This window comes from Vigna umbellata, chromosome 1 (genome assembly GCF_029865625.1).
Source record: "Vigna umbellata cultivar VRB3 chromosome 1, Vumbellata_1.0, whole genome shotgun sequence".
Classification (NCBI taxonomy): Eukaryota; Viridiplantae; Streptophyta; class Magnoliopsida; order Fabales; family Fabaceae; genus Vigna; species Vigna umbellata.
Window position 1 is genome coordinate 13,839,338 of NC_142165.1, and position 120,705 is coordinate 13,960,042.

The window sequence follows — 120,705 nt, forward strand, 5'->3', positions numbered from 1 at the left end:
TCGGAAGAGCTTCTGGAAACAGTTTGCTGCTTTTTTGATTTCCATGAAATGATAGAATTGCCATAATAAATGGAGTAACCAGTGACAGATTTTCTGGATTCGGGACATGTGGCCCAGTCTGAATCACTGTAGGCTTTAAGCTGAGAGTTGTTGTTGCTTTGGAGGAATATGCCATGGCCAGGGCTTCCTTTGAGGTATCGGAGGATGCGGTGAGCAGCTTGTTGATGTAAGGTGGTAGGAGAGGAAACAAATTGGCTAAGGTTATTGACAGAGAAGGTGATGTCGGGTCTAGTAGTGGTGAGGTAGATGAGGCGACCAATCAGTCGTCGGTAGGAGGAGGCATCTGCATCATTAAGGAGATCGCCTTGACTAGTAAGACGTGAAGAATGGGCCATAGGAGTAGGCATAGGGGCACAGTTGATCATTCCAGCTTCTGTGAGAAGATCGAGAGTGTACTTGCGTTGACAAAGGTGGATTCCAGAATTGTTTCTAGCGACTTCTATCCCGAGAAAATAGGTGAGATCACCCAAGTTTTTGATGTGAAAAAGGCTATCTAGAGAAGCAGCGATTTGTTGTATCTCGGTGGCGTTGTTTCCCGCAAGGACAATGTCGTCAACATAGATAAGAATGGCAGTGGTGTAGCAAGTATCATGTTTCAAGAAAAGGGAATGATCAGCAGTAGATCTAGTGTATTGGTTAGATAGAAGAAAAGTGGAAAGTTTATCATACCATTGTCGTCCAGCTTGTTTGAGCCCATATAGAGAGCGTTGAAGTTTACATACCTGATTGGGGTTGTGATGGTTGAATCCAGGAGGAATTTGCATATAAACTTCTTCTTGTAGGTCACCATGAAGAAAAGCGTTGTTGACATCAAGTTGTTTTAGAATCCAGTGATGCGAGGCAGCAATGGCGAGAAGAAGACGTAAGGTAGTTAATTTTGCAACAGGAGCAAAGGTTTCGAGGTAGTCTAAGCCTTCAAGTTGGGTGTATCCCTTAGCAACAAGGCGGGCTTTAAAACGATCAATAGATCCATCAGACTTATGTTTGACTTTGTATATCCAACGGCATCCTATAGCAGTTTTGCCAGGGGGAAGGTCAGTGATGATCCAGGTGTTGTTGCTGGTTAAGGCGTGGAGTTCATCTTGCATAGCTTGCGTCCACTGTAGTATTTTAGATGCTTCCTTGTAGGTGCGAGGTTCAGTGGTAGACGAAATAGAGAGGATGGTGTGCCTGAAATCAGAAGATAACCTGTCATAAGAAAGAAAATTAGTAATAGGGTATTTACTAATGTGATTTGCGTGAAAGTCGGAAAGATATGCAGGAGGGCGTTTGGGTCTAGTAGAACGCCTAACAGTGACAATATGCTCATCGATATTGGAGTCACTATCAATGTGAGTCCCGGTTAAAGGAGTATTAGCAGTGTTGGGAAGACGAGTGGTGTCGTTGGTGCTGGTGACAATATCACTAGCAACGTTAGTTTCAGTAACAACAGGCACATAAGCATTATGATCAGGAAAAGTAATATCATCATAATTATGACTATAATTGTGAGGAATAGGCAAAGAAAGAGAGTTAGAACCAGATTTATTGACAGAAGTATAAGGAAAACAGTTTTCATGGAACAATACATTGCGGGACATATCAATCTTATGGTTTTGTAAGTTAAGAAACCGATAACCTTTGGTGTGTTGTGGGAAGCCGAGGAAAATGCCAGGGACAGCCCTTGCATCAAATTTCTTCCTGTGAGCAGTTAAAGTGCTAATGTAGCATAAACAACCAAAAACACGCAGAATAGAAATATCATAGAGATTTCCAAATAATTTTTCATGTGGAGTAGCATCATCAAGTAAGGGAGTAGCCATGCAATTAATCAATAAGGTAGCATGTTCAGCAGCAAAACACCAAAAAATAGTGGGCAAATTAGCTTGAAACAAGAGAGAGCGAGTAACATTTAATAAATGTTGGTGTTTACGTTCAACTATGCCATTTTGTTGAGGGGTTTCATTACAAGTTGTTTGATGGTTGATACCTTTAATGGAGAAAAATTCGTGCATAGCAAACTCAATACCATTATCGGTACGTATGGTTTTGATAGTAGTAGAAAACTGGTTTTCTATGTTTGTAATGAAATCAATGATTATTTTCCTAACAGCAGATTTATCAGTCATAGGTATTAACCAGGTGTAACGAGAAAAGTCATCAACAATAGTGAGAAAGTACTTGAAACCACGCATAGAAAGAATGCTGCAGGGACCCCATATATCAATGTGAATGAGATCAAAGATTTTTAAACTTTTAGAAGTACTGTTAGGAAAAGGTAACTTTCTTTGTTTAGCACGATGACAGACATCACATATGTATGTAGAATTGTGAACAATGAATGGATATTTAAGTTTCAAAGAATTCAGTCTAATATCTGAAGGATGTCCTAGTCTAAGATGCCATAGACCAGTTGTATTTACAACAGTATTTGCAATCTGAGTAGCAGAGGAAAGTATATTGAGAGAACAGTCTAAAATGTACAAGCCACCGATGAGTTTAGCTATAAAAGTCTTCTTTCTGGTTTGGGTGTCCTGTATGGTACAGCCATGAGAGGAAAAGGTTAATTCATAATTGTTAAAAGAAACCAACTGAGATATAGAGACGAGATTAAAAGAAAATTGTGGAACATAAAGGACATTCTGAAGGTGAATATTGTTGTTAAGAACAACGGTTCCAGAATACTCAGAACAGACAATTTCACCATTAGGTAAAACAATCGAAATTGGTGTGATTCTTTTATATGATGAAAAATTTTGAAGAGAAATACTGATGTGGTCTGTTGCTCCAGAGTCAAGAATCCAATTGAGCTTAGTATGTTTAGGAGTAAAAGTAGGATTGATATTACCTAGAAAAGATTGGTTGACCGAGGCAGAGCCAATGTGATGAATTTGAGCAGTAGAAGCATCATTTAAATTGTGGTTTTTGAAGAGCTCTGCCAGGATTTGAAATTGTTGAGATGTGAGGCGTATGTCATCAGCAGTGCCAAGATTATTACTTTTGACATTCGCACTGTCTTCTTGAGCAGACGTATGGTGAATCTGGACTTGCTTGTTATGAAGCTTATGTCCTGGGGGATAGCCGTGCTTCTTATAGCAAACCTCAATAGTATGGCCACTTCTGTTGCAATGAGTGCAATGCTTTCTGCCATTCGGTGCGCTTTTGAATCCTCTGTCTTGATTTGGGAACCCATTCTTGCGATAGCAGACAGCTTCAATATGCCCATGCTTTCCACAATAGTTACAGACGATGGAAGAGGTGGAAGCGGCGCAAGCGGTGGCAGTTTCCTGAGTCTTGACAGCAGCAATTAAATTTCCACTAGATAATTGTCTTTCTTGTTGTGCCACCAAAGAAAACACTTTAGTGATGTCAGGAATAGGATCCAGAAGAAGCACGTGTGAGGTGACATTGCCGAATTGATCATTCAGACCACGTAAAAATTGCATAACCTTGTCTTCTTGCCTCCTTTGTTTCACAACAGTTAAGACTTGACAATCGCATTTGGGTTCACATGTGCAAAGGGGTTCAGGTCGGAAATTCTCAATCTCATCCCAAAGAACGCGAAGTTTAGTGAAATATTCTGAAACAGTAAGATCACCTTGATGAAGGGTAGCAATCTCAAGTTGAAGGCTAGAGATCCGAGAGAGACTTCCTTGGGAAAATCTATTCTTAAGATCGTTCCAGATCTCTGCGGCTTTACTCATCCAAATAATGCTTTGTCTGATGGAGACGGAAACCGAATGAACGATCCAAGACACGACCATATTATTTCCGCGAATCCAAGCGGCATACTCCGGCTTGTCTTCGTTAGGTGGGCGAACATTACCAAGAACGAACTCGATCTTGTTCTTGGCACTAAGTGCCGTTAACATGGAGCGACTCCAAGAATGGTAATTGTTATCATCAAGAACCGGTGAAACAAGAGCTGTCGCTGGGTTTTCGCCGGGATGGAGATACAGGTAACTGCTGATGAAGCTGTCTTCCGCCATGACTGAAGGAAGAAAAGAAGAGGTACAAGAAAGGGGAACAGAGTAACGCAGCAGAGCTCTTCAAAAGAAGAGCTCTGATACCATATTGAAACAGTAGATGAAATATATACCAGACAGAGAAGACTCGATAACACCACACATTCAAAAAAGTTTATATTTTTTAATTTAATAAACCAATATCTTTTATGTTATAATAATCAACCAATCAATTTAAATAATTCATTTATCGACGTACTCTAAAAAAATAAATCTAGCTACATGTGAATGTAATTTGGTTTAATATTAAATATAGCAAAATATTTAACTCTGAATTGTGTGTGGCAATATCTATTTCATATCATATATCAAGTCTTTATGGTTTTTTTAAGTTGTTTTTGAATGACATGACAAAACTAAACTGTTTGTGAAAAATGGAGAATCTTTCGGGTATGGTGGATAAAAAAATATTTTTAAAAAGTTGCATATTTTAAAGCTATTTTTGCATTATTGGCATTGTACAGTGAAGGGATTATAAAATTAAAATTTCTTTTGGACCGAACATGGAAGAGAAGACATAATTGTCTTGATCCTCGGCGGCTGGTTTCACATATAGAAGTTTGATTGTACTTTTATTTCTCATATTTTAATTTATTCAAGATTTTAACTCCTGTCATGTTTTTTTTATTTGGTTTACTCTTAGTTCTTAAAATTAAGTTTTTCAAAGTATTTTATAGTTCATTACTGAAGATATAGCATAAATATGACATTGATAGAGAATAATAATTAATGCATATTAATTAAAAATGTATTAGTCATTTTGTTGTTTGTTTAAATATTATATTTATTTGTCTGGAAAAACTTATTCTAGTTATAAACCATTGCGATAACATTTATTAGTATATATAATTTATTATTTAAATATTTTTTTTCAGTTTTCCCAAATACACTCTTTAGAATTCAAGTTATGTTGTCAGTAATTTGCATAATTTTATTTTATCCATTATTTTATATTTTCCCTTTATGGGCCAAACTTATAATGTCCCACTTGGTGGATCCAGGTCCAAATAAATCTGGCCCAACCGAGCATAACACTACAAAATAAATAAGAGAATTGTTTCATGCACCCCATCAAAATTCTTCCTGTACCCCATAATTCAAGGAAAATATTCAATTATCATTCCCAATTGCACCACGTAATAACTGTCACCACCGCCGCCGTGATTGCAGAGGAAGAAGAGAAAAAAACTGCTAAAAGAACTTATTCTGAAAGTTTTTTTCAAAAAAATTTCAATGTGTTCCGGAAAGCTCTTTCCATAACACATGTAAGAGTGTTTTGGAAAGCTCTTAAGACCAATAATGAAATACTCGGTTTCTTAAATTTTTTACTAAGAAGTCATTCTCTTTAAACTTCAAACTGACAATAACTCAGATATACTATAATTGACATAACGATATTTGGTATTGGAAGATAGTTATGAGAATTGGTTTTTCCCTATCTTTCACTGTAGCCACCACAGACACATTGAACATTGCGTGCACTGTAATGCAATCCAATTCAATATACAATAAATTGAAGTATGAAACCAAATCGTGAAGTGAATAAACAGGTTAATTTGGTGGTTGGTCCCCATAACCTAATAGTAACCATCTATATGAATGTATGCATGCATGTTGACCAAATCAGCTTCACACAAATTAATACACAGAAATTATTTCAATAAAAATATTCCATCCAGTGTTCGTACAAACTCTTTTGGTTGCTGATGAGTTCTTTATAAACTTAAACCAGACCAACAAAATCACTCCTTTGAGGTTCATTTCATGCATGATTCTCTTCATCAATCTCTTCATTCTCATTCTTAGTGTTATCAATTCTCTCACTCCCTAGAATTCAAATCCTTCCATATTATTTCCTTTATCACATTATTAAGTTATTAAAGTGTAGTTGGAGGAGGAATGAGTAAGATGAGGTTGATGTTATTATCATCAGGTTTGGTTTTCTTGGTGTTGCTGTTGAAGTGTGTTGGTGATACTGATAGCGATCATGCTGGAAACGTGATTACGTGGGATGATTTCATGGTGGATGAAAAGGATACAACATCCAACGTTGGTGGTCGAGTTATTGTGGTCGATCAAAATGGTAACGGAGATTCAACAACGGTTCAAGCAGCTGTAGATATGGTTCCGCAAAACAACACACAGAGGGTCAAGATATTCATTTATCCTGGAATTTATAGGTTTGTGACAACAGTTCAACTTTTTGTACTCATTTTCATCATATAGCTAAGATTTTCTGTAACTTTTCTCATGCCTCTTAAGATCCTATGAGTTCTTTACTGTTTCATTATATTTTTAGATGAACACAGTTTTAGAAATTCAAGTGTGAGTCTAAGTCTCATATTGAAGAAAAATGAAAAATAGAACATCTTATAAAAAGAAAAGACTCATTAATCCATTATTTTAAGGTTTTGGATAAAGAGTGATGTCAATTCCTTATATGGTTGGGTTGAGATCTCATTAGTATTGTGTCTCCCGATAAACCTTTTTCTCGATAGACCTAACAGTGATATCAGAGGGGGAGGTTTTGGGTGACTTTGTTGATGATCGTTTGCATATTTTTACTTTTAAATGTAAAGCAAAGTTCATGTCTTTGTTTTTAAAAAGAGTTATTGGACTTACCCAAGATCTTCATTAAGTGATTGTTATGTTATGATAATGAAATGTGCAGTAATGAATGTTTTGGTGGCACGCAATTAACTTATGCAGAGAAAGAGTGCATGTGCCGAAAAGCAAGCCGTTCATTTCATTAATAGGTAAACCTAACATAACTATGAATGCAAATATAGCGGCTATAGGTAATGGCATTGGCATAGTTATTATCACAAACAGTACAAAGGCATCAGACAAAGACTCCAACGGCCAAGAAATGGGCACAATTAGTACAGCAACTGTATGGGTACAATCTGATTTTTTCTGCGCAACAGCTCTTACAATTCAGGTAATAATTAAGAACTAACTACATCTTACAAATGGATTCTTTTCTTCTTGGAAAACTTAATTGCTGCAATTCGAACTGAAGTAAGCATTATTATTCAATCGTAATAGATATCAGAACTAGAAGTATGATAGAGTTAGCTATTTTTTCAGAAGAATCATGTTACTAAACAATGTCTGATTAAACAGACTTAATTAAGTTAGATTTAAAGTTGATTTCTTAAAGGTTATTTATTTTGTTCTACCTGTTTTGCAGAATTTGGTAGATAAAGAAGCAGATAAACGTCAAGCAGTAGCATTGCGTGTAGACGGTGATAAAGCTGTATTCTATGGAGTTAGGCTTGTGGGGGAGCAAGACACCCTCCTTGATAACACAGGAATCCATTATTTCTATCGAAGTTACATTCAAGGATCTGTTGATTTTATATTTGGCAATGCTAAATCGTTGTTTCATGTAAATAACTTCCCCCATTTTTATGGTTTACTTCCTTCTTCACAAACAGTTTATGCAAAATCATTTTTCTGACACTTGGGTGGAAGCAGGAGTGTGTTCTATACTCTGTAGCTGAGTTTTGGGGAGCAATTGCAGCTCATCACAGAGACTCAGAAGATGAAGATACAGGATTTTCATTTGTTAATTGCACAATCAAAGGAAGTGGTAGTGTGTTTCTTGGGAGAGCATGGGGGAACTATGCAACAACAATCTATTCAAACTGTGACATGGATGATGTTATCAATCCCTTGGGATGGAGCGATTGGGGTGATCCATCAAGACAAGGGTATATAATTTCAGCTCACATTTAGATCATCTCAATTGTTATATTATATCACAAGAAAATGCTGTTAGAAATCTTCAAGAGTTTGAAGATCACTCCCAATTTCATACTGTGAAAAATTGCAGAATCTTCAAAACTTGGAAATGCTCATAACAAATCATGTGAAAAAGAAAAATAGAATTTGAAAATCACTGCAAAAAAAAGAAAAAAACAGAACAATATTTTGAAATTGTTTTCTTTTTTCTGGTTTTGACAGGACTGCAATGTTTGGAGAGTATGAGTGTTCAGGAAAAGGATCAAACAGAAGTGAGAGGGTGGAATGGTCGAAAGCTCTAAGCAGAGAAGAAGCTGAGCCTTTTCTGAGCAGAGACTACATATATGGAGATGGATGGCTTAGACTATAGAAGCCTCTTTGTTTTGTTTTTTTTTTCCAGTAATTCTTTTTTAAAATTTACTAAAGTAGGTAATTTTTAAAATAATTGTGGATATGGATAAGTTATATTATCTTTACACGATTTTATATGAAAAATTTGTGTTAAAATAACATAATTTTAGTCAAGAACATTTTCAAGTTGAATATGACTTCAGTTCAATATATTTCTTAAACTGTGTCAATATGATTTAACTTTAATTTATTTTTAATATAAGTCATGTCACAGTAACTTAATTTCATCTTAAAATGTTCTAAATTAAATTATGTATCTTGACACAAACTTTTCTTAATGAAATTCATGTTTGTTCTTATGTGTAATATTATTTACCTGTGATGACGATAAATCTCAGAAAAGTAAAAGATAACATATAATATAAAGAGGAAGAACGTTGAGTCGAAGGTGTTGATATTGAGAACAAGTTTAGAATTTCATACCTATAATTTATCTTATTATGTATATGTCACTTCTAGTAATTTTTATTTTGAATAGATATTATATATTTAAGTTTTTAGTTATAAAAGAAGGACTTTATTTAATATTATGAATATATCTTGTAAATTTTGCTATGTAATTTTCACTAGTAAAATTTGGATTGCTATTTTAGATATGTTACTGGGATTAAATGATGACGTGTCAAAGTTATTTTTTATTCAATCAGTAAATTTGTTTCTTTTTTCCTAATTTTTTCCCAATTAGTATAATACTCGCAAAAGAACATTATTAGAAAATAATATTTTTTGGAAACTAATTTTTTCAGGTTTAAAAAAGACTTGGAAGATTTGGAAATCTAACTTTAAAATAAAAGTTTGAAGAAAAATAAATTTGATATAATAATGCAAAATATTCCATTAATTCCTTACACCAAAATTAGTGTTCTCATTAAGTTACTTTTATCAAGTAATTAGGTTTAATTTATGATTAATATAAAATTGAACAATAGCAATAGAATAATCAAATTATTTATATTTTGATATATTTTAAAAATAGATTTTATATTAATTTTAATGTATACAGACGAGGCATCAAAGGATTTTATGTTAACATACAGTATTTATAATTACATAAAGGGAAGTTTAATTCAACTGTCAGTTTTAGGAAAAAAATATATTTGAAAGGTATTGAGTAATATAATAACAAAAAGATATTTCTTTCTCGTATCTATATTTTTTAAGTGAATATTTTAAAATTAATCGTTTCTTTAAGTTTGGTAATCTTTTTAAATTAAATAAATAAAAATAATATATAAAATAAATAAAAAATATCTATAATTAAATTTGAATATTATTTATATTTATTTTTATCATTATAAAGTTCATACAGACGTAACTTAACTCTTTTCCCGTCCATTTGTTTCACTATATCTGTTGTGTAATTTTAGGAATAATTATCTTTTGAAATATTATATTGATATTGCCGTAAATATGTTTAGTGGATGTCAGATAATTTTGAAAACTTAAAGTTAATTTATTTAGGTTTAATGTCTCTCTAGATCCCTATTTTCGTCCAGAATCTCAAATAGGTCCTTTTTTTTTTTCGGCGTCTCAATTGGGTCCTTATTTTTGTAAAATTGAATCAAATAGGGACTTTCCGTTAAGTTGAGAAGATGGCGTTAATTAGGACATTACGTGGCATGCTGACTGTGTATTTTTAAATGATATGGCATTAAGAATGTATGTGAAGTGTAATTTTTTAATTTTTGAATTAAAAAATAGAGTGGAAAGAGGGAAAATAAAATTTAAATGAGGACAAAATGGTCATCTTATTTCATAGAATACATGGAAAGGTAAAAAAACACTCTCAGCACCAAACATTATTCCTGAAATACTATCCTTCATCTTCTCCAGTAACCAAATTATTCCTGGAATGTTATTCTTCGTTTTCTCCGCTAACCAAATCAAGCATCCATGGCAGAAAAAAAAAAACTTTTCCAGAATCTGAAACGAAGAACAACCAACTTCTCAAAAATTAAACTCTTGTAACTACCACAATCACATAGTCTGCAATTTATAACACCAGTAACAAACTAACGTTATAATAAACACTAAATAAAAATAATTGATAATAAATAATTAAAACACGTATAAGCATCCAAATGCTCATAGAGAACAACCAAAGACATTCAGCAAACAATACCATTACATTTACAAGTACCACAACAAAAATTCAAAACCCCAACTTTTTACTCTTTTCGAAAGAAAAACATTTTATCAGACAAACATAGCATGAATGCGATGAGGAAGAGATGCGGCGTCCATAACACAATTCAGCAAACAATACCATTACATTTACAAGTACCACAACAAAAATTCAAAACCCCAACTTTTTACTCCTTTCGAAAGAAAAACATTTTATCAGACAAACATAGCATGAATGCGACGAGGAAGAGATGCGGCGTCCATAACACAATTTTAGCACAACACATAACCAGATCCATAAATATTTCATCATCTGAAAACCCTTGAGAGAAGAAAAAAAACTCATACCTTAAAGGAAGAAAACCTGAAAACCTAACAAAGGGAAAAGATGGGATTGTCAACGTCGTCAGCGTGAGACGTCTTGCCTTTGCCTCGCAGTCGTGAACTCGACAGAGGAGATCATATGAGCTTGCCTTCCACCCCCTTCGCTAGCGGCTACCACGTCTGCGTCTTCCAGGGCACCACCGACCCATGCCACACACTCCTCAAGACCTTCTACCTCAATCTCCTCGCCTCCAAGCACGCCTCCTTCATCCTTCTCTTCCGCAACAACATCTCAGAACACTCGCTGACCTCGAGAACCAGCTTGCTGGAAGATCCTCCAAGGCGAACTTCAAATCCTCCGTCGGCTCCGCCTCCTTCAACTTTCTCTCACGAACCCTAATTTCATTCCTCAATTGCAGAAAAAGTCACTGCCTTTAATTTCCTTTTCCCAATTTACCCTTAATTTTTAAATTTAAAAATTATAAAATACACATTAATCATGTATAAACTGCCACATTATTAAAATAATATATTGACTGTGCCACGTACTCCAAATTTAAACGGCGTTTGTCTAATTTAACGGAAAGTCCCTATTTGATTCAATTTTACAAAAATAAGGACCCAATTGAGACGCCGAAAAAGAAAAGGACCTATTTAAGATTCTGGACGAAAATAGGGATCTACAGAGACATTAAACCATTTATTTAATATTAAGACTAAACAAGATAAATTGAGAAGAACGTACTACAAATAAGTACATGCCATGCATACACACTGCAATTTTTATTTCCTGCATAATATCATTTTGTATTTTTTTTTATTTGTATCACTGTTTAAAAGCGATATGATATTTTTCAAATTATTTTTGTCATTTTCTAATTCACTAATTTTATCTGTCATTAAATTAAAAAGTATATAACCGTCCAATCTTTATATATAAAAAGAAAAATTCATAATTCTTTAATTAAAGAATACATCAATAACATAATTCTTCAAGTATATATGCACTTGATAATATCAAACATTCAACATTGAAAGTCTTTGAATCATATATAACATTAGTAAAATTGGTGAAAAAATCATAAACAATATTAACGAATCTTCAACCGTTCTTACTGCTGTTATTATCTTCTGGTTCATCATTTCATACCATCTACCAAATTCTGTTCATTTAAAATACGAAAGTGTTATTTTAGAATTCTTGTACAAACAGTTACAAAATCATTTATCATTCTAATTCATTTACGTAACTGCCAATTATAGAAGCATGAGATGGAGAGAGAGATTATTAATAGTTTTCATTATGAAAGCTGAAAGGATCATGAAACTCAAACACCATCACTCATCATTGCACCTTATTATATGTATCTTCATTTTAAACTTTAACTTAACCAAATATTATATTAAGAATCATACATAAATTGATAATTTCACTGCCATTTTTCTCATTAATTTGACATCATCTCAACTCATATACTTTGCAAAACAATAACAACACTTAAACATTCACACTGGTATCTGAACCATAACTTGAAAATCCCAGCTCAAACCACATGAAAATCAAACATCCAGAGCACTGTTACAGAAGAAAAAAAAGAAAAGGAAAATATTACCCACATGCAAAATATTTCAAAATGTTTAATTTTTTTCTTAACAGGTGGTAACGGTTACTATATATATATATATATATATATATATATATATATATATATATATATATATATATATATATTAGTTTTTTTATTTATGTATAAAGGAGGGGAAAAGAAGAAGCAAAAGAAAAGAAAGATTCAGGAAAAAAGGTGGTATAGTTGGGAAGTTACACTAAAAAATTTGCATCCCATGAATCTTTCAACTGCTCTTACGTTGCCTTCATCACTTCACACCATATAGCACACGTTCTGTTCATTTATATGATAAACTTTAAAAAAGGATAAACTTTAAAAAGAAGTACACTTTCAGTTACCCAACACTCTTTCTTCTGCATTTGGCAAAGTCTTATTTATTCAACGTTTATGCTAAGAAAAAGACAAGAAAACTACAGTCACATAGACAAGGTTGTCTAAATTCCTTGTACTAAACCCAGAAACGAACCTATGTTTATTTTCTTAGATGTTTCATAAAAACGATTTGCATGGCTTACTAGGATTGGAACGTGTATATATATATATATATACATATATATCACCATAACGCTCTCACATTTATTGCTATCAGCTACTCCACGCCTCGACTCTAAAAATAAACCGTTACTCCACATATTCATCAGTAACACAAGCTTTTTGTTCTCGTTTGGAGTTTCATTTTCTCACTTTGATCTTATAATAACACCCCAACATTTTTGACACACGCACACCCTCTCTCCTTCTTCATATGCTTGGTTTCTTAATCTTTGTGGGAACACAATGATGACGATGCAGTTGGTGTCTTCCGGAGTTGTGTTCTTGTTTGTGACGGTTTTCTTGACGGGGGTTCATGTGGTTATAGCAGAAGATGAAAATGGTTATGGTGGTATTAGGAACTACATCAGTTGGGAAGATTTGCAGGTGGATGAGCAAAGGTTAACCTTAAAGCGCCATGATGATGTTAGAATTATTATTGTTAACAAATATGGTTGGGGGCACTCCAAAACTGTTCAAGGTGCCGTGGATATGGTTCCTGTTAATAACAAACATAGGGTGAAAATTTACATTTATCCAGGAGTTTACAGGTCAGTAATCACTCACGCTAGCTTTGGTGATGTTTTTCTTCTAAAATTGCAGTTTTGTCATATTCAAAGTTAGATTTCATCACCATTGTGTCATTATAATTCAGTTCTAATCAAAAGCCTTGTTTCTATAATGCCTATTCTTCTTCTTTTGAAAGCACAATGTTATATTTTGGGTAATGAAGCTGGGATTTGGTTGATGTTTTCAATGAAAACTTTACTTATGATTTTGTATACCCTTTTGTTTGTATGCAATATTTGCAGAGAGAAAGTGCGTGTGCCTGTGAGCAAGCCTTATGTATCATTCATAGGGAAAAGAAACCAAACAGCAACTCCTGTTATTACTTGGAACAGTAAGTCATCTGATAAAGGCACAAATGGCCAAGCATTGGGCACCTTTGATACAGCGACAGTTGGAGTGGACTCAGATTATTTCTGTGCAAGTGGGGTCACTTTTGAGGTAAGAACACATTTTTTGTATAAAATTTTCAACACATTCATTACAATTTATCAGATGAAAATTGGACTACTCTTGTTTTCTTACTCAAGCAACCTGAAACACATCCAAATTCATTCAATTGCAAACATTGGATGACTGTGGAAAAGTGACTGCATTACATTACACATGACAAGTACAATTTGGATCATGTCAAACACCAATGTTTGTGTGCAGAATTCAGTGATTGCAACGGCTGGTGTGAAAGGGATGCAAGGAGTGGCACTGAGGGTGAACAGTGCAAGAGCCATGTTCTATCAAGTGAGGATTAAGGGAGCACAGGACAGTCTCTTAGACAACACAGGAAGCCATTACTTCTTAAAGTGCCACATCCTAGGAAAAGTTGATTTTATCTTTGGCAATGCAAAATCACTGTATGAGGTAATAATATAAGATGAGCCTTCCTTTTTCTAGTGACCAAATTAATTTAATTCTGACCCTTGAGAGCGATGGAGCAGAATTGCCTTCTTCAGTCAATAGCAGACAACTTTGGAGCGATAGCAGCACATCATAGGAATTCAGCAACTGAAGACACAGGTTTTTCTTTTGTGGGGTGCAGTATCAGAGGAAGTGGCAGAGTATACCTTGGCAGAGCGTGGGGGAACTACTCTAGAATTATATACTCCAAATGTAATATGGATGGCATTATTATTCCTGAAGGGTGGTCAGATTGGAATCACTCAGATAGAAAGAAGTGAGATATTATTATAATTAAAGAGATTACATAAAAAATACGACTTAGTAACTTTGTTCTTTGTTGAGATATGACAGTATTATTGCATTACAGAATTGATGTACAGAATATATATATGGAATTTCAGGACTGCAGTGTTTGGGGAGTATGAATGCAATGGAAAAGGAGCAGATAGAAGCAACAGGGCAGCTTGGTCAAAATCATTCAGCTATGATGAAGCAGTGCCTTTCCTGCAGAAGAGTTTCATACATGGAGACCAGTGGCTCAGACTATAGCATTCCGATGCATTATATAATTGATTAGGTTTTGTACTTGTTAATTATCTTACATATCGCACATATTGAATGCTTTTTATGTGTATGTGTGATATGTGATTAGAGTACGTACAGGCTCCCATATGCTTAATCTGTATCATAGTAATAGAGAATATTGATGTGCTCCTACCCTTGTTAATACTTGAAGCAGCACTTGCCATGAAATGAAAGCACTATCTTTGACATGTTATTTGGTACCCTGCTATGCTTCTATTGAATGCACTAAAATCAGAAGGACAATGGATGAAAATAAAAGGCTTGTGAAGAAGGAAAAATAAAAATGATTGGTGGGAGGACCATTTACTTTAAATAAATTAAATAATCTATGTTATTATCTTGGAACGCGAAATGGAACGAAATGTTTAATAGATCAGACCGAGATAGGAAACATATATGTTATCTTATTTCAAATATGTATAGATTTACTCATAATTCGAATAATGATCATTTTAAAAGAATTATTATTTATCGTAAAATATTAAAATAGACATTTGACGTACTTAAATAATTAAAAAATTAAAATCTTTGATCAGCGAATTAAAAAACACTAATCCCAATAAGACTAAAAGCCTACTTTATTTTTTAATTGCTATCATCAATATCATTACACCATTTAATTCCAAATATTAAAAAAGACATTTTACAAAATAAAAGAACTAAATTTAAAAAAATAGTTGAAAGAACAATACAAGTAATTCTCCCTGATGACTATCAAAGAACTTAACATCTATGACCTATCATTTTATAGTCGTATCTCAATAATCACTACGTTCTTCCTCTAAAGTGAAAAATAAAAATAAAAACTTCCAATATTTTCTTGGAAATTATAAAGCTCAGACAAAATGAAAACCGTTTTTTATTACTACATCGATATTCAATATGAAATTGAAGGAATAATTAATACTCATACGAAAGCAACTAGCATCAAATGTTCAAAATAAAAATGATATACCCTGAACAGGTGACAAGAGAAAGTTCCAACTAAATGAACTATAACTCGATCGGGTAAGATCTTCTATTATGTCAGTTGTAAAAACTGTGCAATTGAATCCATTGGCCAATTCTGAGCAAATATAGTAAAGATTAATAACCTTGCTCGGGCATCAAAAACTCATCAGGTGAAAAGGAACTCCATTCACCTAAATTGATACGTGCTTTCCAGCAACAAAATTACAACAGGCAAAAAAATAATGGTTCAAAGACATGGGTTGCAAGACTCCCATAAAACAACCTACATTTTCTCTATTGTACGTAATAACTCGTCAACTCGCAGTGACCTCAAAATCAATGGAAAACTGATCAATCGACTTGCAATGAAATTGACAATCTCATTTGCTAGCCCCAACAAAAAGGAGAATTGTTATAGACTTGCAATGAAACTGGCCATCTTATTTCCAGAAACGACCACGATGCTTCTGTTCTTGCATTCTCCTGCATCATTTGGAAACACCCAGAGTAAAAATGTTAGCCAAACAGAACAGGATAAATTACCAATGTATCAACTAAAAGCACAAAAAGAACCTTCATCCACCAACACGAACTCAATCTCTATGATTGAACAGCAATTTCATCACAATCTTATGGGGATATACATAAACTACCCAACAAATATAGTTTGACTTCACATCCAACACTTATGGGAATATTTTGAAGCTCGTAACATCTAGTACAGACTATCTCAATGCACCCAAATCCTTAAATAAAATGGTCAAAACTTGGGTTGGGTGCGGGTGGGGATGGGGGGAGACAGCAATTATAAATTATAATATCTATGAAAACCACCCCATTTGTTTCCCACTCCCAAAATCCCATTGTGTAATATAAACCGTGCTCTGATAGATGGATCAGAAAACAAGAAAATACAACAACACTCTAACTTCAGCATCCATGCTCAAGACCATCCCTTGTGCCACATTAACATAAAGGAAAGATAGAAATATCCTCAAACTTGATGCAAAAAAACCCTGCGAACTTGAAATGCAATTAGACCAGACAAGTAAAGGTGCATTAGGTTTAATTCCTGCTTCATTTAGAGTAGATATTTTCAATGACAATTACGTAAATGCCACTTTGTTTTCATTTTGTTTCTTGTTTTCATTTTGTTTCTTGTTTTCAAAGATATGCAAAGGAAAATCAAATAACAACAAAAGCTTAGTTTCGTCATTTACTTAAAAATTGAAAACAACACTACATTCACATAACTATCGGTAAAACACAATTGAACACAAACCAAATGCCATCAAGAACATGTTTGACTTGCTCTCTTGTTATTAATTTTACGTGTTCATTATAATTATAAAAATTATATACACTGCTTTCATTAGTTTTTTATTTTAAAATTAAGAAAATGCTAAAAATAGTATAATCTTCAAGGTTTGCTAAAAGATTAAATGTTACCTCTGATGCTCTTTGGAACGCCTGATAAATTCACTGGGAATATCACATCCTTCGTAAGAGGCTAGCACTGGTCTTATATCAGATGGACTACTACGGGCAACAACTGCAAATAGATATAGGAGAAGGCAATGCAAATTTTATAAGCATTAAAGTCACCACAATAATTTCAAGCATGAATTTGTTGATAATTACATCTCAAGGGAACAGAGTTACACTGAAGGAGTGATATGAAAATAAAAAATTATAATTCAAACATTATCTCATTCTTCAACATATCTTAAAGGAATGCTTACACTCAAGAAATGGTATAAAATCCAAAAGGGCCGTGTCATCTATATCTTGCTGCTGCCATGCCTTAATGGGGACACAGTTCTCAGGCTGCAGGCAACTTTCCAGAGCATGGCCGCTTAAATAAAGGACTTTTCCTGGATTTCTGTTTAGTTTAGAAAGATCCTGCCAAGCAAAGGATGGAAAAAGGGAAAAATATCTCATTAAAAGAATATCCAGAAAAGCAAAAGTAACGTATCATAATAAAACCGTATATTTTCTGTTTACATTCTTCAGATGTAAGTAAAATTATCTATTACTATTATTATATTATACACATAAAGATGCAATATCGCCAAGATACTTGTTCTTATTATTTGCCATGATTGGCTATACTCCTTTCACAGGAATTTATATGTATAATTTGAGAGACAATACTATAAGAACATAAAAACATACTCTGAAGTGTTTCCCATCTTGATACTTAGTAGCTGGCCTTGACAGCCTATATCTAATGCAATGCTTGGTATCCAGCCTTTCTATAACAGGGTCAACAAACTGCACAAATCAACAAATGTAAGGAAATCTTATACAGGGGAAAGTATAGAGAATATAGAGCAGAATCAGATTACCATATTCTGTTCGTCTGTGTACACTACTATTTCATAGAACTGAGCTAAATGTTCCAAGAAGGCATCAACTCCAGGTCTTTTGAAAGTCTGCCAACCTGTATCTCGCTTTACATACCATATGAAAGTAAAATTCAATATTATAGTCATAGTAAGGACCGCAGCAATGCAATAAGAGATCCAATGCATTTTTTGTGACACAAAGTACATAAAGAATTGAGGAATGTACGCAAAGCAGCACACTCTTTACTGTTGGTTGAAATTCACGAGTATCAAATTCATTGGCTCCAAGAGATTAGTGCATCCCACATGAATTTCAACCAATACAAAATAGTGAGTTGAAAAGAAAATGCTGCTGTGGTGCTGCCTGATGGCACTTCTCATAAACGGAATTGTCCCTCAAAAACGCATAACACTACCTAGCAAAGAAAAAGTGGGTACAGTAGACATCTTACCGTCCAAATGTAGTGAATCAATGTTTCATTCAGATCAAGAACAAGAGTAAACACATGTTGCTCCTGAGGAAGCAAATCAGGAAGTAGCTTGTCCGTGTATGGTTCAGTATAACTCTAAAAAGAAGCCAGAGTACCATATTAAACAAGGTAAGAAATAGATTATCTTTAAATGACAATTGTAAACCAAATCAGCATACTAAAAAGCAAGAACATACCTGAACTAGTTCTTCAATCAGCCTTCTTGAATCCAAATAAAACTCCACTGCTTTAGTAGGCACTGGGGTATCACGTAAAAAAGAATAAGCATGTCATTAATAACAAAGGCATACAAATTTATAACGAATTGGGAATTGAATACCACAACCCTCCCCCCAAAAAAAGTCCACACAATGTCAATTTGTATCCAGTGACGCTCCTCAACAATGCAAGTTCTTGCCCCTAAGTTCTTATTTTCCTACCCCCACACCCTTCATAGGTGTGGCAAGAAACTTGATAACATACCACATTCTCATCCACTTTTTTTTTTCAAAAAAAATATCTTCAGTATATGTAAGGGCATATAACGGCTATAATTACACAGAACCTATGCCTTATCTGAATATGACCAATAAGTTAGCATAAATCATTTACTTAAATGAACAGAGCAACCCTAATACAGGATAAGTGATGTACAGACTAAAGCTTACACAGAACCTATGGCTTATCTGAATATGACCAATAAGTTAGCATAAGTCATTTACTTAAATGAACAGAACAACCCTAATAGAGGATAAGTGATGTACAGACTAAAGCTCAGAGAACGCACCGGCCATTGCAGTTGAATAGAGCAAACCTTGAAATTTCTGCACCAAACATGGACTAGAACATGTCACCTTAGGATATATTAAACTGAAGAAACTGACAACTATTATATCGAAATCAGCCAGAATCCAAAACTATGTAACAGTGAGGTCCAGTGTGAGATCATTTAAAAGATGAAGAATAACAGAAATTAACCCAATATCAATAAAGGATTTACACGAACAATGAAAAACTACTGTATCAAATGACGAGCAGTGTTGGCAACAGTCTCTTTTAAATACACTCTATTTTAGCTGAAATTTATTGAAAATCAAAACTTTCTGTGGGTTTTACTTCTTATTTAATGAGTCTCTCTTGATTTTGTAATTATCTATAAATTTTAACCAAAAGTAATTTGTGTTATAGAGTGTGTCACTGAATCCCAATCAAACTATTATGTGAAAGTTAAAGTGGAGGACCAGGCACCCACAGAGAAAAAAAAAATAATTAAATGGTGGCAAAGTAAATTCTACGCACAAATGTGAAAGTTAGTAGCCAATGCAGCCTATAGCAATAAACAACAACCCAAAAGGCCATTTCATCAACAAAATTCAGGTTAGGTATTAAACCCGCAATATGATTCTAACAAATCCAGATAATAAGATCAAAACACAGATTCAGCAAAGAAGAATGAATACGAAGACAGCTTGAAAAGGAGTCAGAACTTACATCGAGCGCAGTGCCTCCATCAACAGCAGTGTGTTTGGCAGACTCACGGAAGGACTTCGTTTTCTCTTCTATTTCCTCCAAGCTGTAAGCTGAACATCGCGATCCAAAAGAAAAACAGAATAATCAACTAACATCAATTCCAGATTAATACAATTGAACAACAACCCTAACCTATAAAAGTGGCTATTTCGAAATAAGTAACACACGAACACACAGAGAGACACGCAAAAGATACTTAGATTCTACGAATGCATGAACCATAAACCACTAAAACGAAAATGGAAAGAAACAAAAACGAACCGTAAGAAGCGTAACCGGCAAAGCCGGTGGCTCCGGTAAGTGCACCGACGATGGCGTATTTGAAGAAATTCCAGCGCCTGGGAGAAGGAGGAGGAGGAAGAGGAGCGGAAGCTGCATTGGGAGAAGGAGGAGGAGGAAGAGGAGCAGAAGCTGTATTGGTGCAGAGGAATCGCTTCGATACGAATGAAATCGCGCGAGATCGAAGGATTCCCAACGACATAGTTGGATTCTTGTGAGCAGTGACAGAGAGCAAGAGAAAGAGGTTCAAGTAGGGTTTTTCTCCTGCGCTCTTGAGAAAGAATCGCCCATCAGCTTCTACTATACCCTGTTTGGCTACGTGTTATTCCGTTCCTTCGTATAAACGCTTTTTTTATTTATATTTATGTACGAAACAAATAATCATTTTTTTTCTTTCTATTAAATATTAATTAGTTGACGCTTATTGCAATATAAACCGCCTTACAAAAAAATTAATTATAAATAACATTATTAAATACAGATTATCTCTTTCATTATTTTGTATCATAAACATTATTTAACGAAATTTAACTCACGATATCATTAATTAAAACGGTTTATTTAAAATAAAAAGAAATGATATTTATTTGAAACCAAAAATATGATATTTTATGTTAAAAATATACAGGAAATTAATGTATATTTGAATGTTGTTTAATTTTATATGGTGGGAATTTTTTCTAAAACTAATGAAACAGTGATTAATTACCAAATGTGTTTTATCTGTTCAAACTGTAGAGATGTTTGTTCATAAAATTTTGACACTAATCTTATGTCATTTCAGCTTGATTAAACTCTCTTTGGAGAAACGTAGATCAATGTTAAAGCTTTCTAGAAATGCCAAAATATCAAAAACTAGAGTCCATGTTAGAACTGCACCTTCCATGCATGTCTATCTTTCTCTTCTTTCTAAGCACAGGTTGTCTCATGTTTCTTCTTTTCATTTTCCTTACATTGGAAAACTCAAACAACATATAATTGCAGAACTACTCGAAACAGTAAAACTTTTCAATCTGACATCATCCATTCTCCAAATGTTAATCATTTTCTTCTGGAGATTTCTTTTATGTGTAAAGATAAGACCAAATTACCACAAATACAAATATGATATTTTAAATTGAAGTGAATTAATATTAGAATTTACTTCTTAATATTTTATCAGATTCTATTTTTTAATCTGATATCAAAGCCTTAGTATATACCTCAACACGACAGAAGTGTAGCTAATTTTGTAAAGTTGAATTAAAATTCCATCCTTTTATCAACAACTGTGAAATTGCGCCATGGAAACCTCAAATTGGTGAACATGAAGAAAACAATGTCAATATCTCTTACAAACAGTACTTAGACAACTGGCTTCTCACTCTGCATGTAGTTATCTTCATTTATGGCACTGTCCATGAACACCAGCTGAGCCTAATATGCCATATGCGTCACAATTATTTGCCATCCAAGGGCATTTCAGGAAACAAAAAAACAGAAGAATCATCACACACCACTCTATATAAGGAGGTCACTCCCATACACCAACCACACCATCTCATACAAAACTCTGTCACCAACCCTTTCCTTTCCTTTCTTTTTAGCACACTATGGATCAACTTAAAAACCAAACCATAACAGCCTTCACTCAAAGCTTAAAGGCTCATTACTATCTACTTGTGTTTACTCAATTATTCGTTTCAGTATCTGTGTGTTCCTTCCTCTTCTCACCTTCTTCCTTGCTTGTTTTCCTCCATTACTTCAAATTCTATTTCTCTACATTCCCTTCCCAACTCTTCACCCACAACATAGACAAGAACAGCATGTTTCTCCTCTGCAATGGTCTCCTTGTATTTGTTGGTATCACCAAATCTCTCTCCCGGTCTAGTTCTGATGATAAGCCTTCTACGTTTGTAAAAGATGATGGTTCACAATCCCAGTTCTCGGTTACTGGGGCCAGCGATTTAATGTTGGAGATAACAGAAACCGTGGTGCAAAGTAGTGAGCCTGATCAGCATAAGAACGCTGCAGCAGAGAAAGTAAAAGAAAGGGAAAACTGTGCTGAAGAAGAAGTACTAGAAAACGTGGAGAAGATAATTGTGGTAGATGAAGGACTAGAAAGAGGAAGTTGCATAGTTTTGAAAGCAGAGAAGGAGGAGCTGGATGAAGAAACTGAACAACTGGATGTAGGTGATGGAGACCAAGATAAAGGGTCAGAAGTTGATTACATTCTGATTGAAGAGAGCGTAGAAGAGGAAGAAGAACATGTAGAAGAAGAAAGCAACATGCTGAGCACAGAGGAGTTGAATAAAAAATTTGAAGATTTCATTAGAAAGATGAAGGAAGATCTAAGAATTGAAGCTCAACGGCAATTAGTCATGGTTTAACTTAGTAACAAACAACAGTGTTCTTCTTCTTTTCATTCTTAGGGAGGCCTAGTTATCATTTGTGAGGTCTTTATCCTTTTCAGCTTTAGTTGTATGTAATATATAATCTCCTGAAATTTTGCACTATTATATCTCTTCTTATGCTTGATCTCACCAAAGAGCAAGCTCTGAACATGAATTTCTTGTTTAAAATGAAGCCATAGGATTTAACAATATGATGTGATACACCAGAATAGAAATAAATTTGGACAATGTTGTATTCTGGAATATAGGATTGATCTTAATTGGGTGAAAAGGAAACAATCTTTTATTATGAGACAACTCACATCACATGATTGATAGCAGAAGTACTTAGAGTTGTTTGACGTGCTAAAGAGAATTAATGCAGAGTAGATGTGATAGTTCCTATTGTTTTATTAAAGAAAAGATTAGTGATATGAATGCAAACAGACAAGTGATTTAAGACCAGAGATTCATATTAAGAAGAATGTCAGTACTATGTTTATAGCAACATGTTTAATTAGTTGTCTGTTATCAGTGTTTATATCATTGTCTGGCCAACAAGTGGTAAGAAAGCCTGTTGAACTGTGGTTGTTCTCTATTGTTCAACAGTATTCTAAATAATTGAAAATGGATTTGTGATTGAATTAGCCAGACAGCAAATTGTACCATCAGAAATCAGCTCAGCCAAAAGGTTGGTTACTCACTGATTGCTGAGAAAAATAATATATAGATATTATTCCCATAAACTTAAAGTACAAACATGGTACGATCTTATTCTTATTCTTTTTATTTATCTATATTTTGTTTGTTAGAGGCTTTTTTCCATACTTGAATACAACCAATCTGTGTTAGTAGAAGGTAGAAGGTGATGGAGAGAATTACTGATTACAGTACACTTTCTCTTTACTTCTTTTTTTACTTCAAAAGATTGCTAATAATACAAGATGTGTATGCATAAAAAGCATCAACACTACAATTTACTTACTATCACTGTAAATTTCTGTCAAAAGACCATCTTTTACATGCTCCAGTAATGTTAAAATTATGATCATTCGTATCAATTTAGCAATAACACTTTTAGTAACTGTGGAAGCTATGCAAAGTTAAAAGTATGTTACTCTGCTAAAAACCAGATTTTGCAGTTACTTGCATGCATGTGCAGTACTTTAGAACTGTTATTATCTATAACGGATGTCCTTTTGTTATTATTCTTTTCACTTCCATCAAACACGGAAAATTTACTTTTTATGCATCAGAAAGATTGACCTAAGTACGGTTATAAGGTCTCTCAAAGTCGCTAGTAGCAAATGCAAGTCAATGATTGCATGCGCCCAACCTAGAACAGCCTAGTGAAAGTGAACTTTCATAAATATAAAATCTGAATGGCCCATGAAATATCAATAATTGACTCAGTTCTTTCAGGTTCAAAGAATTGTTAAAATAGTTCACTTCTCCCAACAAAATGATCTTACACAAAACTGAAATCAAATTTCTCATCCCAACAAAATGATCTTACACAACATCTGCAGTACCACTTTCTGCATAAAATGGTAAACAAAAAATGTAAGTTTAACACAACACTAGCTATTTTCTGGACCCTTCACAGAGTCAAAACCATTGGGCCATGTTACAACTTCAGTATTGTTGTCTATGTTAGCATACAAACAAAGTTCTACAGAAGATAAAATAATAAACGGACATGTAATTCTATTGGTAAGAGACTTTTGGAGTGGTATCAAAAACAAATCTGTAAGACTCTGATCTAAAACAGATAATATCTTATCAGTGAAGAGATCTATGTGTGTGTTTTCCCTCCTTATTGTCTATCTCTTTTGATTTCTGTGGGAGGAGCCAAAGACCAGGAGAAAAATGGTCCTAAAGGGCAAGGATTTTTTCTAGGATCAATTATAAAACACCAATTCATGAACAAAGACAAGAGGGCATAGCATAATGTACGGAAATCTTATCTTAGATGAATATTATTAATCTATTTAGAATTCATAAAATCAAATATAATGAGAGACTTTTGTTTTTATCTCTGAAAGCGACTCAAGGATGCGTGTCAATTATTTACGTGAATGGTGTACATATGGCCAAGAAATCATAAATGCCATTACAGTGATTATGCAGAAAACTATGTGCGTTTCATTTTCAGTTTCTCTTAAGTGGATTATCATTAAATGAGTTTATGTTCCATGTGGATCCTCCCCACCAAAGTGAAGTCAACCTCGAAAGTGAAAGTTTTTGTTTGATATTTCTCTTCTGTCATGGTAGGAAGGTGGGACTAACTCTCATCAGACAATAAAAACTACATGACAGTAGTGAAGTCTTCTTGACATCCTCCCACAGGGTACTATAGTTCATGCATGCATAAGAAAGGCAATAATAGAAAGAAAGGAAATCCAAGATAAAGAATAAAAGGGTACAAATGTAACATTGTTGCATCAAAAGGGAAGGTGATAGTATATGCATGTGGCAAGGGTGCATCTGAGATGAATTATTGATGGCTCTTGATGTATAAAACTAAGCGTAGGAAATTGTATGCATAAATCACATTGATGGGGACAGTGCATAAGATTGTCCATTCAATATCAATAATGTATATATAACTACATTCAAAATAATGAAGTGGGGTCTTCTAATTCGGTGCCTTAGGCCCTTGAAAATAGAGTTAATTTCATTCTGAGAATGAGAAATGGGAGCTGTATGCTTGCAATTGATTACATCACTGATTTTATATCAATAATGTACTTGAAAGTAAATACATGTATATAAATCCAAGAGGAAAAGTGCCTCCTACTTCGGATAACTGATTAAGAAATGCTCAAGTGCTTATCTTTTAAGCGTAATATTTTTAAGGTTTAACCATATAGGAAATCTCTCTTAATATTTTCAATTGAGGCTTAATTTAAACTTTTTGTTTATTAACTATTCAAAATTATTATATTTTTTGATTGAACATGTGTAGTTTAATTCTTTTACTTGTCTCTGCGTAAAAATGCGAGATTAACCTGCTCGCGATTAAAAGGAAATAATAAAAATTAATTATTAATTCATTAATCATAATATTATTATTTATTAAATTTCTTAACACATGTTAAACAAATAGAAAAATGATGAAATATGATAATAATCAGGTCATTTGAAAAAAAAATAACTGAAACTCATGAAAAATATAAAATGTTGAATATTCAATAAAAAAATAATATAAACTCAATAAAAAATAATCAAATTACACTTTAAGTTTAATAAAAAATAATTAAATAAGTGTATATATCAATTTTGTTTGAGTTTCAACTAAAACTATATAGATAAATTTCGATGTTATATATTATAAAAAATAAATATCTTTAATTTTATATAGTATAGTAGAGCATTTTTATAATATCTTCACTTGAAATAAAAATATAATATTTTTTTCCACAAAATCTCGTTTAAAGTAAACTCACGATTAACTGAAAGAGAGGATAAGATCTCAAAATAAAAAATCACATTAAAGATGCTCATTGAATGGATAAAATTTCATTAAAAAGGAAATAAAAAAAAATGGCATGCCATGGGTGTGCTGTCGTCACATATGATGAAAACCAAGCACACCTTAACTTTTGTTTTTTTCTCTATCATATATGCAATGCAATTTGCATAGGCTTTTTTAGTAAGTATTGTCGGTTCAGTATATGGCGGCTTTAGTGTCGGTTCTCCCAAGCTGGTGCATAGGCTTTCCAAAATTCTTATAGGGCCGAACCTTCAAAAGCAAGTATTTCCAGAAGGCATTTTGAAAATTAAAATATAAACTTCTAGAAACATTCTGTGTTCACAGTTCTAGAAACTTTCTCGAAAGAAAATTTCGAACCAATTCTAAATATTTCTGCAATAAATCGTTTAGGGAGCCTTAATCTTCCAGAAACTGTAATAAATGCATGTACTGATCATGCCCTCATCCAGTTGCTAGTGTAGAACTTGACACATGAAAGATCAACATGCTACATGATCAATTTATGCTCAATTTTAGATGGGATGTAAGAATCGGACAAGAATGAAAGTGCGTGCGCAGATAAGGCTTCAATCTCAAACTTTACTCCCTTTTGGAGCATCAGCTTTAGCTCCAACCTTCACAAGCAACAAGGCAAGACACGCAGCATACAATCTCAATCCGTTTGGAAAAGAAGGCCAAGGACATGGACTGTAAGTAATCAATACCTCCATTGTGGTACCTCCCTTTGAAGGTAGCATCTAAGTAACATGGCTTCAACTTTTCTTTTGTCTGGAAGGAATATTGAGAGCACTGTATTAGTAGATCAGATGGGCAACCAGGTCAATCTTACGCACTACAAGTAATATCTTATTTACCCTCAGCAGTCAAAGGAAGGATACACTGCTTTGGAACAAAATATCTCTCGGAATCTGAAGGAAAAGCTCCAAGCCAGCGTATCTCTGGGACGCGAAGATGTTTCGTGTCATAAGCCATTTGCTAACATAATCCAGAGAAATAGATTAGTTAGGTAGGATATGAAACTTCAACTACGCCATTACAGAGATAGATTCAATCCACTCAATGATCCTATAATTTGATAATCAGATCCTTAAAATTATAATCATGTTGATGTATTTCTCAATTGATAAACTAACAAATACTGACCATCGAACCAAATCTGTAAGTGGTTAGAATGTCAAAGCCATAGGGATCACAATCTACCAAGCAATAAACAGGCAGGCGCAAATTCTCTACCAGAAGCCGCAAAAACCTGTTAGTATACAAAATGAATATAATCAGAGATATATTAAGTATGTAAGTTCCTAACTTTGCGCACAAACAAACACATTTGCTAGGATTTACTAAAAGCCCAGTTGGCATATGGCTTGATAGCATAACATCATAAGCATATGGAAAAAAAAAGTTCACACCTTCTTGTAGGAATATCTGGGTAGCCTCTTCCCTGTATAAAGATAGAATTCAAACAAAGAAATATTGTTCCAAAAGAAACTAGTGTCTTCAGAAGATTGCTTACAGTGATGACAATACAGTGATTTACATTGCAGAATTGGTCGTTTGCCAGTCTTTGGAAAACTGCAAGTGGGGTTCAACATGGACCGTCTTTTCAATAGAATTTTCTGTTTTTTTTTCCTCTTTTCCTCCAAAACAAAAGCATTTGTTTACCTGATTCTTTCTCCACAACTAATATGTATTGTGCAACACTAATGATATCTATGATCAGGTTAGGAAATGTTTCCCCGCAATTCTAATCACTTTGCACTTTAACTTAATATGAAGTACCAAATATAATTATAAGAAGGAAACTGAACAATTGCAGTATTTTCACCTGGAAACAAGGATACCTTTAACTTCCTCAACATGAACGGGGACGGGGTGGACCTGCACAAAAGCCAAATGTCTGCGTTTAGTTTAAATGGTAAAATCCACTACTTCATTCAGGTCATTCTTAGTACTTACACTGTTGGGAGAACTAATGCAGTCAAATTTCCTCTCTCCTTCAGAGAACCTTATCCAGCCCATAGTTAACCTACAGCATAAACAAACTTGATCCATAAGTCTTAGCACCTTCTAGTTAAACTTGTCATTATAATATGAAAATCTCAATAGAAGGCAAAAATTATCAGCTTCGAGAAAATTAATTAATCATTACTACAGCAGCAGTAGAGAAAAATAACGAATGCTAGCCTCATTATTGTACGTTAATGGAGTCATATTTTCTCACTATCATCAATTATAAAATCAATGAAACAGGGGATCTCATAATTTTAAAGCAGTAGGTAATTAAAAATACGTGTCCTTTGAACTTCATAACAATTTCTATTTTCTAGATGCGCCAGAGGCGAGATGTTATTTTTATGCAAAAAAGTGACACATTCATTAAATATTATTACATGAGGAAATAAAACCACTACTACTATTATTATTAGGAAAATTCTGACAACACAGTGCATTTGCCAAGATTGAGTGCGATCTCATACTGTACCCATTCCCTGCGGAAACCTAAAAAGGGAAAATTAAAAAAGTATAAGCATCTCAAACGTGGATCTTTTTGTCTTTAACATCAAATAAGTTGCAAAACAAGTATATCGGAAACTCAGATAGAAGTTTTTTTCGCCAAACCAAAAGAAAATTGACAAAAAAAGTAACGATAGAGCAGAAAACTACCACATTAAGGTTATGGCGACTGCACTGCATTAGAATACATATATCATTAATTGCTTGGTCCACCACTGACTGATCTGCATTGTAAAAAAAAGAAAAGATACATGAAAAAAATCCAGTGTCATGAGAAGTTAAACCTTTTCCATAAACTTTAAATAGGTATTGGCACTGACTTTTCGACAACATAATATCCAAGATTATGATAATTTGAACCTGAGTATAACTAAAATTATGGTACATTTTTGCAAACTTTTGTCACAAGAAACATCTGAGCTTTTTTTTTTCGCATTCAAGGGCAATTGTATGGGTAGAAATGAAACTTGCAAAACCAAGCAACTTGATTTCGACCAAGCAAAAGTAGAGAAACAACAACCGTATTTTAGTCAATGGTAATCTAGAACTCTAATGCAACATCAACTTATAATAACAGCCAGATCCACAGAGCATAAAGATCTCAAAACACGAGGAAGAGAAAGACAGTTGAAGCCATAAATTAGCGAGTCCTAAACTCGTGATCAGCAAAGGCAATTTGGTTTCAAGATGAGATACTGCAATACATAATAATGACAAACTTTCGCCTTATGTTCTGAAAATGAATACTATTCGACTCGATTTTTTGGTTCTCACGTTACAGTGAAGAATACAATCCATCCAGCAAATCGAAACTCACCCAAAAATAAAGAAGGATACGTGTAATAAATGTCTCTCTTGGAGCTATGCTTGTTCTCTTGCAAAAGTTTCTGAACAATCAGCATCACCCTCAACATGACAACTGAAAGCGGAACCCATCCAAAACAGAGAGTCTCGTAATTCGTATTCGTAATTGCGTATACAGTTAAAGAATAGCCGAAAGGAAATATACACAATAATTCAAAGTCGTGAAATGAGAACGAGAGTGACCTAGTCTGTGCGCGCGGGATTTCGTGCGGAGTGTGAGAGCTTCCTTTCCGTACGGCAAATCTGAGGCACAAAAGCTGCATTGCAAAAAAATGTCAGAAACGAAAAGGTGAAACGGTGATTAGTTGGAGTTAGAACGGAACCAGTTGGCGTTGGGAACGGCGCAGTAGCTTCTGAAGCGATCGATGAGAATGAGTGGTGAGCGTCCATTAGTGAGGTCTGTGAGCAAAACTCGAGTGAATTCTGGCAATGCAGAGAGAACAATTCTTCAACCGATACTCAAGGTGAATGTCAATAACAACTTATTCGGCTTTCGGGAACTGAATTTCAATGCTTTTGTTACCTTTGATTTTCGTGAGAAGAATCACACTCTCTCCTTGTGACTCCATTCGTAACCTCCTCCTCTTTCCCTCCATTTTTTCCCCTCTGTTCTTAACCCTCCTCAAATTCTTATATATATATATATATATATATATATATATATATATATATATATATATATATATATGAAAGTATTATTAAATAATTATAAAATCAAAATTTAGAGTATATGAATGAATATAAATATTATCTTACATACCAATTTTAATAAATTAAACTTGAAATTTATTTCTTATATATAAATAAAAATTAAAAGAAAACAAAGAAAAATTAAAAAAATTAAAACTAATTTAATTGATGTCAATGCGCCTTTTTCTTTACATCTATAACCAGCCTTGAAAGAGAAGCCAAAATATAGTTGACGAAAACTACCGCGTGGACCACATACATGCGACTTTTTTGTTTTGTCCCTTTTGAAAATCAAACAAACAACTACTAAATAAATAAACCAGATATCTATTGGTTTATGAGTTATATTAGATCCACTTCAACACTGAATCAGAAGCTTTCAGAAGCCTTTTCCATACTCTCATCTCATCTCCTCCAGCAACAGTAAACCACTTCAAAGGTTAGAGCTTTCCTCGGAATATGAGTTACATTTGTTGTTGTTGTGATGGGTTTTGTTTGCTCTTCGATTCTTAGTTCACCACGTGCCTTTCTTCTTCAAGCTCGGTTCCTATTTCATTGGAATCGCCACTGCTTAATGGTTTCGTTTTCGTTCTCTTTTCGATGTTGATTAGTCATCTGTGATCTGTAAATTTTGCAAATGTTTTCTCTGTGAAGAGAGTGTTAGGTTGAACTTGAATTGTACTGTTTTTGTTTCTAGAAATGAGGAAATTTCATGCTCCTTGAAATGGACCGCAGGACAAGTCTTTCGCATGCACAACCTTAAAGTATTCATTGTTGCCCCAACTCAGATCACTAGGCTTTAGGTTGTGATATTGAACCATATTCAAAGGCTCTTGCAAGTTGTTATTTTTAAGGCATAAACTCCGATTTGTTTTTTGTAATTTTGGGTTACTGTTGCTGGCAACTGTTTTGGCTTACAGGGTTGCCCTTGGCCAGAGGAAAATACTTCCGAAGGTAAAATCCTTGAGATGAAATTGAATTTACTTCCAGAACCAAACTTCGTTGACTTTTTTATTTTGACAACTTAGTAGGAATGTTAAATATGATGAAGCTTGTATAGCTTTCATTAGAATTTGAAGTGTTTTGAATTGGACATTGAGAAATTAAGAGCTAAATAAGAAGTCCTTGTTCATTAGTTGTGTTTGTTCTAGGATTCTGTTTGGCATCTAAGGGCGTAATTTGCAAAGTTGAATCTTGAACATGATGTTGCTTGGTTGGACTGTCTTGCAGCCGAATCGGTTCCTACATCATGACCAACAATAATGTAAAGGAGCCCTTGCTGTCAGGATCACTGAATGAGACTCAAAAAGCTAAACGGCTGTTAAACAAGAGAAGGTTACACCGCTCTAGAAGTGCTCCTAACACAGATCTTGTTCCTTCTGAGACACAATGCAAAGAAACAACTCATCCAAAAACATCCATATTTCAGAATTTACATCCAAATTATAAAAGAGTGGCTATCTACCTTGCAGTATATTTAGGTGTAGGTGCTTTAATCTTCTTTCTTGTCAGGGACCAGATCAAGGGGACGAAAACAGATGGAATTCTTGATGCTTTGTACTTTACAATTGTTACAATGACCACTGTTGGATATGGAGATCTTGTGCCAGATAGCCACCTAACAAAACTACTTGCATGTGCCTTTGTTTTCTCTGGGATGGCATTGATCGGATTGACTGTAAGCAAAGCAGCAGATTACTTAGTTGAGAAACAGGAACTTTTGCTAGTTAAAGCTATGCACGTGCACCAAAAAGTTGATTCAACTGGAATATTAAGGGAGCTTGAGACCAATAAAACAAGATACAAACTTTTTGTAGTCTTTTTCCTCCTTTTGGTTCTCTTCACTGCAGGGACAATTTTTCTGGTGACTGTTGAGAAATTGGATGTTATCGATGCATTCTACTGTGTTTGTTCTACCATTACAACCCTTGGTTATGGGGACAAAAGCTTCTCAACTCAAGCAGGAAGAATATTTGCCGTGTTTTGGATATTGACAGGTACTATTACTTTGGCTCAGTTTTTCCTCTACATTGCTGAGCTAAACACTGAAATCAGACAAAAGGAGCTTGTGAAGTGGGTGCTTACAAGGAAAGTGACCAATTTAGATTTGGAGGCTGCTGATCTTGATGAGGATGGAACTGTTGGGTTAGTTAAGCATTCTTTGAAAGTCATATATTATTATATAATTGTTCTTACCGGATAATTGTTCTTGCCGAATTTGGCCGAACACTCTGAGATCCCAGTTAGTTTGGAGATTGTTCGGTCAAATTCGACAAGAACAATGTTTAATTATGAAAGCATGGTTTCATTAACTTTTATCCGTGTTTTTTTTTCTCATAGGGCTGCTGAATTTGTTATTTATAAACTGAAAGAGATGGGGAAGATTAGTCAAGAAGATATATCACTTGTGATGCAGGAGTTTGAACAGCTAGATGTTGATGATTCTGGTACATTGTCACCTTCGGATATAACACTTGCTCACTCAACTTAGATTAACACATTACATTTTGGTACAGTGTTAGTATTTTTTTTTTCTACTATCAAATTGTTGATCACTTAATCACCAAGCTGCTTATACATCTCATGTAAGCATTCATATATATATATATATATATATATATATATATATATATATATATATATATGTATATTATATGCTTAATTTTTTCTTCAATATATAAGCTTGAAACTTTGCACTTCAGAAATCTTCTGTAGTGTTGAATATATAATTCTTCAAGCTTATGATATGTAAATGAAATTTTTTAAATTTGTTGAAGACCCTAGTTGTCAACTAAACAATATAGCTAAATGATGATATATAAGTGAATTCAAATTTAATTTTTGAAAACTAAAATATAGCTTTGATATAGGAGTGAATGCAATTTTTTCTTTTTTATAAAAAATAATTTTATTAAATAGAGTTCGAGTAAGTTATAAGTAAAATTTTATTTCAACTTTAATTTTGTTTAATATAACTAAATGTAGAATCCCACTACCATTACATAGCAAAAATTAAAGATATATTTTTTTAAATGAAATATATATATATATATATATATATATATATATATATATATATATATATATATTATGTGTTTTCTTTCACTTTTCACAAATATGTATTTTTGTAAAAAAACAAAAATCTGTAGAAGTAATTCTTCTCCTTTATACATATACATTAATAGAACACAGATAATGAGTCGTAAAATATGTCAGTGAGAAGTTTGAGCGAATTAATCTAATTAGTACAACAGTTAAATACTAATTATGTAAATTAATTAACAAACGAATATTTTAAATAAGTTATGCCTCTGTTTATTATAGTTGAGTTTTAAGTTTTGAAATTTTAAAAAACTAAAATTTCCTTTGAGCTTTTAATTTTCCACTTTAGTCTTTCTTCTTTTTTTTTTCAACTTTTAAATTTTAGCACCAAATATTACATACTACTTTTCATTGGCATGACGATTTTGTAACAACACTTCTCCCTCCGCTTCTCCAACCTTCTGCAAAAAAAATTTAATTACAAAAATAATATTTTTTACTTTTAACCCTATTTATTTATTTTAAACTCAAACACTATCTTTCTATTCATTTTTATTTTTCACTCATCCCCACCTTTCAACTCTTCTTTTCTCTTTTTTTAGATTCTCACCCCTATCACCATCATATCTATTTGTTTTTATATAATTATAAAATTGTTAAAGAATAAAAAACCATATATAAAATATATATATTATACAAAAACATTAAAACAAAAAACAAATTATATATAACTGCAAAATACAAAAAAATATAAAAATAAACTAATAACAATAAAGATCTTCAAAAATACATTATTAAAATACATCAAAAATATATTCAAAAATAATACATCAAAACATATAAATTACATTATTAAAATATCTCCAAAATTAATATAAAAAATAAACTAAAAAAAATAAACATGTAACTTTAAACGGATGTAAGCATAGGTCAACGATCGTTTGACATCCGCTGAGGGATGCTCACATTCGTTTAAAGATTATAAGTTTACTTTTTTAAGATTTATTACGCATGACGAATCCTTCAAGCACCACCACACCACCATCACACACCGATCTTGGCATAGCTGATCAGTTGTTTGCACCACCACTTGTAATCTCTCACTAAACACACCAGCTAATGGAAGTCCACCACACTCTGAGACCATAATTCTATCACAATTAAAGAATGAAAAGAATAAGTGGAACGTGAAAAAGAGGAAGAAGAACACAATGAAACAATGAGGGGACGAACTATAAAGAGGAAAAAGAGTTACCGCTGCATACATGTAGATGATTAGAGTGGGTAGAGGTTAAAAAATATTAACCCTAAAATTTTACTAATGGTAAAATAAGAATGGGAAAATAAAGAGAGAAATAAAACATGAATAAGGTAGTGGGAGCAACACCCATTTTATAATTAGGTTAAAAAGAAGAGACTACAATCTAACTCATCTCATTCATATAAGAAGTTTATTGACAATTATTCCTCCTTTTGTTAAATTTTATGGTTTAATAATCTCAATAATTTATACATTTAAAATTTTATTTTATCGATAATCTATTATATATATATATATATATATATATATATATATATATAATGATTATTACATGTATATTAATATGATATTTTTTTATCATATTTAGTTTAATAATTTAAAATTTAGTTTCAGTTTTCATATTAAAAAAGAATAAAAATTATATTTTTTTATAAAATTAAATGACACATCCGTTCAACTCGTCTACATGTAATAAGTTAAGTGAAATTTAATTTTTGAAATCGAATAACAAATGTACCAAATTGAATTTGGCTACTAAATCATTAAATAATATTGATTTAGTTTAATGCGCTGTAAACTTCTGACAAACAAACTGGGCCATTTTTTTTCAAATTATCATAAACAATTTATCTGAATAATTTATTTCAAATTGCAAATTTAAACTTCATATCAATGTCCAAGAAAAAATAAATTAAAATTAGAAAATTTAAACATGTATGCTTAAAGTTACAGGTCATAACAGAGAAAATAAAAATACGTTAAAGTAGTGTGGGTATTATCAACATATACTCGCAGGGCAGTTTTCTTCCTTCACCGTCAGGAAAATCTAAAAACACTGCCACTCCGTTCTTCACCTTATCCCGTTTTTTCTGCAGAAACAATTTTCGAAACAAGATTTCTTCCTTCACCGTCAGGAAAATCTAAAAACACTGCCACTCCGTTCTTCACCTTATCCCGTTTTTTCTGCAGAAACAATTTTCAAAACAAGAGAGAGAGTTACAGCGCTAATTGAAACGACCCAACCGTTAAATGGCCCATTAACACATAATTATTCTTAAAAACCACAAAACATAATTCATACGAAACAAACACCTTTTAGCAGTTTGCCATGAAAGACTGTCTCTTTTCTTCAATTAACCGACATTTGAATACTTTGAAAGAAGAAAATAGATGGGTGCTAGATAATGACCTAACCTTGATTAGTCAGACTTGTGGCGAGTGTCGGAGGGCAGATCATGGTGGCCGTCGACGTAATCGAGGAGGCCTTGGCCGGCGCTGTAGAGGGAAGTGGCGTCGGATGGGGGCAAATGGGAAGTCCTAGCAATGAAGAAGACAAGGGCAAAGACTAGGGCAGTGGAGAGGAAAAGTGGCCAGAAATAGGCCAAGAGAGTGAGGAATCTTGGAGCCATGATTGTGAGAGAGAAGATGGTGAGACAGAAGAGAAGTGCCCCGAGAAAATGGTATCTGAACTTGAACAACTTCTCTTGGACCTCCATGGGAACGATGGCAAGGTCGGCAGAGAGAGAATCTCTCAGACAAAAGTGTTTCTTTGCTTGATTTTTCGGAATTTCAACTGAGGAGGAGGGACACACTATTTTCATTCCAAATCACGTTTTTTATCTTGATAACGATTCCGAGATGATCATAAAATAAATTTTTGTACTTCAAAACAATAATACTAAATATAAAATGTTTATATATTTCAAAATATCATTTTTGTTTATCCTTCAATTTGTTAGGTTATCAAAATATACATTGATTACACTTTTAAAATACACTTATGACGTTAATTTTTATATTTTAAAATATATTAAAAAATTTAATATACTAATATCCGTATTTTTTTAGTGCTCGAAAAATGGGAAGGTGTAGGAGCAATTTTGGGGGAGTGTCATTGTAAATGGGCCAGGAGAAAATGGAGGTCCAAGCATGAGAGAAAGCCCGATAACTTTGATTTTTGTTTATGGTGTTGGAAATGGCGGTTGTGGAGCAGAGAAACAGAGGGTGGAAAGGAAAAATGGCGCCGGTGGCAGCGAGAAGCGCGGGCGCCGTGGGTGTTGGTGTCGCAATCTTCATCTCAGTCGCTCTCACAACCTATTTAATCTGTGACCGCCGCTCCAAGAAGAAGAACATATCAAGGAAGAATGGGGTCGTGGAGGCCATCGGTAACACCCCTCTCATTCGGATCAACAGCCTCTCCGACGCCACTGGTTGTCAAGTAACTGTCTATCTCTGCTCATCTCCTATCTTTACGAATTCATTTCGCTAACCACCAATTTCTCCTCAGATTCTCGGCAAGTGCGAGTTCTTGAATCCCGGAGGCAGTGTCAAGGACCGTGTTGCTCTTCAAATAATTCAAGAGGTTAATTCAAAGTAGTTTCAATCATTCGCGTGTGCTGTTACTCACTGTTTTTCATACAATTATCAAAGCTTCGGTTCATCCTATCGATGTCTCACTATTCTCTACTTATTTATTTATTTATCCTTTTGTTTTCGTTGGGGATGAATGTCAATTTTGTCACACTGTTCATTCATTCTCAATCTGATTACATATACGTATCAGCCTGAAGATTTTCTCTATGGTTGATTGCGCAGGCTCTGGAATCTGGCCAGCTACGTCCAGGTGGAATAGTCACTGAAGGGAGTGCTGGAAGTACTGCCATTAGCATTGCTACTGTTGCTCCTGCCTATGGGTGCAAGACCCACGTGGTTATACCAGATGATGCTGCCATTGAGAAGGTATTTTATAATTATTGTAATGTAATCCACCAAGTCTGCTAATCAATCTCGTCCTAAACTTAGAAGGTTTGACCATTTTTTCCCGTTTAGAAGAACTTGTGTACAGCTTATTTGGAGAGCTTGTGATATGTCTATATGTTGTTTTCTTCTTTCAATAAGCTGTGCAGGATTTCTTGTGAAAACAGCTTATAGCGTATAAGAAATCCGTTTAATCTTAATTTCCTTTTAATTATATAAACAACTTATACGTAAGTACTTGTTGAATATCAACTTAGGTTCTCGGAGACTACCACGCATCTATAGTCTTGGTGAATCTCTACATGACACATCATCAAATTTTTCACTGTGTAAAAATGAGTTAATAAGGCTTGAATGCATGTTATGTGGTGATTAGTCGCATACCTTCTAATAATTTCTTGTAAGGATTTTGTATCTGATTGATGATTGTCTTGCATGGATCAATCTTCAGTCTCAAATACTTGAAGCCCTTGGGGCAACTGTTGAAAGAGTGCGACCAGTGTCCATTACTCACAAAGACCATTTTGTAAATATCGCAAGAAGACGGGCATCTGAAGCAAATGAGTTTGCGCTGAAACAGAGAAATTTACAACTGAATGACAAGGACACTGCGAAAATAAATGGTTATGAATCTGATGGATACCATTATAGCTCTCTGTTTCCTAGTGACTGCCAAGGTGGGTTTTTTGCAGATCAGTTTGAAAACTTAGCGAACTTCAGGGCCCATTACCAGGGTACAGGGCCTGAGATTTGGGAACAGACCAATGGAAAGTTAGACGCATTTGTTGCAGCAGCAGGCACTGGTGGCACTGTGGCTGGTGTTTCTACGTTTCTTCAGGTTTGACCACAGCACACTTTCCTCCACTTTTTAGATTCCATTTTGGGTGTGAAAGTTGTCTGATATATTTCTTGTCTCATGTTAAACAGGAAAAGAATCCAGAAATCAAATGCTTCCTCGTAGATCCTCCAGGTTCTGGTTTGTATAATAAGGTAACTCGGGGAGTGATGTACACCAAAGAGGAGGCTGAAGGAAAAAGACTTAAGAATCCATTTGACACTATAACAGAAGGAATTGGAATTAACAGGATAACAAAGAATTTTGCGATGGCAAAACTTAATGGCGCCTTTAGAGGCACCGATAGGGAGGCTGTTGAAATGGCTAGGTTGTTACTTACTCTGTTGTTGGCTTCCCACTTTTCATTTGTTTGTTCTTTTACTTTCTGTATCTCAACCAGAAGAATGATTACATGAAATGATGCATGTATCAGGTTTCTTTTGAAGAACGATGGGCTCTTCCTCGGGAGTTCATCTGCAATGAACTGTGTCGGAGCAGTTAGAGTGGCACAGGCAATTGGCCCTGGCCATACCATTGTGACCATACTCTGCGATAGTGGAATGAGACATTTGAGCAAGTTCTGTAATGTTGAATACTTGTCTGAGCTGGGTTTGACACCGAAAGCCGCTGGATTGGAGTTCTTGGGCATCGAATGAATAGGTTTCCTCAGAGTTTTGAATTTTTAATGCCACTGGGTAAGTGCTTAACGCCTGCCTCGGATGGCAGTGACCACTTAGAAGTTAGAAGTGAGGATATTTTGGTGATTGATATAGATAGTTAGAACTGGGGGTTTGACTGGGGGAGATATGTCATTCGTTGGCACACTTGTTTGTAATTAGAAGTCTCCAAACTTTTGTAAACTCTATCGTGATGACAAGGTATTCAAAGTGAGGACTGTTAATTTCTTTTATCAGTTATACTTACTATTTCTCCCATGAGTTGGATTCAGAATCTAATATGACTATTGATTTATCCATATCTCTCTTTCCAATAATAAATCTGGTTGGCCAGTGTATTAAGGAAATTCATTAGCACCTTAATATTTTTATTTGGTCTGCATTAATAGGCGATATTTAGATCAAGATGTCAAGTCCATTCCCACAAATAGCTACAGTTTACTGTGCGGCACAAGATCTTTATTATCAATCGACTAAGAGTGTGATTGGATTACAGTTCCATCCATCTCAACCTTCTAAGTGAGTGTTTGGACTACATCTTCTGAGTGTGTTTGGATTGCAATGCCATTCAACTCAACCTTCGTACAATAAATTGAAAAGTACAAAACTTCTCTTCAACATCACCCTACCACATTTCCAAACAAGCCCTAAGTGATAAATTTATTATCATGGTACATAACCTCCCAAATTGGGAGTCTCGAGAGAAACATCAAACTGTATAACAAAAGGTGCTAAAGTGGACAATCTCCAAGAAAAAATAGTCCAAAGACACCAAAATCTCCAATGCATTACCTTCTCTCAAACTGAGCTTCTTGGCAATGTGGATCTAACCAGTCTTTGGGGGATCCCTTTACCAAGTTCACACTGCCCCCACCCACAAGCTCCCTCAAATTATCCACCTTGTTCTCCCTACCCATCCCACCATTTCTCTTGTCAGCTTCTTTCAGCTTCTGCTTCAGCCTCTGCTTCCGGTTAGACGAATTTAGCTCTTGCTGTTTTGCTAGTGAAGGAGGTGCTCCGTGTGGGCCCAGATAGATGTTCTCTTCCTTCTTAGCCTACAACAAACTAAGGTAGTTAGCATTCAGATTTTCTACGCAACCAGCATCATCAAAGTCTAAAACCAGCAAATTATAGTCTCCAATAAGAATATTTTCTTTAGCTAACCTTTGATGCAGAATTCGAAGATTCTACAGTAGAAACATGAGGTTTACTTTGATCAGAGTCTTCAATTCCCAAACTTGGAATCACAAATCCATCAGTGTCTACGACAAAAAATAGTCCACCCATTAAAAATCAAACGCATTTTTTACCCGAAGAAGTTAAATGTTAAGATGCATACATCTCAGAGGAAAGAAATAACTATTCCATAGTTAGTGGGTAAGAATCTCCCAAGACAGTCACAGAGTAGTTCATTTTCATTGCAAACGTACAGCACAATAAATCACAAAACTTAAAAACATTCATCCGCAAGAATAAACATAAAGAACATTCAATAATAAACCTAATTCAGTGCTAAAATTCTCTGTATGCTAGGACATGATTTCAACCCAAACTAAATTCTCCATAGTTAGTGTAAAAATAAATAAACAGCATAAAAAATTGAATCAGCAGGATATCAAATTAAGATGGACCTATAAGCATTCCAGACGGATATGCTCCTAAGATAAGCATCGAGCGCCACAGGCAATGGCCCCAGAGAGAAAAAAAATCAGAAAAGATGACAACCCCGCAAACTAGAACAGCAAATTAATCAACAACAATAATAATAACCAATCCAATTTCAAAATTTTTGCGTTGTGATTCAAATAAGATCCATATAGATGCAATATATCAATAAGATTCAATCTGAAACTAACGCAGAATCAAATCATCATTGCAGTCTTCAACAATCTAAAAACGCCCCATTTACAAATCCATCAGTAAAACCCCACCCCTCGAAAGAAAATAAGAAAACACACAACACAAAACAACCTCAAAAGATCCCTTTTTTCTACCCTCGTTCTTTGTTCCCGGTGGTGTCATCCAGAACCAGAAAAGACAAAAGTTGAAGGGAAAACAATGGCATACCCCACTCGTCTTCTTGTTGTTGAATCTGAGGAGAGGGGTCCATCGTAAACTGACGACCATGGATTTGAACGCGAGCTGGGCGATGAAGCCCGGTTGAAGAGAGAACACCCAAAATTTCACCAACACAAATCTCGAGAAAGAATATTACGTTAATAATCAATCGATCGAGTGTTTGAAGATGCTTTCTTTGTGGAGGAAATTGAGAGGGCAATTAAACCCCAACTCTAGGGTTTCACTGTGCGCGTTCGGTCGCGTGCCTGAATTACCCCTTTGATTTGGGGCAAAATAGTGTAGAGATTGGACTGAAGTTCTCCACTGCTAAAGGGTAGTTTTGTCATTGACAATCTCGAATGGGATTCTTCAGAGCATATGCTTGTTTTTTTTTCCTTTTTTGGTAGGTGATTGACAATTTATTAAAGAAAAGATTCGCAAAAATTATTTATCAGGTCATTTTTATAAAAGCTGTCCTTCTTGTATTTTAATTCCTAATCAATATTCCATTAGCAATATTCAAATGAAAAAAATTATTCATTATAACTAATATAATATTTTCCTTTTCACACATTTTTATATTATTCTCTCATTTCCATGACCAATATATTTGTGTTACAACTCCTTCCAATTTATTAAAAAGGATAATCTTATCACATAATTTGAAATATAATTCTGCATAATGAAATTTAAAATATCAATTTAATATATTCCAACTTGGAATACAACCAATTCTAAATTATCATTATTTTTACTTTCAATGTTATTCAATCATTCATGTTATAAAGTCAGTGTGAAACTAATAGAGAGTGGTTCGTTTTAATTGAACATATGATAACATACATTTCAAATTAAAATGAACTTGATAGTAATTTAAACACTTATCTCAACTATATATTAGAATTAAAAACTAATTACACTCAATTTACTTTAAGGCATACTATAATGATGATACAATAAAAAATATTATTAAACAAATGATGAAAAGTGATAGACTTTTAAAAATGTCAAGAACAATAATCATTGAGGAGAAGGCATAATAATCCACAAGATTTTCCACCAAAACACAATCAAATAAAGGTCACGATAAAGCATTTGATCAATGCGATGGATGTCTTTTTGTGAATGGCCTCTGTTTCCATGTCTTTCTTGTCTGTTGTTCTTCATTTTCTATAGCATCATTTCTGCGTTGGCACGAGCAAATGATTATGAGAGGGATTAAGGCTAAGAATTGTATAGAACAATGCAGAAAAGGGTGAAAAAGCTGACAGGTGCATTTCACGTTTATGATATTGTTTGATTACGCTAAATATTTTAGGAGTTGAAATTAGAAATAATTTAAATATTTTTTTAATCTTTTAAATAATTTATATAGAGTGGAACAGGAAAGGAATGGAGAGTAGCTGAGAATGTTATGGATATCTTCCATAATGGGGCCTCCACTCCATTAAAGTCTGCATGAGCATGACATGCAGAAGCAGAAAAGGACTTTGAGGACAATTACTTTTGTATGTATAATGAACCTAGGTAATAATAGTAGAAAGTGGATTATTCATTAATTAAACAACATTGCTGATTGCTTATTTAATGTGTCTTAGTTTATTAAGAATTGTAGTTGTGTTTGCTGGGGAGTTTAGTCAACCTATACTCAAATTTCATTCCATTGGAGCAAAAAATTATTTCGAATGTAGGATCCACGATTTTCACAAAACACTTCTTCACACTTTATTCTAAATTTGTTTAGATATTTTTGATGCTCAAGTAAGTGATTATTCCAATTATAAAAAAATCTTAAATTCGTAATAAATTGTATTACCTGCCTTATTACCTTTAACCTTTATTTATAAGTTTCGAGATGAGTCTTAGATTAGTGAAACCCTAATCATGACCCAATCCTAACCTATTACCTACTAAGTAACACTTATCAGTAGTAATATTGATTAGAAACAATGTTTAGGGTGTTGGGTCGACCGTATGCCCGTCCATAATTCTTTATTCATGGTCGTACGATCGATTAACAAGCATAGTTCACTTATCTCGATTTGACTGTTCATTGTGGTGTTGACTACAACCTATTTGAACCGGTCACCACTTTTCGATGATTTTACCTAGTCGGGTTCTCTATGTGACCATATGATTATACGGTACAAATATGAATTTTATTTAGAAGTTCACTGAAAACATATAACACTAATGTGAGTCCAATAAAAATTAAGAGTATTTTCAATCCAAAATCATAAAGTAATAGATTAATAGACTTTTTATTTTTATTTTTATATTTACATGATGTTCTATTTTTTTATTTTTACCGGACTTAGAGTCATACTTAAATTCTGAACATTTGCTTGATGCAAGTGATGGAAATGTAGTACGGAAAAGTGTCTTATGGGAAAGTGTCTCAAGAAAGGAACTCCCGTAAAGAAGTGTTGTTTGGAGAAATCTGTAGTTTCCTGAATCGGTGTGTTGGGTTTCTGCAAATGGGTTTTGTTTGGTTGCGAGTGAAACAGAGGGAGAAGCAAGGTCCTTGTTGAGCACATTATCCATTGATTTGATAAAATTGTTTTCTTGGGTCAGGTATCTAGCCATGTGTGCTGGCACATGCATCGACAAGTCCAAGGCTTTGAGGTTGTAAATATTCTCGGGAAACAGACAGCTTTGCTATCTCCAAGAGAATCACATGCAGATAATGAATAATAAAAGGTTCCATGCCAGAGAAAAATAGAACAAACAATATGCTTTCAAGTTGGATTCCTTGCTAGCAGAGTTGCCTGCAGTGCAAAGGAACTTGATCTTCCAAGAATCAGACATCACCCTTATCAGGTTTGATGAAACATGCTCAAAACTTCAAAGAACTTGTTTTCTTTGGGGTTCTGGTCATCATCTTACAATTACAAGTCTTGTTTGACATTGAAAACCTAAAAATTTCCCTCCTTTTCTTCTTGTTTGACATTTTAGCAACTGATTAAAAAATAGAAAGTAGGGCACTTGGAGAAAGTTATTTACTAATAGCTTAAAGGGCTCTCATGGCACCCCAAATTCCTTTATATCATGTTGAAACTTATCTCTAACTTTGCTCTCAAAGTCTGTATTTTAAGCAATACAGATTGAAAAAATTTCTGCTTCTTTCTTTTAGTCTTTTCCAAAGACCTTCTCCTTATTAACAAGAAGTATATATTCTTGCAGCCTTTTCATTTGGTTTGGATTTTACACAAGAAGTATATTTCTAGCTAATGATCATGGTGAAAGTAACAAATAAACAGATCTGTCACAAGCTGTGTTCAAATTTTGGCAGTTTATTATCACCGATCGTTCTGGTTCTTGTCCTTCTGTTTTCAATTTTCATTTTCTTTTCAGTTTCTGAATCCTCTCCTTCCCTTCTTACCCTGCTGATTGTTCTTCTATCTACCATGTTTCTTGTCACAATGACAAAGAAAAAAGGGTCCTTACATGAAAATCTCGTCCAAGATAATCAGAAGAAATTGGAAATACAGCCTTCATTAGAAGATATTACTACCCAACAAAATGAAACTTCTCAGAGCCAAGTTCAAGCACAGTCAGAATCCTCGTTTCCATTAGATTGTGAAAGCGGGAACATCACTGATAAAGGTTTTGAAGTCAGTGTTGAGAAGTATGAGCAACAAGCTGATCCAAAGTCAGATACTGAAAGCAACAGCAGCTCAACCATGAGTGGAGAAAGTTCTGAGATTCATCACAGTAGAAATAAAAATCTTGATATATCTGATAACTTGGCTATTTATAGTGATGATTGTGATGATTATGATGAGGAGGAGGATGGCTTGATTGAAATCAAACTTCCAAACAATCACTTTTCAGAGTTCTGGCCAGAATGCTTTTTCAAACAGCAACGTTTCACAGAGCTCTTGGAAGAAATTGATGAGATGAATGAGGATGAAAACTTAATTGAGATTGATATCTCAAAGGGATCCACAAAACACCAAGATTTGAGATTGGAGAAGGAGTTTTCTTGAACTTTAGCATGATTTTGTTCTCTTTTATTAACTTGGCCTATTAATCTTTAGTTTCATTTTTACAATGATGTGTTATAGCAGTTTTGTCACATTAGATAGCATAATATGATTATGTTTTGTTTGAATGCTACAAGTTGCAAGATGAAGGTAAAGGCTTTTTTGCTAAACAATTCTCAGTTTTCATAAGTTGTTGGATAAATATTTGGGAAATATACAATACAAAAGAAGAAGGTCAGTCGTGTGTAAATTATTGTTTTAAGATATAAAAACTTGTATTTTATTCTGACATTTTAAAAGTGTATAAAATAATGCAGCTAATTAATTAGAAATAAGCCGATATCTTAGAAATTAATTAGAGATTACATATGAAACTATTATATATATATATATATATATATATATATATATATATATATATTAATTAGTAGATTAAAAATCTAATTCAATAAAGTTTGTATTCACTTTTATATTTTAAATTGATTTTATCGATTAAATTAATTTTATCTTAAGTCGACGTAAAACTCTTAATAATATATTTCTTAAAAATATTAGTAATCGAAATACACGCTTTTAGTATAAGAACTATATCAATAAATACTAATATTGGATTAAAGAATAATCTTTAGAGTATCTGATTATATTTTTATAAAGGATTCTATAGCATAGTACATAACCATTGGAAAGAATATGGTTAGGATATGCTGATTTTAGTATGTTTAATTATATATAACTTAAGTTTATAAAATTAATTTGTGAAGTGAAATTGGTTTCTCACTATTATCAACATTAAAACTAACAATGATAATACATGGAGTGAGTGCATATTTGATTATCTTATCTCTATTTTTGAAATAAAAATTTCATCCAGATTTTGATCTCATTTTATTTTTGTTGGATAAGAGCTATACTCTTAAACCTTCAAATATTAATTAATTAATTTATTTACTAAAATTGTAAAAATCACAACAAGAGAATGTGTTGTTATCAATGATTAAATATTAAGAGGATCGCGTTGTGAATTTACATAATTGAACACGTGAAAATATAAGTAAAAAATAAATAATAAATAAAAATATTTTTAAAAGATAAATAATCAATGTATGACTAAAAATGATTTAATTTAAGAAAATTGAGATTTGTGTTATATGCAAATGAAGATGTGTAATCAAATTGTACTAAAAAAAAATTTATAGAAAAAATACAAAATTATTGTGTGGCACAAAAAAAGAAAGGTTTAATTTCTAATTTGATAATTTAATTTCATTCAAATTTTTAAAAAGAACACTGGTTATTAATTTTTTCAATTTAATTCTTTATAAAAACATCAAACTTGTTCATTTTTTTTAATTTGGTTGGTGATTGCTTTCTTGCTTGAGCATGAATGGTGATCTAAGAAACATAAACCCACGATTAATGGAATGGAATTAAAGGATCAAGAACAATCAAAATGAATGTCTTTAAAAAACTAAATGACTAAATTTGATGTTTTAAAATAACTAAACAACAAAATTTGATGTTTTTAAAAATATAAAGGACTAAATTAAAAAAACCAATAATTATGAAGATTTTTTGAAAATTGAAATAAAATTAGAGGACCGTGTTAAAAATTAATTAAGTTAAAAATAAATAAATGCTTTTCAAAGAGAATGAAATTAAGGACTAGAGACATTTGAAAATAAATTGGTTAGGTTACCAAATATAACAATGCATGAGAAAATAAAAGAGACGAACAAATAATAGGAAACAAAAGGTAAAAGACGTGACATTAAAGGAATGATGCATTGGTGGGTGACAAATGCAAAGTCACCATTAAGTATAACTAAACTATTGCCATCCATTTCCTTAAAGCCCTTTGTCGCTCTATCATTTAACTATTACTCATTATTTGCAACCTCATGCAAGACCTTTTACCTACTGTATCTTTCAAGGTTATTATTGGAAATTTTCCTATTTATTATTTTTGTATCTTTTTTTTATCTTTTAGAAACTTACATAAAATCTTTTTTTTTTACTTTTAATAACATTAGAAAAATCATGTACTATCTACTTTAGGAATCCATGGCATTAGTCATTGCAAATATAATAATTTTGTAATGATTATAATATCCCACATTTGTAAATATAAAGCTAAATAAAAAAAATGTTTGAGTTTTAGGTATTGAAAAAACATGGGAGAAACGTGGTTTAATGGGAATATGACAATGATTTGGGAATGTATGTCTTATATTCTGAGTTTAGATAGATATTTGGAAAATCTAATTTTGCTTCCAAAGGAAGAAAACTATTACTCTTTACCTAACAACTAATTATTCACCTTCTAATAATTTATTATGCTACTTTCCTTGTGGACACTCACACTACAATGAATGCAAAATTATAATTAATTACAAATTTTTTAATCTTAAAATTAATAATTATTTGTTTGCAAAATTATAAAAGAAAATTAAATAACATTAGAAATTTTTTTATTCGTACTCTTTTATATAAGATACTCTTTTATATTTTTTCGTTCCTCAAATTGGAAGAATAGGGTCGAATATTTTATTATTTTGGTATAACAAAACCTTTTTTTTATTTACTCTTTTATCCTTTTTTTTAACAGCGTGAAACGGCATCGAGATCATGGATAAAAGTTTTGAAGTCAGTGTGCTGAGTGGGCGATTAGACAGTCCAAGTCAGAGTGGAACATGTAGCGGATACGAAACCAACGGTCCAGATCGTTGCTCCATCGTCAAATCCAACGGTCAAAAAGCCCTCCGTGCAAGCACACACTTATCGACTAACAACGGTGAAGAAGGGTCCACGTGTCCAGCAGATAGAGGCTTATTAAGCCTCTGATCCAACGGACCCTGCTCATTCCATTCTTCCATTTTCTCTTCACTCTCTCGCTGGAAGTCAACTGAAGGCAGAGTAGAGTGTTGAATTTGTGAGCCTTCGGAATCCGCGCTGAGTCCATGGCTGACTCGGACAACGACTCGGGAGGAGCGCAGAACGCGGGGAACAGCGGCTTCAGTGAGTTATCGCCTCGGGAACAGGACCGCTTCCTTCCAATCGCCAACGTAAGCAGGATCATGAAAAAGGCTCTGCCGGCGAACGCCAAGATCTCCAAGGACGCCAAAGAGACCGTGCAGGAATGCGTGTCGGAGTTCATAAGTTTCATAACCGGCGAAGCTTCCGACAAGTGCCAGCGCGAGAAGCGCAAGACAATCAACGGCGATGACCTTCTGTGGGCCATGACCACCTTAGGATTCGAGGACTACGTGGAGCCTCTCAAAATTTACCTCCAGCGCTTCCGCGAGATCGAGGGAGAGAAGACCGTCGCCGCACGCGACAAGGACGCCGCCGCCTCCTCCTCCGTGAGCGGCTACGACTACTCCCCGTCCTCCGCCGCCGCCATGATGCATCATCCGGGACACGTCTACGGGTCCCCCGCGTTCCATCAAGTGAGTGCCGCTCCCGTTATGGGTAAGCCTGGACCTGGGCCTGGGCCTGGGCCCAATTATCCTGCCCCTGGTAGACCCAGATAATAGATACACACATAAATCTACGTGGTCCTCCATTTGCCACTCCTTTTTCTTATTTCTATATTAATTTTGAAATCATAAAACGGCATATGCATGACTCATCATCATAACAAAGACTAATGCTTCATTAATTAATTATTTAATTAAACTGTGAAGTGAAGAAAATTGAAGGAATTTTTGATTTGGGTTGTGCACGCACTCTGTAAAGTTAAGACAGTGACGAGTGGGTGGGTTAGTGATGTTACTGTTACTGTTTCTATCACCTATAGTGCTTCTTAAATATTTTCTTATTTATTTATTTTTGTACCATATGTAATGTATTTTCACTATTTCTTATTTATCATTGTTTATTTACCTCCGATGCAATTTCTCAAACATCCCTTTTTCTTCTCCCATCCCCCATTCCAAATCATCTCTACGTAAACAACAAAACATACTAAACTCATCACTGTTTGCTCAATGATTTCCATCTTCAATGCCAAATTCAAACCACAATTCTCACAAAATATCTGCTATAATGAAAAATGGCACTTTTACTTTATGTCCACCTTTGTTTTGCTTCTTCCATTATTTTCTTTCTGCCTTACTTTTGGTCAGCGTTTTCTAGTGAAGTTGTCGTCGGTTTGTTACGAGCCCAGAAAGCCCAAATCTACACCTGAAAGCCCAAATCATGCGTTTATTAGCATTTTCTTCAGTTAATCAACCTTTCATCAAATATTTTGGAACGTTTATAAACAGATCCAATTCAATAAAAGTTGAAAAAAAAGAAACATTTTATAATATTAGTAATGTTTTTATGAATATTTGGAAAATTATAATATACAACTTGAATCTAACTATGAAAAAAATAATAACTGAAGTTATATATTTTTTATCATTTGTTTGAATTAAAATACGTAAATATAATTATTAAATTTTGTAGATTTATACTATTGGTTTTATTTTATTAAAGCACCATGTCTTTTATCAAAGACTAATATCAAAAAATAAGAACATTATTGATTTAAAGCACATTGGAGAATACTTAAGTTAAAACAGTTGTGTTCTTTGATTATGAGAATTAGCGTTTTATTAATAAGAAAAAAGTTACAAATTGTTTTTATTTTTCAAATCATAGAATGTTTTAGTTAAAAAGATAAAAAACTAAAAAATTACACAAATAATCAATAAAAATTATAAGAATAATAACTATAAGTTTACAAAGATAAAAATATGTCAATAATAACACTAAAAAGGATTGTTGGTCCATGATCAATATGTAATAAAGCTTATAGTTTTGAATATTCAATCTCATCCCATTTATAACTCTAGAATCAAATTTTTAACTGACTGATTGATATTGAAACAATTTGCTACATATTTTATCATTTATTTGTTTAATGTTCTTTTCAAAAAGTAAAGATTAAACCGAAAACGATCTGATACGAAGTGTTTCAAATTAAATGGATGGAAAGACGAATTAAGAAAATCAAAGTAATTGTGTGGACAATTCTTTTATTCAAAATCAATTCAATCTAATATGCAAACAGCCATAATTAGAGTATAATTTTTTGTTTATTTGCATTTTTATTTTATTTTTGAATGTCACCATTCTTATTAATTCTCATTTGGTTAAAATCAGACAAAAAAGCTATAGTATTTATAACGTAATGGAATTTTCTTGGTATTTAAATCATTCTAAAATGGGAAAATTGTAATTGATGAATATTTTACGAAAAAATCTTCTTACAATAATATAAAAATATTTTATAAATACAAGTTGATTTCAGGTTTAAGGTTTATTGTACAAAAAATTCTATTATTGTACCAAAGAGATAAGATATTTATAATTTTTTTCACGAACTCAAGCCAAAGATATTTTTGAAATGTTGTTGAAATAAGAAAGATTGTGAGATGTTATGTAACCTTGTCCATCTTCTTCTCACACCTCATCTTCTATACCCATTTGGCATCACAGTATCTAAAATCGAATCTTTGGTCGGAACATGGCCACCTCCACCTTCCTCTGCCCCGTAGCTTCTAGCTTCTCACAAAAACCACTTCAATCCACCTTTCTGCATTCCTCCGTCAACCCCTCTTTTCTCACACTCAACATTCTTCCAAAGAAATTGAGAAAACCCCATCAACTGAGAAGCCTTATAGTGGCCAAATCCAATGGCAGTGATTCTGCCGATGTTCCTGACCGTTTAATTTCCGCACTCTGTTACTTTTATCCTTTCTTCGATGGCATACAGTATGGAAAGTATGTAATCACTCAGTTCTACCCTGTTCAGGCCATTATTCAACCACTGGTCCCTGCAATAAGAGTTTTCAAGAGCTTCCCCTTTAATGGGTTTCTAGTGTTTTTGACCCTTTATTTTGTTGTGGTGAGAAACCCCAATTTCAGTAGGTATGTGAGGTTCAACACTATGCAAGCCATTGTTCTTGATGTGCTGTTGATTTTCCCTGACCTCTTGGAAAGAGGGTTTAATCCCAGGGATGGGTTGGGGTTGGATTTGATGATGAGTTTGGATAGCACCGTCTTCTTTTTCCTCTTGGTGTGCTTGATTTATGGTTCTTCTTCGTGTTTGGTGGGTCAAATCCCCAGATTACCCATTGTTGCTGAGGCAGCTGACAGGCAGGTTCTTTGAATCACCAACCCATTATTCATAATTTACTTGTATAGCAAAGCAACTTAAGCCTAGGCAGCGGAGAAGTTTGCTTTTTCACTTCCTAAATAGCTATCCTAGAAACCTTCTGCGACACGAATTTTAGTTGTTTGTTACATTTCTGGATTCTAGTATGTCTTTCTAAATCGGGATTGGATTATTGCAAGACGATGAGAAGCTTCCCTTTCTACATTTTAATTGAATTCAATGTTATTTCTCTCTGGATTTACTGAATGTTTATGGATTTTCAGCTTTCACGTTTCTCGCACACAAAGACACATTAACTTCTTAGTTCTTACATTGTTAGGTTTTAGTTTGAACTATCTGAGAGTTCAGACTTCAGAGTAGTGTTTTTTTACAATGGTTATGCACAAGGGTGGAAGAGGCACAGATAAAGGTACTCTGATAATGTTAGAATATTTTTCTGTACATATTTTTTGTATATCCATTTGATAAGCTTTTCTACATATGATGGAGGCAAGGCAACCCAAAGAAATTGTTTGCTGCATACATAAATAGCAATGCAGCATGCAGCTGTGGATGGTATTAAACTATTAATGCCAATTTTCTCTGATTTTTGGTTAAAGCTTGACCAAATTGTTATGTTGCTGTTATTTGAAAAGTTAGTAAATATTGAACTACGCAGATCCCTATACTAGATCTCAATACATTTCATGAGTTTCTCACCTCTGTTTGATAAAGGATAATCTGTGAGACAATTTTTGGATTTTACCCATCCTCTTCTATCTTTTATAGCTCAAACACATGTAGAAAGGTCATGATGGAGTGTGAGCCCGACTTGAATGTGAAAGTGGTAAGAATTCCTTAATTATTTATGACAAGACTTGGTTAGTTCCTTACCCTATATGACAAGCTTTTCTGAGTGATATAAGATGGTGTCAATGCTTGAAGGTGGTGGGATTAGGTTAATCCTAGAGAGTTTAAGGAATCTTCATTTAGAATCTAAAGGTATTACATGCAATATAAATTCCGATGTGTGAATGTAAAGTTCCATCACTCTTCCCAAGTTTTAGGAGGGCTTGAGGATTGACAACCCTTAAATTAGTTATCTGTTGTCTCAAATAGGTTCGAGATGTCACTCAAGTGGGATATATAACCTTTTCACGTTGATGTACAACAAAAATAAGATTTATAATTTTTTTTGAAATTATACATAAAGTGGCTTTTAATTAATCTTTAATATCAGAGGAATTCTTACTCATTTAGTTGGTTATGTAGTTTGGATGAATTATTATAAGCTCCAGACATATTTGGATGAATAAAAAACATCATCAAATTTTATTGTATGAGAATTATACGTGTGTATACACTAATCTTACTTTTGTTGTACATGACAATTTATTATTAGATAATAGTTAAAAAAAATATATTTATGTATAGTTAAATTCTTTAATGTTTAATCGTACAACACTGGTTAGTTTGATCTCCATTTTTGGTGCTAGTCTGGTGCCATACCTACTCATGTACTTTCCTCTCTTCTCCCTTTAAACATAGTAAAACATGCGTATAATTGGTGTAATTCTCAAAATTTCAATTAATTCTTAATTATAACAGTAGCTGTGAATGTTTTTTCTTTTCTTTTTCTTTGCAGTACGAAATTTAGATGAAATCATATTAATATAGAAGAGATATTTTTCATAATATTTTACACTACATTATTTGTAATTACAGCAGCATCTAAAATTAACAACCGGATATTATACAACAATAAAGGACCTATGATTTTTTATCTAAAACGATCCTTAATTTTTCCTATCATCCTAAAACGATGAACAACAAAAAACAGTCAAATTTAGATGAAAAATACAAAAGAAGAAAAAAGAGTGATGAGAGGAGTTAGAAATGGCAGAATCATAGAGGCAGGACCTTGACCTTTCCCATAAGGCACGAAGGTGTAGGGATTAGGAGGGGCATAGTAAGGATTTGGAGTTCCATAGCCATAACCATAACCAACAGTGTAAGGAGCTGGAGGGGTGCAACACTGAACACTTGCAGCTGGAGGACACTTGGATTGGCCCTTTCCTGTCTTGTGTGGTGGTGGTGGAGTAGGAGGAGGAGGAGGGACACCATATGTAGAGTAACCAGTAGGTGGTGGTGATGCTCCTCCATAAGAAGGATAACCAGAAAGGGGTGGACAGTTCTCACAAGAAGTAGTTGGGGTTGGAATGGCATCAGCTAATGCATCCCCATGAGTTTTAAGGTCAAATTTGGACTCTGATAATAAGCAAAGGGCTGTAACTACAACTCCCAGAAACTCTGCTTCAAACATCTTCTCTAAAGCTTAATGTTTTACTTGCTTTAAACTAAGAAAATTCATTTATAAGAAGCAATGATGGAGATTGCAATGATAAACTTACAAAAGCTTTAGAGGAAAAGAGTGTTCTCCATTTGCTGTTTTCATTTGCAAGCAGGCACCTTTTTAATGCAGTTTTGGATCTTTCGTTTTTTTTATTCTACACATAGGATATGGTAGCAGCACATTTGTCATCACATTATTGAACTAACACACATTAATGTCCTCCACTTTGCATGACTTTGTGCTAACATATTGATAAAGTTGCAACCTTTTTCTTTCACTTCTTCTTTTTCTATCTTTAAGACTTCTTTTAGACCTTGTTATTTTCATCTTAGGTAAATGCTGCCCTACCATTCATGATGGAATTCCTCACCATGATGAGTGTATAAGGCGATTTTTTTTTTTTTTATTAAGAAACTGTCTCTTGAAGTAGAGAAATTTATTGAACTTCAGAGACTTGTGAAAGAAAAAGCAGTATTCACTATTTTTCACTCTGTTTTGGGACCAAGAATGTTGGGGGACAAAACATGTAGATTGCGGTCATATATTGTGCTTGTTCATAAAGATCTTGGTCGGAATTAAAATGTCTCGTAATGCTTAATTTATGCGTTTGTCACATGTTATTTCTTCTGCTATCTGTTCTTATCCTGCAAAATGTAATTTTGTTGGATGATGAGAACGACCTGTCTCCCTCTTCTTTCCAGACCTAATCGCACTGGCCTTTGAATGACTTTTCGGCAAATGTTAAACATATACCTGCATATTCTCCAAAATAATTAAAGTTTTAAAAAAATTTAATTTATTGGAAAAGTAATTTCAAATTATAAATTGTAATTGTCCATGGTGGAACGTCTTTACACACGTTAATTAACAAATTTTTAATGTCATTAGTTGATAGAAGTTTTAAAGGAGAAATTAATGATTAAAAATATATTTAATTCATTATCCATTTCTCACATTTATATATCCCATTAATTCATTTTACAATTTTTTGTTTATAATATTTTTTATTGAGAAGGAAAAAATATTTAATAAATTTAATACTGATTAAATAAATCAAAAATATTTTCAAGTTAACTTTCTTGTGAAAACTAAATAAAAAATAAAAGAAATGGAATAATTTAATCAAGTTAAATTTCAGATTTAGTTGTAAAAATTAAGGAAAAATGTGTTTTATCTCTTATAAAATTTTAAATTTGTACATATTATAATTTACAAAAAATATTTTTATAAGATAAAATTTATATTCTTATATGTATATATATTATAATTTTGTCATTTTTTTTAAATTGTGCAAAATCTATAACAATAGATGTAGTAGTAGTTTAGTAGGATGATCACGTTGCTTCTTTTACTCTTGACAACTCCTTTGATAGATGTTACCGAACAACAACGATCTAAGGTTTGCATTTATGGATTTATGATGTGGTTGAATATTATATGGGTTTTGGTTATATATATATATTCTGATATGTAAAAGAGTCATGCTACTTTATAGTATTTATTTTCGGATTTTCAATGCTCGTGTTAAAAAAATGTAACATTTTGTCAAAATGTATCTGAGAATTAGTATATTTAATCGTATTTTCAGGTTAATTTTTTCATCAGCATCTAATCTTTGGATTCATACTTCAATTAACAGGTTAATATAACCAGTACATATGATACTCCATAAGTGATATTTAACATGTTTTTAACTATAAAACCTTTATACACAACTAGCAATATCAATTGATAAATAGTTGTTATTTAAGCATGTAAACATGAATTCAATATTTGAAGATATAAAATATTTACTGATATATTAAGCTTTTAAATAAAATTCAAAGACTCGAACCAGAAATATCTCGGACTCACAAAACAATTCACAGTAACAAACTTTGGAAGAGTTTAAGAGAAAAATAAGTAGGAAATTATAGCAATAATCTTGAGTTACAGAATTGTACATTTGCTTGTCATACTAACAAGGCTTATTCACTCGCAGTTCAGACTGAGTACTTGCAATTGATTATATAAATATAGTCATTTTATTTTTCCGCAAATTACAATACAAAATTATTTCTTCATTGAAAATGGCTCGTGCAAAGATGCATATGTCATACAGAGTGTAATGAAAAACAATAATAATTACTTCTCATTTAAGTATAATTGTTGCTCTCTGATATAGTCAATCACTTCATCAGCAGTAAGGTATTTTATTGATAATCCTCTTGCAATGCAATCCCTGAATGGTAAAAATGACATTGAAATATGAACTACGTCTCCCTTTTTTAAATTATCGTCCAGTAACTCTTGAAAGTAACCAAGGTCATAGCATTACCTTACTCTGGTTGAACTGATTTGATTTGGTACAAGTTCATCCACCACTTTGATATTAACCTAAAAAAATTGCAGAGGAAAATTTAAATATGCATAAAAGCTGAGTAGCAAACCAAATCATTCTTGTTCATTATAAAAGCATAGCAAAACCCAAAGACAAACACTAAAGTTAGGTCCCGGAGTTGATCCACACGCCTTTGTAAATAGTACATCAAAATTTGACCTTGATATGGTTAAATACAAATACAAAATAAACAGATATTTGGAAATGTCCAACTTGATAAACCACATTTTCTTTTAAACACACAGGGAAATAGAAATAGGTCAAGCTCGGAATGTGAAATACCTTATTCTCATTCAGAATTTCATTTTCAGATATAATTTTCTGAATGTCTTGTCCTTCTCTGCTAATGCATACTACTCCGTAATCTTTGCATATATATTGAACCTAAAGCACATTGACAAAATTATAGTTCATTGTTTCCACAACCTGTCAAATCAGTAGTCTGTAACATATGCGGCAATTCTGTTTATCCACTAGTCATCCAATCCATTATCATAAATCTTTTTATCCATTCAGTTATAAAAATAAAATAAATAGATTAGCTGAACTACATCACCATTTTTTGTTGGATTGATATTTTGCAATGCATTTAATATCAAGTGAGTTCAGTACTTTCTTTATGAAACAAATATTCAGTTTATGGTATTTGGGGTATAACTATTAAACTTTATTTTATAAAAAATATTTAGATAAAAATGTAATGGATTGTTGGAACTTTTTTATTGTGAGTTACGGATGGATTGGATTTGTTTAAAGCATTTTTAAAGGGTCGTAGATGGATTAATGATTATCTATTTCAATTCAAAATGTATCCAATTCATTAGTTTGACACTCCTGATATATATTTCACCCATGCTTCGTGTCTACATGGGAAGAAGTTTTGACACAATAAGCTTGTCATTTCTAAAAAAAAACACCACAAAATCAATCTAATTCCATTGAATTTGAATTCCACAACCATTTAAGACTCATTCACCAAAATTATGAGGAGGGGCAGAGTCTTGTTCCAAGAATTGTCAAATAACTCCATGTTAAACTAATATGTGATAAACAATATTATATTTTTCTATTATGTTGAATGCATAAGTACCTGGTCAGGAATCCAGAATCCAGGAATGCCAAAAGAATGAAGGAGATCAGAACCACAGAGAAGCATGACCTTGAGGGATTCTACACTAATCAATATAAACCCAAGTTATTGTATTGTTATAACATTGTCATAAACCTGTGTAGAAAGAAATGAAAGCCCAACACCGCATTTTTGTTTGATGAAGCGAACTATAAATGTTCCTTTTAGACCAAGTAACATTTAAATTGATGAACATATGGGATAGATGATATGCAATGATTGAAGGCTTTGGCACCATACAGAACCAAGTTGCCCATCCAATCATGCATCTACATTGCACCAAGAAATTGCACAAGATATATCCAAAAATTAAAATCCATGTATTAATTATTTAAATCACAAAGTATTCCAGCACCAAATCCTTAGAACCAATTTTTTTCAAGTTCTTCAGCAGTAGGGATTAACATAAATGTGACTGGTATTTCATTCTTACAAGGGATTAGGGATATGTTTGGGTAAACTTCTTTACTAACCCTTCTAGAAAATATAATTTTTTTTTCATAAGCTAAAACTTGCTTATGCATAACTTAAAAATCTGATTTTGGAGGTGGTCACATGAGAAAGTTTCTATTAACTAATTTATGTACAAGTTAATTTTAATTTATCAAGAAGCCTATTTCATTTTTTCTTCTTACTTTCTTCTCTTAGAAGTGTTTGGGAAGAAGTTCATCGAGGATAGTTGTTTCAGAGTCACTTCTTCCCTTTGAGATGGCAATTAGACTAATATGATTTCATTAAAGGCTTTTTTGTCGAGCATACCTCTGGATACCAACCCTGTCTCACAAACAGAATTGTAGACTCTGGAGAGAACAGTTAAAGAGCGTTGATACGTGCTCTGACTTGCCTGTAGCAGTTTATAGCCAGATATAAATGCAAAGTATTAAGAAATAAGGTCGAGAGAGTAAAATATTTCTTGCAACAAATTGACATCAAAGCACTGTCTCTCAAATTCTCTTCACATTCAAAGGGAATTGAAAGACATGCGCAATCTAGCCGATATTACCTCCCATTGATCAACCATTACAAAATCTGAACTTTTGCAGGCTAAATGGCATAATTGTATTCGATGTTTAGCAGATATTAGGCCCTACACAAGCATACAAGCGAAATTCAATTAGACCAACATGGGGCAGTGAAACTAATAGCAACACTTAACATACGATTTGATCTCTTTGCTGAGAAAGTAAATTAAAAGTTGTGTTTTAAATCTCAAACAGATTGCTAACTGACTCTCGATAATAGTTTTCCCCCGAGCTATGTTTTACTTTATTCAATCATTTAATTTGCTAACAAGTTTTACAGTCTCGCAAGCTTTAATATAATAAATGGATAATCTTTTTCTCTCCTTGCTCGATAACAACATACCTTTTTCTTGTATGAATCATTCACAGGAGACAAGTAACCTCCAATTACACAGTAGCCGTTTGAATTCAACGCATCTCTCGCAAGCTCTGAGGATAACATCCACAATTATTTTTTTTTAGAAAAAGATCAGACAATCAGAAAATAAATGAAAAATTAAATGTGAGGGAATATTCTGATCATATAATATACTATCATCCTCATTTCATGCACTTATGGCTATTACAGTACTGAGATACCAATGAACATTTATGATGTATATGAGATCTTAATACCCCTCCCCCCAAATTCTTCTACACTCAACAGAAAAAAAGAAAAATATCCATTTTTCCATTATCAATACTTTCAAGAGTGAAGGTACAGTCAAGATGCCATCTTTTCTTTATTTCAAAGGAGTGGAAGGAGTTAAAATTATTCAGATATGAGTTTCATAAGTACGAAAGCAGTATGAATGTCTCAAGGTAGAGGAACAACAATTTTCTACCGTGCAAGAGATGAGAACAAAGGAAAGAATCTGAGCTTTAAATCCAACTCACCAAACATCCGTAAATGCATGAAAGTAGGTGGATTAAAGCTTCCAGTTGCAACCAGAATTACGTATATCTTGTTGCTGTTTTATTGGGAAAGAGAGAATGAATGTCATAAATCATTATTAGGTCAATAGAAAACACCCCACAAAATTACCCATGATAAATATATAATAAATAATAAAGGAACATACTTGCTAGTGTTTCCAGGGGCGGGTTCATTATTAATCAAATTTAAAGCCAATTTATCCAGTGGCAGTGGAACATCCATGACCTGAAGCCATTAAAATATCATATCATTGCTGTAATAAAAAAAGAAGAAGCAAACAACTAGTTTTTTCCTTGTTTAAGTGAACATGAAATTCCAGTTTCAAGCTCTAAACAGAATACAACATGTGTTTTTATTCAGCTAAACGTGAAGAGAAGCAGTTTCAAGCTAGAAAAAGAAAATGAGAAAGCAGAGACAAACCGGTCATTAACAGCTAATCCACAAACTCGGTACTTTTCAATCAAGTTTAATTCGATGAGAATGAGGTGCAGGTGACTGTTGATGAAGCAATAGAAGAATTAGCGTCACACAATATATAAAAGCAGTGAAGAATGGGTGGATTTGCTAAAGGATTAGAGTGAGAAATGTGAATTTGGATTTGCTCGGTGATTGTAATTGGAGAAGTAAAAAGATATTGCAGTGAATTATAAAGAAAAGAATTAAAATTAGAGAGAGAAGGAACCTGGGTTTGTTGCTTGAGGAGGTGAGAGTGCTCCTTAATTTCAACATCCAACGAATACACAAATACTACAATTCATGAAACTTTCTTTCTTTGTTTCATGAATTTGGTTCCTTCAACGAAGGCGTCAAATTCCACATTCCAATATTCCATTTCCATGCTCACACCATACTTCACGCTTCTTCTTTTTTATTTTCCAATAGAATTCAATTGATGGGCCAACAAATACCCGTAGTCTGACACTGGCCCAATGTTGAAAAAGTTCTCCGTGCCCATCATCTTACAGCCTTTTACTTCCTGCACCCCACAATTTCTTCCCACATCCCATAAAATTTTCAAAATAAAAGTGACTTCCTAATTACATGTTTTGGAAACTTTTCACAATATTTTCAGAATAGAATTTTTGAAAGAAAATTTCTGAAATAAAATTTTATAATCACTAATAATGCCTTCCAAAAACGAAAATTTCGAAACACCCCTACTTGAAATATATTTTAGAAAGAACTTTCTAAAATATAAAATATATGTTTTGGAAATATTTTTTCGAAGCTGAGTGTTTTTCCGCATTTGTTCTCTACAATTTTGATGGCAACAATGATGGTGTGGAGGTTTGGTAAAAGATATTTAAGTCTTTTCCTATTTTTGGTGTGTACAGTAATTGTGGGGGTGTATGAAGCTATTTCCTATTCTACACCAACGTATACTTTAGGCCTCTTAGGGAATGAAAACAAACTTTTAAAAGTAATATTAAATGAAAATAATAAAGTAGGATTTATATATATATTTTTAGAAATTAATAAAATTATATATTCGATTTTTTTACTTAAATAAAACTAAAATCTATATATGAGTAATCCAATGAAATAAACGAAAACAATATAAATTTGAGTTAAATTTAATTAGTGAAATTTCATACCCACCCAAGCATGACTTGGTGAAGGCTAGCAAAAGTATTTAAGTTGTAGTTTATGATGAAAATAAGAAAAATAAAGTTATATTTTTCCATTGATTGATTGAATTCTTGTTGATTCTTGGAGAAGGCATGGGCACGTGCATGTGCATGGTTGTCTTCTTCATCTTCATGCTCTTCTTGGGCGCTCTATGTGAGGTGGCAGCCACACAAAACAACGTCGTCGGCTTCGACTTCCCTTCTTTCACCCTCGACAACAACAACATCACCCTCCTAGGCGATTCCTTTTTATGGAGCAACGGCGTCGTAAGACTCACAAACGTCGCATCCACTTCCAGCACCGGCGCCGTCATCTACGCCTACCCCATCCCACTCTTCCACCCTCCAACCGCCACCTTCGCCTCCTTCTCCACCACCTTCACCTTCTCCATCAACAACCTCAACCCCGCCTCCTCCGGCGACGGCCTTGCCTTTTTCCTCTCCCCGAACACCACCTCCACCAATCTCTCCCTCTCCGCTCCACTCGGCCTCCCCTCCTCCTTCGTCGCCGTCGAGTTCGACACGCACTTGGACCCCCGCTTCGGCGACCCTAACGAGAACCATGTCGGCTTCGACGTCGACTCCATGAAGTCCCTCAAAACCGGTGACCCCATCTTGCACGGCATCGACCTCAAGAGCGGCAACACCATCATCGCATGGATCGACTACGACGCCGGTCGAACTTCTCTCGCCGTTTTCTTGAGCTATTCACTTCCAAAACCCGTGGACCCCGTCCTCTCCGTCAAGTTCAATCTTTCTCAACACTTGAGAAACCCCGTCTACATTGGATTCTCCGCTTCCACCCAAGGAATTACCGAGATTCACCAAATCCAGAGTTGGACCTTTCACAGTGCTTGTGCTCCCGCAAGAACGAGGTTGCACCCTCACAACGTTTCCGTGATGGGAACTGTACCTATTTCTGGTTCGGGTTCAGGTTCTGGTTCTGGTTCTGGTGGTTCTGCTTCTGTTTCTAGTCCAAGCACTAATTCTACTTCCAAGAAGCATGGCAAGAGGGTTGGCGTTGGTGTGGTTGTTGCGGGATCGGTCTCTTTCTTTGTGGTTTTTTCAGTCTTGGGGTATGTTTTTGTTCGGAGATCGAGGGGTGGGAGAGAAGAAAAGTTTGAGAATGGTTTCGTGGCATGTCCTAGGGCGTTCGATTACAAAGAGTTGAAGTCTGCGACAAGAGAGTTTCATCCGAGTAGGATTGTTGGGCACGGATCTTTTGGGACGGTGTATAAGGCGTTCTTTATCTCTTCCGGAACCATTGCTGCAGTGAAAAGGTCGCGGCACTCTCACGAAGGGAAGACAGAGTTTCAGGCTGAACTGTCCATCATAGCCGGTTTGCGGCACAAGAATTTGGTTCAGCTGCAAGGTTGGTGTGTTGAGAAGGGAGAGTTACTGCTGGTGTATGAGTTTATGCCCAATGGAAGTTTAGACAAGATGCTTTACAAGGAACCTGAAGTGGGGAGGTTGCTGAGTTGGTCTCACAGGGTGAACATTGCTGTTGGGTTGGCCTCTGTACTGGTTTACCTACACCAAGAGTGTGAGAGGAGAGTGGTTCACAGGGACATTAAGACTGGGAACATATTGCTGGATGGAAACATGAATCCTAGGTTGGGGGATTTTGGATTGGCAAAGCTGATGGATCATGATAAGAGTCCTGTGTCCACTTTGACTGCTGGAACAATGGGGTACCTTGCCCCTGAGTATCTTCAGTATGGAAAGGCCACTGACAAGTCTGATGTTTTCAGCTATGGGGTGGTTGTGCTTGAAGTGGCTTGTGGAAGGAGGCCAATTGAGAGAGAAGGGTCGAAAATGGTGAATCTGATTGAGTGGGTTTGGGGGCTGCATTCTGAAGGAAAGGTGATTGAAGCTGCTGATAAGAGGTTGAATGGGGAATTTGAGGAAGAGGAAATGAGGATGCTTTTGCTCTTGGGATTGAGTTGTGCTAACCCTGATACTGCTGGGAGGCCTTCCATGAGAAGGGTGCTCCAGATTCTGAACCATGAGGCTCCACCACTTACTGTGCCAAAAGTTAAGCCAACACTCACCTTCTCCTCTGCACTTCCCCTCACTATTGAGGACATTGTTTCTGACACTGAAGAAGTGTTCAGTACCAGCAGGTCTGTGTGTGAGATCAACTTTGACTGAACTCAACTTATTCTTTTCAAGGATCATCGTTTCTATTCTCATACGGTGACACTTCATTCACTGAACTATCATGTGTGTGCTCAGGGCACAACAGAGGAAGCTTGTTTTTGTTTTAGTCATGGCTCAAACTAGTTACAATAACAAGTGTTTGCAATTTTACAAGTCTACAAAATGAGGAAAGTGGGGAGTTGACTCACAAGTTTGTATATTACCACTCATGCACTATGTTACAACGCAGAATTGTTGATGAGGACCTTGTTCATAAAATGGGCCTTGGGCATTCTAAGATTTTACTTCCTGCACCTCACCATTACTAAATTCAACTCATTAATAGTGTAAAGTATTGGAATACCCTTACACCAAACCAATGAAAAAGAGAGAAAGACCACTCTAGAGGAAGAGAAATTACTAAATTACTTGAATTCTTACCAATAGGTACATATGATTACTAAATTACTTAAAATTTTATACCAATTTCTAGGTATATATAATTAATGTTAGTTTTTTTTTTTTTAAGTAATGAGTTTAATTTTTACATACTAAAAATATAGAAAATATTTAACAATAAGAATGTTGATATTATATTTTAAAAAATTTGAAATAATAAAATATAAATTATATGAATATAAAATAAAATTTACAATATTTAGAACTGTGATTTTTTTACTATAAATATATATTTTAAGATTTGAAATAAATTGTTAAGTATAATATTTTTAATTTATTTTATTACAAATATAATTATTTAAAATCTTATACAAAATTTGATATATATATATATATATATAATTTATGGTAATTTTTTATTAAATAATATCAGTTTAATTTTTACATAATAAAATTATGAAGAATATTCAAAAATAAGAATATTTCTGTAATAATTTAATATAAAAATGATATATAAATTTTTTTTTATTCAAAATTGTTTGTGATAAAATTATTACATCACAATTTTTTTACGGTGTAAATAATTTGTATTATTAATAAATATATATTATTTTCTAATTGATATGGTGATTTTAAATTTAAAAAATTAATAATACTATTTAAGAACTTAAATATAATTTATTAAATATTAAATGATAGAATTGAAATATAATTCTCTAAAACAAATTAAATTGATAAAAGAGTAAAATAATTCGTTAGAGAAACAATTCTTTATATGGTAGTTGAAATATAATTATCTTTTTATGATAAATCAGTTAAAAGCAAATAAAAGACTAAAATAATTGGTTAAGAAAACAATTGTTTATATAGTAGTATAAACAATTTGAATTATTAATAAATATATATTATTTTTTAAATAATATTATTTTAAGAAATAAAAGTTAAGTATATTTTTCTAAACTTAATTTTATTAAATTATCAAATACTTACAAATTATAAAAGAATAAAATTAAAAATAAAAAAATAATATAGAAATACATTTTATTTTTTAAGGCAAATCAGTTTAAAAATAAAATAAAAAGATAAAATAGTAAATTAACTAAAATAGGTTCTATGTAATGCGACAATAAATTTTATATATATATATATATATATATATATATATATATATATATATATATATATATATATATATATATAACAATATGAAGTGATTAAAAATCAAACATTTTGAATACATGTAAGTAAAATAAATATTAATAATAAAGTAAACTTCTTAATATTTTATTTTTTATAGATAATATTATATATACGTATATGTTTTTTTATCCCATCCAGTATCTTCTAAAGGTAATTCAAATAAAAAATATATCATGGAAATTAAATATTGGGTGAACAGAGCATACTAATCTTAATTAACTTCATCTCTCCACATAAGGCACTTCTAGTCAGGTTTAAGAAACAAGTGAGTTGAATGAGCAAAGAAATGAAGTGCATCTTTGTCCAACACTCTTTTTCTTACAAGTTTGAACTACATTGAGTTTGACATAAGTTGGTTCATGACTTTTCTATCTTACCATCCATCACTGTCAAATAGGTCTTCAACCTCAACTTCAGCCATGCAAGAAAAGAGATGAATGGCCAACAACCTATGCCTCAAGCAATTAAAGACCCTAATTCAAGTTCAACAGCTACAAGATGCAAGAACGGATCCTTTCATAAGGGACTTCGATATAAAGCCTAATGTTAGGCAAATGTATCCATTTGGTGTACTTTTTTTTTTAAATATCAAAATATACAATTTTTTTTATTACATATGTAAGTCGTGGCATGAAGAAGCGACATTATTATAGTCAAAGCAGAATTTGTGGACTATGGTGACAACAATCGCAGGAAAAAATGAAATTGTGTTTCAAAGTTAAGCTTTCCTCAATGAAATCATAGATACTAAAATGATTTACATTTTTTTTTCCATCATAAGTCAGTGTGTTGTGAATACTAATGTAAGATGAAGTCGTGATCAATTGGAACGATTTTCAATTGTTAATTTCCAATTGAAAGTCATGGTGTTGGAGACACATTTTTAGCATGAAAATCGTGATCTATGAATACGAGGTACTTTGTTTTTGTTTTTTAAAAAGAATTAAAAGGTATATGGTATAACTAAAGAACAATTTAAATTCATAGAATAATAATAATAATGTAAATTTATAGAATAATTGTTTTATTACAAATAAGTAGAAAATAATTTATCTATGAGAGCCTTTGTCACATTTTGGTCTTGTAAGTTTTGTTGGTAGTCTTTTGAAAAAAAAAAAAAATACCATTTATAGATCCTTACTTAAAAGAAAAAAACAATATCCATAGATAACAGCTTCCATGCCAAAACCGTGTTCTTCACACCATGACTTTTAAATGAAAATTAACAATTCAAAATCGTCTATTGGTCACAACTTCATCTTACAAATCGTATTCTCAACACACACGACTTCTGATGCCAAAACAAAAAATTGAAATCGTCTAGTGTCCATGACTTCACTATGGAAAGCATATCATAGTCCAGAGTTTCACTTTTTCTGCTGTTGTCACCATAACTTACTACTTCTACTTTGACTATAATGAAGTCATTTTCTCTTACCACGATTTATACCAAAAACATGTAATAAAAAAAATGCTTATCCTAAATGGGGGTACATTTGTAGTAATACATCACACACATCAGAAAGTCATGGTTGAACAAACTATCAAAAAGGGTTGGTTGAAGGCTCAAGCTCTCACAGAATAAAAGTATGTACTATTTATTATCGAGAAATAAGGCATCAAGCAATTAATATTCTGCAGCTAAATTAAGAGTGTTAGTTTTTAATTCATTAACTAAGGCAAACACAACTAATTGGAAGGACTTTCTTGATCATGGAGTCAATTAAAGAGTCTATTCTAAACCCTTCACTGTTTTTTCAATAATATCTCTAACATAAATCTATTTAGTGAGTGGGTGCAGAGTTATGTTAGAATATATTGTTGTCAGTTTATACTTTATATATCCAGGTTCCCATATTTGAATGGTTATTCTCAATTACAAGTTTCATTGTATCAACTATACTAAGAGAGGAACATTTTGGTTGACATGTTGATCTCTCTATCTTATTCATTTATAGTCCTTGCATGCCAATGCCTTGGAATAGCCAAATGTAAAAGCTGTCATGTTCCACTAGTACTATGCGACATATTTCACACTTTTTTTTTATTGATTTAGTTTTTAAAAAATAAAAATATTTTTTAAAATTATTATTTAGATTCCTGATAATTACTTTAAAAGTCATATTTAATAATTATATCTGAGTAATAATATTTTTTTTCAAAGATACTTGAGAATTAAAATCTTCTAAAATCAATTTCCAAAATGTAAATTAAAGCGAGGCTACTTATCTCAAGTTTTTCAAGAAAGATCAACAAATATGGTGTGTAGTGAAATGGATTTCCTTGTTGGATGACTTGCACAAAATGATGTTAATTGATTCCATTACTGAATTTTATTGTTACCTTTATGAGTAGATCCGTTTGAGGATGAAATCCATCCCAAATGGACCAAAACTCACCTTTATAGAGTGATAATGGTAAAATCTTTAATATCACGTAAGCAACAACCTTTCCTATGTATATCAGTTTACACTGGTTTTAGGGTGGATGCAGAGTATGTAACTGGTTGCCCTTCCAATTATGGTGGTGGATAAGCGTGCTCATCAAAAGGGTGCTATATACAGAACTAGAAATGTCAAAAAAACACAACCAAAACAAAGAAAAGAGGTCATTTTCTGATCTATCCCTTTTCTACCTAATCCCAGTGCAGCCATCAGTGGAGTGTTATCACTGTAACAAATATTTGCATTCTTATCAACAATGGAATGGTTTGATGAACACTAAAATCATGCTGCTTAAACAAAGTTATCCTAGTCAAATTATAATAATATAGAAGTGAGTGTAAATCTATCTTACAAGATAAGATTGAGTAAAATTTAAACAAGTTAATAAGATGGTATCAGACTCTATTTCAGAGAAATTCCCTTTAGTATTAACCCACCATTATCAGGATTATCTACTCTTAAAAAATTAAAACAGCATTCAGATTACTTACAGTAAATTATTAAACACTTGTACATAAGACAGGGAGTAAAAAGGGAGTTATTAAATTTAGTTTCTCATACCATTAATAGCAACAAAGTGTGTTCTTCATGGAAGAAGGAAGACGAAAAGGGTATCCATTGTTCTCCCTTTCCACTCGTACACGTCCCACCAAAATTGGCACACCGGGGTTTCAGAGCACACCGATGTTTATGCTTCAGATTTGTCCAAACTGGGCTCTGAGGTTGCAAAGTGAATGCATGCAAGGTTTCTAAAGGAATTACAATGGAGGATTTGGGGCATTTTAGCAGAAGAAGAACTAGGTTTCAATGAAGCATTTGGAGAATTTCATGGATGTGGGAGAATAGAAGGTGACGATGTTTTAGAAGTGTAATTGAAAATGAAGCTAAATTTCTGCGTGTGCATTTCAAAGGAGAGATTTCAAATTTTAAAATATTTTAAATTTGCATTATTTTGATTTAATTTTTCATTTTAAACATTTTATTTACATAATTAATTAAATTTTTAAAATTTTGAAAGGCCTCTGATTCAAGAAAATTAATGCTACAACCCATCTGTGTTGTGTCCTGTAATACTTCTTTAAAGAACTACATTTAATTCAAACACTTAAAATATACAATTTATGTAAATTGTCATTTTTCATTGCAAGGAATTAAATTCTCAATTTAACCATTTCTTGGTGAATCTTATAATTGCTTAATATTCAAAAGAAGAGAAAGTATAATAAAACAAAATCTTAAATTTATTTGTAACAAATTTTTATTTGTTCTTTTTATAAAGTTCATCCATAATTTTTTAAATTAAAATAAAATATTATTATTTAGTAAAATGAAATTTTAGTTATAACTTGATTAAAATAAAAATAAAAGTTATATATATTTACAACTTTTCAATAAAAATGGAGAAAAAAAAGGTAATTAAGCCTAAAAAGGATTTATAATATCCGAAGAAAAAACCAGTAGAAGATCTTGACTAACAATAATGATAATCTTCTTAGTTGTATCCACTTTGATTTCCAAAAGTGTTTTGAAAAAAGGGTGATATGTTTAGATGAGAGTGATTTGAAGGAGCATTTGAATTTATGCAGTGGTATACGAGCTAGACATATAGCATATGTGAGCAGTTTGAAAGGGACATGTTTATAAGCAATCCAACCTGAGGTAAGAAAAGCTTGACATACCTTGAAAGGTATAACAGAGAGTGGTGCATGTACTGTTGCAGTTTAGCTAGCTAGAAAGCAAAGGCATGTGAATGTGATGATGACAGAGGAAGAGAGAGCACACTCCCAACAAAGGCAAACACTCCTTTAACCATTCTCGGGTTGTGCTCTCTCTCTTCTGTCAACATGAGATGATATATCTCATCACAATCCCTCCAACCACCAATGAACCCTTCAACACATGCACTTCCATTCAATATCATCACCTGTCCAACATTACATGTCAACCATCATGCATTCCGATCAGACCATACATATACATTTATTAATACGGCATTTCCATGTGCACCTTTCCTCTACCAAATTAACCATCTTTCTTCCACTTTTTTCCTACTCTATTTTTGCTCATGCACTTACTATATTGCTTTCTCATTCATTTATTTACCCACCATCTCCTCTATTTCACACCATCTACATGCATACCATTATTACATTACATTAATTAAAGACTTTCTACACTATATATATCCTCTGACCTGGACTCAGGAACTATATTTAATGCTAAACTGTTCAGATCCGCTTAAGAAGCTGATTTTTAATACACAACAATCTAAGAACAGATCTTCTATCATGCTCAACAAATATATGTTTATCTATGTATGTAAAAAATGTACTTTAAGTTTGATTCAACCCATAAAATCGATTTATAAAATAAGGTTTACACTCACTTGTATTCTCTGTATTGGTTTTATTTCTAATCAACGTAAAACTTCCAACAATATATCAGGCATATATCAAGTTTATAAATATAATGACTGAGCTGGTTTCAGTTTTCTTTTTTATATCTCTGCATATTTTACTTAATTCAGTGCGAGAGTACTTCCTCTAACACATAATCATGTAAAATTTGAAAAGAATACTAAACTGAGAAAATGGTCCAAGCCATAAATAACGGGGAAATATAGTACACTTTTTTTGTTAAAAGGTTTGTCTAATGTTGGATATGATTTCTCAAATAAAAGAAAAAGATATGTTATTTCTAATTAAACCTGCAGTTAGCTTCAGCTACATAAAATGATAGAGATATACAAATATATAGATAGATAGATAGATAAAGTCTTTCCATGCTTTTAGAATGAATCATAACCAATTGCAGTGTGTTTTAACGAAATTTGCTTGATCTGTAGAGAAGTAAATTCATGTCTTAGTTTTTATCCTGCTGTCTGTTTAGTTCCTCCAAACTACTAAATTTGGATCTTTTTTGCAGAAGGATCAAGAAAAGAAACATGTAGGCTCCTCATAAGGTGAAAAATTAAACATGATGCTGGTTTTGTAAGTATATTGAATGATTTTAGGTGTATATATGATAAAAATTCTTTAGAAATGATATGGTATATGCACACTGATATGGATATGCTGTATCTCATGAAGAATATATAGGAGTGAACAGTTAATTAAGCATGAATTCACCTGCATAATGAATCTCTTTCATCCCAAATCAGCCTCACCAACTTAAGCTTTTCTCCTTTTCTACATAGGATGCAGAGAACTATGCTGATGACTAACCTTCATATATAGGTAGGAAAGAACTAATGGAGGGATAGTAAGAATATAAAGGTCCAACAGAGAAACAAAAAGAGTTGAGAATGCAAAAGCATTCTGAAGATGGAGTTGTGAAGAAGGAAGATGAAGACACTTTTTCTCATGAACATGATGAAGGCTCGAGAATGAGGAGAGAAAAACGTATCAAACAAAAACTCTATCAAAGGTGAATATGTCACCCCAATAACCATATAGCGGTTCTTATATAACATCAAGCTCATTCAATTTAGCAGATTGTACTGTGTGTGTATATATGTATATTTATGTATATGTATATATATATGGTTTAGCTAACCTTCAATAGGTGTAATAAATGTAGAGATGTATTCTTAGGAATATCACCTAAGTAATTAAATGCAATGATGGCTAACTGATTTGGTTCAGTTTGAAAATGAAATTTATGTGCATGAAGTTTATCCTTTTTTATGTATTATTAATTAGTTTTGTTAAGGAATTTTTTTATTAAATACTTATTTTTGAAAATAATGACAATTAATCCTAAGGAATTGTCAAAAAGAGAGTAAATAAAAGTCTCTTAATTAACATTTCCTCTGTTTCTTTCATGTGTTGGTTAAAGTTGCTTAATACAAAATAAGAACTGTAATAATTTTTTATATAAATGTAGTGAGATGACACTTTATTTTATTCCTTATCACTTTATATTTATAAACAATTGCATGCAAGACTTTAAGATAAATTCATTCAACGCATCAAATTTGAGACAGTGGAAGTTTGTGAAAAGATGACAAAGAAAGTTTTGTACTATTCCACTGAAACTGTCTCCTGTGTGTGGTTAGTTGAGTGCACGGAGCCAATGAACTACATTGCTGAATAAGATCCTAGGTAGCATTTTGCTTGTATATGAAAAGAGTTTAACTTTTATTAGTAACATTGTACACATTTTTACATTGTTAATCAATAAAAAAGTATTCAATGCCTGTGCATGGTTAGTGCAAAAAAAATCATATCATCAAAATGATTAGTGGTTTATCAGTACTAATATAAGAAAATTGCAGATATGAAATCATTTATTCTCTGGTAGCAGTATTAGGAAAAGAATACACTGATACATATCCTTGAGAGAGAGAGAGAGCAACCAAAACTCCATCTTGTGGACCTGGCTTCCTGTTTTGGTGTTTCAAAGTAATGTCAGGGACCATGTTGTGTGTCTCTATGATCTATGCTCTATAGGGTTTGGTTTTTCTCACTTGTGACTTCTGAACATAACAGAGAGGATAATAGTTTTCATGACACGTTGTGGACATGCACAACAATTGCTGATGCTTATCAGTCATAGCCCTATGCATGGCAATGCATAATTCAGATACGCCAAATGTACTCACGCAGTCATGGTTAACTCTGTTGCTTTCTCCTTATCATCATTTCCCATGGAACAGCTCATCACAAGCACTAACACCATCTCTCCAAACAGGTGTTAACATACTATTCACCCTACAATTTTTTTTTTCTGAAAATTACTTTTTTTTAGTATATTTAGAAGTTAGTCTAAGGATTACATCATAAATGTCTAAATTAGTATTGAATTGAGTTGTATTACAAGTGTGTTCACAGTCACCATTGAGTTAGTGCTTGGAATATATAGCACTTTCAGAAACGAAAAAAACTTGAAAACTGCATTACTGTATACTGTTATATGCTAAAAAAGAACAAGAAAAAAATGAGAGTAAAGATTCTGCCAAAGGATACTCCTAGGGTGAGAAATGCACGTTATGCCTAAGTAAAGTTTTTTTTAAACTTGAACAGAATATTGTGACACTAGAAAACCATTGGCATTCATTTCTAGCATTTCTTAACTAGTCTTTGCCATGCACCTTTTTGTATGGACAAAAGTTACAGCTGCAGCTATAAGTGCCTATATATAATTTGCCACCAGTAACATTAATAGCTCTGCACCTCATATGGCAGCGTCACAGTAAAAATAGTTAAGGGTATTAAAAACTAAACCAATACAGCAACAGGAAATCATAAAAATTGATCAAAACCAATTTGTACTAAATGTTTTGATCTATCACTTTTCCCTTGAATATTCGGTTTGATTCAGATTAAAAATCAAGGATCAATCTTATATATAAAATTTATAGTTTAATAGTTAATTATCAGAGCATTACAGCAGACAATTGCAATGTAAGTTAGCTAAGAATATTAAAAAAGTGAATTATAAATAGGTCAATAAATGAAAAGAAAATGTCTCTTTATGATATACTTATGTATAGCAGTTTTAAAATAATATCAACCTCTAAAACTAAATTAAACTGTAGTTTTAAAAATTGATTTGGTTTGATTATATTTGATGTTTGATTCAAATGACTTTTTAATACAAAACTGAACTAAATCAAACTACAAACACTCCTAAAAGACAACATTCCAAGTTAACAGCTACTGAACATTGCACTCAAAGTAATCTCTTGAAACTGCAGCAGAATGCGTAATTATGCTGGAGAAATCTTTGAAGCTTGGACTTTCCATTCACAAATAGTATTTGTACTTCTTTTAAGGATCACCAATTCATCATCCTTCCAGAGCTCCTTGTGAAATAAAACTTATTGACAATCTCATCTCATATAAATCTTTTCTTTGAGAAATTAGAATGCCTGTTCTGGAAGTGCAGCATCCCACTGCAGGTTAAATGTTTGATTTCAAAGTATGAAGACATGAAGAGATATACCAGAACAGCCACAACTCATAAGCAGCCTCTTCATTTTTCATCAATGACATCTATTTGGCAATAAATCCACAAAGGATTCCTTTTCAGAAACTCATTCTATGAATCTCGTACCAAACGAGCAGCAAAGGAACCATCTAGTGAATGTTTAACTGGGTTGGAGAAAAAGAAACCACTGCTTGTCACAAAGTCAGGAGGAACATATCTGTCTACAGGATCAATGCGGAAATCCTGGAATTCAAATAATAGTAAATTAGCACTTGAAATATTAGAGGGGAAACCAGAGCACTTCCAAAGAGAATGATATGCATGTTGTCCCTGTTTAATCCATTCTGCTGTGTCAAAAACTCAAAATGGAATCAGACAATCATGTCCTAAAATGTTTACAAGGACCTAATCAAAGACATGCAGAACATTTAATTTCTATAAACTTCCAGTAACTCCAAATGCTATTCAACAACATTCCTGAGACGTAAACAGCATCCAATTTCTCTTAAGAAGCCCGTCACCAAGCTTAAAAAGGAGGATTTGCCATTTAAAACATCTTCCATATAACAATTCAACTAAAGCTAATTTGAAGTAGTGCGATTCAGAAAAGGAAAGAGTATTTTAAACAAAAGATTAAAATATTTGAATAAGATTAGTGAATAGTGATCATTCTTACCGGATGTCTTACAAGAAATGCAGCCACCCTGTCATCGTTCTCTTCAGGATCTATGGAGCATGTACTGTAAACTAATACTCCCCCAGGTTTTACCAATCTAAATGTGCAAAAAAAAATGCATTAGGGAAACAATGTGTCATTAGTTTCATCTACTACAGAAATTATTTCGAAATTAGTATACTCAATTTTTCATATCAGCATACAACAACAAGCCTTGATTGATTATGCAATAAGCAACCAGCATATGAAGCTTTTCGTCACTTCATTCAATGAATTCACTGGATAAAATATAATGTACACAAACAGAGAGGAAACATCAAAGAGAATCCCCAGCTTACTTGGATGCTGCATCCAGTAGCTCATCTTGTAATTTCTTCAGTTCTTCCATATCCTTAAGCGCCCTGTTCCAGCGCAAGTCCGCTCTCTTCAAAAGCCAATGAATAAAACAGATTAATAAACAAGATAAGCAGAATATACTAATTAATTTGTGAAAACAATGACAATGAGGAAACATATTATAACACAATCACCTTGGATAGAACACCAAGTCCAGAACATGGAGCATCCAACAAAACTTTGTCACTCTTAAGTTGTTCATTATCCTGGATAAAATCCAAAAGAAAACTAATAAGAAATAATTACATAACAATTTCAGAGTTAACACTTACAGGAAGAAAATAACATACAGTCAATGTACGAAGATCAGCATGAATGGCGGTAATGACACCATCCACTTGGTGCAACTTTGCTGTCTCTTTAAGAATTCTCAACCTACCACTATTTACATCAACTGCAAATACCTTACCTGAAAACACAAGCTTTCCTTTTATTCTGCTGAATGGAAAACGAAAAAAGCAAGAAACTAGTATATCAACAAATTTTGAAGTTAGAATATTGTTGACAAAAATACAGTCTCATAGCCAGAATGAGTGAAGATCGAAGGAGATTATTATCTCCAACAGAGAACACGATTCCTGCTACATGTTATGAGGGGGTCCGTGGGGAGAGGGGATCTGAAACGATGTTCATGTTTTACAAAGCTTATTATAATTCCAACTCCCAGGGTAAGAGACCTAACTCACGAAAACTATAAGTATCTGAAACAAATCTCCTCGAAAGAAAAACAAAGTCAAGAAAATATCTATCAGAGTACCTGAAGAAATTGAAATTCAATATGATTTAAGAAAATATCTTAGACAAATTAGTACCTTGGCCACTTAAATGAGAGGCCATGTATAGGGTCTTCCCACCAGGAGCAGCACAGCCATCCACGATAGTTTCACCAGGTTGAGGATCCACAACAGAAACTACTAGACCTGCAATCAAGGATGTGACACACTGTACGATAATATATAACCATGTAAAGTAAAAATTTCTTTAAATTCAAAATGGAAAATAAAGACCGGTTGAAATCTATACATTGATTAGCATATTAGGTAAAATCGTGTGTATGCTAAATGCAAGGCCTTTGGTCACAAATTCCATCAATCACAACAAAATCTTACAAAGAAAACCCATACAGGAACATGAATGCATAAAACGATGTAGTATTATCCCTGGTGGGTCATCTAGCAAAGAAGAGGCCAGTCACAGTGTTTCAAGTAAAATGTAAAAGAGGAGAAAATAAACTTTAGATATTACTGCCTTATATGAATCCCTTCTATGAGAAAAGTTGACAGTTGACCTGCACTTTCATCCTGAACTGAACATAAACCCTTTTTGAGCAGACCAGCATGAATGACAATCTGAAATACGAGCCTACAATCAGTCAGCTTAAACGAGAAAGTCATGCTTACTTCATAACAGATAATAACAGCAAATATAAATATAACTTCAATGCCTCCCATTTGAAAAATATAAGAGAAATGAAAGTAAAAGATAACCCACAGTAAGCAAGTAGTCAGCTAAAGGGCAATTACACACTGTTGAACCTATGAGCTATTATTTACATAAGGGAGAAAATATGCATATAGTTCAGTCCGAACGGATATTCTCCTCTAATGAGTGTTCGACACCATAGAAATTCATAATACTCGTAAGGAAATTTATACCTGCAACCCAGTTTTGACACGAACAAATTCATCTAAATACAATGAAAGCTTGTGAGGGACCTGAAACTTAAATCTGTCAGGAAGACATTGACAATATAGAGAGTAACAGGTAATATACAATTTTATAGTGCAAATGTAACATGAACTTCTACTCAAACCTGATAAAAAAGAAAGGAATTCATTCAAAAACAAACTGCACAATTTTATAAATTTACAAAAACATTAAACAATAAAAATAAAATAAAAAGCAGATACTATGATAAGCAAATGCCACATTCAATCATGGCAGTGGTAGCACCTTCAATGCATTAAGCTGTGCCACAAGGTCATCTCTTGAAAAACCACTTGCACGATTTGCTCTGAAATTATCATAAAAATATAGCTTGAGTTCTTTATTATGTGTTACATGCTACCCCAGGTAGAGCACAAATAAATGGAAGAAATATTCACTTGCCTTAAGCTGAAACTGGGCTCACTGTTGTTCCATATCATCAATTTAATGGCTTCTTCCTGGCCGAGATACTTTGTCCATCTCCTTACCATCCACTGCAAAAGGAGCAATAAGAAAATGTTTTTATTAAATTTTACCTACCTTATTTTGTTGATAGCAACTTTAGTAAATTGCAAAGTTCGTTTTGTTAACTCTTACATTCTAGTTTGGTTAAAAGAATACTAAATTATTCATTATACAGTGGTCCTCTTCCTGCCCTTGTAGGATCCCATGCCATTGGCACCTTGGGTAGTACTATTGGAGTAATATATCCCTACTATACTTTGATTTACAGAAAAAGTAAACTAAAATGGTTATGCCAAAAAAGGTAAACAAATTTGTTCATTGTTATGAGTTAGAACAGAGAAAGGAAAATTAGTGGTTAGTAAGTTAGAGGGGTTAACTGATATAGATAAAACATATGAGGGTGTAAGGGAGATGGTGACATTTTATGTTTTATCAATTGTAAACAAAGCATTACCTTTGTGTAAAAGGTTAAACAGAGGAGAGATTTGTCTCCTTTGTTCTGTTCAATTAATTCAATCAATATTTTTTCTTCTTTTTGCCTCATTTCCATTTTGGGGATGCAACATTAATCATCACAGCTAACCAATTTTGTTAGACAAAAATCTTTAGACAATCAACTATTGACTTCAACTATCTAGAATGGAAAAGCAAGACTAAACATGCAGCCATAACCAAGAAATGCAAAGGGAAAGAAAAGAAGGATTTTTTATTGAATAGAATGAAAATAACACGAAATAGGAGAGCAGTCTCTCCTTCAAGGGCTTCCCCTTCACAAAGAGCTAATGCTCAATCTACAAAATTGACATTCTTTTCTCTCATCGCCTTTCCTATTTATATCTAACACCTCAAGTAACTAACTCGTTAATATTCTAAATATCTTAACTAATTTCACTTATCCTTGTATCCTAACAATTCACTCCTCCAAAAATCAACCTTGTCCTCAAGGTTGTAATAGTGGAAGTTTGATCCTGTGGCTCATCTTCATCACTGTGATCTTCATCTATCCTTCTTGAAAGCATTGTGATATTGTCCTATCATAGGAAGGGAATCCACTGGCTACAACTTGCAAATTTTGGGCCTGGAGGCCTGGGTGGTGGTGGGGATGAGATTGGATTTTGTATAAAAGTCTCTAAACCCAATAAGTTGAAATTCCAAGATTCCAATGTCATTGATGTTCCCACCACCTTCATTATCAAATGAGTCCAACAATCATTTCTTATTCATATTATGGAAATCTGAACCCGGGAATGATGCTTGGTTGCATGTCGATCTTCATCTTTCTTATTGGTTAACTTTATAATCGGATTATCAAGAAACTGATCATAAGTCCATAATCTTCACTCTCTTTGTTGATGCATCCACTTCTTTCTCCATAATGATTTTTATTTCTCTTGCTAATCTCACCACATTTTTTGTTTTTTCTCCACTACAGATGGTGTGATTCTTCATTACCCAACCTTCTTTACTTCTACTTTCAGATTTCAAGAATTGAAATGCATTACCATCACACTTAAAACTACTACTCTCTGAATCAGTGTCCCCTTTTATACATCTAAATGCTGGTCCTCATGCAAGAACACTGTGGAAGTTTCCACTTATTTGCTGCAAGATTGCATCTCAGTTTTCTCTTCTTTTTTCATGGAAGTCAATCTTTCAAAGATATTGCTACCATAACTATCTTTGAATCTTTTTACCAAAGCCGTGGAAAATGATTCCCAATGAATCTGGGTTATCTTGGCACAAAATATAGAACCAAAGCATAGTCACACTCATATAAAATTGGCTTAGTGGTAAAGTTAGAAAGGAGGGTGAGAGGTTGTGGGTTCAACTCCTCCCACTAACAAATACTAACATTTGACATTGCCAATAAAAAAAAATAAAAACAGTCATACCCTCCATGCTCATGAATGAATTCCTTGCATCTCAGAATTTTTCGGTCCTAGCAATCGAACCAATTGGGTCTGCCGCAAAACACTGGCAGCTTCACCATGGCCCAAATTTGTGCTTCCTAATTAACATCTTTTTTTTGTCCTCTCCTTCTCCCCCAATTTATCCAACTAACACCTCAAGAAACTAACCCATTAATATTCTAACTATCTTAACTTATGTCTCTTCTCCTTATATCCTAACAGAATACTCTTAAAACTCTTCTTGCAAAAAACAGGGATAGACATTTAGGATATATTTATCTAGGCATTTGATCTTAGGTACAGCAAACTTATGTTTGACCAATGATACTAACCTGAGAAAATAAACAACCAAGAAAACACCTTTCAAAGTGAGAACCATTATATTTTAGTGCACTGTATCTAAATCCTGAAATACAAATTCCACCTTCGAAATAAAATTTTTTTGGCCTTCAACGTTAGCCTATTATGTTTTGATAACCACCACAAAATATTAAGAAAATAACAATAGCATAACACTTTAGGTATGCAAGAGCAAGGTAGAAAATGAGTACAAACTAAGTATTGATCACATAGTTCTAATTCTTTATTGATTTTTTTTGTTTACAACAATTTTGAATATCTTAAGCTTATACCGTACCCATACTTTAATGGTATTGAGGTTATTGCTGAGCACAAAATAAAAGATTTTATGGTTATCGGTCTCTGATGCATGATTCCTAGTTTTGAATTTTCCTGTTAGAATAATGAATAGTGGTATAGAAAAGTGAAAGCAGTAAGTCACTCACAACTGGATGTGAGTGTAGAGTAGCCAACGCACGTGCTTGAGCACGGTCATCACCCTCCACTTTGGGCAAAGGAAGAGTACCGTTCTCCTGCAAACCAAACATCAATGGATTTGATAAAATTCTTCATGATTTATAGTGTTAAGAATTGGACTTTGTTGGTTTGTTGTTCCACCCGCTATTAGACTACCCATTAATATCTAATTTCACGTTTGAGATGTATAAACCTCGGCGTGAAGGGTGTATTGAAAGTCCAACTTCGACTAGAGATAAGACCAATTTAAAGTATATAAATGGGTGCAAACCTCACCTTACAAGTTAGTTTAGTAGGGTTGAGCTAGATTTAAAATCTTGAAAAAAAATTCTTCTCAATCATTCCGGGGTGGGCTGCTTACTGTATGTAACGACTTATTCACTCTGACAAGGTTTCAATCGAAAAGGAAGGGTTGGACTCTATCTAGGTCAAATAAGAAGACTTGGTCTAGGTCAAATTAGAAGTGGACCACGCAAAATAAAGTTGTATATTATATAAGGCTGAACATGAAGAAGAACACCAAGAATAAGTCATTACAAATAGTAAGGACCCACGAACACTAGAACGGGAATAAAATTTTTCAAGACTTTAAGCCTAAGTCAACCCTACAAAACCAGAATAAAATTTTTCAAGACTTTAAGCCTAAGTCAACCCTACAAAACCAGCTTATAAGATACTGAGGTATGTACATTTCGAGCGTAGGACTAGGTTCTAATCCATGACTCTAATAGCATATTAAGAAGTGCATTTTATGCCTAACTCTACCCTCACAAAATCAACTTATAACGTGAAGTTTGCACCCACTTATATATTCTAAATTTATATTATCTCTAGTCGATGTGAGACTTCCAACATATAGTTAAAACATTCAATATACAAAAAAATAAAACCTTAAGTGCAACTAGCTTTCGGAGGATTCCATTGACCATGTTTCCAGCCCCAGGTCTAAGAGCAACTTTAGCAAGCTCCACGTTCTGCATTTCATACAGCAGATTCATACTACAATTAAGAGAAGGTTGGAACTATAGTATATTCATACTACAATTAAAAGAAGGTTGGAACTATAGTGTATATATTATATTGAACCAAAGCCTCAAAATTATAGTAACATGACATCAAAATTTATTTTCAAAAATTAATTCTTCTGAAAAAAGAGAAGAAATATAGGTTGAATTTCAAAACAATAATCACTCTCATAAGCATAACACATCACCAGTAGACAACATTAAAAAAATTGAATTCAGTAAATGAAAATCCTTTGCAATTATAAATTTAGTTCATATCCATTGTTCAAATTATAATCTTTATGATATTTTCTCAAGCCTCAGGCAACATGAATCCAATCCAACCAATTCATTACTAAACAAGAAATACATATGGGCCATAAAATACCTCATCTACAACAGCATAAGGTGGCATGTCCAATTTGACAACCTCATAGAAGCCAATTCGTAGAATCTGAAAGTACTAAGATCATTAAAATGCTCAAAGAACATAAGGACTCAGGTTGATGAATGTTTAACAACACCATGTACTTTATGGCAAAAGATCCAGCAAAAAATCTTTAATGGCCAGTGTTCACGAAATTTAAAAAAAAAAATGGAATTTTGCTCTTTTCTTTATCCTCTGTTTGTGCTGTATATGATGTATTTAATTAGTCAGTGACTGAAACAAACATGATCGTAATAAATATAGAGCTCAAATTCACCTGTAAGAGAAGAGGTTCCATGCTAGATATATCTTTATCATGACACAGTGAATTGATCAGATGATCAAGATATCTTCTCCAGCGAATTGTGCCACCAACAATGTCTGTGACCTATATAATTTGTAGTACGAATAGAGAAAATAATCAATAATTTGTTGATGAAGTGACATGAAAGGGAGTTTAGTTTAGAAGTCGAAATACTTAAAAGTTTGAGCCTAATAAGGGGTGATAATACTCTGGATTTTGCAAAGTCTGATCAAATAGGAGAAATTGGGCGAAGTAATCAACGTCTAAGTAGAACTGTAAATCAAGCATTATACTCATACAGTGTGCTTAATCTCTGATGAAGACAAGCGAGCAGTCAATCATTCCCATATACCACTTTCATAAAGAACAACAAAAACTCATTTGCATATTGAATTATTGATATGCAACTAGAAAAGTTGTTGTCATTACCAAAGCATCCAATCTTGAAGTTGTTAGATATTAAAGAGAACATTTAAATATAAGAAAGAACATTTTGCAATGTAAGTTGTGAAGCAAGCACAGAAAGGATTCAAAGGGTTCAAAGTAATAACTAACTAAATTACTAACCAATCTAAGGTCATGATGACTCAATTCCCGAGTGCGAAAACCGAGCGTTCTTTGAACATATCCCATCTCGTTTTCACCAGAACCTTTCCCTTTCTCGTTGAGAAGGTCAGCAAAAGCACCACCGAGCTCAATTCGCATCAATCTCACCGCTGAAACTACAACATCGACAAAAACCAGACCAACAAATAAAAAACTCCACTTTCTTTCAAAGCACACACGACGATGAGGGAAAAAGTGGATGCACCAGCTCTGTGAGGAGAAACCTCTAAATTCAGCTTCTGGGGTTTGAGCAAACGTTTGCCACTGCCTGAAAGTTTCAGTTTTTATTCAATAGTGAAAGAAGCATTGAATGAAGTAGGAGCATTGTAGCAGGAGATGAAAAAGCATGCTTTGATTGTTGTTACCTTTGACAGTAGGAATGGATATGTTGGTGGAGCGGCTTCTACGGGGAAGCTTCAATGGCTTGGAAGAAGAAGATGAGGATGCAGCTTTGCGGGGTTTTGCGGGGACAGGTAAAGCCATGTACAGCACCTGCGCCATGCTTAGATTCTTTCGACTTCTGATTCTTAATTTCGTAGTCTTTTCTTTGGGTATGCTTTGGATAATAAAGGTTTTTATTTTTATTTTTTTTTAATTTTAAGAATAAACCATCAAATCAAAATTCCAAAAAAGAAATATATAATTCTTTCAATCATATAAAAATTATTAAGTAAAATATTCTCAGTTGATTCTTTTATTTGTTCGAATATTTCTATTTTAGAAAATGTGATACAATTCTATTTTTATAATTTTAGAAAATGAGTGTTATACACGAGAGTGTGATAGAAAAAATCTCAATTTAATCAATATATTTACTATTTTAATTTAATTCAATTATTGAATTTTTTTAAATTAAAATCAAATTTAATTTTTATTAGAATAATATTTTTAAAAATAATATTAATATTTTTATTAAAATTAATATTTTTTAAAAATATTTTTACCAAGATTAAATTTATTTAAATTTATATCTTACATTTAATTTTATTTAAATGTTGTTTTAAAATTTTAAATATATTTGAATTGATATTTTATTACATCATACTTTAATATTATTTTAAAGTATTATCATTATTATTTCAACTTAGATATATTTTATCCTTGATGCATCATTTGATAAACTTGGTTGTGATGGGTTTCTTCCTTTCCCATTTGAAGTTGCTACTCCTTTTTTTCAACACTGAGTTCTCTAATATATCTACACTACAAATAATTCTCCCTCTTATCCAAAAACACCATTTCCATCCTAAATTTTCTCCTCTTTTTCCTGGAATATCTCTTTTCTCCGGAAAATCGTTCATCATCGTATTCACATTGCTATATTATTTTCTTTTCAATGACTAAGATTTTCATCAATTACATTTCATCATCTCTTCCCTCAGATTATGATTGTCTGAATTTTTAGATGAATACAGTTTAAATCAGAATTTCTTCATGGTGCGTATACAAAGTGAGAAAAAAAAAAGTTTGTGACGCAGGTCGACCATTAAAAAAGCTTTGTGAATGGGAAGTTAACCATCCTTCTTCTGCTGAAAGCTACACCGAGCAATGATAAAAAGACAGGTGGCAAACATATCGGAAAATTTTTCTTTCCATTTCATATTAACAGTAAGACAATAGTACATGTTTCTACTTAAATGGAACCAGGATAATCGCGTTTTTTCACTCCGCACTCTGATAATTGATCAGGGTATTGGAATGACATGCAGAATACCCTCCACGCTCAATTCATAATTTTTCTCCATAGATCTTTTATAAATTAATAGTGAGTTAGAGGTGAGTTTATCGAGATTAAACTCTTATTTATAGAGTTTATAAGAATCTAACTAACTAAATTACTTCTTAATGATCATTAATATAAACTTTAATCACTCATTAATAGTCGTTGTAATATTAATTACGCATTAATTCTGCTCAACTACTATCGAGGGAACAAACCAAACGACAGTAAGATGCTTACTTTTGCATTGATCGCTCAGTCTTGTCCATATAACCTGCCTCTATGTCTGATGAGTTGGTTATAAACTCATAGTAACCGTACATATTTTTCAAGGGAAAGACTACATATTGAGATAAAATAATGCAAGCAAATTAGAGGATAAAAGCAAAGACTGCATCAATGTACTCAATTGAATAGTTTCAAGAAGACACATGCAGTGAAAGCCAATGTAGTAGACTTCATAGAAAGAATGGTTCGCATTCTACCCCTATCTTTCCTAATAAGAATGGCTTCGTACGTGGGAAAAAATAGAACATATTGATATTGAGATAAAAAAAATAGAAAAAAATGAAAAAAAAAAGGAAGAAAGGGCATATCTTTTATTTATTATTATTTATAGGAAAATGTTTTTTTAACAAATCTTTTTTATAATTTTTTTATAACTGTTTAAGTGATAGATTGTGATGAGTGTCTTTTAAATATAATGAATAAATAGTAACACATAATTTATTATTAAAAAATTGTTAACCTCTTTAACTTATGTTTCTCGTGCATAAAAAGAGGGTAAAGTTATTCTTCTTCTTGAGAAAAAAAGATTATATTATTTTCTGATAGCTATTATTTAACTTATCAGAAAACATATCTATGTTTCCAAAAACAGAGAACCTATAAAAGATTAAGAATATATATGAACGAATTGAAAGTCTTCAAAAAGTTCCATTAAAACTGAAATTGATTTATTTAGCTCTATATATGCAATCTCTCTGCAGCTTTTAAAACCAATTACAAAAGTTTTGTGAATGGGATGTTAACAATCCTTCTTCAGCTGAAAGCTACACTGAGCAAGAGATGATAAAAAGACAAGTGGCAAACAGAATCACTTGCAAACAAAACCATATTGTTGTTGCAGTTGAACATTTCTTTCCATTTCAGATTAATAGTATGGCAATAAGTACATATTTTTCAATGGAAAGACAACATATTGAGATAAAATAATGCAAACAAATATCTTTGCCAATCAGAGGATAAAAGCAAAGACTGCATCAATTTACTCAATTGAATAGTTTGAAGAAGACACATGCAGTGAAAGCCAATGTAGTAGACTTCACAGAAAGAATGGTTGGCATTCTACCCTTATCCTTCCTAATAAGAATGGCTTCGTATAAGGGAAAATTGATAAAAACCAAAAATCCACATAAAAGAACTTGTAATGCCATTTTCTCAACAAAAGCACCTTTTTCAAGGACCAAATCCTTTAAAGTTGAAAGCAAACAAAAGAGATTGAGCAAAGCAACTGTTGCTAGAACAGTGAAATAAGGAGAAGAGGTTCCAAACTCCATGATCTCTTTCTCGTAACGTTGAGCAAGATCATCTTCTGTGACCTTTGACGTGAGTAAAAATGATGAATTTGAACGTCCAAAGAATCCTAAGATGAAACTTAACAAGGAAAACAGAAAGGAACTCGATCTCACGTACAACCACATTCTCATACCATTGCACCAACCTTTGATTGATCCTCCCTTACTCAAACCCTCAATCAAACTATAAGCAATTTCCCCAACAATTACACATGCGAAAGGTATGAACCATAAGCTACACATCTGTTGAACCAATAGATTAAGCACAAATATTAGCAACATTATTAATTAACTGTTGAACCATGAATTTTGAGTAATTTAGAATGTGAGTTTGTGTTTGATGTGGAGTTTGAGAGAAGAAAATGCTGTAAAGTTGTGATTTTTGTGAGAAAAGGACATACCTTTGGAAAGAAGGAAATGCCCTTAAGGAGATAAAGTGGAGGGATGATGGAATAATATAGTACTGATAAGGAAGTGATTGCAAAGGTGTTATAATGCAAATATCCCAATTGTAGGCCTAATTTGACCTTGTTATGACCATAACATTTAGGTCTGAACTCAGAAAACAAAAGTTGCAATTCACCTTCACCCCATCTTCTCAATTGAACCAGTGAGCGAAGTAAGTTAGTTGGAGCAATACCAGAAAAAGCTCTTATTGATGGGTTACAGTATACTGATTTCCATCCTTGTGACTGTATCCATAACCCTGTTACCACGTCCTCCACAAGACACCCATATATTGAACCAATCTACAACAAAACAAATCATTTTGATTAGAGTAACGTATCATGGCACTTTTACCTTTAGTTTGACACATAGTATAAGAATAAAATGATTATAAAAATGTAAACTTTGGTATTTTTTTAAAATAGGAAAGAGTAAAAAATAAAGAATGGTAATATCATTTGAATGTAAAAGAAATTAGGTGTGTTAAAAAAATATTTTTCTTTTTTATCATGATTGTGAACGTGAAAGTGTTGAGAGATTACTAAATTACCTTTTTCCCCCATAAAGTATTTTTCTCATAAGTGCAATCTGCTAAAGCCTTTGAATTTTCTGCTAGTTCATGCAAGTTTACTTCAGTCACCTCATTCTCATTCTCATCATTCCAATCATTTTTGTATTCACCACTAAACTTGTTCGAACAGAGAGCCTCTCTTCTAAGAAAGCAACAAGTTCCAATGAAAATAGGGCCACCAAAACCATCTGTGCCAGCGAGGTCTATCTTCAAAGTGATCAAGACAGTGTAAAATTACTTTTAGCGAATCTATGCTTAAAGAAAGAAAATTACTACACATATTTTCATCAAAATTAATTATATATTTTCAACACATTTTTAACTAACTTACCTGCAGAATTTCAAATAAAGAATTCCCGTAGAGATCATTCTTTCCAATATTATCAAAACTTTGCGGAAATTGCACGTAAGCAATTTCTGAGCCTTTATCTTCGTCCATGAAGAAACATAGAGCGTCTCTCACTGATTGAGAATGGGTTGAGTACATGTCGCAATCTAGAATTAGAATGATTTTCCCATTGCTAATAGTTGAAGACACTCTTAGCTACACACAGGTCAAAGAAATATAATGTTATATTCAATGACTCTGGATACAATAATATTTCGTGAAAGGTTACGGACGTGTGATTAAGTTTAATTAAAAAATTAAGTTCAGTTTTATTTTTAAGAAAACAATTTATCGTAATTTAAGTCAACTAAAATTTGAAATTTTGGTTCTCTTGAGGGAAAAAGAAAAATCCAAACATATTAGTATAGGGTTTAAGAGTTGTTCCACTAATTTATAAACATATATATATATATATATATATATATATATATATATATATATATATATATATATATATATATATATATATTAACATCATATTACTTCAAAACAAGATTTAACCCTATGAGATTCATAAAGTTGATAAATTTGACACGTGAATTAATTTTCTTTTAGACTTTTTGTTTTTAAGTTGTACCTATATACATAATCCAATAAATTTTTATACCCACGTCATATTTACTATTTAATTTTTAATGTTGTTTCATAAATATAAAAGTTCACTTTTTTAATGAATATATGTGCTGGAAAAAAACATTTTCCTGTGTAAAATAATGTATATATATATATATATATAATAGATGTAAAAATTTATTGGGTGTTAAAGAATTATGATTAAAAATAATTGAGAGTCCATTGTCCCTTCAAATTTTTATTTTTTAAGAAATGGAGGGTTGAAATTATATGTATTACCAATGAATTTATAGCTCCGGCTTTATAGTGGGTATGATACTGAGGTCTCTTTTCACGAGCCATATACACTAATGTTGGCAAAATACAGCCATCTTCATCCTTTGATCCATGAAAGTCGTTTTTATGCACAACTATCTGTTAAGCACAACACCAAACATGATCCAAGTTACAAGACAGTCAAAATATTTACTTAACGATCATATGTAACATGTGATTCTCTCAAACACAGTTTTAGAAAGTTAATCTACTTGAAGGATAGTGTCGTGATCACGTCGTGAGGTATATGAATTCTCCCACTGGGAAAACCCATTATGCTTAGAGCGTGCTTCACTGGGTACACCCAACTTGGTTGCATCTTCTACTCGCCTTTTCATTTCTTCGTATAGTTTCTGCAAATAAAATTCAAGAACATCGTTGTGACAAGGTACACAGAGTCTTCAAAGCACATTGTATGAAATCGAGATGAAAGTAGAAAGAAAAGTGACGGTGAATATGTGCATACACGGATGGTTGCCAAGTGTTTGACATAGATATGATCGTGTGATTTTGTTGAGGCATGAGTGTTGTTGAAAAAGGCAGCAGGTGACCTCGGTTCCACCTTAAATCTCTTGCAGAATGGAACCCAATGCTTGGCAAAGGAAGAAGCCTCTAAAAGTGCATAAAAGGTTATCTCCGAACACCCATCGTCTGAGAGATACACGCTCAACTTCTGAGCCGGATAGTCATAAGCCATCACAGATAACACCGTATTAATCACCATCAGCGGTGGCTCCACCACAGCATCCGCCGTGAACACAAATATGTCCACTCCCGGCAACCTACTCTCATATCTGCCAAATTCAAACACACACAAAATGATGAGTAGTTACGTTGGAACATGGAAGTTTGGGTTGTTGTACAAGTTTTGTATAGTAAAGGTGGAAAAGATAAACCTTTGAGAGAGTATGTTGGGGAAGGTTGTTCTGAAGACCATGTTCCAGCGAAGGGCTTGATAAAAGAGCCAATAGATGCCAGACCAGAGTTCTGCAAGAAACAAACCAAACCATGCCCATTGGCCAGCTTCCCCATTTGCGGGTATGTGGGTGAGTCTGAATGCCCAGACAAAGCATATGGCCAGAGACACAGAGACAGCATAGACCCTCCGAACGTGTCTTGCTCTGTCTTTCCTAGTCTCGAACAATGACTGCTGTTCACCACTTCCCATTGCGCCTTCTGACTCACTCCTCTGTGTTCTTGATGTCGACGTTGAGTGGAGTTAATCCTCTTTCTTATACAGCCATAGACGATGATCTGTTATGAGTGATGGATGCTACACTGACGGTACCACGAAGACTCCAAACGAAGGTGACGAGTGCACTGACGAATATCAGCAATGATACATAGTGATCGACGCATACCGCCAGGGACTAAAAGTCACGTGTTTATGTTTATAACGATAGGACAGAGTTAGTTTATTAATAAAATAATACGATGAAGAGTATATTTGGAATTAAATATTGTGAGAAATTAATAAAATAATAATTATAAGATTTGTGATGTGTTGAAAAATAAATAATAATTGTGAAAGTGCTTTCATTCGTAGAGTTAAAGGTGTGTCCTGTAGATGAAAAAGTCAGTGATCGTAACAAATTAAAGCATTGACAAAAACAAAACGTACGTATACTCTGGTGGGAAGTTCCTTTTCAATAGTCCCCATCGATAGAGTAGATTAAAAGTATCATTCAATGGGTATCACTAAATTCAACTTGCATACTAACTCCAAAATAGCCAGCAATAATTTAAGAAATACAAAAAAAAATCCAAAGAGAAATTCGTTTTTATTATAAACTAAATGTTAAATATTGCATTATATGTAAGGTGTTTCGAGTGTACAATTGAACGTCTATTTAAAATATAGGAAACAAAACGTGGAAAAAAAATCGTTTTATATAATAGTATGGATAAGTTATCTAATTTACAGTTTTATAATATTTTCTTATTTACATTATTAGAGATAAAACATACTTTCTAAGAAGCAAATATCTTGACTTTTTATTTTGTGATATGTAACACATACAACAAGTTGTACTTTTTACAAAAATTATAATTGAAAATGGTGGTTAAACATGGAGAATAATAATCATTTGAAATTGTTGTACAATATCCGTCTTTTAACAGAAACTTATTTATAGGAAGAAAAAAAGTTTATTGACATTTAATATACACTAAAAAAATTATATATATATATATATATATATATATATATATATATATATGTGTGTGTGTTTATCATAAATAACCATTATAAAACTTATTATGAATTTATCTTTTAAATTGATAAAACTATATTAAGATTACACTAAGAAAATAACTCTAAAAAAATAATTTATCAAAACGATAAAATTTGTTGATAGTTACAAAAACATTATAAAACTTGTTGATAATTACAAACATATATATTAATAAATTAAATTTATTAGTGTTAAAAATATATTAGTAAAATGTTTATTGATAAATTTTCTCAATAAATATAAAATATTCATCAATAATTATAGATGAATTTTAATCATCAGTCAATATATATTAGTAAATATTATAATTAAGTATTTTTTTTTCCTTCTCCTCATTTTTCTTTTTTTATTCTTTGTTTATTTAGTTATCCTTTTCTTCTCACCTCCATTTCATTGTGGTTGTAATTATTGTATTCGACTCTTCAATTTTTTTTTCTCTTCCTGTTTTCCTCAGCAGCCACTAATTCCACCTCACTGTCACTTTCACGGCTTGTCATAGTGACATCCATGATTGTCATTTGTAATTTTTTTCTTTTCTTTTCATTTTCTTCTTCCTCTTTCTGTTCCATCTCTCTTATTCTTCCTTTTTATTCTTTTCTTTTTTTCATTTATTTTTAATTATTTTATAACAAATATCTTGTTAAATTTAACGATAAAATACACTTATTTTACCAAAAATATTTTAAAAAATTGAATTATCAATAAATTCATCAACAAAATTTCAAAAAGTTTAAATAATAATGGATTGAGGTATAATTTCAAAAAAAATCTATTATCAATTAATTTTTCACAACATCATCAAAGTTCACCATAAAAACTTTAACACTCATTTTATTCATGAATTTTATTAAAAAAATATCTATCGATAATAAACCTTATAAATTATTAATGGAATTCATCAAAAGATATTATCAATAAATACATTTGTGGATAATAAAAATTCTAATTAACCATTAGATTTTATTAATAAATTGATTACCCACAGTATTTTTATTACACTACTACAAATTTATTCATTACCGAAGGATTATTACCGAAGGCCTCTTACCCCTCGGTAAAAATGACAATACCGAAGGATTTCCCCCATTAAAGTTGGTCATTACCGAAGGCTTTTGCCCTTCGGTAATACACACACGATTTACCGAAGGCTTTTGGCCCTCGGTATATGCATTCACTTGATAAAATCTGAATTTGGGATTTCCCTCGTCCATTTTCCAAATGCTTTTTGGGAAAGCTTCTCCCAAATTTTCACTCCCGTCCCCGCGCCACCGCCACTCTTCCTGGGATTTCCCTCTTCCATTCACCGGAACCGGACGTCCATGCACCACCGCCACCAGCGCCCACCGGAGATTTGTAACCTCGCTCGCCTTAACCGCGCGTTTCGCGGCGCCGCCTCCTCGGACTCAGTCTGGGAGGCCAAGCTGCCGCGCAACTACTAGGATCTGTTGGATCTGTTCCCGCCGGAGCGCCACCGGAATCTCTCGAAGAAGGACATTTTCGCGCTCCTCTCACGGCCCCTGCCCTTCGACGATGGCCACAAGGTGGGTGGTGCTCTCCAGGTCAGTTTTTTTTTGGTTAGTTAGGGGCTGCTAAAACTTTTAGGGATTTTAGTGATTGTTTAGGGTTTTGCAGGAAGTGTGGCTGGACAGAGTCACGGGAAGGGTTTGCATGTCGATTTCGGCGAGGGCGATGGCGATTACTGGAATTGATGATCGGAGATATTGGAATTGGATTCCTACTGAAGAATCTAGGTTAGATTTACTTGTCTTTAAAGCTGTATCACGAGAAAGAAGAAGGATACACTGATGATAATGTGTTTCTTGTTTGATTCTAAAGAAAATGGAAAGAAAATATGAATGTTGACGTGTGGTCTGATATTTCAAGTCAAAATGTTTGTGCGTGTATCTTAAATTAAGCCGAGTAATGTAGTAAAACATAATTGTTTGATGTGAATTAATTATGAAGGTGATAACCCTCAGACCGTGAAGACAAGTATGAGGCAGTGGGCTCAGGTTGTTGGATGTGCAGTGCGTCAAAGAAGCTGCGTGTGATTGATATAAATAGGCCTTCGGTAATTACCGAAGGCTTTAGGCCCTCGGTAATTACCGAAGGTCAAAAGCCTTCGGTAATTGTTAGCGACAAGGGATTTACCGAGGGCTGATTGGCCGTCGATAAGCCGTCTGTAAATGGCATTTTTCGAGGGCTTTTGCCATTTTTCGAAGGCTTTTGGCCTTCGGTAATACCCTTTTTTTTGTAGTGTTAATAATTAAATTTTTAAATCTGTTAATAAAATTTGTAAGTAAAATTTACTTTATTATATCGGTAATTTATTTTTTTCGTGTAATATAACGTAAATGAAAATTTCACTCCTTATTTATATTGATTTGTTCTTTATTTTTGAAATGCTTATTTCATGTCATATTAAAGTAAATAAATAAATATTGAAGCATATTAGTTAGCAATTAGTTTCTAAATTGATAAAGGTCGGTGCAGAGGCTATATTTGGTGGGGGAGGTGAGATGCCGTGGGAGAGAGATCATCTCTAGGTTCAAAATATACTTTTTTCTTTTCAATTATCCATTTTTCAACAAAAATATTTAATTTCAATTATCGATTTTTGAACAGCAATATTTATTTTTATCTGTGTATTTTTAAATTTGAATATTATAATAATATTAATATTTTAATTGTCCTTATTTAATTAATATAAAGAAAAAAATAATTATAACAAAACTATAGTCACATAAATATACATAAAATAAAACAACTATAAATGGCATAATAATTTAAAACTTTATTAGAAATGACACAAACGCCTTAAACCGTAATGAATATGTTTAAATTATTAAGGACCAGTCTATTATTGCATTAGTATGTGTTTTAAAGACCATTTTCATTTTTAGGTAATAAATATATGTATATGTGTAAAGTTTATGTTTGACCGTGAAACCTCATTTTACCTAATTTATAACTTTCTTACCATAATGAAAAAGTTCTTTGACTTTACTACTATAATTTCATAAATGTACTTTGACTTAACAATTTCTATTTTTCTTTTAAATGCAACTTCAAACATCTTAATATATCAGTTTCTAAATTTTATGTTTATTTTTATTCTGTCTACAAAATATTTGTTAAGTTTTTTTTTTTATTTTGTATATAAAATAGTGTTATATTATTTTTGAAAAACTCACCTTCAATAACAATCAAATTAATGTTTGATTAACATTATAACAAACGCTTTTTTCAATTAAAATTAATTATTAAATTGCTTGGATATGATATTGTAAAAATGTTTTTTACTCTAAAGTTACAGAAAAAAAAATTCTTATAAACACTAATAAAGTAACATATTTATTTACAAAGAAAGTTTCTATTAAAATTATTTATTGTATTTTTATTTTTGAAATCGTATTTTAATTTTGAATAGTAATCAATTAAAAATAAATTACTTTTGTTAAAAATATTTATTATATATATTTTTAGCACAAATTTAATATGTTTATTAGTGAATTTGAAAATGGATAAAGAGAATTATCTAACCAAAAAATTGGACTAGAGAAAAAAAAATCTCAAATTAGTTAAAAGTTATATATTTATAAATATGCTAAGCAAAATTATCACACTATTTGGTTTTCACCTTAATTGTAGAAACAAACAACAAAATATCAAAATTATTTTAATGGTAATACTGCATATGTTTTACCATCAATCTCTGATAATATTTCTCACTTCTTTGATTTGTATCTAACATTTACTTGTGTTGGAGAGATAAGTATGAAAGAATAAAGAAATAACATGGAATAATCTCATAATAAAATACATTTATTTGAATGCAAAGCTAAACATTGTTGGAAAATGATGAAGTGCAAAGACTGCATCAATTTACTCAATTGAACAGTTTGAAGAAGACACATGCAGTGAAAGCCAATGCAGTAGACTTAACAGATAGAGAGGTTGGAATTCTACCTTTATCTTTCCTCAGAAAAATGGCTTGGTATATGGGAGAATTGATGACAACCAAAACTCCACACAAAAGAACTTGTAGTGCCATTTTCTCTCCAGCAAAAGCACTTTTGGCAAGGACAAAATCCTTTAAAGTTGAAAGCAAACAAAACAGATTGAGCAATGCAAGTGTTGCTAGAACAGTGAAATAAGGAGAAGAGCTTCCAAACTCCATGATCTCTTTCTCGTAACGTTGTGCAGCATCATCTTCTATGGTCTTTGCTGTGACTACAAAGGATGAATTTGAATATCCAAAGAATCCCAAGATGCTGTCTACGAAGGCAAAGAAAAAGGCACTTGTTTTCAAGTACAACCATATTCTTATAGCATTCCACCAACCTTGGATTGATCCTCCCATACTCAAACTTTGAACCAAACTATAAATAGTTTCCCCCACAATGACATACACGAATGGTATCAACCATGAGCTTGACATCTGTCCAAACCACATATGTCATTTAGAGAAAATATTCAAATATGTTAGTATTTAGTGAGAAATTAAAGCTAACATGACACACATTGAAATTCATTTGACACTTATAATAAGAGTAAAATAATTTTAAAAGAGTTAATTTTTGTAGTTTTTCGAAAGAAAAATGATTGTTTGACATACCTAAATTTTTTACATTCATTTAACACTATCTTTACTTTTTATTTTCTTCTTTCTTAAAAAAATAAAGAATAATGGTAGCATGACACACTTTTACATTCATTTGACACAGAGTATAAGAGTAAAATAGTTATGAAAATGTAAACTTTAGTAGTTTTTTCAAGAAAGAAGAGAATAAAAAGTAAAGAAGGGTAGTGTCAAATAAATGTAAAAATTAAGGTGTCATTTTTCAAAAATAAAAGTTTATACTTTTATGACCATTTTATCTTTATACTCCGTGTTAAATTAATGTAAAAGTGTATCATGATACCATTACTCTTTTCGAAAAAGAAGAAAAGATAGTATCAAATAAATGTAAAAGAATTATGGGTGTCAAAGTATCATTTTTCTTAATGAGAAGAGGAGGTGTTTATTACCTTTGGAAACAAGGGAATGCCCTTAAGGAGATAAAGTGAAGGGATGATGGAGTAATATAGTATTGGCAAGGAAATGGTTGCAAAACACATAGTGTACTCATATGCCAATAGTAGGAATAAATTGATCTTTCCATCACCGTACCATGTTGGTCTGAACTCAGATAACAAAATTTGTAAGTCACCTTGTGCCCATCTCTTCTGTTGAACAAGTGTATGAAGCAAGTTGGTTGGTGCAACACCTAAAAAACACTTTCTTGGAGGATTGTAACACACTGATTTCCATCCCTGTGAGTGTATCCGAAACCCTGTTATCACATCCTCCACAAGACATCCGTATACTTGGCCAATCTGCAGTAACAGAAATTCATTATATCAGTATACTGATTGTGATTGCAAAGTAGAAAAAGAGTTGAATGAATCACCTTTTTCCCCCACATAGTATTTTTCTCATAGGTGCAACTTGCTAAAGCCTTTGCTTCTTCTTCTAGTTTTTGCATGTTTACTTCAACCACTTCTTTCTCGCTCTCATCATTGCAACCATTTTCTTCTTGATTATTAAACTTCTTCCCACAAAGAGCATCTCTTCTGAAAAGGCAACAAGTTCCGATGCACAAAGGGCCACCCAGACCATCTTCACCATGGAGGTGTATCTTCAAAGTGATAGAGATAGTGTGAAATTAATTAATATATATTCATTGTGATTACAGTTGCTTTTTTATTCCTGAAGTAAAGAAATTATTATTATATATATATGATTTTCACTAAAATTATATATGATCACTCAAAAAAGATCTAACTCACCTGCATAGTTTCTGATAGAGCATTCCCGTACAGATCATTCTGACCAATATTGTCAAAATATTGTGGCAATTGCACATAACCAATTCTTTGGCCTTTGTGTTCATCCATGAAAAAACATAGAACATCTCTCACTGATTGTGAATTTGTTGAATACATGTCACAATCCAGAAATAGAATGATTTTCCCTCTGCTAATCTTTGACGATATTCTTAGCTACATTTTGGTCAAAGAAAATAATGTTATATTCAAGGACTGAATAATATTTCGTAAAGTACTTATGTATAGGCAATACTTATGTATAGACAATGTATCATTGACATTTATGTGTCAATGTAAATAACTTATACAATATCATACGAGTCATTCACCAACTGTAGAATAATTATGTTTTAACAATTCTTATTTTACATACCACAATTTCACGAAAATATTTAAAAAATTATCTGATTAATTTAAATATTTATGTTATTATTTTATTATAACATAAGTAATTATTAAAATAATGGTTGGCAAAATATTATTATTCTATATGATTTGAAAATAATACGGTCATATTACTTGTTTGCTATTTCTTTTGTAGTACCAAACAAAGTTTTAACCCTGTGAGATTCATTGGGTGGATAGAATTATCTGTTTTAGCTGAAGTAAATCTAATTAAGTTGCTTACGCATACTTTTAAGTTAGAGGTTTTTATAACATAAATTGAGATGCATGGTCCATGCAGATTTTTCTTTAAGAAATGAAAGGGTTGTAACTACCAATGAATTTATAGCTCCGGCTTTATAGTGGCTATGATACTGAGGTCTCTTTTCACGAGCCATATACACTAATGTTGGCAAAATACATCCATCTTCATCCTTTGACCCATGCAAATCGTTCTTATGCAGAACTATCTGTTAACCACAACACCAAACATGCATCCAAGTTACTAGACAGTCGAAAATATTTAACATGTGATTCTCTCAAACACAGTTTTAGAATGTTAAATAATCTACTTGAAGAATGGTGTCGTGATCACGTCGTGAGGAATATGAATTCTCCCATTGGGAAAACCCATTATGCTTAGAGCGTGCTTCACTGGGTACACCCAACTTGGTTGCATCTTCTACTCGCCTTTTCATTTCTTCGTATAGTTTCTGCAAATAAAATTCAAGAACATCGTTGTGACAAGGTACACAGAGTCTTCAAAGCACATTGTATGAAATCGAGATGAAAGTAGAAAGAAAAGTGACGGTGAATATGTGCATACACGGATGGTTGCCAAGTGTTTGACATAGATATGATCGTGTGATTTTGTTGAGGCATGAGTGTTGTTGAAAAAGGCAGCAGGTGACCTCGGTTCCACCTTAAATCTCTTGCAGAATGGAACCCAATGCTTGGCAAAGGAAGAAGCCTCTAAAAGTGCATAAAAGGTTATCTCCGAACACCCATCGTCTGAGAGATACACGCTCAACTTCTGAGCCGGATAGTCATAAGCCATCACAGATAACACCGTATTAATCACCATCAGCGGTGGCTCCACCACAGCATCCGCCGTGAACACAAATATGTCCACTCCCGGCAACCTACTCTCATATCTGCCAAACTCAAACACACACAAAATGATGAGTAGTTACGTTGGAACATGGAAATTTGGGTTGCTGTACAAGTTTTGTATAGTAAAGGTGGAAAAGATGAACCTTTGAGAGAGTATGTTGGGGAAGGTTGTTCTGAAGACCATGTTCCAGCGGAGGGCTTGATAAAAGAGCCAATAGATGCCAGACCAGAGTTCTGCAAGAAACAAACCAAGCCATGCCCATTGGGCAGCTTCCCCATTTGCGGGTATGTGGGTGAGTCTGAATGCCCAGACAAAGCATATGGCCACAAACACAGAGACAGCATAGACCCTCCGAACGTGTCTTGCTCTGTCTTTCCTAGTCTCGAACAATGACTGTTGTTCACCACTCCCCATTGCGCCTTCTAACTCACTCTTCTGTCTTCTTGTTCTGCATGTGGAATGGAGTTAATCCTCTTTTTTATACGGCCACAAACGATGATCTCTCACGAGTTATTAAAATTTCAATCTAATCTTCTAACTAATTTCAGTGTATTTTTAAAATATAAAATTGCCTCTGATAATTGGTTACAAAGGCATGACAGGGAACTGATCCATTAACATCACATGTCATTTTGGAATAGTAGGTAACTGATCCAATAACAACCAATGTCATTTTGGAATGGTTTTTTATATATGAATTTATAATTAAGAAAAGAATGAAATTTAGTAAAAATGATAAAATGTTAAATGGGTTATTTAATAATGAAATTTAGTACAACTCGTTACATATGCTTGTACGACATTTACTGATATGTTCCCTTAGTCCTTAGAAGATGTACTGATATAAATCTTTGGTAAGTGATATAAGTTGACATAGATACATGCTTACGTGTGTAATGTGATGAATTTGATTAAATAAAATAAGACATCTAAATGATCGAATGGGCCTTGAACAGTCTGGTAAGATATAGTCTTCTGAGACTATGTTTATTCAATTTTGTTTCGAGAAATATTGTGTCTTCCTCATAATTATAGATATATTTCGTATGACCGTTGTAATAATATATGCTCTATATATATATATATAGTTAAGTGAAAGTTTGTTAAGAGATAAACCTCTAATTATAATTTCTGATTTATAGTAAATTCTTCTATGAACATAGATTATATAGTTTTTTTAAATCTTGAGTCAAAATTTATTTGGACATGAATTAATGTTGCATAAAGTAATCTCTACCTTCTAGTTCACCTCATATCTTGCTTAAGAGTTCTTATTTCTTTTCCTACTCCCTTTCTTTTCTTAAATTCTCTTTCATAAATTATGTCAAACTCAAATTAAAATACAAAAAATAGATATTTTTTATTTATATATGAAGTAAAGACATTCATTACAACAAGTGTAAAAAAATTATATTGAAAATTATTAATTACTATGTATTAATTTTAAAATTTATTAAGTAAAAATGTTTGTGAGGTTTTAAGATTGATTTAAATGATATATTTATGTTTAGCCAGATGAATGTATAATTAGTACTTTATATAGTTTAATTTGCTTTTTAAGGTGAAAATGTTTAAAGCATAACAAAAAAAAGATATATATATATATATATATATATATATATATATATATATATATATATATATATATCACATTCCAAACAGATTATAATAAAAATGAATGTAAAATGTGTTATTATATAATTTATTTTAGACTTTGTTCTGACACTTAACTGGGTTAGCTCTTTACACCTAACCATTGATCTGAATGACTTTGTATACAATTATGGTAAAATGTGGTAGGAAAGAGATTAACAAAACAGAAAGAAGAAAGAGAGAGTCCAGGAATGAGATCTGTTAAAGAAAGGAAATGGTGGTTACGTAGTTCAATGTGAAGACAAAGGAAGTGATCAAGTTAGTGACAATGAAAAGCTGTGTTGACTGATTGTTATATATATAGTGAGGACAAAGAATGGTGTGTGCGAATTGGTGAAATGGTCGGGTAGCTGAATCATTGCCATGGAGACACCAAAGAAAAAAAATTGCTATCATTTTGATATTACTTCTCACTATTATTTATTTTTTCTTCGGCTTAATGCTTTTTGTTTTCTGTTAACTTTGTTTACGTGAGATTTATTTTTTTTAGGGTCAATGCGATCTTAATTTTTGTTCAATTAAATTTTTTTAATGATGTTGTCTAAATAATTATCGACACATGTATATATTGTTAGTGTTTAAATAACTTGTTCTATTTTTTCTGACCGTCACATTATCTCATCTTTTCAATCTGCCATAGGGAAATAGGGTTGCAATTTGGCTTTCATAGTTGTGGCAAGTACTTAGCTACCACTTACTAGAAAAGGTGGGTCCTTTGGGGATTAGGATTTCACTTACACTCCATAGTTGTTGTTGTACTTAGCTACCACTTAGCACCAGCGTCCTAGGGTTTCAGAAGAATTACATATTTATATTTTCATCTTTGTAGTTTTATTTCCTAGGATTTCTAGGTGGTTATATGTGTGGGGAGACTCGATTACAGTCTAGGTTTTACGTGAACAAAGATGGTAATAATGGTGGTGCAATTTAGATGTGGTTTTTCTACACGTTTCGCGTAAACGAAAATGATGACGATGATGACATGATTTGAGTGTGGTTTTTTTTGCAGTTTTTGCCTGAATAAAGATGATGACAATGGTGTCACGATTTAGGTGTGGTTTTTCGATAGGTTTCGTGTGAATGAAAATGGTGACGATGGTGGCGCAACTAGCGGTGATGTCATGGTTGTTGTGTCTTGAAAAAATGGTTAAAGAGACATTCTCATTTTCGGTGGTTATGGAGATGATAAACCTAATTTAAATTATAAAGTTATGACACAATCAAACCCAAAGAAACAAAATGTGAAATTGAATTATATCCGTCTCTATTAGGGTTATTACTTATTTTTGTACTTATTATTTTATTTTCAAATTATTTATTCAATTAATTAGAATTAATAAATAAAATTAATAAAAAAAATAAGAATAAGAAAAATAGAAATAATAAATAATATATATATATATATTAACAATTATTTTATTCTATTCAAAAAGATATCATTTCATAATTATCCACGAGTCTTTCTTAATAGAGAGGGATGATAATGGTTGCCTAGGGTTTCTGGATAATCTCTAGTTAAATAAAGTGAACAAAATCGAAAACAAATGGTATTAAAGTTAATTTTGATAAGCTTATTTTATTTTTTTATGAAAGTTGTCAATGTCAAATAACTTTTATTTAAAAAGTTTCGAAGTAAACTGTAGTGACATCACGCTAAGGGTTTTGGAAAGAAGACATGACGATTTCTTCTGCTGAAATATTCTCGAATGAGCTCACGACAGAAATATTTTTCCCTGATGACCTCATAATAGAAATTCTGTCATGACTTCTTCCGAAAGTGTTATGCTATTCAAGTACGTTTCCAAGTCATGGAATTCCTCATCATCGATCCTTGGAAACTGCACCATAAAAGATCCATTCTCTTAGAAATGGAGTTAGTCAAAACTTAATTACGCTACCAGGAGAAAATCATTTGCTTATTATGCCATGAAAGAAGCTGAAGGAAACAGCAGACCGCCCCTGCAACCGTGTGGCAAAAGAAGATTGCCCTAGTCTTCTATGCTGCTTCCTCGTATTCTTTGGTTCAATTTGTTCTCGTCCCTCTTTTCTTAGTCAATCATTACCCTGCAAGTTAATTTTTTTTTGTTTTTAACTTTTGTACACAACTTTTTAGATTCTTTTATTTATAATCTTTTATTTTGATTTGGTTTTCACTCATGTGTTTATTGGATTTAGGGTTTTGGTAACTATGTATAAAAATTTTCAAATAATGCAAATTAATTTAATGTTATTAAATGGGTAAAAATTGAAATAAGTTAAATATTATTATTTTTGCAAAAGTAATTTAATGTGAGAAAATTAAACAAGGTATAAAGAAAATTGATGAATTTATTGTTAAATATTGTAATCAATAATTTAAATTATAGTAAAAATAAATTTTAGTTATTTATAATTTCTTTTAACATTAAATCAAATGTACAAATAAATATAAAATATGAAAGATTTTGTAGACAAACAAGGAAGTAGAACATATTTAAAAACAAAATCTCATTATTTAAAGATCAATATAGTGAACATATTTTGATCTTTATATATTTAGTCATTAAATTATTTTCTATATAATATGGTCACTAAACTGATTTTTATATAATATGTACAGTCATTAAATTGGTTTTTATTTAAAATATCATTAAATTGATTTCTATATATTTAGTTTTTAAATTGATTTCTGTATATTTGGTTGTTGGTTTGTGTCGGGTTTGGTGTGATCCTACTAAAACACTCCTAATTGTATTGAAGACTGGGTGGATGCTAGAGACCGGACGGATGAACTTTGTTCAACGCGCTGCAGGATGAAGACCGGGCGGGCTTTGCTCCAAGCGGGCTACCATTGGGAGCTGGATGAACGTTGAAGACCCCTTAAAACATTTCGAGATGGTTTCGAGACTAGACGGTTCTTGATGACTGGACGAACACGTTGAAGGGTAGACGGATTCATTGAAGGTCGGACGGCCACCTTGATCTTCCTCATGTTCCAAGTTGTTCGTTCTCCCTCCTCCTCCGAGCCGGTACCTGTCAAAGGCACTCCGACTAACCGAGCGGTAAGTAATGCTATGTATATAGTGCATCTTATGCCACCTCCCCATAAATCATTCCTGAGGCTCTTATTTATACTGGTTGTAATGGGTTTTTACCTTTTGTCGGCCTAATGACGGTCCAATCACGCCTTAATCTCTATTAGGGGCTTTAATGAGCTATTATCGTTTGTAATCTAATCATGCGGTCTGTTCGGCCGGAATGGTCGGTCAGTATGGGTGGTCGACCGGGGTAGTTCGCCTGGTCTTGGCCTAAGAAGAACCGTTCGATCTTAGAAATAATTGTTCGGTCTAGACCATGTGATCGGTTAGAATGATTGACCTGATGATTGGCTCGGATGGTCCACTCGAAAAGAGACCTTAGTACAAACATAATTGATTGCTAAATTGGTTTTTATATATTTGATTACTAAATTAGTTTTTAATTTAGAAACTTGTAACTAACATTAGTTATCAATGTTTAGCTATGACTATTCATTAATTTTAGTGACTGATAATTTAATTTTTAAAACCACATTTTTTTTAGTCTAGAAACAAAATTACTAATTAAATATATAAAAATATTCTTCTACTATAATAGAACTAAAGTATATATTATTAATACAGTTTTTTTATTTTATTAATTTTGTTTAAAATCTATTATAATATACATTTGCTTAAGTCGCGTCTGTATGATTAATTGACATGTAAACATATGATATTTTATGATTCATATAACTACAATATGAAATATTAGGATCATATAATTATAATATAAAATATTATAAATAATATTAAGGGTTTTGAAAATTTTTAGGAATTATGAAAAAATAAACTATATGAAATATATGATAGATAAAAAAATATGTTATTTGGAAAAACTTGTTATTTTATTTTATTTATATACTATATATATTACAAAATGTAAGAGAATATAAAATATAAAATATTTACAATATCTCAACGTTGATTTTCTAATTTTAAAATAATAACTAATTTTTAAAATTAAAAGATATTATTAAAAAGAAAAATAATTCATAAAAACTAATTTAAATAGAAAAAAGGATATTAAATTTATATGAGTGAATTCAAAAATTCCTCTTAACAATCACAAGTGAATAAATGAAAAATAGTCGTGAAATGACTTTATATACATGATTTTCTTTTTCAAAATAAAATCACAAAATTATTAATCTAATAATTTTTTTCTTTCTAAAATTATTGACCCCAAAATTTTCTCTTTACATTAAAAACAAAGAATAAAGAAATAAAAATTATTTTAAAAATTAATTGCATAATAACATTAATTTTCATTTAAGAAAAAAAAAACGGATGAAAATCATTAAAGATGAAATTCAATAATTAATTATTAATAAAATTAGCAGAATTAAGTTTGTACCATAAGAGTGAAGTATAATTAATTATTAATAAAATTAGCAGAATTAAGTTTGTACTATAAGAGTGAAGTTTTTCTGCTGAAATAAAAATAGGTGTACTGGATAAATTATTAATTTTCATATTTTATTGCATGCATTTCGTTTATACCTATTCACAAGGATATTTTTTTAATGTACACAATTTTTATTTATTTTTTATTTTTTATAATATAATTATTAATTAATTTTAAAAAAATACAATATTAAAAAGATATAATTATTACTGATTTTTTATAAATAGTTATTGTTTTAAAATATTTTATATGAAGTTGTTATAATTTTTTTTATATTTGTAGTTTTTATAATTATTAACTTAATTTTTTATAATTATTTTTATTATTTTTTATATATTATTAGTTTATTTTAAGTTATAGCACAATAAAATATTTAAAAGATTATAAATAAACTCTATTGATATCACAGTCTAAAAACTTGATAAGGGTTTTGGAAAGAAGATTAATTTCCACTGGCAAGTTAATTTTTTTTTTTTTAACTTTTGTACACAACTTTTGTAGGGTTTTGGTAACCTCTTTTTATATTTTGTTGAATGTATGGATGGATGGGTTTAGGATTTTATGGTAATATAGTATTATTTTTTAAAATTTTGAAATTGTTTATTTTAATAATATAATATAATATTAAATATTATTAAAATTTTGTTATATATTAACTCTTTAAAATTTGAAATTGCTTATTTGAGTAATATTATATTATATTATATATTATTGATTATGAATTTAGTAATAAATAGAGTGAAATTAGTTTAGAATAGGACACTTCAATATGTTTCAAAATTTGTAAACAATGCAAATGTTCAACTTTGAGAGTTCCGTTATATGTCACATGACTGTTATATGTCACATGACTGAAAACTTAAATGTCGTTCATTCAAATTAATGACAAGGATTGAATTGAATCAATTTTGCACAAACAGAGACTTAATTGAGTTAAAAATTAACTGAAGGACCAATTTGATACAAATCTGACTTCGAAAATGATTAAACCAAGTTTCATGCAGGATGTATATTTATGGAACTTTAAGCTTGCGTCACTAATATACAGAAAAAACAAAACAGAAACTCAATTCAAGAAAGAAAACCCAACGTTGCGAGATAGAATCCCAAAACTAGAACCCCAATTTGGAGCCCTAATACGAACATAACTAGAACAAGAAAAAATAAAGAAGAAAGGTTTCCTGTTATGGCAACCTAGAAATAGAGGAGAGAAAGGAAGAGAATGTCTCCTTGGACGACAAGGAACCTGTAAGACCCATGAAACCTTAATAGTAACAATTTTATTACTAGTAGTAATAAATTTTTTTGTGAATGGAAAATAATTTTGGTGTTAGGTTCAAACTCTTTTATACCTTTTTGTAAAAAAAAACAAAAAAGTAAAATTAAATTTAAAATATTGATAATGGAGAAAGCATTCAGATTTGAAGGCATTATTAAAGAATCCATTATGAATCCATTATGTAAGTGGTGATTAAGAAATTAATATAATAAAATAATATTAAAATAATAAATAATATTAAAAAAATTGATGAATTGTAAAAATTTTGGACTATAAATAGCCATGAGGGAAGGATATTTTGCACAAAAAGAGGAAGAATCAAATGAGAAACCTTAAAAAATAGAGAAGAAAGAGTTAGGAAAAAAATTTTAGCTGCAAGAAGAGTAGAACCTCTGAAGGGTTTTCAGGGAAAACAAATTCGAAGCAAGAGAAGTCTGGAATAGAGGTAGGGGAGCTAACCTTTCTATGCTTTTATATTATGATTTAGTATTGTTTTATTACTATTCATGTCTTGAAATTCTGTGTGAATACTGTTAATGCTTACTATATATCTATCTATGTTGAATTTCGGTGTGTTAATATTATATGTTACGGTTTTGAATCTGTAAATAAGAAATTTGTTAAAAACTAGTTGAGGAACACTTTGGCTAAGGAAAGACTTGGTACTTAAGTTGTCCATTGTGACGCACTTCTCTTTCCTGAAAGTCTACTCGACAAGTTTTTAACTTAAATCCTATTGAACAGATTATGTACTGTTAAATTATTGTGCAAATATATCTTGTTGGAATGGAAATGTCTGATGAATTCATGTTATTGTGGTAGATATAGAATTATGAATTATAATTGTGATGATTGTATTTTATTATATTGCAATTGAATTTATGCATCTGAACATGGTTGTGAACTATAATAATGTGATTTATGTGGGAAGTATGTGAATGTATGAGATATGTTGGATTCACTGTGATAATATGATGGTATCCGGTTATTCGTGTCTTGGGTTAAGTTTCAAAGTAACAGTATGGTTCATGGACGTAATTACATGATACTCAAGGAGAGGATACATGGTGGTGCCCTGGTAGTGTTTAGAATGAAAGTAGGAGCTCAGTCTTGGGGTCATCCTGAAACTCCAATGGTCTTTCTTCTCATGTAGAGAGTATTGAACCATGTGGTGAGGAGTAGCAGGAGGTCCTAGTCTTGGGTGCTTCCAGTATGACCCAAGGTGAGTGATAACGGACTAACCTCGTGAGTGTGGTAGGGTGGGGGAACCCAAGTTTCATAAGCCACCACGAGTGCAAGACCCGCCACCAATAGCTCGACTATCATTCTAGTCTGGACGAGTCGGTTTATAAAGTAACAAGTACTGTGATGTCATTTTACCATGTTTGAGTGATTTTTTGCATGTCGTGTGAGGTTGAATAACATGCATTTTATGTCTAGCTCACTCCTACTTGTTTGTGTTTGGGTATGTGCGATGATCGTATAATTCGTTATACGGGAGCAGATGAAAGAATATCGTCTGACTCAGTGTCAAAGAAGAGAAAGATAGAAGAATAAAATAGAAGAACTCAAGTTACAATTAGGATTTTTCAAATATGAGTTTACAACATGTATAGTATCAACTATAAATTTTTTTTAAAGGATGAAATTATGGGATGTTACCGTAAATGTAATATTACAATATATAAACTATGAAATTTCAAGTGTGAGATTTTGGGATGTTATAGAAACCCACCTTGTTGGGTTTGTTCAAGAAAAATGAAGCTCCAAAAATGGAAACTAAAAGTTTCTAAATATGTGAATAAGGTAAAAGATAATTCACATGAGTTTGTCAACATGGGACCAGTATAAACGAGGACCACTTTAAAAAAAACTTGAACCAAAATTGATATTAAACTTAGTATTTTATAATTTTTTATAATTTGGTATGAATAAAAAAATATTGTTTAAAAGTATTTACCTAATAGATACGTAAAACCTTATCACATATCAATGCATAACAGATTTCTTAGAAGGTTACAGATTTTACAACGATAAATATATTTTTATATATATAAAGTTTTTACCTTTATTTTATATTATCTTTTACACTTTTTCTAAAAAGTATATAAATTTACTGTAAAATCTGCACACTTGTGATAAAAATTAAAAAAAAACATAATAATAAAACAACATTTTGTTGCCCAAGGATGCTATTCCTTCCTCAGTACCTCAATTGAGATGAATTTATGAAGAGAGGAATATCACATAAACACTTTACTTTTGTAACTATAGTAATAAATAGTGGGATAAATATAATAAAAAACACTTAAATATTTTGTTAAAAGAATTTACATTTGCTATTTTATATATTTCATTATATATATATTTTTAATTTAAAATAAACTTTAACTAATGTTACTATTTAATAAATTTTTAATTTTAATTCTATTCTTTGTTATTTATGAGATATTGATGTTAATATTAATATTTAGAAAATGTAATTTTTAATTATAATTTTTGAAAGAACTGTCTATAATATACATGTTGCACAATCTTAAAAGTCAAAAGGTAACAAACTAATGTATTAATTTAAGTGTAAAGTTCTTTTATATAAATTTAGATATGTTTAATTAAATTTTTGTAGTGTTCATAATTAAGTTTCTACTTTTTAATTTTTCTGTTAACTAAATTATGAAAATAATATATTGTCTTATCCTCTTATTTATTTAGTAAAGAAACGTGAGATAATGATTAATATTGATATTAATGTAAAATAACGAAATATGATATTATTTAATTAAACCCCTTGGAAAAGTTTGTATTTATGTGGGTATTTCACAAATAGATCCTCTCTTAATTCACATGTCTTTAAACGTGCCATTTGATACTGAAATGGAATTAAGTTTGATTAAAATATTAATTGGGATTAAAATTAAGATTACAAATCTGAAGTTAAGGTATGATGATCGTGAAGAAGCACCTCCAGAAATCGTTCTCGGACATCACGGATCTCGCCTCCAAAGTGGTGGAGGAACACAGAGCAAGTGCAAGCTCCTTCTCGTTCAACTGCCTCACCTATTGCTTAGTTTCTTCAACACATGCACATCTACTTCCAGCACCAGTTAGGTGTGCAATCTACCTGAGGATGACGAATCAACTCCCCCAGGAAAAGGCACCACAAACTGCAAAATAAGCAAGTGCAGGAGTGCATCAACCCCCGATATCCAAACTAAGGAGGCCCCAAACCAAATGAAATTTTTGGAGTTTAGGGTTTCTAAAATTGCGAATTGGGAATTTAGTTGTTTTTTGTTATATTAAAATTGGGATTTTTGGTTTGAAAATTCTTTTTAGGAGCTCTGATATTGTTTCTCAAGAGATTCGAATTCTGGTATGGAAAATCTTGTTTCTTGATCTAGTTGCGTTTTCATTTGAGGTTTGGGATTGATTGTGGTGGTTTTCAACTTTAAAGTTGCCTGCAATGGTTCAGACTCAGTTTAGACTTGATGGCAGTGGCTTTGATTCCTTGCTTGGCTATGGAGAGGAGTCATAGTGGCCCGAGAATGTCAAAAGTTGGTTCATATTGAATTTAGTTGAGAATGTCAAAAGTTGGTTCAGATTGAATTTAGTTCGACAAGTTTGGTTTCCGACTTAACTTTGTTGCGGAGACAAAAATATTATTAAAATAAAATAAATAGAATTTAAAAATAATATTTTAAGTGCCGGTCAAATAATGATACAAGAAAATGTCAATGTCCAAACTTATAGAAAACTTAATTCCGTCAAATCAATTTAATGAAATTAACTTAAATTTTCATTTTTTAAAATTAAATTGACAAAACTGATAAGACAGATATCTAATCGAGAAAGATACAAACTTTGGAAAAGGTTTAACCGATATTATTTTGTTAAATAACAAGATAAATAAATATAAGTAAATAAAATAACAAAACAAATTATATCATTCAATTAAAAATATTAAAGAGTATAAACTCAATCAAAACATATTACATTGCACTTTGACTCTTGGCTACACTAGCGAATGAAAGCTCCAAGGTAACATGCTAAAGAAGCCACAACAATGGACTTCAGCATAATCGAGGATGATATGCAGCCTTTATCAGTACGAATGAAAAGTGCTTCATATACCGGTAAATTGATCATTACCACCAAGAAACTCACTGAAATCTGCATCATCAATTGGCTCCAGCTCAATTCCAATTCCATTAGAATTCTCACGATTCCTCCGACCAGACCAAAAAGGTTCAGCAAAGCCACTGTTCCTAAGATGGTCAACATGATTGAGGAGCCTCCAAACTCAATGATTCCTTGCTCGTATCTGGTTCGAACATCCTCAGTTACTACTTTATCTGTGATCACAAAGTTTGTCTGTGACAATCCTAGTTGCTTTGTCATGGTATCGATGAAACCAAAGAGATAAGAGCTGACTCTGTGGATGAACTTTATTCTCTGCAAATTCCACCATGCCTTTGTGGTGGATTCACAAGTCAAATACTCACACAAGCTATAGCCATAGGTAGCAAGAAATGCATACGCAAATGGAATGACCCACATGCTTGAAAGCTGCAAAAACACGAAAGGAGAGCAAATGAGTGCAACAAAATCAAAGAAAGAAACAAAATTTATTCCAACTACGAGACAACCTTTGGGAACAATGGAATGCCATGAAACAAGGAGATAGGAAGAACAATGACATAACAAAGAGTGGGCAGGGACATAGGAGCCCACAAGAGGTAATTGCAATATCCCATTTGAACACCCAAGTGTATCTTTCCATGCCCATAAATGAAAGGGCAATACTTGGAGAAGAAAACTTGGAACATGCCTTCTGACCACCTCGTATGCTGAAGACATGCTACATCCAAGGTTGTTGGAGCTATGCCCAGAAATGCCTTTTTTTCTGGGTTGTAATAAATAGATTTCCAACCCCTACACGAGATTACAAGGCCAGTTGCAACGTCTTCTACAGGAATACCATACACTAATCCCATCTGCAACACTCAGAAGTTTTAATGATCAAAATATCCCCGATTATGAACTGGTTCAAATGGTGTAAAAAATTATTTTCATTACAGAATCCTTTTAAATAGAAATTTAGAAAGCAGACATATACGTACCTCCTTCCCCCATAAGGTGCCCTCTTCATAGGTGCAAGTGGCAAGAGCCTTCGATGCTTCATTCAGTTCATCAATTGTTCTGTTATTGTTTCTTTTAGGCTTCTTCTCCCAATTTACTTTGTAATCTTTCAAGTGAGATCCTGAAAGACTTTCTCTTCTATGTAAGCATCCTGTTCCACAGAACAAGGCTGCTCCATATCCGCATATGCCAGCTAACTCATACTTTATTGCATTACAAAATCAGACTCGATAGTGTTAGTTCATCTTTTTGTGTGACTATATATCATACATACACCGTGTTAACATCTATAGTCTGGGTAAAGTTAATGTTATAAGTAATTTTATTACTCACCTTAGCGGTTACAAGATAAGAATTTCCATACTGGTCATTTTTGGTGATGTTACTGAAGCTTTGGGGAAATTGTACATATGCTATATCTTGTCCTTTTGTTTCGTCCAGGAAAAAACATAGTATTTCTTGAATTGTATCTGCATTATTGGAGTACATGTCACAGTCCAAGTTGAGGATGAAAGGAGCATTGCTTATTTGGGATGATACTCTTATCTGCACAATTGTAAGCCTTTTATTGTTAGATAGTGTTAATAAGCTTAAGACATTCCAAGTTTAATTAGCATACCCTGAATGCAAAAAAAGTTTAAAAAATGTATATTTGATCATTTTTATCAAACATATAGTTAGTGATTTAATCACTCACCAGTGCATTAACAGCACCAGCTTTGAAGTGATGAGGATGGTTGGGTCGTTTCTCTCGTGCCATGTATACCACTGTTGGAAGTTCAAATCCATCTTCATCTACACTATTTCTGTCTCTTCCATCCACTATAATCTAACATAATCATGAACAGATATTAACTACGTAGAAAAACTAATATGTTCTTTATGTTTTCTCAGAAAATTAAAAATGTTCATACCTGCACAATAGACTGGTGATCCTGCTTTGTCGATTTTGGGTTCCATTCTGAGAACCCCCTGTGCTCATTTCTCACATTCTCTGGAAGCTCTCCCTTTACTGCCGCTGATTCAATCTCACTTTTCATTTCCTCGTACAATTTCTGACATACATATATAGATACAATCTCGTTAATTATACATACGTAAATTCAACATGCTTAATAATAAAAAAAAACTTGGTTACCTTGATATGTAAATATGCTTTCTGATACTCAGTGCTAGTGCTTGAATTTTGGGGACGAGCAAAGAAGACTTCCGGGGACCTAGGCTCAACATTGAATCTTCTACAAAAGGGTAACCAATGTTTGGAAAAAGTGGAGGCCTTTAAGAGAGCGTAGAATGTTAGCTCAGAGCCTCCATCGTCAGAGAGATACACGTTCAATTTATTTGCAGGATAGTTGTATGCCATTGCTGATAACACTGTGTTCATCACCATGCATGGAGGTTCCAGTTTTGGATCAGCCGTGCATACAAAAATGTCCACTGCTGGTAAATTCTTCTCATCATATCTGTCAAAAAAAATTGTAGAATGTTAAGAAGTGGACTTTATTTGTTGTTTGTAGAATGTTAAGAAGTGGACTTTATTTGTTGTTTGTTGGATATGTCGTTTCAACCGCTATCGGACCACTCATTAATCTTTAGTCTCACGTTCGAAATGATGTTTATACCTCGGCGTAAGGGAGGTGTATTGAAAGTCTCACCTCAACTAGAGACAAGATAAATTTATAATATATAAGTGGATAACCTCATCTTACAAGCCGATTTTATAGAATTGAGTTAGGCTTAAAGTGCATTTCTTATCATAATATCAGAACTATGATTAAAGTCTATTTTAACTATATTTATAATTTGATGGACATGTTGTTTCACCCCGATCCATCCTAGTGATGTCTATACCTGTGTTGAAAGTTACACAGTGGCGTTTTTTTTTACTATTTAATTGTAATAATCCATAAATAAGTAACGATAAAAGTTGAAATTATATATATAACATTGATAACAGATAAAATCAGTAAGTTATCAACATAAGTTGTGGTGCAGACTTAAACTTTATCTCTTAAATTTGATGCAGAATAGTCTTAAAATGGTCATTTTCTTACCTAAAAAAGACAAAACAAGAAAAGACACAAGACTAAACACCATTTTCGTAAATAAATTAAAAAAGATATATATTTAGAAAATTGAAATCATGTTTTTCATTAAATTTAAAATAATATCTATCATTTCAAAACTTTTTCTACGAAAGGAGAGTAGAAATTAGTGTTTTTGGTGATGCAAAATAATTATAGTTATAGTATAGTAGATTTAGTTAAAATGAACTTTGATAATTTTATATTTAATGAACATTAAAATTACGTTTAATTTAAAAATATTATTTTAATATTTTAAAATTATTTTGTCAAATATATTTTATAATTCTCTTAGCTAATCTGAGCCATATGAATTACTAGTGATCTGTTGCTTTGAAGTTATTTGGTAATTGTTTTAAGGTGTAAATAATTTTGGAATAGTGTAAAGTAAAGTATTGTTGAAAGTGAGTGTTACATTAACCTTCTCTTAGATGGGATTTAATAAATCAGCAATTTGTTTGTTTCTCTTTGTCCAAATAATTTTAAATTGGAAAAAAAAATAGTAGACTTGACGTTTTGAAGACACTTCTGTCTGGTTCGTATCCTCTCTTGAAAGGACATTCTGAAAAAACGAAGAGAAAGAAAAGAAATATATTCTTAGAGAAAAAGAAAGATCTGATATTATTCTTAATTAAAAAAGAAAGAGATAAAAGAAAAAAAATAATCTCCATTGACTATAACACCAGAATGTGTGGTTGCAACTTGCAACATTTGGCAGTCATCCTCAATTTGAAAGGGTAGTTTTCTTTTATATATTTTTTAATCTACTTTTCAATTTTTTTTATTATATCATCGCCGCAGATCCACTTTGTAGACTTTGGGGGTAGTTGCCCCACAAAATTTTAACTTTTTTTAAATAAAATATACACTTATATTACAAATAGTTCACATACTATTAATTACATCATAAAAGCCAAACCAATATATAAAATGAATACTGTCCTAGCATTCTCGCGACATATATTTCAACTTTAAAATGAGGGATGGGAAAAGTAAAAGAAAAAAAATAGAAATTAATAAATATGATGAATGATGCAATAAAAAAAGTTTAATTCTACTTTTATTCAGGTTTTATCTATTCATTTAAATATATATATATATATATATATATATATATATATATATATATGTTATATTAGTATGCTAAATTAGAAAAATCAACTTAAAACTGATTTTTAAAAATGTTTAAATCTTTCAAATTTAGGGTTTAAAGGTTCCATATCAATCTATTCATTCAGACGATGACATAGGAGGGTAATTTATTTTTAAGTAAATAGTTTCTTCAGTATAATTGTATTGTTATATTTTTTCAATATAATAAAAAGTAATTATAATCCTAAAAAAGGTAATTTTATTAATTTTATTTAACATTTGTGAATATTTTATAGAAATAATGTATTTGATTTATAATAACTATTTCGAATTTTATGAAAGAAAAAAAATAATATTAATATATAATTAAGTTCGGAAAAAGTAACAATAAATTTATAAAAACAAGAAATAAAGGATAAATAAAAAGTTTTCTTTCTCTTATGATGATAAAAAAAATATATATCAATATTTGTTAAGATAAAGTGAGTATCTGTTAGGTTGAAAAGAAAAAGTAAAATATGATTATATTTAGTAAAAGTGAGGCTAAAAATGTTTAGTGAAGATATTTGAAGTGTTCCATGGGAGAGAGTGAGAGAGAGGACGAAGAAAAGGAGGTGACCTGTTTAAGAGGGTGTGTTTGAAAGGTGTGTGGTAGAGTATTCTCCATCGAACAGACTGTGTGATGATCCAGTATAATCCAAAACCAAACTCTGACACCATAACACTCATCCAACACCACCTTCCTCTTTCGATTCTGCCCATGTTCACCACTCTGTAAACCCAGATCAAACAAATAGCGCCAAATATTGTTGTTGCAAATACCTTGTACAATCCTCGGAATCTTCCTTCCTTTGTCTCAAACAAACTAACAGGGGATTCATCTTCTCTCATACCTTCTTCTCTCATCCTCTTTTTCTCTCTCTCTCTCTTGATGAAGTTGTTCTGTCTTTATGAAGGGAAGATAGAGTATGCTGATTGGTAGATACGGTTGTACAGAGTGTATAATAACTTTTTGTTATAATTTGTGATATTTTTTAAAAAACCATTTAGGCTTTGTTGTTTTAGGTGATTCCGTATTACGCACGTTTTTTTTTTAAATTATTGCTTTTATTTTTGTTTCGGATGTGTGTAGGGTTGTGCCGTCCAATATCTCCACGTTTTTCTTCACTCGTACTTGGTCTGTCCGGTCTTCCGTCTGCCAAAGTCAGTTGAGAGCGCGTTTTTCTATCGAATAGTAATAAATGTGCAGTAAATCCAACCTATCTATCCCTCACCCTGGATCTGTATTTATAGTTTTCGCTATGGGCTTGGGATTAGTGAAAAGTTAATCACGACCCAAATTCGGCTCTTGGATCGGCCGGCCCTTATGGGCGTCATGTGTAACAAACGGCATGTCCGGCCGGCCTTCATAGTGTATCCGGCTGATAAGATAAAATCACGGCCGGCCCCTATGGGCGTCATGTGTAACACATGGCATGTCCGACCGGCCTTCATAGTGTATCCGGCTGATAAGATAAAATCGCGTGATCTCGGTCGTGTGGGTGTCCGGTTTGTTGCATCGATCCTTGGATGACGAACCAGAATAGCGTGTTTGGTCTAATGTAGACGCCCGGCCTATCTGGCGTCCGATCCTACTGGTACAATTTTGTATATACAAATAATAAAATAATTAAATTATTATGCAATGAGATACTATAAAAAAATTGTTGTATTATTGTAATTGTTATTATTAAAGTAATTATATTCTACGTTTATTTGGTTAAGTTTTTTGGTTGAGTTTTTATATGTCAAGATTTTTAGGTTGAATGTGTCTAGATTGAGTTTTATTGGTTTACTTCTTTTAGAATAAGCTTTTCAAACCGAGCTTTTGTAAGTCTAGCTCTTGTTAATCGAACTCTTCTAGGAAGAATTCTCTGTACCAACTCTTCTATGCTGATTGGTAGATACGGTTGTACTGAGTGTATAATAACTTTTTGTTATAACTTGTGATGTTTTTTCAAAAACCATTTAGTCGAGTGACCCGTGTTACGCACGTTTTTCTTTTTAAATTATTGCTTTCATTTTGTATATACAAATAATAAAATAGTTAAATTATTATGTAATGAGATACTATAAAAACTAAGTTGTATTATTGCAATTGTTATTATTAAAGTAATTATATTTTATGTTTATTTGATTAGGTTTTTTTACTTGAGTTTTCATAAATTAAGATTTTTAGGTTGAGTTTGTCCAAATTGATTATTTGTTGATTTCTTTTAAATTGAATTTTTCAAATTAAGTTATTATAGGTCTTGTTCTTTGTTAGTCAGATTTTTTCTAGAAAAAATTATCTGCATATATCGATTTTTTTAATGTCAAATTCTAATAGGTCGACGACCTCTTAAGGTTAAGCTTTTACAGGTCGATTTTCTCTAAGACAAACTCTTATAGGTCAACTTGATCAGACAGAACTCAGGCGAAGCTCTTACTAGCCAAGGTTGTAAAAGTCGAGCTTTCTAGGTCGACTTCCTCTAGATCATGCTTTAACATGTCGAGTTCTCTATGCTGAGCTCTAAGAAGCTTATTTATGTTGGCTAACTTCTTCCAGGTCGAGTGGTTACAGGTTGAGCTATGTAGACCGAGCTGTTCAAGTTAAGCTTGTATAGGCTGACCTTCTTCTATGGAGCTCCTGCAAGGTAAGCTTGTATAGGTCGATGCTCTCATACCGAGCTTCTTTAGGCCAAGTTCCTCCAGTCCGAAGTCAAACTCTTACAGGCCAACCTCCTCTAGGCTAACTTCCTCAAACCGAACTCTTTAGGTTGCTCCTTCGGGCCGAGCGTGTACAGGTCGAGGTTGTACAAGCCGAGTTTGTACAGGTCGGCCTTCTCCTACCAACTTTATGGGCCAAGTTCGTAAAATTGTTTTTATTTATATGAAAAAATAATAAAACAGTGAAATTATTATTTAATGAAATATGATGAAAATGTTATGAAAGTTATTAGTAGTAAATGATGAGGTAAATGATTGATCATTGACATTTAACTCCATTAGTAAGAGTTTGAAATTAGATGATATTATTGTAAATGTTAAATCAATGTGATATGAAAATAATTTCAATTGCATATAATAAATAAAATTGATATTACATGATTGATTTTGAAAAATACTTAGTTAAAAAAATTATAAGCTATAGAATACAATTTTAAAAAATTATAATCAGGTTGAGGTTATGGAAAAGTGTTTTTAAATTTCATGAGTATTATGAACCCGTGGACGATTTAGTTTTGTATTATGAATGAACATTACTCAGTTGTCTTGTCAAGTTCTTATTGGTACTCAACAATATTGTGAAGTTTCCCTCTGTATTGTTAAGTTGTCTATTTTACTTGGCTTTGTTGCCGAGTTGTCTAGTTTACTTTACTATGTTACCGAGTTGTCCAGTACTCAACTGTGTTGCATAATTGTTGAATCTACTCGGTTGTGTTGGTTAGTTGTTGAAACACTTGGCTAAGTAAAATGGATCAGGGGTTGCATAGTTGTTGAGTGTTTTGGTAGGAAGAAAAAGTACCCACTCTAGTAAATGATAACATGGCATTGTAGTTTGTAGACACAATTTACATATTGATGAATCATTATTTTGTTCTATTCACTTAGCTTTCTACATCGAATTTAATTAGTGAAATGTGCTTAACTGTCCATTATTCTTTCAATTTTGTTATTTGGGTTTAATTTGACCAATAATTCATATTTTAATTAATTTGAATTATCTGAGTTTAATTTGACCAATAATTCATATTTTAATTAATTTGTCCATTACTATTTTTAGGAGAACTTCGAAATTATATTTTAGCACTTAAAAAGAGAGTTGTCACGTCATTTGGAGTTGTCACGTCATTTGGAGTCGTCACGTCATTTACTATTGTCCACATCAGTAACTGTTTTTAATTTAGTTTGTAATCTTGTTGAGTCAGACTTTTGACTCTTTGGACCCATTTTTGCAATATATCACAAGTTTAAATCTAAGTCATATGAATGCTGCATGAATGTAGAGAGAGAAAGAGAAAGATTGTTGAGAATAGTGAGGAGGTGTAGGGTATTTTTGGAATAAAAGAAAATAGTGGGAAGGTGTAGAATATTTTTGAAATAAAGGAAAATAGTGGGGAGGTGCATAAACACTTGGGGTGGTGGAGGGAGCAACACCCTTTTGAAAATTAGGCACATTTTGAGGGGCTCTCTTCCTACTTTTCTGGAGGTTAGGTTAGGGTTTATTTTCGTTTTTGTTCTTCTCTTTTTCTGTACTGGATTTGTTTGACATTTTCATTGTAATTACATGCTTGATTTTGTTTCTGCAATTGGGTTTACTAATCTTGTTTTCGGTTCTTATTTACTACACCCGTTTCCAGTCACCATATTAAATTTGTTATGTGCTTACAATTAGGTACACACTTAGTTGTTTAATTTGTGTTTAATCTTCGCTTAGCTGATTAGAGTCACAGTTGCTTAATCTGTGATAGTGCAGAATTAATTAATTAGGTGCATTACATTTGCTTAATTTATTTTTAAGAAAATTGGATTAATATTCACTTAGTTGATTAATTTGTGTTGGATTAGGGATGAGAGGAGAGGATAATTATTGTTAATCAGGGATTAGAAGTGAATAAATTATATTTTTTTAATTTTATAATTATATAATTTCATAATTTCTCAGTTTTATAACTTCATAATTTTTTAACAGTTTTATAATTTTATAAATTTATATTTGCTTATTTTATAATTTTGTATTTCTTATAATTTAATAATGTTGTATTCTTGAATTTTATAATTTTACAGTTAAATATATATTTCTTTTTGTATTTTATACTTTTATATTTTTAATTTAGTTTTAAAATGATTTTTGTTAATTAAAACAAATCTTTAAAGGAGATCTCGTTTTCATCAACAATATCTAACTGTCTGGAGTCAATTAAAAGTGTTAAAATATTAAAAATTCCAAATTTATTAAGACCTCAAAATATAGTTAAGTCTAAATTTATTACCTGTTAAAGAAATTAGTCATAAACACTGACTGAGCAATTCTTTTTTAATATTAAAGTAATTCTTTTTTAAGTAGAAAACAAAACAGTTATTTGAGATTTAGTAATACAGAATATGAACTTCTTGTAGAAATAACAAATATAAGATCACCCAAATTTAAAGTAAAAAACCTTAAATATACAATTGGATGAAATTGATTCAAATTACCATGACTTTATAAATTTAAGCGGATTATACTCTTCATCATTGTCCAGGAATAATATTAATTAAATGTTGATCCAGATGGTTGTTGCATTGAAATGTGTTGCACATGATGATGCTGGCAAAACTAAAGATTCGAACTTTCTAGGATTCTGGTATTAAATTTTGATACCAACACCAGCGTCCCATAATCGCAGAAGTATTATTTAAGTTTTCTTTTTTTAATAATAAATATCTATCTATCTTTTATTCAACTTAATTTATATATATATATATATTTTAAAAATCAATATAATCTCGTTAGTTAAATTATATTAACCTTATAGAAAATAGTTATATGATATTAGTTCTTTTTCGTATTTGTTCTCTCATTGTATTTTAAAAACGATGATGTTATAAGAAAGAAAATAAATCTCTTATTAAAAGGTATTTCCACCTTAAAAGAAAAATATGTAAAATAAAATTTATGAAATTCGAATATTTAGAATTTAAATGTTTTTTTTCCCTAAAATTAATTTCATAATTTTTTTTAATAATAATAATAATAGTGGTTTCACGTGTTTCTCACTTTTTTTTTATAGTATAGAAAGTTTGAAATATAAAAAATTTGGAGAAAAGAAATAGAGAAAAAAGGAACACAAATTAGGAAGAATAATAAATATTATATTAAATTTTCGAAATATAAGAAATTACATTGAATTTTTTTAAAGAAAAATAAAGATGACACTAAATAGAAAAAGAGAAAAAAAAAACATTGAATAATTACTTAAACTGTAAGGAAAAAATTTATTGAAAGGAAAACAAGACTCTTATTGAAAGGTATTTCCACCTTAAGAGAAAAATATGTAAAATAAAATTTATGAAATTCGAATATTTAGGATTTAAATATTTTTTTCCCTAAAATTAATTTCATAAAGTTTTTTTAAATAACAATAATAGTGGTTTCACGTGTTTATCACTTTTTGTTGGTTGTGTAGAAAGTTTGAAATATAAAAAATTTAGAGAAAAGAAATAGATAAAAAAGGAACACAAATGAAGAAGAAAAAATATTAATAAATATTATATTAAAATATCTAAATATAAGAAATTACATTGAATCTTTTTAAAGAAAAATAAAGACGACACTAAATTAAAAAAAAAAAAAGAGAAAAAAAAACATTGAATAATTACTTAAAATATAAGGACAAAAAATTTTAAACCTTTAATTAAATTTTAGTGATTACATAATATAGTTTTCTATTTGATTTATTACATAATATAGTTTTCTATTTGATTTAGTGTATGAGTAAAGTTTAGATATTTCCATCAATCTCTTAACTTTAAACTTACACTACACATCTAATATATTTTTAATAACTATTAACCTATACAAAATATCACATCTATCTATATACATAGTATATCATTAATCACACTCAAGTAATTTATAAAACAATCTTAGTTATTCTCACCATATTCATAATGTTTTAACTCAAAACATCATCATGTAAAAATTTGCTTAACAAAATTTCGCTAAGGCGAAATTCAATAATAGAAAAAAAAATTGCAATATTTTTAACTTAGCAATATTTTAAGATTCAACAACCATTCAAATGAGATAAATTTATATAGTTCTCATTTTTACTTAAATAATAAATGTGTAACCTACGTAAGTAAAAGTGAAAATATTCAAAAGAGAAAGATTTGTTTCACTCCCATCTCTTTTTTATTTGAGCAATAGAATTCCAAAATCAACATTTAGAATTCCTTATTTTTTTTTGTATTATTTGTTTGATTTTCTAAGTTTTATGTAAACTTTGGCAAGAAGAAACATCTTCTCCACTCAAAATTTTATTAAATAATATAAACATTAAGTGTATAATATGAAATATTAATTTATTTATAAGTAAAATTATGGCACTCAACACATTCTTATCCTATTAAATATGAAATTGTATTTTGATAATTTACATTTTATTAAATATAGTGAATATATTACTAAGATGAAACTCTAAATATGATTAAAAAAATAACACATTCAATAGCTATGATATGATATGGTATTTGAGTTTTCTTCTATACTTTATAGTTTATTAAATATTGCATATAATAATCAAAATAAAACTTAAAATATGATTAAAAACAGCCTATGATGATAATATAAATGTAAGTTTTGTATTAACTTATAATTATTATAACGTCCCTTTTCTTCTAGATCTTTCAAAAATTCACACAATAATCCATTTTAACCTGCCAATTTGTCTTTTAAATAAAGCAATTAACGGTGGGAAGTTATGACTTAGTCTACAAAAATGCTTGGAATCTTTCCAAATAGAGAGGGAAATGAAGATAAAATAAAACACTATAAAAAATGACAATTTAACATTTTATTTATTAGGATTAAATATATTTTATATTATTTTTTAATTTTAAATTAATTTTATTTTTATTTTTATAATTGTTTGATTATATTTTTTAATCAAATTTTGTTAAATTTATTTGAAGTATTAATGTATTTAAAATTTTAAATAAATTTAATAAAAAATTTAATTAAAATAATTAAATTTATATCATTTTAAAAATGAGAGACTAAATTGATTTAAAATTTTAAAAATAAACTAATTTTAATTTTTACTAAACGTTAAGAAATTAAAAATATATTGACCTTTTTTTATTATTTTCTGTATGTCATTCTAATGTTTTTTTTTCTTTTCTACAAACAGTTTCACTCACATTTATTTGAAATTAATCGATCAGCTAGGTTTGAAAGATTCATAAAACAATGATCAAATAAAAAAAGAAACATATAAACTGAGAAAAAAATAGTTGAAATGAAATAAGAACCTGATAGTACCTGGTTTGAACTGAAATTTAAATAATTACGTAGTTTTTTCTTTTAATATTTTTAAATAAAAACGTTTACATGGAAATAATTGTAGAATATTGCTGCTTAACTATTACTTTTACTTTTTTATGGTTATATATACGTATATTTGTTTAAATATATGATATAATGTAGTGATTTTTTTATAATATATGTTTAATTCAATAATTTAACGTAAGAATTGAAATTAAAAACAATTTGAATATATTTTTCTGTTTTAATATTCTTATATGCCTTTTAAAAACAAAACACGAGTAATTAAATAAATTTAAATTAGATGCAAACTTTTGCAACAAAGTTATTATTAATAAGAAAATGTATATTACAGAAAAAGAAAATTATTAACAGACGGTTTACAGCATCCTTTCTGATTAGAAAATGTTTTTAATTTTTATTTACGTGACTAATGGGAACGTTTTGTTTTTGTTTTAGGTCTTAACTTGATCCATAATACTTTTGGGCTTTGAGTGGGGTTAGTGAGCCCATATGCACATCTCAAGACTGGCCCATTGACATAAAAAATTGAAATTATTTATTATGATTTAAAAAATATATTCCGTAGGTCATAGGGTATTAATATAAATGTGACAGGGTACAGGGAGCAATGTGTAATTATAAAATTTCACCTTGGTGAGAATGAATTATAAAAGGTTGGAAAGACTTTAATCAAAATCTCTTTTAAGATTTTTAGGTTCAATTTTATACGTGCTCTCAAGCAAAAAAG

At 32.2% G+C, this 120,705-nt stretch overlaps 18 protein-coding genes and 1 long non-coding RNA gene across 25 annotated transcripts; 9 read left to right on the forward strand and 10 right to left on the reverse strand.

The window, feature by feature from the left end:
• Positions 1-5,836: 5,836 nt before the first annotated feature.
• Positions 5,837-8,315, forward strand: LOC124831788 (pectinesterase QRT1-like). The gene is made up of 5 exons (XM_047305870.2): positions 5,837-6,244; positions 6,774-7,005; positions 7,258-7,455; positions 7,545-7,780; positions 8,034-8,315. Exons 1-5 carry the CDS (start codon positions 5,964-5,966, stop codon positions 8,179-8,181), a joined length of 1,095 nt encoding a protein of 364 aa, XP_047161826.1. The 5' UTR covers positions 5,837-5,963; the 3' UTR covers positions 8,182-8,315.
• A 1,636-nt stretch (positions 8,316-9,951) lies between these two features.
• LOC148204717 (uncharacterized) lies at positions 9,952-11,371 on the reverse strand. Its single transcript, XR_015783347.1, has 2 exons — positions 10,695-11,371; positions 9,952-10,145 (listed from the first exon to the last, which is right to left on the reverse strand). It is a non-coding gene; the product is annotated as an uncharacterized LOC148204717 (long non-coding RNA).
• Positions 11,372-13,012: 1,641 nt separating this feature from the next.
• Positions 13,013-15,020, forward strand: LOC124844444 (pectinesterase QRT1-like). The gene is made up of 5 exons (XM_088103766.1): positions 13,013-13,380; positions 13,642-13,837; positions 14,051-14,254; positions 14,332-14,567; positions 14,695-15,020. The coding sequence occupies exons 1-5, from the start codon at positions 13,076-13,078 to the stop codon at positions 14,840-14,842; spliced, it is 1,089 nt and encodes a 362-aa protein (XP_087959892.1). The 5' UTR covers positions 13,013-13,075; the 3' UTR covers positions 14,843-15,020.
• Positions 15,021-15,867: 847 nt separating this feature from the next.
• On the reverse strand, positions 15,868-20,785 carry TIM50 (Haloacid dehalogenase-like hydrolase (HAD) superfamily protein). The gene is made up of 10 exons (XM_047321558.2): positions 20,439-20,785; positions 20,139-20,227; positions 19,435-19,471; positions 18,845-18,906; positions 18,630-18,743; positions 18,178-18,282; positions 18,005-18,103; positions 17,572-17,731; positions 17,279-17,381; positions 15,868-16,312 (listed from the first exon to the last, which is right to left on the reverse strand). Exons 1-10 carry the CDS (start codon positions 20,656-20,658, stop codon positions 16,270-16,272), a joined length of 1,032 nt encoding a protein of 343 aa, XP_047177514.1. The 5' UTR covers positions 20,659-20,785; the 3' UTR covers positions 15,868-16,269.
• A 1,209-nt stretch (positions 20,786-21,994) lies between these two features.
• On the forward strand, positions 21,995-22,999 carry LOC148204718 (uncharacterized). Its single transcript, XM_088103770.1, has one exon. It carries the CDS (start codon positions 22,049-22,051, stop codon positions 22,823-22,825), a length of 777 nt encoding a protein of 258 aa, XP_087959896.1. The 5' UTR covers positions 21,995-22,048; the 3' UTR covers positions 22,826-22,999.
• A 3,340-nt stretch (positions 23,000-26,339) lies between these two features.
• Positions 26,340-30,305, reverse strand: ATSPO11-1 (Spo11/DNA topoisomerase VI, subunit A protein). Of its 2 annotated transcripts, XM_088096276.1 has the most exons (15): positions 30,226-30,305; positions 30,026-30,125; positions 29,886-29,959; positions 29,656-29,757; positions 28,989-29,062; positions 28,807-28,823; positions 28,281-28,350; positions 28,166-28,202; positions 27,987-28,034; positions 27,838-27,896; positions 27,734-27,765; positions 27,468-27,573; positions 27,179-27,299; positions 27,029-27,092; positions 26,340-26,938 (listed from the first exon to the last, which is right to left on the reverse strand). In XM_088096276.1, the coding sequence occupies exons 1-15, from the start codon at positions 30,296-30,298 to the stop codon at positions 26,812-26,814; spliced, it is 1,104 nt and encodes a 367-aa protein (XP_087952402.1). In that variant the 5' UTR covers positions 30,299-30,305; the 3' UTR covers positions 26,340-26,811. The 2 variants fall into 2 exon arrangements, with proteins under 2 accessions (XP_087952402.1, XP_087952399.1); XM_088096273.1 differs by having other exon boundaries at positions 27,734-27,896.
• A 388-nt stretch (positions 30,306-30,693) lies between these two features.
• On the forward strand, positions 30,694-33,168 carry KCO1 (Outward rectifying potassium channel protein). Of its 5 annotated transcripts, none has more exons than XM_088096289.1 (4): positions 30,702-30,831; positions 31,090-31,346; positions 31,623-32,537; positions 32,733-33,168. In XM_088096289.1, the coding sequence occupies exons 3-4, from the start codon at positions 31,642-31,644 to the stop codon at positions 32,881-32,883; spliced, it is 1,047 nt and encodes a 348-aa protein (XP_087952415.1). In that variant the 5' UTR covers positions 30,702-30,831; positions 31,090-31,346; positions 31,623-31,641; the 3' UTR covers positions 32,884-33,168. The 5 variants fall into 5 exon arrangements, with proteins under 5 accessions (XP_047177450.2, XP_087952415.1, XP_087952420.1 ...); XM_088096297.1 differs by lacking the exon at positions 30,702-30,831 and adding an exon at positions 30,845-30,969; XM_047321494.2 differs by lacking the exon at positions 31,090-31,346 and having other exon boundaries at positions 30,694-30,831.
• A 2,721-nt stretch (positions 33,169-35,889) lies between these two features.
• LOC124844584 (uncharacterized) lies at positions 35,890-36,347 on the reverse strand. The gene has a single exon (XM_047321547.2). The coding sequence runs from the start codon at positions 36,294-36,296 to the stop codon at positions 35,895-35,897; it is 402 nt and encodes a 133-aa protein (XP_047177503.2). The 5' UTR covers positions 36,297-36,347; the 3' UTR covers positions 35,890-35,894.
• Positions 36,348-36,588: 241 nt separating this feature from the next.
• Positions 36,589-39,206, forward strand: LOC124844490 (Pyridoxal-5'-phosphate-dependent enzyme family protein). 2 transcript variants are annotated; one of them, XM_047321444.2, is made up of 6 exons: positions 36,589-36,913; positions 36,983-37,057; positions 37,291-37,434; positions 37,904-38,290; positions 38,380-38,615; positions 38,721-39,206. In XM_047321444.2, exons 1-6 carry the CDS (start codon positions 36,659-36,661, stop codon positions 38,941-38,943), a joined length of 1,320 nt encoding a protein of 439 aa, XP_047177400.1. In that variant the 5' UTR covers positions 36,589-36,658; the 3' UTR covers positions 38,944-39,206. The 2 variants fall into 2 exon arrangements, with proteins under 2 accessions (XP_047177400.1, XP_087952432.1); XM_088096306.1 differs by having other exon boundaries at positions 36,694-36,905.
• Positions 39,207-39,396: 190 nt separating this feature from the next.
• On the reverse strand, positions 39,397-41,280 carry LOC124844573 (Na-translocating NADH-quinone reductase subunit A). The gene is made up of 3 exons (XM_047321534.2): positions 41,032-41,280; positions 40,129-40,226; positions 39,397-40,019 (listed from the first exon to the last, which is right to left on the reverse strand). Exons 1-3 carry the CDS (start codon positions 41,072-41,074, stop codon positions 39,753-39,755), a joined length of 408 nt encoding a protein of 135 aa, XP_047177490.1. The 5' UTR covers positions 41,075-41,280; the 3' UTR covers positions 39,397-39,752.
• A 2,068-nt stretch (positions 41,281-43,348) lies between these two features.
• Positions 43,349-45,219, forward strand: LOC124844542 (uncharacterized). The gene is made up of 2 exons (XM_047321503.2): positions 43,349-43,842; positions 44,206-45,219. The coding sequence occupies exon 2, from the start codon at positions 44,253-44,255 to the stop codon at positions 45,009-45,011; it is 759 nt and encodes a 252-aa protein (XP_047177459.1). The 5' UTR covers positions 43,349-43,842; positions 44,206-44,252; the 3' UTR covers positions 45,012-45,219.
• A 2,636-nt stretch (positions 45,220-47,855) lies between these two features.
• Positions 47,856-48,896, forward strand: LOC124844563 (nuclear transcription factor Y subunit B-3-like). Its single transcript, XM_047321523.2, has one exon. It carries the CDS (start codon positions 47,966-47,968, stop codon positions 48,536-48,538), a length of 573 nt encoding a protein of 190 aa, XP_047177479.1. The 5' UTR covers positions 47,856-47,965; the 3' UTR covers positions 48,539-48,896.
• Positions 48,897-50,424: 1,528 nt separating this feature from the next.
• On the forward strand, positions 50,425-51,408 carry TIC20-V (TIC 20-v-like protein). Its single transcript, XM_047321513.2, has one exon. It carries the CDS (start codon positions 50,521-50,523, stop codon positions 51,163-51,165), a length of 645 nt encoding a protein of 214 aa, XP_047177469.1. The 5' UTR covers positions 50,425-50,520; the 3' UTR covers positions 51,166-51,408.
• A 3,981-nt stretch (positions 51,409-55,389) lies between these two features.
• Positions 55,390-59,788, reverse strand: LOC148204719 (nicotinamide/nicotinic acid mononucleotide adenylyltransferase-like). The gene is made up of 11 exons (XM_088096344.1): positions 59,633-59,788; positions 59,371-59,445; positions 59,096-59,175; positions 58,911-58,984; positions 58,378-58,463; positions 58,016-58,099; positions 57,772-57,856; positions 56,974-57,053; positions 56,166-56,267; positions 55,821-55,879; positions 55,390-55,724 (listed from the first exon to the last, which is right to left on the reverse strand). The coding sequence occupies exons 3-11, from the start codon at positions 59,170-59,172 to the stop codon at positions 55,628-55,630; spliced, it is 744 nt and encodes a 247-aa protein (XP_087952470.1). The 5' UTR covers positions 59,173-59,175; positions 59,371-59,445; positions 59,633-59,788; the 3' UTR covers positions 55,390-55,627.
• A 371-nt stretch (positions 59,789-60,159) lies between these two features.
• Positions 60,160-63,277, forward strand: LOC148204720 (putative L-type lectin-domain containing receptor kinase S.7). Its single transcript, XM_088096336.1, has one exon. It carries the CDS (start codon positions 60,672-60,674, stop codon positions 62,727-62,729), a length of 2,058 nt encoding a protein of 685 aa, XP_087952462.1. The 5' UTR covers positions 60,160-60,671; the 3' UTR covers positions 62,730-63,277.
• Positions 63,278-72,215: 8,938 nt separating this feature from the next.
• LOC148204721 (uncharacterized) lies at positions 72,216-81,553 on the reverse strand. Its single transcript, XM_088096354.1, has 17 exons — positions 81,368-81,553; positions 81,208-81,270; positions 80,964-81,118; positions 80,370-80,480; positions 80,054-80,119; positions 79,552-79,635; positions 78,631-78,717; positions 75,873-75,964; positions 75,717-75,777; positions 75,419-75,478; positions 75,052-75,112; positions 74,576-74,683; positions 74,054-74,172; positions 73,898-73,969; positions 73,706-73,791; positions 73,368-73,464; positions 72,216-72,934 (listed from the first exon to the last, which is right to left on the reverse strand). The coding sequence occupies exons 1-17, from the start codon at positions 81,501-81,503 to the stop codon at positions 72,803-72,805; spliced, it is 1,590 nt and encodes a 529-aa protein (XP_087952480.1). The 5' UTR covers positions 81,504-81,553; the 3' UTR covers positions 72,216-72,802.
• A 2,286-nt stretch (positions 81,554-83,839) lies between these two features.
• LOC148204722 (cellulose synthase-like protein E1) lies at positions 83,840-87,932 on the reverse strand. Its single transcript, XM_088096356.1, has 8 exons — positions 87,490-87,932; positions 87,060-87,387; positions 86,806-86,946; positions 86,558-86,692; positions 85,649-85,861; positions 85,297-85,524; positions 84,701-85,048; positions 83,840-84,542 (listed from the first exon to the last, which is right to left on the reverse strand). The coding sequence occupies exons 1-8, from the start codon at positions 87,759-87,761 to the stop codon at positions 83,994-83,996; spliced, it is 2,214 nt and encodes a 737-aa protein (XP_087952482.1). The 5' UTR covers positions 87,762-87,932; the 3' UTR covers positions 83,840-83,993.
• Positions 87,933-92,631: 4,699 nt separating this feature from the next.
• On the reverse strand, positions 92,632-96,634 carry LOC148204723 (cellulose synthase-like protein E1). Its single transcript, XM_088103884.1, has 8 exons — positions 96,339-96,634; positions 95,909-96,236; positions 95,655-95,795; positions 95,418-95,552; positions 94,660-94,872; positions 94,281-94,508; positions 93,859-94,206; positions 92,632-93,268 (listed from the first exon to the last, which is right to left on the reverse strand). Exons 1-8 carry the CDS (start codon positions 96,608-96,610, stop codon positions 92,717-92,719), a joined length of 2,217 nt encoding a protein of 738 aa, XP_087960010.1. The 5' UTR covers positions 96,611-96,634; the 3' UTR covers positions 92,632-92,716.
• Positions 96,635-107,515: 10,881 nt separating this feature from the next.
• On the reverse strand, positions 107,516-113,549 carry LOC124842054 (cellulose synthase-like protein E6). Its single transcript, XM_088096365.1, has 8 exons — positions 112,524-113,549; positions 109,867-110,191; positions 109,643-109,783; positions 109,426-109,557; positions 109,062-109,274; positions 108,710-108,931; positions 108,236-108,583; positions 107,516-108,155 (listed from the first exon to the last, which is right to left on the reverse strand). The coding sequence occupies exons 1-8, from the start codon at positions 112,808-112,810 to the stop codon at positions 107,607-107,609; spliced, it is 2,217 nt and encodes a 738-aa protein (XP_087952491.1). The 5' UTR covers positions 112,811-113,549; the 3' UTR covers positions 107,516-107,606.
• Between the last annotated feature and the right edge of the window lie 7,156 nt (positions 113,550-120,705).

Coding starts and splice junctions, on each gene's coding strand:
- LOC148204718 (XM_088103770.1), top strand. CDS start 22,049: ATGGATCAACTTAAAAACCAAACCATAACAGCCTTCACTCAAAGCTTA.
- ATSPO11-1 (XM_088096273.1), bottom strand. CDS start 30,298: ATGGAGGGAAAGAGGAGGAGGTTACGAATGGAGTCACAAGGAGAGAGT. Junction 30,126..30,225: donor TCTTCTCACGAAAATCAAAG/GTAACAAAAGCA, acceptor CTGCATTGCCAG/AATTCACTCGAGTTTTGCTC. Junction 28,203..28,280: donor GCATTAGTTCTCCCAACAGT/GTAAGTACTAAG, acceptor GCTTTTGTGCAG/GTCCACCCCGTCCCCGTTCA.
- LOC124844563 (XM_047321523.2), top strand. CDS start 47,966: ATGGCTGACTCGGACAACGACTCGGGAGGAGCGCAGAACGCGGGGAAC.
- LOC124844573 (XM_047321534.2), bottom strand. CDS start 41,074: ATGGACCCCTCTCCTCAGATTCAACAACAAGAAGACGAGTGGG. Junction 40,227..41,031: donor ACAACAAGAAGACGAGTGGG/GTATGCCATTGT, acceptor TTTTTGTCGTAG/ACACTGATGGATTTGTGATT. Junction 40,020..40,128: donor CTTCGAATTCTGCATCAAAG/GTTAGCTAAAGA, acceptor AGTTTGTTGTAG/GCTAAGAAGGAAGAGAACAT.
- LOC124844542 (XM_047321503.2), top strand. CDS start 44,253: ATGATCATGGTGAAAGTAACAAATAAACAGATCTGTCACAAGCTGTGT.
- LOC124844584 (XM_047321547.2), bottom strand. CDS start 36,296: ATGAAAATAGTGTGTCCCTCCTCCTCAGTTGAAATTCCGAAAAATCAA.
- LOC148204722 (XM_088096356.1), bottom strand. CDS start 87,761: ATGGGAAGTGGTGAACAGCAGTCATTGTTCGAGACTAGGAAAGACAGA. Junction 85,862..86,557: donor CCGGAGCTATAAATTCATTG/GTAATACATATA, acceptor ACCTGTGTGTAG/CTAAGAGTGTCTTCAACTAT. Junction 84,543..84,700: donor GCATTTCCTTCTTTCCAAAG/GTATGTCCTTTT, acceptor TTGGTTCAACAG/ATGTGTAGCTTATGGTTCAT.
- LOC124842054 (XM_088096365.1), bottom strand. CDS start 112,810: ATGAGAGAAGAAGGTATGAGAGAAGATGAATCCCCTGTTAGTTTGTTT. Junction 110,192..112,523: donor AAACACACCCTCTTAAACAG/GTCACCTCCTTT, acceptor TTTTTTTGACAG/ATATGATGAGAAGAATTTAC. Junction 109,784..109,866: donor AAGCATATTTACATATCAAG/GTAACCAAGTTT, acceptor TATGTATGTCAG/AAATTGTACGAGGAAATGAA.
- LOC124831788 (XM_047305870.2), top strand. CDS start 5,964: ATGAGTAAGATGAGGTTGATGTTATTATCATCAGGTTTGGTTTTCTTG. Junction 6,245..6,773: donor ATTTATCCTGGAATTTATAG/GTTTGTGACAAC, acceptor TAACTTATGCAG/AGAAAGAGTGCATGTGCCGA. Junction 7,456..7,544: donor ATGCTAAATCGTTGTTTCAT/GTAAATAACTTC, acceptor GGGTGGAAGCAG/GAGTGTGTTCTATACTCTGT.
- LOC148204720 (XM_088096336.1), top strand. CDS start 60,672: ATGGGCACGTGCATGTGCATGGTTGTCTTCTTCATCTTCATGCTCTTC.
- LOC148204723 (XM_088103884.1), bottom strand. CDS start 96,610: ATGGGGAGTGGTGAACAACAGTCATTGTTCGAGACTAGGAAAGACAGA. Junction 96,237..96,338: donor CCCAACATACTCTCTCAAAG/GTTCATCTTTTC, acceptor TGAGTTTGGCAG/ATATGAGAGTAGGTTGCCGG. Junction 94,873..95,417: donor CCGGAGCTATAAATTCATTG/GTAGTTACAACC, acceptor ACCAAAATGTAG/CTAAGAATATCGTCAAAGAT.
- TIC20-V (XM_047321513.2), top strand. CDS start 50,521: ATGGCCACCTCCACCTTCCTCTGCCCCGTAGCTTCTAGCTTCTCACAA.
- KCO1 (XM_047321494.2), top strand. CDS start 31,642: ATGACCAACAATAATGTAAAGGAGCCCTTGCTGTCAGGATCACTGAAT. Junction 32,538..32,732: donor GATGAGGATGGAACTGTTGG/GTTAGTTAAGCA, acceptor TTTTTCTCATAG/GGCTGCTGAATTTGTTATTT.
- LOC148204721 (XM_088096354.1), bottom strand. CDS start 81,503: ATGGCGCAGGTGCTGTACATGGCTTTACCTGTCCCCGCAAAACCCCGC. Junction 75,113..75,418: donor GTGTCAAAACTGGGTTGCAG/GTATAAATTTCC, acceptor CTCGTATTTCAG/ATTGTCATTCATGCTGGTCT. Junction 74,684..75,051: donor AGTTCAGGATGAAAGTGCAG/GTCAACTGTCAA, acceptor CCTTGATTGCAG/GTCTAGTAGTTTCTGTTGTG.
- LOC124844444 (XM_088103766.1), top strand. CDS start 13,076: ATGATGACGATGCAGTTGGTGTCTTCCGGAGTTGTGTTCTTGTTTGTG. Junction 13,381..13,641: donor ATTTATCCAGGAGTTTACAG/GTCAGTAATCAC, acceptor CAATATTTGCAG/AGAGAAAGTGCGTGTGCCTG. Junction 14,255..14,331: donor ATGCAAAATCACTGTATGAG/GTAATAATATAA, acceptor GCGATGGAGCAG/AATTGCCTTCTTCAGTCAAT.
- TIM50 (XM_047321558.2), bottom strand. CDS start 20,658: ATGTCGTTGGGAATCCTTCGATCTCGCGCGATTTCATTCGTATCGAAG. Junction 18,744..18,844: donor TGATTGAAGAACTAGTTCAG/GTATGTTCTTGC, acceptor GCTTCTTTTTAG/AGTTATACTGAACCATACAC. Junction 16,313..17,278: donor CGTTCCAAAGAGCATCAGAG/GTAACATTTAAT, acceptor CAAATGATGCAG/GAGAATGCAAGAACAGAAGC.
- LOC124844490 (XM_047321444.2), top strand. CDS start 36,659: ATGGTGTTGGAAATGGCGGTTGTGGAGCAGAGAAACAGAGGGTGGAAA. Junction 37,435..37,903: donor ATGATGCTGCCATTGAGAAG/GTATTTTATAAT, acceptor ATCAATCTTCAG/TCTCAAATACTTGAAGCCCT. Junction 38,291..38,379: donor GTGTTTCTACGTTTCTTCAG/GTTTGACCACAG, acceptor CATGTTAAACAG/GAAAAGAATCCAGAAATCAA.
- LOC148204719 (XM_088096344.1), bottom strand. CDS start 59,172: ATGGATGTTCCACTGCCACTGGATAAATTGGCTTTAAATTTGATTAAT. Junction 58,985..59,095: donor GCCCCTGGAAACACTAGCAA/GTATGTTCCTTT, acceptor CCAATAAAACAG/CAACAAGATATACGTAATTC. Junction 55,880..56,165: donor AAATTCTGAATGAGAATAAG/GTATTTCACATT, acceptor CAATTTTTTTAG/GTTAATATCAAAGTGGTGGA.